Source organism: Thunnus maccoyii, chromosome 5 (assembly GCF_910596095.1).
Source record: "Thunnus maccoyii chromosome 5, fThuMac1.1, whole genome shotgun sequence".
NCBI lineage: Eukaryota > Metazoa > Chordata > Actinopteri > Scombriformes > Scombridae > Thunnus > Thunnus maccoyii.
Window position 1 is genome coordinate 28156383 of NC_056537.1, and position 121896 is coordinate 28278278.

General features: G+C 39.3%; 5 protein-coding genes across 9 annotated transcripts; 2 read left to right on the forward strand and 3 right to left on the reverse strand.

Annotated features, from left to right (window-relative positions):
* Nucleotides 1–25124: 25124 nt before the first annotated feature.
* Nucleotides 25125–28245, reverse strand: LOC121897024 (olfactomedin-like). Its single transcript, XM_042411254.1, has 5 exons — nt 28040–28245; nt 27701–27859; nt 27260–27472; nt 26956–27088; nt 25125–26236 (listed from the first exon to the last, which is right to left on the reverse strand). Exons 1-5 carry the CDS (start codon nt 28070–28072, stop codon nt 25389–25391), a joined length of 1386 nt encoding a protein of 461 aa, XP_042267188.1. The 5' UTR covers nt 28073–28245; the 3' UTR covers nt 25125–25388.
* Nucleotides 28246–31126: 2881 nt separating this feature from the next.
* LOC121897026 (olfactomedin-4-like) lies at nt 31127–37188 on the forward strand. Its single transcript, XM_042411256.1, has 7 exons — nt 31127–31547; nt 31673–31795; nt 32653–32871; nt 34214–34367; nt 34523–34750; nt 35166–35334; nt 35625–37188. The coding sequence occupies exons 1-7, from the start codon at nt 31494–31496 to the stop codon at nt 36058–36060; spliced, it is 1383 nt and encodes a 460-aa protein (XP_042267190.1). The 5' UTR covers nt 31127–31493; the 3' UTR covers nt 36061–37188.
* Nucleotides 37189–39777: 2589 nt separating this feature from the next.
* LOC121897023 (olfactomedin-like) lies at nt 39778–44508 on the reverse strand. Of its 2 annotated transcripts, XM_042411253.1 has the most exons (6): nt 44476–44508; nt 43755–43817; nt 43427–43585; nt 42940–43152; nt 42569–42701; nt 39778–40842 (listed from the first exon to the last, which is right to left on the reverse strand). In XM_042411253.1, the coding sequence occupies exons 2-6, from the start codon at nt 43788–43790 to the stop codon at nt 39995–39997; spliced, it is 1389 nt and encodes a 462-aa protein (XP_042267187.1). In that variant the 5' UTR covers nt 43791–43817; nt 44476–44508; the 3' UTR covers nt 39778–39994. The 2 variants fall into 2 exon arrangements, with proteins under 2 accessions (XP_042267187.1, XP_042267186.1); XM_042411252.1 differs by lacking the exon at nt 44476–44508 and having other exon boundaries at nt 43755–44224.
* Nucleotides 44509–55870: 11362 nt separating this feature from the next.
* LOC121897025 (olfactomedin-4-like) lies at nt 55871–61411 on the forward strand. The gene is made up of 7 exons (XM_042411255.1): nt 55871–55979; nt 56202–56324; nt 56487–56705; nt 57732–57885; nt 59051–59278; nt 60625–60793; nt 60926–61411. The coding sequence occupies exons 1-7, from the start codon at nt 55926–55928 to the stop codon at nt 61362–61364; spliced, it is 1386 nt and encodes a 461-aa protein (XP_042267189.1). The 5' UTR covers nt 55871–55925; the 3' UTR covers nt 61365–61411.
* A 783-nt stretch (nt 61412–62194) lies between these two features.
* Nucleotides 62195–118358, reverse strand: ndrg4 (NDRG family member 4). 4 transcript variants are annotated; one of them, XM_042411257.1, is made up of 18 exons: nt 118226–118358; nt 92332–92422; nt 89896–90063; nt 86502–86540; nt 78330–78435; nt 75024–75144; nt 74570–74632; nt 73877–73937; nt 73545–73631; nt 73361–73417; nt 73114–73217; nt 72743–72799; nt 72266–72317; nt 70707–70754; nt 68968–69003; nt 68830–68881; nt 68560–68598; nt 62195–66390 (listed from the first exon to the last, which is right to left on the reverse strand). In XM_042411257.1, the coding sequence occupies exons 2-18, from the start codon at nt 92407–92409 to the stop codon at nt 66236–66238; spliced, it is 1323 nt and encodes a 440-aa protein (XP_042267191.1). In that variant the 5' UTR covers nt 92410–92422; nt 118226–118358; the 3' UTR covers nt 62195–66235. The 4 variants fall into 4 exon arrangements, with proteins under 4 accessions (XP_042267191.1, XP_042267192.1, XP_042267193.1 ...); XM_042411258.1 differs by lacking the exon at nt 68560–68598; XM_042411259.1 differs by lacking the exons at nt 86502–86540; nt 89896–90063; nt 92332–92422; nt 118226–118358 and adding an exon at nt 80634–80809.
* Between the last annotated feature and the right edge of the window lie 3538 nt (nt 118359–121896).

Below are 121896 nucleotides of genomic sequence, written 5' to 3' on the forward strand. Positions count from 1 at the left end.
TGTGTGAAGAAAAAGAACACTGGCAAAGTTGGCAAGCACATATTTGCTGACTAGATCATATTGAAGCCACAGAAAACAGCCCTGTTACTCTCTGATTGATCATCAGAGGAGGTGCAGCATAGAATCACGATGAGGGAGTAAAATTTTGTTGCCTAAGGAGTGCACCTCTTTGTGTGTGTGTTGTGGTGGGTTGAGTGAAGGGGTTAGCTTGTCATAAGTCTAAAGACAGAGGGAAAATCCCTCCGTCACAAATTCTTTGACTTACAACCCAGTGCTGCAGAGGCTGAAATAAAAATGAACATACTGGCTGCAGCAGAGATGGAGAGATACATCATTGTAAATCAGAGGGTTGATTAAATGCCTGAAGTATTGGAATGAACCGTTGGAAACATTTATACCAACATTTAACATTTACACTCCCAAACTATGAGCACTGCTGACATTTCTCTGCCAAGGTGAGAGGCAGGAATGTCTTTTCAACCTAATTGAATGACTGCTGTGGCTAGAAATACCAAAATTTTGGTCCAACAATAGGGAGTTAAGAATAAATAATAGACCTGTTGGAAAACCAACCCACTCTCACATTAAAATGTGTAATAGCTACGTTGGTCCATAGCGCAAAACGTATTAGTTTCACAATAATGGCTATAAAATCGTGAGATGCCAATGTTTCTATTGGCCTGCATCCACGTGTGACAAGTCAAATTTCTGACTCTTTGAGTTGCCAGTAAAATGGTGCATCCAATACTTCTCCAGAAATACCTTATAAGATGTTGTTTTGTGTCACAATAAACAAAGTTAGAATGAGTGAAGGACTCAGCCGCATGCTCCTTGCACTAAATCTGAGTGCCATCTCTTCAGAAAGCTGTTTCAGGTAACTCAGTAGCCTTGCTTCTCAGAACAGGCTCTAAGTACTGTAGAACTACTGTTAATGACATGAAATCACGCTGGTAGAAAACCAAGAAAGTAAAGGTGGCTGATGACAGTAGATGAAAATGAAAAGTTCAGATGCTTTAAAAGACACAAATTGGCTTCCTGTCCTGTCATTTGTTGATGTTGTCTTGTGCAGTGTGAACCAACACTGTGAGCCACAACAGCACACATTTACCTCCATCTATGCTATAGCATAATGGCAGATTACCATCCGTCTGGACTTTGACTCATATCCTGCAGACTTTCACAGCCAATATCAAATTACACAGCCACTACTATTTTAATAAACGCCTTGTCTGGTAAGCTCTGCCAGTCATTTTGAGATTATCATTAGGCCTTTGTGTTCATTCTGTGTTCATCTCCACCTCCATGACATTCCTGCGAGACACAAACACAAAGACATGCTCATGAATATCACGCATACACACACGCATTCTCTTGTTGTCTCATCTCATCTGATACTATTTGATGTAGCAAGCTGTCTGGAGCCTACACTACACTTACTGTATTGTCTATATCAATTCACTTCTCATTACTGGTAGTGCCAACTCCCCTGCATCCTTTATTCCCATCATCATCTCTCACACACACACACACACACACACACTCTCTTCTTTATGCTTTCCTTCCCTCTGACCTTGATTTCTTTGCTGTTTCAACTGCAAGATGAAGAATATCTGAGCTACACGGCTCTCTCCAAACACCTGGTACAACTGTGTTAGAAGACCCAGTGTGGAGGGCAGTTTGGACTTTGGAAGTTCGGACTTCCATCAGCTCTCTGTCGTAAAGAAGAGCGGTGTGTTTTTATGCAGGAGAACCTGAGCTGTTGTTACAGAGAACTTTGTTGAGATGTCTACCTGATGTGCTCTTATCTCTCCAAGCAGTCATTTAGTCCACAAAGCTGCTGTTGGTGCCCAGCTGCTCCCCCTAATGAGACCATTGATCCTCCATACATGCAGCCTCAACTACACACACACACACACCAACCTGCAGAGGTAAGGGGACATGAATGAAGGACTAAATTACTAAATAAAGTCACCTTTATTTATATAGAGCTTAAAAATACAAAACTGGTGTGTGTAGCATATTTTAAGTAGAGTGATCAGAAAATAAATGACTGAATGGATTACTCCACATAACAAGTGAGTGAATGAATGAAAGCATGAATGAAAATGAAAAAATGAACAATACTAGTTCTGTTAAAATCAGCCACCACTTATGAATCCTTTTTGTCTAAAACAAACATCAAACACAAAAATACCTAAAAAAAGAAAAAAAAGCAAATTTTATTACTTTATTGAAAATGAAATTACCTGTAAATACATTAAACACATTTTGCAAATCTCTCTGTAAATGTAATGTATTGTATTTTTTGTCAAAATTAAATGTTATATGCCTTTATCCTTGTCAGAAAGATGCTCTCAAATAATCATATTGTATGAAATCTTGGTTGGAATTAGATGGGCCCTCAAGATGCTGGGAATAAAAAGTTATTTATATGAAATTGTAAAATGTATAAAGTATATTTTAGTCAGAGACACTCAACATCAAAGAACTGACAGATCTGGTGGAAAAGGCTCTGCAGTTTAAGGGAGCTCAAAAAGAATCTGAGCAGAGATGAGGACTCTGCTGGCAGAACTAATACCTCCTTAACAAACATACATGAACACTCAATCTTAAATCAACAATCAGTCTTTGGGGTGGTGGAGGGAGCTATGACAAACAGAGTTGCAATGAGCCTATCAGCAGAATAATAGTGAGAAGTGTTATAATGTCCACGCTGTTCACATGTATGAATATGATTGGATGTTTGAAATGAGATTTGATACCCTTATATTATTGTCTTAAGATTATGTTGTACTGCCTTATAGTCAAAAGCACAAGACTTTTTGCTTTCTGCTTCCCATGTCAAAATGTTCCCAACAGGTAGCATTAAAGGTGAGCTGCGGGACTCGGTCACAGTAACTTAACTGCACATTAGACAGAAGCAGAGAGGGAAAGTCCAGGGAGGAAAGACAGATAAGGGATCAGCCTTCTACTCTTAATTCTCAGCAGAGACAGAAAGAAACTCCTTAGAGATACAGTGAATTAATTAAAAATACCTGTTACGGTGACAAATATGGGATGATTGTGACATACGCAGCTGTACGTAGAAATATTGATACTGATCTTCATATAGTATCTCTTCATCCTAGCAAACTGGGGGCTCTGCATTTGCAAATGTGAACGGGTTATTGTAATAAAACTCTGAAAAACAACTTGCTCTCTCTAAATTCATCTTTACGTTTTCACAACAATATTACATAGTCATTGTGAGAACAATGAGACCAATCAGCTAATACATGTGTGACTTCAGAGCTTTTCCTGAGTCATTAGACAGAGTATTTTTTGTAGTGTGGAGCCTTATGTGAAGCAGTATTTGTCCAAAAGTCAAAGATCTCTGTGTGCACAGTTTTGTTCAGGTAAGTTACCATTAGCTATAGAAACAGGCAGGTTTACTGGTCTCCTTGAGGAGAAAAGACTCTGTTTGCTGTGTGATGTTGGTGAGACTGAAGACGAAGTCCATTTCATGTTTTATTGCTCATTATGTAATGATTTTAGAGCTATACTATTCAGTAAAATGTCCTTAATTTCTGATGAATAATTCTAAAAAACTTGAGCTGTATTTCAGGAAGGAAACCTTTGGTGGGGCTGATTTTTATTTGTGGAGCAGGTACAGAAGACAAAGTTCTTTGTTTACAATGTAATGTAAGATGTTTTCTTCTTGTTTATGTTTAACAAATGTTTCACCACTGCAGCTGTTTTTTGGTGTCTTGTAAGTCCATGTGAGCTAGGCACACTAACTAACTAAATGTATATAAAACAATATTGGAGCAATATTGAGGACATTCCTCTCTGAAAGGTGCACTTGGTAAGTCCACTCCTACAACAGATTTGGACAAGAAGAGGTTATAAACAAAGGAATTGTGCTGATGCTGGGGGCAGGCAGTAATGTCTTTTCCAAAAATGTGAAACCAGGTTTCCAGAAGAGAGACCTAGACCATGCTAGACCATGTTCTACAAAACATTAAAAACCTTTTAGAAAAGTTTATGATATTGACAAGTCTTTTTTTGGTCTGAACCGTGAGATTTTCAGCTTTCGGCCCTGATGGAAAACGACCTTCAGGGCCGAGTTACAGTGCGTGCAATCACTTGATATGGGAGCAGAAGCTTGGGGGGGGGTCAAATATAGTACTGCACCAGAAAGAAAGGGCAGGTACCCCTGAATCATATGATGTATAACACTTGATACTGACTTAAAGAATAAGCTCAGAAGTGGCAAAAATATAAAAGGTGCTTCTTTGTATGTGGAGGTTTTAGATTAACATTAATATTGGTATGTAGCATGCTGATGAATGAAGCAGCCCCAAACGTTACTGAGAATAACTGGCCTATGAAAGTTAGGAGGCTAATTTCAGTCCTGTCTGTTCCATGCTTATTAAAGGGTTGGCACAGTATGTACAGAACATGCAGTTTCAAATCTGGTATAATATTTCATTACTAGAACCCTGTTTGTTGCTGTCTCCAGAAGTGAGAAACTGAACAAAGTTGGTGAAATTGTTGTAGAAGTTTGTGCGAAGCCTGCTGTCAGCCATTATGCTTAATGGAAAATGCTCTGATCACACTCTGATCAGACTTTAGTGGCATAGTCAACCCTGATTTGAATTTTGCCTGCTTTTACACCAACCTATTCCTTACCTCCTGTAATCCCATCGTGTTCTGTGCAGAGACTTTTTGTCCCTCCTAGCAATGGAACACAGAAGCAGACTCACCTGACTCGGTGCGTTCAGTCTGACTGTACTGTCAGGAAACAAAGGCACACTTATTTGATGGGAGGTAAGATTGTCAAACAATAAGTCAGGGCTTTACTGGTTGGATTTTTTCAGGACTTTAAATTGCTTTTTTATGGAGCCTATGACAAGAAAATCAAAACTGAAAAAACTGAAATTGTGAATTTTGCTGCTCTGATAGTATGACAGGATTCTTTTCAGTCAGATGTGGTTTATCACCTCAATCTATCATGAATATGAAACTCAGTAGAAATAATGAATGAACCAAAAAGGATGACAAAAACAACAAAAAATGCACCAGTTTCATATCACCAGAACTTCTTCTCCTCCTAACAGAGAACTCATATGCACTCTTTGTTCTCCACCTCAGTGGGAGACAAACTAGTCTATGAATGAATAATGCCTCTGTGGTAATCTGTGGAGCAGCCTCCAGCCATTGGCTGATGGAAGTCCTCGTCAGAGAGATGAATGATACGGCGCTGACCCTAAGGGAGCTGCAGACATTAAACAGGACTGAAGGATGACTGTGATTGGATGATAGGACGGGCAGATGTGGATGGATGTTTAACTACTTTCTCATTAGAAACCAGATCCAATGATTAGCAGTAATGAGACAAATAAGAAATGACAGAAAACATGTTATCTCTATTAGCTGCTTAAATGATTCAATTAAGCAAAACACTTTTTATTTTAGATCTGGTATGCAACTGGAGTTCGTTAGCTGGTATTTGTCTCAGTGTATCAGTCTCTAGCATCAGTATGTGTAAAGTATAAATGTGTGTGTGTGTTGCTGTCACTGTGTCTGTGCATGTTGTTGTGATGCTAAGAGGCAGGAACAGAGGAGCAGGGGCAGCGTGGAGTTTGCCTCCTGGGCCAAAACCAGCTGACAAGAGCTACTCTATTAAAGATTATGAGATTAAAGAGGCTTTGAGCCAATCCACTCCCCAAGCGCTTTCACTCTTCTGCCTGCTTCAGCTTATCACACATAACTGACCCTCAGCTGTTTGAAAAGCCTTTGGCAGAGGAGGCTGTGTGGTCTGAAAGTAATTTGGATTGTAAACTTTATATTTAGTATAGTTTATACTAGTATATGGTTAGTCTTCTGCCTAAATCCTCTTCACCTGATAGGTTGTGTACAATATGTCATCATACTATATGGGTCTGTTATTTTTACACAGAGATACAGAAGATACCTTGTCTCCAATTTTGATCACTTTATTTAAATGATGATATACAATATGACACTATACTATACTTTACTATACTATGCTATACTATACGTGAGGGATAATGTACAGTGAGCAAGTGATTATTGCGAAATAATCACCCTGAAGAGGTTTATTTCGCAATAATGAACTGTTTGCTGTATATCATCATTCATTATTACATGGCTACTTACAAAAGAAATCAATAATGTCACACAAAATATTGATTTAAAAATGATTTTATTGATTTAAAAATGATTTTTTTTGCTTCTGCTAAAACAATAGTCTGTTAGATTCTATGGTTGGAACTGCATCCATAGCAATGTAAACTCTATGGCTTTCTTAAGACTAGCCTACTTAGCATTGTAATTCAGGTTAACCTGAACATTTCCATTGATGGTGAAGTGAGACAAGGTGAATGGGATTACTTTGGGAATATTGATGTTGACGTTTCTGTCCTCATTCATCTCTATCTTTCCTTCTTGCCAGGGCTGTGCAGTTGACACACCTGGAAACACAATTGTTACTAATGTTACAACTGGTAACAATATTATTAATATCACTACTGCTTATTGCTTAAGTTAGTATGTAGTGATAGGCAACTAGGAGAGGCGGTCACCAGATCTGCTGCTGTTGCCTGGATTGGAGGACAGGATCCTGCTCCCTGGCTGCCCTCACATCTGTGCCCAGTCACAGACATTATCTCCCTACTCTCAAGACCAGCCTGAGAGAAGAGCTGAACAGCTGTGCTCCTCAAGCTGTGGGTAACATTTACCCAAGGAAATTGTACCCCATGGGCTCATGAGAGTACCACACTGCTTGTCTGTTGGTCTTTTTTCAGTGGGTGAAGGTAGAAACTTTAGTGTCAGGAGGGCAAAGAGATAAATACTTTTTAAAACTGGCAACAGGGCAGTTTAGATGGGCAAGCTCAGTAAAGATGCGCCCCCTGTAATTTTCTTTACATGGATCTTTGGCATCTTTGTGGTTCTTGGTCTCAGCGCTGTGGGCAAGAGAAATGTACTCATTGCCATTCTCATCCTGTTTCAAAATGAAAGAGTCTCGTTAAGTCTCGATTGCCTTCTATGCCTCATCTTGCCAGATGCAGCTGTACCTCGAGCCACTCTTTTTGGACCAGTCCATTAACTGTGTTTGGAAACAGCACCTCTGAACACCTGAGGAGCAGCAAAACTGTAGCTGAGATGGGGGGGGGGTTGTGCTGGATGATGTATTTCCTGTTTTTGCGAAGGCTTTTAATTACAGATTTAAATACTCTGTTGCTGGATTTGAAGGTAGCACAATTCATTATGTCAAATTTTGAGAAGTGTCAACATATCCTAGCCCTAATTGCTATGTAACTGGCAATGGAGTAAGTTTTACCGTTGGAATTTTGAACAGATGTATAAAATGACCGCAGCACCTGATTGAGGTTTTCTGCCCCGTAACAGTCAAAGTCTGTTGACATTTTCTTTTCGATTGACCAGTCTTTAAACACTGCCATAGCCCATACCATGTTCCCTTTAGTATTTATTTCATGTCTGTCTTTTTCAACTTTGTCACTTTCTCTGTCTTCTTTGCCAGCTATTTGTGTCCTTTAACCTCTCTTGCTTTTTTCTGTTCTGTTTCCTTGTTCTCTTTTTTCTTTTCTTTACTGGCGACAGAATCAAAAGTTTTGTACTCTAAATATATTAAAATATTAATATATATTAATATAGAAATATTTTCCATGGTGTTGAAACAGATATGGGGAGGGTGGGGTGCGATGAGTAAAAATCGGAAGACTCAGCAGCCACACATTTCTCTGTTCTTTATTTCTCTGTTTAGCGTCATCAGGTTAGGCTAACCCATTGTTGCTAACTTTGGAGCTAACCTCCTTCACTTTTCCAACACTTGAAACAACAGACATGACTTTTCTTGGTCTTGAGAAGCTGCAGCATTTATTAACTGACACACTGAAGCCTGTACTGTACATTTACTGCAAGACTGACAACTTACTCTTAACCTTTTCCTCTGCTCTGCTCGCATTCACCGTCACTTTTCTGCTGCTTGCTCTCTAACTCAACCACTCACTCACCCACTGTGCACACATATTATGCACTGCCCTATGGGGTATGAAATGATATGATACTATACAAAACGATAGGATATGATGCTATACTATTCAATATGATACTGTATGATATGACACTATACAATACCATACTACACAATACTATATAACACAATACGCTATGCTACAATACAAAATAATAATATACAACACTATATGATATGATAAAATATGATGTACGATACAATATGATACAATGTGATACCGTACAATTCAACAAGATATAGTACAATGATAATGATGGCCACTTTAATCTACAACATATAGTACAATGTGATATACAACACTATTTTATGTAGCCTTGCAGCCTTCCTGTCCAAAACTACACAAAGGTTGATGGAGTAGCCTGCAAACAAATGGACAAAAATATCCTACACATTCTCAGTAAATTACATAATAAAAGATTGTACACACTGATATGCCCACAAAGCGCCCTGTAACCACAGATACACTCATCTGTGACAATGAAAACACATCACTGCACAAACCTATTATCACATTACTTCTTGGTGTTAAGCAGGTCAATGTTCATGTTTTTTTTGTCATTTTGTACGTTTAATGTTGATACATTAGAGGGGTTTTGTTGTCATTGTGTTCTTTCTGAGTTTAAATAAAGATTGAATGAATGAATGAATCTGCTATAGGCATGAATGAGTGCCTATAATGATTTAGCAGATAAGTCAGATCCCTTGTCCCTATATGCTTTTTACATGATAAAAGACTAGTGGAGACCTTTGTTCAACATAATAAACCCACAGCTAACATTAAAAATTAATCCACTAATGTAGCCTGTAGCAAAGATTTTCAAAATGGGTTTTCCAACTGAGTGTGTCAATGATACACTCCGCCTATCAGGGGGTTCAGGTCACATCTTTTCTTCTAGCAAAAATATGGCTTTGAAATTTTGCTTCAGCATCACACTTGTATTCCAGTGACTTTTACTCTGGTTGAGATACAGACAGGAAACGAAGGATAAAGAAAGAGGGGTTTGACATGCAACAAAGGTCCCTGGCCGGTATCAAACACGGGATGCTGTGGTTATATGGTACTGTATGTGTCACAGATAGGGATGCACCGATCCGATACTGATATCAGATATCGGGTCTGATACTGACTCAAATAGCTGGATCGGGTATCAGTGACAATGGGGCCGATCTTGGCTGATCTAAGAAAAGAAGACACACCGGCGGGGCCATCAGACACTTTTCTCCCGCCGTAGTCGGTTGCTGCTGTTTCAGCATTGTGAAGCACAAGGCTTAATAGACAGTACAAGGTGTATGCTACCTTAGAACTCTACTTGAAGCTGTTTTGGATGTTATCTTTAGTAAATATCAGCTTTCCCAAGGAGCCCATGGAGCTTCAGTAAGACTGGCTATTGTAGCTAATCTTGCTAAGAGAAAACCAGTCGCATGTGGCCTAACGGCAAAACACCTGCGCTAATTAAATCTAATGCAACATAGAACTTGACAAAATCCCCTGACTACCTACTTTATAACCACAGTGGTTATGTCAAAGCAAGCAACTAATAAAAGTCAAGTGTCCATTTGATTATTAAGCAATGGCTGGCAGTTAAGAAAGTCAGTTCATATAGATCACATGTGAAATATGTCACTTTAGAAATGTTGAGATGATACATTTTGTAGAAAGGCTGAAATGATATGTTTTGTTGACATTTTGAAATGATACGTTTTGTTGAAATGTTAATGTGCTACGTATTACACGTGTTGAAACGTAGATATTCAATGTGTCTGTGGTTTGCAGAAATGTACAATGCCAACATTTTATTCTGGCGACCAGGCTGCACTTTGGGTGCTTTCCCCTCCAGGATTACTTTCCTCTCTCGGTTGCGTCACTGTCACTCTGGTCTTCACGGTCTCGGCTTTAACAAATAAACATATTTATTTGTTTTAAAACATTTTGTTTTACAATGTTTTACAACGTTTACTGAAGGTGACGATACACTTGTTACTGTAAGTGCAACAAAACCTTTGTGAGTAGAAAGCTAATAAGTACTTTATCAAACCATCTGTTCAACAAGCATAAACATGTAGAAAAGCGATGTTGTCCCATTCACCGCCGATAAGTTTTACACAACCACAGTGCATCACAACAAAAGCTGTCTGTATGTAGCCTAATTGTTTATCTGAATTTGTCACGTATCTTAACATTTGGCAAATTCTTGTAAATTTTGTTACTGGCTGAGACAAACCATTACCTCCTCTCTCTATCAGCGGTACCTGCAGGCAGTGAATCACATCAGCAGCAGAGGACAGAGGACAGGATGAAGGACTGCCTGCCCAGAGAGCAGCTGCGCACACATGCTGTACGCTGCCAGAAACAGGTTGTGATAACGAAAAGGAGCACAGCAGGAGAAAGGGTTAAAAATAGGTAGACTCCCGTGAAAATCGTGAGTGTTGGCAGGTATGGTCTTGTCTTATGAGTAGAGTTGTGAAAGTGGCTGACATTAGCTACACTTGTTCTTGTCAAGCTTCAGTGGATGAGAGAATAGGTTTCTTTAGCTTCTGGCTTGTAGATGCACAAGATGAACGCCTCCACATATACTCTATTGTGATATTTCACTGAGAATAATTTAGTTGGAAATGTTTAGATTTGGATATATGAGCTACTGCTGATGGCCCATATTGTATACCTCTGATACACTTAAATACAATAGTGCTCACATGCACTAATACTATCCTATTTTGTGTACATACCATGTGCTGATGTACTCATGTCTTCTGTGTGTAGTAGCAGAGGGACAAAGCTCTGTGTTCTGTCATCAACAGGAGCACAGGGATTATATTTTGTGGAGAGGAAAAGCCTGTCTGTTCTGCCCTGTCCTGCTCTATATAAAACACTGAGGCTGATCCAGCTGCACTGTCACACACTGAAACAGCTTAGCTTCAGTTTGAGAAACACACGCTTACACACACACCAGGCAGACCACACATAGAAATACACATACATACACACACTATACAGTAGTACTCAGCATGTGGTTAGCTTACTGCAGTGGGAGTCGGTTTGGGTCTCTCTGGTGGGCAGAAAGCCCAGCTAGCTCTTTTAGAAAGCTACTCATTTAATACGCTATAAGGCCCCATCTAATGCCAGGCTTCCATATTTTATATACAAATACCTCAGTTGTTTTTAAAGGAATACTGCTGCATAGAAAATACAATTTACATAATTGCAGAAAACTATTGATTGTAAAAATAATAATAATAATAAAAAAAAGCTGCAAAAAATGAAAGTTGTTTTGTAATCAGTTGTGCAGGTATATAAAATTGTAGATTGGACCATATACATTACAGTGCATTACACAATTTAATTAAAAGCGATGGCAAACAGGTAGGTCTTAAGTTTAAATTTGAAATAACAAAACAACAATATTATAAGAATAACAATAGCAATACCAGTAAAACTTAACAGAGGTTATGAGTTGGTATAGAGTTTTGGTTTATTTTAATTGGAGAACTACGTATCGACATTTTGTGTTACTATATGTTTGAAACACACAAAGTGTAATCTGATTGTATTTTGTATTCAGATATATGTCAGTGTGACCAAGGGAATCTGTGAATGTGTGAGGACAGAAAAAAAAACAAGTCGTAAAGAGAATATAGATATGTACTGTATGTATATGTGCCCATACACACATATGCATATAGTATCATCAGCACTAATAATAATTCCAATATGCGTTTTGCACGGGTTCAGTGCAGTCGGTGAGGGCTGGCAGGACCCACCTTCTTTGTCATTTTTTAAAAAACATAATCCTTCTAATGATTCAAGATTCAGGAGCTTTATTGTCATATGCACAGCAACACAGTGGGTGGCAACATTGAGGGCAGTGAAATTTGGCTTCTTTGAGCTCAAGTTCCAATTAAAGTACAAATTAAATATTTACAATTGTAAAAAAGGAGAAAGATAAGAGAGAGAGGAGTAAGTCGAGGAGTTGAGCATACTGAAAATATACGAATATGCTGTACATTATATTGTACAATGGGCATCTCTCTCTTACAGTGTCATTGCCTTGGGCTGTCCCCAGACCCTTCGGATGGAGCCAGTCCATTGTGATAAAGTTGTTATAATATTGTAATGTTCTTATTTAGGCTTTTCTTATTCTATGGACGAGCCTCCTCTGGTGTAACTGTACGTTTAATCTGTGTGTCAACCTCTTAAACGTAAGTGCCTAAGGATACAAAATGAATTTCAGCGTAAGCCGTCAATAAAGTTCTGTCATGTCGTATCGTATCGTTGTTTCTTTGTAGTTCTTTGTAGTTGTTGAGGGGACCCAGCGTCCCGCCAACATTGCTCCGTGTCGTGATTTAAAGAAATATGTCTTTCTAACTGCTCTAAAATGGTCTTTTTTTACATGGTGTATTTTGTGTACTATAGTTACCATTACATTAAAGAGTTGCCTTTTGAGTCACAAAATTGTGTAAAACTGGTTACTCAAAGATGAATACAGAACTTCTGGGATGCTTTGTGACTAGATGTTATGCTAATGCTAAAGCTGTCAGGATTTGTACTTCAACATTTTTTTCCACGTGAGATTACTAAATTGAACCCTTCCCCTCCATCCAAATAGAGAGTTATCAAGTGCTGGGATAAAATAGCTCCATATAGGTTTCTATTTGCAACTTGTACACGTCATCAGAGGACAGCAGCTTAATGTAAACCACTAAGCATCGACATTAAGAAGGGCAAAAAACAAAAGCAAAACAAAATAAAGAAAACATTTGATATGATAAATGTACCAGGGATCCACTAACGAATTTTCTCCGCCTCTTCTTGAGTAGATTCATTTTAATGGTACATTTCTGCCCTTTACTGCAGAGAGAGGCCATAGCGGTGGGTAGAAATATCAAACCACAGGAAGCAGTGTCGCCACCACAGGTGGAAATGCTATCACCATAGGAAGAGCTGCTCTCAACAAGAGCAGGGACATTAACACTATAGACACATCATCAAAGCAGGTACATACATCTCTGCAACTAGTCAGATTTACCATTGGGTTGAAAGAGGAGACATTGAGTCAGGTGGAACTCCATTACAACGGGTAAAAAATATCCTGTAGGCTATACGAACATCATGGGAGGGGGACAGACTCTGTAGGAACCTTGTAGGCAGAGGTCAGGTGATCAAGTGAAAATACCAATATCATGAGTAGACATGTTATTTGAAGCTGGCGATGGGAATTGCGGTTCTGAGAAATGATGCTTCTCTGCTTTACTGGTTTGCTGCTTAGCCACAAATAATCTGATAGTGTTGATGGACTCAGTCATCTTGGATGCCCACCCAAGACTTGGATGTCACCTACCTTGTCTATGCAGAAAATGAGCAGGACTCTTCCTTCCTCTGGATGCCTGAAATAACTCCTTCTGCTTCACAACTCTATTAGAGCACAAGACAGCCATCAGCACAGATAGTATTGTCATTGCCATGGGTAGAAAAACTGTTGCTGTGAGTGGAAATGTTACAGGTACTGCTGGAAAGAATCTATAAAATACGATGATGATGATGGGCTGACATTTCACCTGGAAAAGAAACAGAATGGCTGCTGCAGTTATGAAGTTCTTTGGGTTTTCTGTATGGAGGAACATCACCTGTCATGTCACTTTTTCCTAATGTCATATCCAGATGCTGACCGCATTTAAAACCAGGGTTAAATGCTGTTACATAAATAAATATAACACTAACACATTGTAACAGAGCTGTCTTTACACAACAAGTACAGAAATATTTCTGTATCTGCAGGTTTTCCCCCTAAATCTGAACTGTGAGGTTAACACTAACTAAACAGCGCTGTACAACAGTTGGTTCAGGTGAAGGGAGAAGGTATGAGCCAATGGTTGGAGTCATTGGAAAAAAATAATGTGAGTCTATGAATCTGGTAAAAAAAAAAAAAACAACTAGTAAACAAACAGGGGAACATTTTGCTTGCCAAGGCAGGTTTGGTCACACCAATGAAAGATACACATCAAATAGAAGGTTTATGCCTCACTAAAAAGGTTCCTGTGTCTAAATTTGCTTCTTGTTATTTTCTCCATTTACTGCAGTTTCCCCGGTCTTGTGTCAACAGAACGCACACATCTGTGTCAGTATTTGGTCAGCAAAAACAGAATTCTGGAAAATGAGCAAAATGTGTTTCAGAGTACAGTAAGTCATTAGTGCAAGACAACACATTTTGAATGTAAATTACAATTACATTTACAATTACAAGTGCACAGCTGAGGATGGCCTGAGTTTAATGGGTGTTTAACATGGGGACATCTGTGACACAGTGGCACATTGTGGAAGAAAGAACAAGTTAAACAGTAAAACTGTCCACCCAGTGTGTGAATAAAGTCACACACACACACACACACACACACACACACACACACACACACACACACACACCCTTTCCATCCACCCTGTCATTTTAAGAAGGGAGGGTGGACTCTTTCCAGGTTTTCCTTGGAACAACTTTTTAAAAGTATTTATATCTCCAAACTCCAAGGCGCCTTGTCATTAGAAGGCCTCATATAGAAAAGAAGCTGGTTCCACCCATCACAGCTCGTCTCCCACACCCCTCTCTCTCCGTGTCTCCCTCTTACTCTCTCTTATTTCTCTCCATCGGGGCCAACACCTTTGTGGTTTTACCCACACAGCCTCAGCTTCATGTTTCATAATCTTTTCATGTGAATGTTGTGTTCAGCAAGCGTATCCAAACACAGTTTTTGTTGTGTTTTTTAAATGATTTTCTTGCAGCTACAATGTACAGTAGCAAACATCTGGCTGTGCCATCATAAATCTACAAATCACAATCTGGTTCAACCCACTAAACTCCATTAAAACTGAGAGTATCCTTGGAAACATTGGTTTAACAAAAACAAATCTTAATTGAATGTCTACTTATTAGCTTTTTTTGTGAAGCTTTCAACTGCATCTCTTACTCTTCCTCGGCAGCTGGAGTAGGACTTCATTTGCCATTTGCCATGAGAGAAGTTTTTAGAAGTTCCATGCTTGGTTCAAAGGATGGCAACTGAGCTACTCCATGACACCTGGGCAAACTCCATCCACTGAGGAAGACCACAAGATGTGATTGAAAGCTCAGCAAAAAAGCCAGTAAGTTGATTTTGGGTCGGGATTTTTTTGTAAAATCCATTCAAACCATGTAAAAGTTGATTGCCAAAAGAACATATATACAATGATAATAATAATGTAGAAACCAAACTCATCTACATTGGCTATATTTTTGTGAAAGTGCAGTTGAATTTTGGGTACTATTTTTCCTTTTGCGGCCAGATTCAAGAAAATAAGAGCCATATGGGTCTCAGTAGATGTATCTCTTGCTAACACTAGCATACATGGTAATGACTGATAGAGTCCCTGATAAGAAATTGCAAAGTAAGGAAATGGATGCACCAACCAATTTAATATAACCCCACCCTGTTTATAAAACGCTCCACAGTTTACTGTTTGTAGATGATTGTGAGGCAGGGGTTGAAGTAGAATATTCTCTTAAATAAACTGTGTTAATTTGTTTTCCAGGTAGTGACCAATTAGCTGGCTAGCTAGCTTAGCGGACTATGGTGGCTGGCTAGCACTACATTTGTTTCAGTTAGCTAGAAAGTTACGGGTGAGTAACAAGTATTGACTACGTTGCCAAGCTTCCAGCAATAGCCTTTTCATAAAAACACATATATGAATTTCACTGTGCTGTTCATTAGCTATCATTAAATGTTTAATTTTAATTTATTTCAGTTTAACAGCCAGATCCAACAGTTGGTAATGTTCATGCTAAATGTAACAGGGATGATTTTGGTGTTTCATTAATTTCGAGCAGGTTCACTTCTCGAGTACAGCTCAAATGCAAAGAATGGATGAAGAAGGAAGGTGCAGAGTGGGTAAGGAGAAGATATCATGAGGGCAGTGATGGGTTGAGGTGGATGGGGGCAGGAGGAGGAGGGAGACTGGGAGGAGTCGCAGTAGGCAGGGGAGGAGGTGGAGGTAAAATTGGTGTGTAATTACTCTCTTACTCTCTTAAATTAGAGGGGAGAACAGTGCTGCCAGCCTCCTGCTGGTGCCTGATGTCTGCACCAGCATCGCTCCTCCACTGCTTTCCCTTTTATTCCTCCTCTCCTTGGAGTCTCACCGAAACTGCTCTGAGCCAACCACAATGCTTTGGGAATTTTGACACTAAATTTCATTCATAAACTGCCAAAGCAGCTTTTAGGTCACGCCAAAATCATTATGCAAAAACTGGATAAATGCCAAAGTGATGAGTGGATTTGACATCTGCATCTCAAAGGAAACAAAGTCTCTTTAGTGAGGTGAATGTTCTTGGTGAAGGAGCAACGGGGATTGAAACAGTGCTTTCTTACATTGTGTGAGCCAGAAATCAAAACTTATATCTCATCATTATTACTAGATATCTTATCATTACACTATAGAGGCCACATACCAAATGGTACACAATTTAAAAAACACAGAAAAGTCATATTTTATTTACAATCTTCTGCTTTTCTTACTGTGTGATATATAACAACTCTAGCTGTATTATTCAAATGTAAAACAAATACTGAAATTCTTTGAAATTCTAGTGCCAGGAAATTTCAATCTTCATCTTCTTGTAACTTTGGTACAAATATAGTCCGCACCTCAAATTCGAAATATCAAACATTCCAGTGTCAGGTTTTCAAGTTTCAGGCATTGTGCCTAAACTTACAGGTTAAAAAATCTACCAAAGCTTATGTACGTTGTATCACCAGAGAGAAATTGGACCCAATTGAAATATCAAAATCAATAAATGAAACAATTACATGACATTACACATTAACACCAACACTCACAAGAAGTTGTCTATCAAACAAACTGCAACAGTGAGATTCATAATACAATAATATTACACAAGCTAACAAGCGGGACTTGACATTAGCACCCTCCCATCTGCCAAATGCGGGTAGAATTCATCAGTGGCGTGTAACACAGTCACTCTTAATAGCCACTCTGGCAGGTGGCCTTCCATGTAGTGAACTCTTTTATCATAAACTGGAGCAGAGCTGCAGATTGATCCAAGGAAAACTGCTGTCAGCTTGACTCCCAGCAAGCATTAGTTTTCCTACAGCCACTAAGAGGGCTGATAAATACCCCCCACCCACCCACCTGCTGCAGCATGGCCAGGCCACTTTCACACACACTCACAGACATTACTGCTGCATTTACAGTCAGCTGACATTCACTTGTGAGGATATAAACTTTTCTCTTTCCCTCTCTCTCACACACACAGAAACACACACACACAGCTAGCAAGAGGGAAAAATAGGAGTATAGAATTTTGTCATTTTGAATCAGGAAACATTTGAATTGATTAGACAAAAAGAATTCTCCAATGCCGAGATTTCTTCTACATTGTATTATTTACTGTTGTTGTTAATAAATATTTAAATAGACAAAGTTTTTCTCTTGCTAGTTTTGTTCAGTTAAGTTTTTATCTTTCCAACTAATCTTCTAGACACTTGCCCAACTTTTATTATATGCAATAAGAAGCTACTCTTTCAATGTCTTTGTCTTTGTCTTAACCTTATCAGAGCTGAATAATTGATGACTGGAGTGTTATACATTTTATGTAGTCTTTGGTTTTTACAGTGGTCATTTACATTTAAAGTGTTGTAAATCTAGTTCTTCAAATAAATTGTAGCACACCATAGTCAACTTTAATCAAATAAAAGATTCCCCAACAACAAAACTATGGTGAGTGAAAATGCTGAATGGTGAGTAATTTTGGAAAACCACTAGCCACAGTGGCTGGTGAGCAAAAGGGTTAAGGTCAAGCCCTGCTAACACCGTGTCCTAACAGCAAGCGAACGTCCGACTATCATATTGCCTTGGATAACATCGGACGCTTTCTGTCCACACTGAATCCGTTAAATATGCATTTCTGCAACATCAACAAACCACATACTTGATATCTTCCTACATTTGTACTTTTTAAACAGAAAACACACGTTTTTTATTTAGATGTTTCTTTACTGGAAATGACATACAATATAGCCAACAGCAACTTAACCAGAAACTTCCAGCTCCCTGGTGATCTCCCTCCAGCCAGCTGCTACCTTATTTAGGTTTTTGTAGTGAAATGAGGAGGAATCGTAGAGATAACTCCTCATTTCAACTAAATGAATAGCCGTTCCTTGTCCATGACACTGTCCTACAGCGCTTTCAACGCGAGCAACAGGACGTAAATAGAAACAGGGCGTCAAAAGTTCAGCTCAAAACAGCCAGTTAGGACATTCCAATAGAAAACAAAGCAATCAAACTGATTTTGTTGCTGACACTCACTTGCGTCACATTCAGTTAGGACTAGGGGTGTAACGGAACATAGTTTGGCATGCATGTGGACCATGGATTAACTGTAAAATTTAATGTCTCATTGGAGACCAAATAAACAAACTGCGGTAAGTACAAGTCATGGACAGACAGCGTGTCGCTAACAAGGATTTTAAAGTGCAGTGACCAAACCAGCATCTAACGGGTCCATAGTGACATCTGCAGGTATGTTTACACACTGTTTAATGTGCTGCAGCAGAGCAGCTAATTAGCTATCTAGCTGACATTAGTTTGTTTTGTGGCTTGTCAACGAACTACACAGCAGGACAAGACGTGTGTTCATATTTGTAAGTTATCATCGAGTTGTGATGAAGTTTCATTCACTAGCATGTTTAAGGAGGAAGATATCATGCCTCATATTGCATTCAATTTAAAAACTGAGCTTTGAATATTTTATATATTTTAAGATTTTATATAAGTAATACATTATATTTACTAATATAGATTATCTCAGTCTTTGACATTTTGGGGGGTCTTACTAGTATTCATGTTTATGTAAATAAAATCAGTACATTTCATATGAATGTTTTAATGGCATTTCCAAGGACACCCTTTACTGTCCTTGGAAATGCTCCTTCTTTAGCTCCTCTTAGGCGGAATTCATATTGAATGCACAGTGTTTGCATATTGCATGTAAGTGCATGGAAGGCTGTCCATGACTGCATGACACAGGTACTAACAACACAGACGTGTGACATGTGAAAAATATTTAACTGTAACAAGAAAGGAGAGGATGTTTAAAGGCTGGATTGTAATAGACAATCTGTATCTTTAGTACCCGCCAAGTTCCACTGGACTCAACACCCACAGCCCCCCCACCCCCAACAAACACACTCACACACACACACACACACACACACACACACACACACACACAACAAACATCTTCCATTCACACATGTTAATCCAGTGTAGCACTACTGTAATCTTATTAACCCTCCACAGCCTTGCTGTACTGCACCGATCTATCCCCCAGTTACATTCCATAATAATAAAACGTGGTTTTCTTCTGTTGTTTTTCTCATTCAACCACTTAAAATTTTAGTACTGTAGTGTTTTGCCTAATGACAGAAAACAGGGACTTTGGTGTTTACTATGATTATCAGACAGTATCAGTAATACAGACAGTATGGACATGGAGGTAGAGCCATTAGCATTAGCATGCTGCTGATGCTAATGGAGGAGGGAGGGAGGGGTTTTCTTGAGAGGATTAATACTCCTGAGACATCATGTATGTGCTGTAATATGCATGCAGGAATCCAGTAGGTTGACCTACTAACTGGGGCAAATCTATGGATGGAAATATCTCAACAACTATTGGATGGATTTTCAGTAAATTTTGCACAAACATTCATGGTCACCAGAGGATGAATCCTAATGACTTTTCCTGTAGCACCAGCATGTGCTTGGCATTTGTAGTTTATAGTAAAATGTCTCAGAAACATCTGAAGACATTGCCATACACACATTCACGTTCCCCTCTTTTACATTACTTTGGTGAACCTTTCACTTTTCATCTACAGTAGGTCAAAATTTTACTTTGTCCAATACTTTGGTTTATGACCAAGTACGTGCAAAACTAAGGACATTCCAATCAACTATCCTTTGTGTTTAGTGCTGAGTATCAAATATTAACATGCTAACATGTTAAACGTTAAACTCATGTTAACATTGTCATTGTGAGAATGTTAGCATGGGAGAGAAAAAATCTACTTGTGGTAATTTCAGCTTTCTCTAAATTGATCACTGCTCTCTTCCTGTGTGTGGGATAATCCTTCAGTGAATATACTTACATCAGAATTATATCTACAATCTATAATGGTTGAATCAGTGTGTGGACAGGGCACTCTCCTCTGCAGCAGCCTGTGATTTAAGCTGAAAAGCCAGGCTTATTTTTACATGAAAACCTGGGCTGGTGCAGCTTTAAGGAAGATGGGCTGACAGCTCATTGCGGGGTCAGCTGATGTCAGTCATTACTGGTAATCATCTGTACTTGATACCATCAGTGAGTGATAATGGCTGTGTGTATCAAATGGACTCTTTAATGTGACCATTACATACTTTATTTATGGTTAATGATAGTGTGGGGATGTGAAGATGAAATTGTCAGGTTATCATCAAGGTAAGATCCTGCCTTGCAGACAAAACAGGATGGGCTTCCTGGCAATAACTATGAGATGCACTGTAAGTGGTCAGTAAAGCCCCAGCAGAGATCTGATTTTCTCTCATTTTAAACTTATTAAACTTAGTGGTTTGGCCTTTATTTGCAGTTCTTGCAGCAATAGCTCTCTCCAGCTCATCTCCTGGGCTTGAATCCCCTAGCTCAACGTTGTCAACTTTATTTGCAGGTCCGACTACCATTCAAACATGGGAAAAAATGAAATTTTAAATCTGTAATGATCTCTTCAAATTCAAAATTCACAGTGTATAAGTGCAACAGGCAGTGCTGTGTACTCATCTGACACTAAACCATCTGAGAAGAGATGTGAGGACGCATTTTTTGATTCAACAATTCAGGCTCTTTGCTGATTTTGTAAAATGCAACTGCCTGCAGTAACATTAGCTTGTCAGGCAGCAGAGGCCATGCGAGAGAACTTTTTCAGACTGTATTTTGCCAGGTAAAATTTACTGGCATTCTGAAGCAAAAAGAAGCAGGTCAGGAGCTATGGGCAATGTTGTAAACTTAACTGCAGGAGCTTGTATGGCTAATGGGCTAACAACAGCATTAGCTGTAGCATTAGCATTAGCAGCAACAACATTAAATTAAAAATACAGATCAAACACTTTTACGTCATTACTTTCTATTAATGTCCTTGCACAAATCCGTCTCATCTCATTCCTCATAGATATTACTGAGGAGGGAAATCTGCTTTGATTATAGCTATAACATATTTTAGGATAGGCTATGTGGGTTGCGTTCAAATGAACTTAAACAAATTACATGTCAGTTTAAATTCATTTGATCTTATGAAAAGTGAAAGCCCTACCTGAAGCTAGCGTTATCGGCCTAAAGTCTGTCTCTCTATTTGTGGTTTTTCCTCGCTCAAAAAGAGAGAAGAAGCTGCTGCATCTTTTTCTAGCATTAATGAAAACCATAGACTGTAAAAATGGATGTAGCCACCATGGTGTCACCCACTGGTTTCTGAAGGGCGGTTTTGAAGCTCAAAGTGGGCGGCTCCGGCCATCACCCTCTTGGCAGTGCCTGACTCCGCCTAACTCTCAGCTAATCTAAAATGGGCAAAGAGGTGGAGCTGAGGCAGCCGAATGAAGCCAGGTTGATGAAACAAGCCACCTAGTGGCTAGCAAACTGTCATTCAAAGCAGCCACATCCTTAATTATGGATAACTTTACAGCACAATGAAATTTAAATGGGTGAGTTATAAAAAAATTCACTGCATACAGTTGTCATGAAAGGGGAAATTAGCTATAGAGACCAAAACCGTTTTTTGTAACAGGCTGTAAACATTTATTTCTGCTGTAAAGCTGGGCATTTTAACATGGGGGTCCATGGGGATTGACTTGCTTTTGGAGCCAGACTCAAGAGGCCATTTGAGGAAATGCAGTTTTCGGCACTTCTGCAATGGCTTAATTTTTCAGCCCTAGAGGTTACTGCTTGATAAAAACACACTGCACCTGTGGAGGTGAAGCTATAAAATAAAGGCATATTAAAAGTTGTGTTAAGGGGAGGTCAGAATAATGCCAGTGGACTTAATTTGTTATATGGTCTATGGTCTTGCACACTCCTGCCTGGCCTTGAATCAAATTCTGCAGCTCTCAAACTGTTTCAGCAAAGATCAAATTGAAAAAAGTGCATGGAGTACAAAACACAAAAAGACTCAAAACAACACACTTTGGGTTTCTGGATTTCAACTGTTTTTGGCACAGGATGGAGGTAGCCTTGCTCTGTGATACAAACAAAGATAGATAGAGACAAATGATGCATTACTATTAGCTGAATCTGTTGTTATTCATTCAGTTTAGGACTCATCAGCTCTAAATAACCTATAAATGAGCACAGACAGTAGATTTATTTTTTTTTTGCATTTCTAAATCTATTAGCTGTTATTATCTCATTTCATACCTTGTTCTTGTATGACCATTTTAACTGGTCTGTTCATCTTTACAGAAAGGGACCAAGTAGCAATGATGAAAGAGAAGATTTGAAGATAAAATTATGACTCTGAATGTTACCAAAATGTTACAGAATCCCAGACTATCATTAGAGAACATGTAGGTCCTCCCCAGTCTATTTTCCCTGCAAAGAAACATCAAATCAGCCTGACCACATAAAGGGTAAAGAGTAGACCATTAAGTTTTGTCCTGAGCCAGCCGGCTGCTGTTTGGGCTTCTTTAAATCTGCAGGGCAGCAGGTCTGTCATTATGTGAGCAGGGCTTTGGGTGTGTCTGAGAGGCAGCCAGCCAGAAACTGGAAACCAGGCCACAGCAGCGGAAACATCTGTCCTCTCTTGCTCTTCAGTGTGTGATCACATCGCCCCCAGTTGTGCATAACCGGCATTGCTACAAACTGCTCGGTACATACACTTGCATCTATACCACATGTGCTGTAGTATTGTATGTTCAATGTGGAAATTACACAGCTTCAGTACCTCCCATTCAAACTGTAAAGTAAATAACTGAAATAACTGGAAACTTTCATACAGCACAGCACTATTTTGGCTTTATCACTTTAAAAATTAGACATTTACCTGAAAATGTATTTAATGTTATTTGTACATCATAGACATCATATCATGGAGACACTTAAATAACAAGTCACACAAACAAGAATGTTGTTGGGACCTAGCAATTACTTTTCCCTCCCCTGTGCATGCTCTGTTAGTACAGATGTGATGAGATGAGAAGATCTATACAGTTTCTCTATACATCCATAATATCCACAGCCTAGCTTAATGAGCAAACATATTGAAAGCAGGGGGAAACGGCTAGCTTAACTCCATGAAAAGTGTAAAAATGCTACTTCCAACAGCACCAAAGCCATCTTATTTACACGTTGTAAAGCTAACTGCTCCAAACACTGGCTCTTTGCTTGTTGACTACTCAGGACACCTCTTAAATAAGACAACTTTGGAGTTCTTGTTCAGCCATTTTTCACCATTCAACAACTTACAACTTCTTTGTGTTTTATTTTTGTTGCTCGGGCCATTGGTTTTCTCTGTTATGATAGAAGGTAATTACTGAGATCTCAGAATGCAGCTGCATTGCTAGAAAATGTGCTATAAATCTTTCATTGCACAGGAAAACCATGAGGGCGCATAATGTACAGTCAGTCAAAGTTGGCCTAAGAAGTTGGTCTGTAAAAGTTTAGCTCAGCACAGACACATTGCTAGGATTGACAGGTTAGACTGTCTCAGATTGGTAGTATGAGAGTGTGAAGTGTGGGGTTTGTAATGCTTAATGTGCTAGGTGTTACTGATTTCAAAAGCACTTTTATTATTAATCAGATAGATAGATAGATACATGTCACTTCAGTTCAGTCAGACTCAGGTTTGCAGCACACTCTGGTGGAAAGATGGCTCATTGCTTCCTTTTTCTCAGGCTTCAACTCTTTTGCATTGAGTTAATGAACATACAATCATGTCGTATGATCTGTCATTTTATGTAGCCTGTGAGCCTTGTCTGACTGGAAGATTTACATTTCATTAACTTTTATTTTTTCATAATTTGATGTCTCAAGAAATCTTTGAGGCATTCAAAGACAAAAGACGATGATGGTCAGTTCCTGTTGTACCATAAATGTTATGCTTCTTCTCAAATAAAACAGACCAGATGTGGCTCCCTGCTGACTCAGACTGGATCAGCCACACACAGAAGTGAACTTCAGGCCATGATACTGTACATTTATATATTTTGCTTTGTTGCTTTGTCTTTGTGCTGGACTGCCTAAAATAGTAGGAAGCGCAGTTGTCATCTGGAGGTAGACATGACAGAAACACATGCTTTATTTCATGCAACTGACCCAAAATGACTCATAAAATTAACTCCAGCAGAGTGTCAATTTTAGCTACTTAAGCAGTGTGAAAGTTCACTTGTGTTAATATACAATCAGTGAGTTGGTTGGTTCTGGCTCATGCTCTTTCTGTTAACTGTAAATCTATCTTTTTAAATCAGCAATAGCAGTTTCAGAAGTCATGTTAAGTTTCTAGATTTAATAATGCAGTCAAAATCAAATATTAAATAATAAAATATTGTCCTTCAGTCTTTCTCCACATCAGATTAATGTGTAATACTAGCATTCAATTTAACTAAATATTTGAAGTTTTAGTCATGCTAGTAGTGGGGTGATGTTGGTTGTTTTGCTGGTCCACCACTTTGTTCCACATTAAATTACAATTATAAGATGGATTACCATGAAATTTGATAAATACATTCATGGTAGCCACAGGTGGAATTCTAATAACTCTAGTGATCCACTGGTTTTTCACCATCAGGTCAAAATTTGAATTTGTTCAAAACTTTGGTTTATGACCAAATACCTGCAAAACTAAAGTCATTCCCATCAACCTCAGCTGTACTTTGTGTTTAGTCCTAATTAGCAAACATTAAGCTAATGACTCATGTTAATGTGACCATCATTGTCATTGTAAGCATGTTAGCATCCTGACAAGAGCATTTAGCTCAAAGCATAGCTGTGTTTAAAGTTTTAAAAAAATATATAATTAGGTTTTTACTGATTTTTCATTAAACATTACATTCCAAACATTTGTTACAACATACTGTTTATGCCATTCCTCTATAAATCTTAACAGAACAAAGTATTTAACAACAAACACTGGCTAACATTATGGATCATCATAATTGGTTGTTGCTTGCAATAGTCTTCATGCTGGACTGTTTCCAGCTTTGCTTATTTCTTGTGTTATGTGAATCAAATATGGCTGCCATTTGGAAATTGCAATAAATCACAACAGCTTTAGATCAGAAGTGGGCCTGGTAGGCTAGAAGATATCCGTCATTGTACATATAGATCTGCTTGTTGGTGGGGTTGTAGCTCAGACTGGCCACTCCTTTTGCTACCTTCTCTAGTGGCAGTGCCAGTGAGTTGTCCTCTTTGCCTGTCGCTGTATCGAAGGCGTAGAACACCTCCTCATGGTATTCGTCCACATAACGAGTGGCATACAGCACACCACACACCATGAAAGCATTGCTCACTGCCTTCTTGAAGAGCCTCGTCTCCCACGTCTGTGAGACATTGAGCTTCCCAGCCTCGTTGTCCCAAGTTAGCCGGCTCACCACTAGATTACCATGGTTACCAACAGTGGCATAAAGGGCCCATAGTCCTTTCTCATCTGCCTCTACGTCCACATCACTATTGGCACGACAGTCATAGTAACAATATGGGAATTTGTTGTTGAAACCCACACCGGTGCCTGGAAGTGTCACCCGTGTGACGGTGTTGCTGTTCAGGTCATAGCGGCAGACATCTGCAGAGCGGTAGCAGTGATAGTACAGCGCTTCACCGTACAGGACAGCGCTGGGACCCTCGATGGCATTAGCATGATTGTAGGATCCAGCAAAGGTGAAGTCCCTGTGGTTGGCAGAGGCCATGAAGTCTTCATAAGTTTGGTATATGCGCAGGGAGTTGCCCCAGATGTGACTACTGAGTAGGGTCTGAACCCAGTAGCTGTTCTTCTGGCCTTCGCTGTCCATCTGGGCCTGTTTCCCCCACGAACCAGAGGTGTAGCTCTTACCATGTGGACTGACCTTAGTCATGACTGGATCGCTGATGTCGGTGATCAGGCCCTTAAGGCAGTACCTGCCCTGGCCTGGAAACAATGAGGAAGATAAGGGAGTGTACAGTACAGCGTAGTAGTTACACAGTACACAATAGTTACTAGTACTAGTTATATTAAAAAAAAAAAAAATAAGCTACAGGCTTTCAAACTGTCACAAAGTGTGTTGATAGTGTTGAGCTCCCAAACAGTTTGCCTGTCCTTTTGTTTTTCTCTTCTCCTTAAACGTATCTGGGGACGCTACTTCACATGTTGTTTTGCTTTCTGAACTGTATATCTAAATCTCTGCTAACCTGAATCTTGATATATGTGCCAGCATCAGAGCACTCATGTTTTGTTCCCACATTAATCAGACTGATTCAACTTAAGTTCCACTCCACATTTTTTTTCCAGTCATCAGGGTGCATTCAGTCATTAACGTCCCTCATTTGACATGTGAAAGCTGCTCTCATAATCTCGTAATGTTACGTTTTTCTTACCATAAAATTAGGACTTCATCTCAAAATATTATGATTTTTTTTTTCTCAAAATACTATGACTTTATTCCCATAATGTTACAACATAACATCTCATGATATTAAGATTTTCTTGAAATAATATGACTTTATTGTCAAAATATAACATGCTTTATTTTGCTGGAGGTAATGTGCATGTTTCCTCAGAGAGTTCTCTTCATTGTTATTGCAATAAATGAATGAGAGCTCTCTTACAAACACATTCACAGGACACACAATTTCACACAGTAGACTTACCTCGGTAGTCTTTGGGAATTGTCTTGCAGGACTCAGCGCCATTCTTCAGGTAGCGCAGTCTCTCTTTTATGGTCTTCATATTAACTGTGTCTGTCATTTGCATCCTGTCTACATCTGTACGCAGTTTACCCACCTAACACACACACACACACACACACACATATTTATAACAACATACAGTATATACATTCCGTAAACATTCCTCTAAACTACCAGAATGTAGCATTTTATTTATATCATATTGTTCTTGTCATGTTACTCATGTACTACTGTACATCGTTACTGTACTGCATGCTCAGCGTACCTCTCTGGAGAGTTTCTGTGTTTGGGTATTGTTTAACTGGCTGTGGATGTCACTGATGTCTGTCTCCAGCTGGCTGAGCTCCTGGCCCAGCAAACGCAGAGACAAGGCTGAATGCAGGCCCTGATCATGCAGGTACTGGTAAGGCGCCAGCCGGGCTGTCGCGTTCTCAACCAGAGCCTGAATCTGAGGGAGACGCTGGTTGGACAACTGCACCTGAAAGAAAACAGAAACTCATGAGTCATTTCTTGATGACTGAATGTAGATTTAAGGTTCTATGTTCAAAATAAACACTTATGAAATTGTAAATAATGTCACATTAGAATCAATGTTTCTAATCTAACTAATTACATGGCTCAGTTCCACAGTAGCCACATTATCCATTTTTATATACCTGAAATCAGTAGTAGTAGTAAAATGATGCTGATCCACTTTAGTTCTCACCTGTTCCTGCAGGTTGTTCAGGGAGCCCTCACAAGACTCAACCTGCTGCAGCACAGCCTCGTACTTAAGAGCAGGGAACGACCACATGGTGGAGTTCACCTCACATGCACACGCGTCTTTCTTCTTCTGGCCCACCACACGCTGAGCCTGACCATCACCCTGCATTCACACATATATTTAAAAAAACACTGATGTTCTGATGTTGTATGGAGAGACTAACTAACAAAACAAACTGTAAAAAAAGAGACCAACAAAAAAAGTATCAGTGTAACATCACAAAGTGCTACATCTTCTTTTATCCCTGTTTTCTCAGGGTAGACTAGTAGAAGTGTTACTTACGGTGGATGCCAGCAGCAGTAGGAGCAGCAGCATGTTCAAACCTGGAGAAGCGAACAGAGGAGTGATGAGGAGAGAAGCTGTTACTGAGATCACCACCGCTCTTCTCCTCACTCTCTAATATGCTCTGAGACAATTTGCTGACTCCCTTCTCACTGCTGATAAGTCACAAAAGACAGTCAAAACCTTTCACAAGGAAGTGAAACTTTGAAAAAGGGAAAACGTGGAGTTTTTACAACAGTTGGTCCACCCAGAAATTTTCCCTATTTCCCCTTTCCTCTGTGCAATGACTGTTCCTCTTTAAAATATCCTCTGCAGTGGGATTCCTGTTTCATGTTCATGTGTGGGTCACACAGCAACAAAATTCATTCAACAAAAAATCCTGCACACTATCTTGCTTACAGCTGGTTTATGTCATATTTATTTAATACTGATGCAATTCATATTATATATTTATATTAACATGATGTTTGGTCTACACGACCATCATAAACCAGCAGTAAGTGAGACGGTTCTGTACGGTTTCACTTTGATTTATAATATTAGTTGATGTAATTAGTAGGTGGAAAAGAATGATATAACTGTTTATTGGCTTATTTGTTTAATTAATAGCTATTGCCAGCACAACTGCGACTCCTCCTGGGGTCCACAGGAAAAATACTTACTACAGATATTTCATGTATTTTATGTAAACAGTAAAAATATGCATATACTGCACATACATAAATACATGCACATACACATAAGTCTGATAATTAAGTACCTGTTTACCACAACTTGTTTATGGTATTTAGAGATAGACTTTATGAGAAAGCATCTTTCATAAAGCAGGATTACCAGGATATCTGGATAGCTTAAATGGCTGGTAAATGGCTACATTTATCTAGTGCTTCATCCAAAGCACTTTACAACTGACCTCTCAGTCACCCATTCACACACACACACACACACACACACACACACACACACACACACACACACCGCTAGCCTGGCCATCAGGAGTAGTTTTGGGTTCAGTGTCTTGCCCAAGGACACTTTGACATGCAGGTATGGGGAATCAAACCACCAACCTTGTGATAAGCGGACGATCCGCTCCATAGCCACCCCGAACCTGGTTCAAGTCTGTTTACATCAGTCCATGTTCCAGATTTCACAGTAGAGGCAAAAGTGTAAATTTAACTGTTGTCCTCTTCAACATGGAGGAAGTTTTCAGCATTCCAGATCATTCTGTGAAAACTCACCCACTTTACTTTAATGGCCACGCTACCAGAGTTGGTGGAATTTGTTTTCAGTACAGCATGGAAAAGAATGCTCAGTACACAACAACAGCACAATATATACACAGACATAACATATTACATAATAAATAATTTTAATTTAATTTTATTACTTTATTTGACAGGGACAGTGCATATTAATAACATTTCTGAAAATATGTCAGAGTTAGCCAGAAAGGCTAATTTTCATCTGTTGTCCCTGTATTTCCAGAAAATGAACAGCTGCATGTAACACTATGCGAGATGCAGAATTTAGAGATTAAGAAGCAGAATCTTTATTGCAGCAGGAAAAAGCTGTTCTGAACCCTAGCAGTTTTGGTGGACAGAGACCTGTAGCACCTCCCAGATGGCAGAGGTTGAAACAGATAGTGATTAGTGATCATCTTATATGATTTTACCTGCCCTTCTGATTATGCATTTGTTGAACAGTTGATTCAGTTGATGGGAGGGGGGAGTCTATGATTTTGGAGGATCTGCTGACAATGCCCTGAAATTTTTTGTGTGTTTGAGTGTTCAGGCTGCCATACCAAATTGTTACAGATGAAGTGAGGATACTTTAAATGATGGTTGCATAAAACTGTTGGAGAACTGAATTTCTTAAGTTGTCTGAGGTAGAACAGTCTCTGCTGGGCTTGACCAACCTCAGTAGCTGGAATTTCCTCCAGCTCACTCCTGATGTGGCTTTTGGGAGATTTACATGACTAATCTTTGTTATGTGAACATTTTAATTTTAAGTTTGTATTTTTTCATTTGACACTTTTATCCAAAGCGACTTATGAGCGAGGCAAGACAATCAAGAAGAACCGAACTGTACAATCACGTTGTGATTAACAGCTGGACGTGCAGGGAAAACAAGAAGGTCTTGGGTTATAGACAGGTTCAGCTGGAGGTGCCGATCATCCAAGCAGAGATGTTGGCCAGACAGGCAGAGATGTGTGCTGGGACTGTGGTATCTGTGTTACCATTGATGTGTGAGTATAAATGCGAATGGGTAAAAAAAGCCGTATAAATTTGCATCCCATTTACCATTTACAATTCAAGAAATACTAGCTAAACATTTTAAAAAGCTGCAGTAACCACTTCACAACCTGCAAATGTTGCAATTAGGAATAGGGTTGGAGTTATATTTAGAGCAGAGTAGTCACTTTCAGTTCTTTGAATTGTGTACAATATTACCACATCTTCAGCACCGGCACATGGATCTCTTTAAACCCACAAACCAAAGGCTATTAGTCGCTGCTTCCTCATTTCATTTCCTTCCCATCCTTCAGTCACAGCACTGTGGCCTGATGGACCAAAATTTCCACGCCTCCAAAGACTGTGATCTTTAAATCCAAAAATCATATTTTCTCTTCATACTGTTTTTTTACATTCACCTGTGACTTGCAGTTAATAGTTATTTGTTGAAAAAGTTTTTGCACACAATGAAAGTGATGCATTTGCAAACTCTAAATGAAGATGGTGTGTAGGGATATAAGACTCAAAGCAGTAATGGATTTAACACTGCAAGAACTGCTGCTGTATATACTTCAGTCAGCAAAATAAAAAAATGTAAACCAAAAAACACCCAAAATGAGCAACATGGGGCTAAAACGCTCTGTAGAGCTGTCAAATTTTTCTCTGTGAGTTCATCAAAGAACAAAACCTGTCACATTACATGTGGTCATTCAATCCATTGATAATATACAATATTGATTAGTGCAGCTTTAAGTACATTTTGCTGCTAATAATCCTGCTCTTGCACATGTAAAATTATGAATGCAGAAGGCTTGCTTGTAATGGGGTATTTTATATTTTCTTTCAGTTAAGCATCTGAGTACTTCTTCCACTACTGACTATGTTCTTACAGGTACATGTTACTTCCAAAAGACTGACTGACACTGAGTTTTATAACTTTTACTTAGGTATCATTGTCAATATCTGCACTGACTGCTTTTGCTTACGCCATGTAAAAAAAAACCTGGGATGTTGCAATTTCATCCTCAAGGAGGAAGTGATCACGTTCAGAAAGAATCATGACTCATCACATGCACACACAGCAAACATGCACAAACATTCACTCACATGCAGAGGTACATTAGAGGGGGAGTGTTCACAAGTTAGAGGCTGCTGCTACAGTCAGACACATATTCAAACTGTGTTCAGGGACTGTTTCATTTAGCTCTGCTCTCTGATCCACCATGAAGCTGGGTGTGATCATCCCACTGTGTGCTCTGTTCACTCTCACCCAACAGGTAAGAAAACACACAAGATTCTCATTTTATATAAATATAAACTACGACCTCTTTGGAAAGTATCTAAATATTCTATATTCATTACAATGCATTAATATCTTACGCACCTTTATTTATTTTGTCAGGTGCCTTCACATGATCGCTGTATGTGTGAGTTGACTAACTCAGAAAAGGTATTCCCACATGACAAACTCAGCAAGGTGGGCGACAGTGCATTAAAATGTAACGGCAACATCACCCCACAGAAGGTAACTACTCTGATGTTATTTCCTAAACCAGCCTTTAAAGAACATAACTTTACTCCCTCCATCAACTGTAAACAAGACTGAGTCAAAAAATAGTACATGGCTGGACTATGTATGGTCAATGTGTGAAATTGTAGCCAATGTGTTACATGGATAGTCAGTGGTAGTGTCTATAATATGAATTCCTGGATATTAAATGTTCATCTGCAATTTTCTGTAGTGGTCTCAATAATATTTGTTGTTAAGGTGTACTGAAGTAGCATCACATGACACAGTTAAGCTACATTTAAGTAAAAAAAAAGGTATAAATGCAGCTGCAAGAACAATACTTTCCACTCATATCTTAAGATGTTTGATTTGAAAGAGAACTTATTTTAATTATAATTATAATTATTCTAATTATCTGTGAACTCCCCCTGCTCTTTCATCTGTTTTGAGTGATGGTTATTTGGGGTGCTTAAACTGTGCGCTCTCCTTCATACCTCTATGTGCCTTTTTTCTGCCTCTTTCCTGGTCAATGATCACGGAGGTTGCAGTGGAAATTGTAAATGAAAGTTCTGACAGCATTTTGAGTGTAAACTCAGGAGGCTTATCGCCGCCCAGTTACCACAGTTACAGTCAAATCAAGCGCACCTGCAGAGCAGCTGCACCACACTAAACTGATATAACAGCTACATGAGTTGCATGTTTCGTCTTCAGTGCTGTTGTTCATCGTTTGTGATGTGAAAACGTCAGAGAAATAAAAAGCTTGTGTCCTGGAATTAGTTCAGTTTCAGGCAGCCAACCAAAACAAACCAAATTTCTTTATGCATGCCTTCATGCTGAGTCCTGAGTGATGTTTGAGCACAATGTCTCTGTAGACTCTGGAGCTGGAGAGTCTGCTGCTGGGTTTGAAGTGGCGTTTGCCCCAGCTGCAGGAAGATGTGTCAATTCTGGAGAGGGAGGATGATGGCGAGCTGTATGGAGTTGTCAGCCTGCAGGTGATAGAGAATGAACTGACAGAGATCAAGAAGCTCATCGACAAGCTCAACATCACCACCTGGGAATACAAGCACCTCGCCACTGACACCACTAAACAGGTAGATTCACGCATGTAGATAATAATATGATAAATGAAAGAAGAAGACTTACTGTCTCATAGAATGACCACGATATACTGCCATTAACACTGATTTTATGTCCTGTACTCTTTCACAAGAAGAACACTTCACCCAGTTTATACTGGGGCAATAATTCCTGAAGACCAATAGAGGCCAGTAAACTATGTAAATGATGTTATGTCCCTTTATCCTACATGTTCACAGACTAAATTCAAAGCAATATATACTGTTAGTGCACTGATGTCCACAGTAAGTGGATCACTCAGAACTCAAGTGGCTTAATAATCACTTAATAAACACATTGGTACAGGGTTGCTAACATTGTCAACTACTTATGAACTCACATTATGCACAGGTCAAACAGCATTATCATAGTTCAGTGTGTTTTTCTATTTGAATTTGTTAAAATGGCTGAATTAAACTTACATTAATTGAATTTTTGCCAACTTGGGGACAGTGGAACAAGCTGTAAAAACAACATTGACATCTTGTCACATTACAAAGTTGTAATGTCCTGTTGTCATGTAACTTGTTGTTGATCATTAACACATGCAGCAGACATGGAGCAACATTAGCATTTGTTTGGAGTGGTGTTTTTGGCTACCTGATGAATGTAAGTCCAATATTCATCTTAGCCTGGTTTGTTCTCCACCAACTCCTGGGAAAGACAGGTCCACTGTCTTCACCAGCTAGTCGCTAACTTTGTTGATTGAGTTTAGGGGAATACCAAAAAATTAGCTAAACAACATTAAAACACTAGCTAACACAGAATGCATTTACACATACATCAGTATCCTAGTTATGATCAGGCTTTTGGAGCATGCTTGTTATGTGTTGTAAACAACATATCCTGGTTTTAGAAAACTGGATATGCTACGTAGCGTACTTTGACAGAAACTAGGACACTGCAATGTAGAGAAGTGCATGGCAGATATGTTGAGGAATCAACACAGAACTGGACACAGATGATCAGAAATCGGGATACTGTTAGAATCATGTAAACCTGGATAACAGATAATCAGGCTCCATGTCAACGTCATATCTCAAATATGATCAAAACCAGGATGAGACTCAAAACCAGGATATTCACGTGCATGTAAATGCACTCATAGAGAGATTAGACTAGACTACACTAGATTCTCTGCCCATTTGTCACTACAAGCAACACCGTTCACATTACACATTACAAGATTAGTGCAACTTAAAAGTCTTTGTTCATCACTGTTTACTAATTATAGAAATACCTTTAAAAATTTCACATTTAGCTCAGAATAAGCATTTTTGACCAAATATTGTGGTGTCTGCTGTGTTGTTTTCTCAGCTGGAGGACCTGAGAGCAGAGATGACAGAACTGGAGAAGTATGACACCCTGCAGGTGGTAAAGAGACAACAAGCTAACCAGCGACTGAGGAGAGACTTGGACCAGTGCAAGAATGAACATCATTTCACTGCCCAGCCCACTCAGCCTCCACATGGTATCACCCCAAAACCCACACAACACAGCACAGTGTTGGGATTTTTCTTTCAGTTCTCTTTTACTTCCACTGGAGACAACAGAATAGATGAAAAGAATGTTTATGGATGTGTAGGATGTTTTAATTTTTTTATTTCATTTCACATTTCCCCTCAGGTATCTGTCCTCACGGTGAGTTTCTGAACATTACTGGCCCCAGGGTCTACACAGCAGGTGAGTATCCAGGCTCCTACATGTACGGAGCCTGGGGTCGTGATCCCAAACCAGATGCAGGGAAGGAGAACTGGTACTGGCTGGTAATGATGACCTCCAGCAACAGATACTCCAACTACGTCCGTCGCTACTCCACCCTGAGCTCTCTGATCGTCGGAGTTAGCGTCCCAGGTAAGGAACTATTGTGTACTGAAGACTAAAGCCAAAAATTCCTTAGTCCATCTCTCAATACTTTTTAGAAAAAAACTGTACTGGTCACTGTCATTTTTTAGTTAAAAGTAAATAATGTACTTGTTGAAGACTTTTTTGCTGAGGATTTATACACATTTACTGCTCTAGTGAGTATTTACGGCAGCAGAATGGTGTTTTGGACAATAAGACAATAACTGATGGAGCTCTACAGCACAGAGGAATAGCTGCATCAGCCACACAGACAATAGTTATTAGTGGGATCAATTCATTGTTGGTTTTGGTCATTTCATGGGATTTGTTGACTATAGGAAAATGGACTATCACCTGCCTCGTCCTTTTAAAGAAACATAATAATAATGGTTACATATGATTACATTTACTCTTCTACTTCCAGGTAATGTCCAGATCCACTCCTCTAACCCAACCACCAACACCATCCAGGGACCAAATGTTGTGATGTATGGAGAGGCCTTGTACTACAACTGTTACAACAAGGATGCTGTCTGTCGATTCAACCTCACCACCAAAACTGTTACCACCCTGCAGTTACCCAAAGGCACCAGGTTCACTGCTTCACATTCTTTTACCTCATTATTTTAACTGCTGATGCCAGAATAAATACCTTGTATTCATGGTATTTTTAATATTTGTGTGAAAATGTTAACTAGTTTTGTAACAACAACACAGTCAATATTATTAAGTAGAGTGCATGACTCAACGTATGTAAAAAAGATCATAAACATCATTATGAATGTGCACAGTCCCTGCAGGACGTAATACGTCCATGAAAACAAAGAAAAACATTTTTTTTCAAATGTTTTCAAACTTCACTACTGTCCTGTGTTTTCTTCAGATTTAACTCTAAGGGTAACTTCTGCCATCTTGATGAATGCTATCCGTTCACCGACCTGGACTTGGCGACAGATGAATCTGGCGTTTGGGTGATCTACACCACCACCCAGGACTTTGGCAACCTGGTTCTGTCTAAGGTGGAAGAAGGTGAGCCACCCATGCTCAAGCAAACCTGGCACACCTCGGTCTACAAGCAGGGAGTGACCAACACCTTCATGGCCTGTGGTGTGCTCTACGCCACACGCTACGTAAATAAAGCTGTGGAGGAGATATTCTACTCGTTTGACACCTCGACAGGGGTGGAGAAGTTCAACATTGGCATCTTCATCAACAAGATGTCTCCCAACATTTACGCCCTGAACTACAGCCCCATGGACCAGATGCTACATGCCTACTGTAACTCCCACATGGTCTCCTATAAGATTTTGTTTGGGTAAATGGAGACAACATCAACCTGTAAAAGTAACGAGTAAATAAATAAACAAATAAAAGCCCCTAAAAGATCCCTAATAAAAGTTGGGTGAAAACATTGAGGGGGTTGGAGTCACCTTTACTATAATGGCTCCGTTAGTAAATTCATCATAATATATATATTCACTGTACTAATTCCATCAGTAATATAACATAGCAATGCAGTACTTACCAAACCACTGCTATGAGTTTTCCTTCTTAACAGAAGTATTGTTTTCATTCTCAGTAAAATTCCAATCACTTCTACTCTGTCATTCTTTCAATCGCCATTAAGCTACTGTCAGTGAAACTCTACACTCCTAGAGATGTTTCACATTAAAAGCCTACTGCAGCATCCTCAGCATCCATCACACAGGTATTTTAGCAAGTGACTACGGTGTTTCTGCTAAAAAAGCAAACTGAGCAGCAGACTTTTACAACTTTTACAAGCTAATGTGTGTAGCAGCTGATGTTGTCTATGTCCCATCAAAAATCTCTTCACCTGTTTATGCATTAAATAATATACCTCTGATATATATCAAGGATATGTGATTTTGTAAGATCAGAGGAGAGAGCTGTTCATCATGTATTCAAAAGAGAAACTCCAAGGGAAGAGGAACAGAAATATGTCAAAGATTTTTCACAATACAGTAGTGTTAGTGTTTGGTTTGGGTAACCTGCTCTATAAATAAAAAGTATCTACAAGTGCAAGGAGGACCAAGGTCTATACAACCAAACTGATCCAGTGCCAGCTTATAGGAGCTGTCGACTTTAACAAATCGCTACCGAACTTCACTATTTATAAGCCTTGAAAAGGGAGCAGGAAGGGGCTGTGTTTTCATGTACAGAGTGAAGATGTGGGGCCAGGGACAGAAGTGAGGGGGTTCTGCGAGGATGAGGCATAGGTTGACAATACTGTACAGCACTTCAAAAAAGGGACAAAATACATTCAGGAGCCCCCCCAGGCAGTTTGGGTAGAAGTTGTGTAGGCGGAAAACAAAATGTAGAAGGCAGAAACTAGTGCAGTGAAGAATAAAAACACACTGAAAGATGATTGTATACAAACTCATTTAATTCATGGATGAGGTTCTGTGAGGAGTGACTGAGGTGTTTGTTCTGACTGTCTGTTCTGACAATATCCTCTCATAATCTCTCCTTTCCACATGATTTTCACAGGATTTTCTTTTCAAACTATTATGCTAATTGGATAGTTCAAACAATTCAACAATTAATCTCTCCAACTTAAACAAAATTATATTCTTTTTCCATTAACATAGATAGATGGACGGATGGATAGATAGATTTATTGTCACTGCATGTTAAACACAACAAAACTTGGTTTGGCAGCAATCCACTCCACTTAGCAGCATATGTAAATTTATGAAAAAATATAAAAATATATGTAATAATATAATAACAGTTATAATCATATATAGGCACATAAAACTGAGGCAGTAAGCAAAATTGTAAAAATATAACACCATATGCTGGACATGTAAACATTGACCATTATTGCACTTGCATTTGCATTAATAATAAGCAAACAACATTCATTCATACACTATTTTTCAGGCCAGTCATAGCTTATTCTCTCTCAGTCTGTTGCTCTCTAGGGCCCCCTGGTGCTCTGAAACATGACTAACACTGCAAACATTTTAAAATTTGGGTTTGCCTGTGAGAGCCGGGGCACCTTGTGATTTACAAGCTGCCTCAGGGAAGCGGGCATCTCAGCGATTGGAAGTTGAAGACTGAAGCTACGCTACGACAGGAGGTGGCTATGATACATGAATTAGGAAACATTACAAAGCCAAAAACCAAAGGACCCCATCAATGATCTCTGTTAACTAGGTGGTCCAGGATTATAGCAGACAACAGCACACAGCTTCTCTAGTCTAAAGCTCTAATTACATACACGTACTATACTGATGAGATTATGGTTACACAGCACATCAAAACACACACTGACCACATACTGTAGCAATGGATTCCTTCTCATGTGGGAGTATTTGCATCTTTGGCTTAGTTCCTTTACAGCACCCACATCGCTTTCACATGACATGCGTGTGAAAATATTTGTGTTTGCATGTGAAAATGTGTGTGATTGTGGACATATATATATATACATATATATATATATATATATATATGTGTGTGTGTGTGTGTGTGTGTGTGTGCAGCTTGTACATCCACAGAGAGGGGCCTGGTTACTGTAAGGGAAGGCTTCTGCAATTTTTTATCATAAATGATAGAAAAAGAAAGTCACAATAAACACTAGTTTTCCTTTAAGGTGTTACAGGTTTTTACACATCTTGGACTTCTGCACTGACAAAAAAACATAAACCTGATAAGATGATATAGGGCAAGCAAGACAACTAAAAACTGTGTTTTAAAGACAAACTCAGAGACAGCAGAGCTGCCAGCTACACTGAACACTAACAAACACTCACTTCAGACCTTCTGTTTATAACATGCACAGACATACACACATTGCTTTTCTATGATTGACAGGTTAGACCGCCACAGACTGGTACATACAGTATATGGGTTCAAGGTGTTGGGTTTGTTGTGCTTAAAGTAATTTGCTAGGTGTTGCTGATTTAAAAAGCAATTGTGTTATTAATATAAAAGATACATAGATAGATAGATAGATAGATAGATAGATAGATAGATAGATAGATAGATAGATAGATAGATAGCTGTCTCAGCTTTGCAGCACACTCTGGTGGAAAAATGGCTCATTGCTTCCTTTTTCTCAGGCTTCAACTCTTTTGCATTGAGTTAATGAACATAAAATCTTGTCATATGATCTGTCATTTTATGTAGCCTGTGAGCCTTGTCTGATTGGAAGATTAACATTTCATTACCTCTTATTTTTTACCACTTATCTGTATGACTATAATTTAATTAAATCAAATTGATGGTCAATCGCTGTTGTACCATAAATGTTATCCTTCTTCTCAAATAAAACAGACCAGATGTGGCTCCCTGCTGACTCAAACTGGATCAGCCACACTCAGAAGCGAACTCAGGCCATGATACTGTACATTTATATATTATATTTTGTTGCTTTGTCTTTGTGCTGGACTGCCTAAAATAGTAGGAAGCACAGTTGTCATCTGGAGGTAGACATGACAGAAACACATGCTTTATTTCATGCAACTGACCCAAAATGACTCATAAAATTAACTCCAGCAGAGTGTCAATTTTAGCTACTTAAGCAGTGTGAAAGTTCACTTGTGTTAATATACAATCAGTGAGTTGGTTGGTTCTGGCTCATGCTCTTTCTGTTAACTGTAAATCTATCTTTTTAAATCAGCATTAGCAGTTTTTATCAGAAGTCATGTTAAGTTTCTAGATTTAATAATGCAGTCAAAATCAAATATTAAATAATAAAATATTGTCCTTCAGTCTTTCTCCACATCAGATTAATGTGTAATACTAGCATTCAATTTAACTAAATATTTGAGGTTTTAGTCATGCTAGTAGTGGGATGACGTTGGTTGTTTTCCTGGTCCACCACTTTCTTCCACATTAAATTACAATTATAAGATGGATTACCATGACATTTGATAAATACATTCATGTAAGCCACAGGTGGAATTCTAATAACTCTAGTGATTGTACTGAGAAAATTGTTTTTATTATATAATTAAGTTTTTATTGATTTTAAGCTTTATTCCATTCAGGGTTGCATTACAAACATTTCTTACAACGTACTACTATATATGCCATACCTCTATAAATCTTAACAGAACAAATTATTTAACAACAAACACTGGCTAACATTATAGATCATCATAATTGGTTGTTGCTTGCAATAGTCTTCAAGCTGGACTGTTTCCAGCTTTGCTTATTTCTTGTGTTATGTGAATCAAATATGGCTGCCATTTGGAAATTGCAATAAATCACAACAGCTTTAGATCAGAAGTGGGCCTGGTAGGCTAGAAGATATCCGTCATTGTACATATAGATCTGCTTGTTGGTGGGGTTGTAGCTCAGACTGGCCACTCCTTTTGCTACCTTCTCTAGTGGCAGTGCCAGTGAGTTGTCCTCTTTGCCTGTCGCTGTATCGAAGGCGTAGAACACCTCCTCATGGTATTCGTCCACATAACGAGTGGCATACAGCACACCACACACCATGAAAGCATTGCTCACTGCCTTCTTGAAGAGCCTCGTCTCCCACGTCTGTGAGACATTGAGCGTCCCAGTCTCGTTGTCCCAAGTTAGCCGGCTTACCACTAGATTACCATGGTTACCAACAGTGGCATAAAGGGCCCATAGTCCTGTCTCATCTGCCTCCACGTCCACATCACTATTGGCACGACAGTCATAGTAACAATACGGGAACTTGTTGTTGAAACCCACACCGGTGCCTGGAAGTGTCACCCGTGTGACGGTGTTGCTGTTCAGGTCATAGCGGCAGACATCTGCAGAGCGGTAGCAGTGATAGTACAGCGCTTCACCATACAGGACAGCGCTGGGACCCTCGATGGCATTAGCATGATTGTAGGATGCAGCAAAGGTGAAGTCCTTGTCGTTGGCAGAGGCCATGAAGTCTTCATAAGTTTGGTATATGCGCAGGGAGTTGTCCCAGATGTCACTATTGAGTAGGGTCTGAACCCAGTAGCTGTTCTTCTGGCCTTCGCTGTCCATCTGGGCCTGTTTCCCCCACGAACCAGAGGTGTAGCTCTTTCCGTGTGGACTGACCTTAGTCATGACTGGATCGCTGATGTCGGTGATCAGGCCCTTAAGGCAGTACCTGTCCTGGCCTGGAAACAATAAGGAAGATAAGGGAGTGTACAGTACAGCCAAGAGCATCAGTGTCTTTGTCTTTCCTCTTCTCACACAGTATCACACAGAAAATAGATATGTATGGAAGAATCTCTGGTTCAAAATTCTGGATTCACATATGTTCACATTTACAACCTCAAATACAAAAAAACAGGAAGAGAGCTAATGGTTCTCAAATTTCATTTGTCATTGCCCCGTTTGGATGGAGGAAAAATGTTTAGTCCCCTCACCTCCTTGTAAATCAATTATATTTTGATAAACTCTTAACAATATTGAGAAAATTTGTAGCCAAACTAAGTTGAACATTATTTCATTAAAATAACATTATCAAGAACATGAACTGTATGTTTTTCTTTCACCTTCAAGTTAAACTGTTCCAAAGATGCAAGATTTTTTTAGACACAAAAATCCTGCTATATTAACAATTGGAACCCTACTACCTTTGCGCAGCTTTCACTCCCTTTATCTACACTCACAGCACTGTAGCTAACACAATGCCTCTATTTGTGTAGGAATAGATAAAGGTGCGAATGTGAAAACCATTTTGATTGGACGACTTGAACCTGAGGTCTGTCAAAAATGTATTGATAGTGTTAAACCTCAGAGAGTTTATGTTCATGCATTTGTCCGCCATTTTGTTTTTTCTTTTTTTTTATGGAATTAAAATACTTTTCAACAGGAAGTATAATGTTGGAGACATGGAAACAGTGAGCCAGTTAGCTTTATCATTTTTTAGCCTGTGTTTCTTTATATTTTTGCACATGATGAAAAGTCATGCTGCATAAGCTGCTAGCAGTAGCTAGTAGCAATACATAGTATTTTACAATATCCTTGGATGCACAGACAGCTATCACTGGATAGTTTTGATTCAAAAGAAAACATGTAACCATGATGACAATAAGGCAAGAATTGAGGGTATAAAGGGCTTCTTTTTTGCATAACTTCTAAGCAGATTTATTCATGTTTGGTGATACTGCTGTCACTAGAAAAAAGTTGTTCTATTTCTATCACTAAGCTGTTTGTGTATTCCTATTGGCAAATTGTTGATGCAAAATGAGCAAGATAGGTTGACTGGCATAATATCTTAATGAGCATCACCTGTTTTCCTTTTTCTCCCTGTCAAAAATCTGTCCATCTAATACTTCACATGTTGTTTTGCTATCTGAATAAATCCTGCTAATGTCAATCTTGATAGGTGTGCTAGCATCAGAAAACCTACTGTATGTTGTTCCCACATTTATTAAGACTCAACTTAAATTCCACTCCACATTTTTTTCCAGTCATGTGCGTGCACCTTACAATGCCACCCTATTGTCTGAGAATTACTGTTTTAAGCAGTGGCACATATTTCTACAAACTAGCAATAGCACCTTAACTTACATTTACAATCACATGTAGTGTATGGAAGTAATTCAGTTCAAAATTTTGGGGTTTCATTTTGGAAGAATTTTGATCTAACAATCCCTCCATATAACTATTTCATGATTCAACAATAATTTAATTATTCAGTTATTTAACTGACAAACAGGGCCAATTTTTTTTATACCTGTAATGTATTTTCCTTTTCTACTTAACTGTAGAAGTAATATTTTAAAAGGCAACATGCTTTAATTTGCTGGGCAAAATTTTCCTCAGAGAGTTCACTTATGAGAGCTCTCTTACAAACATATTCACAGGACACACACTTTCACACAGCAGGCTTACCCTGGTAGTCTTTGGGAATTGTCTTGCAGGACTCAGCACCGTTCTTCAGGTAGCGCAGTTTCTCCTTTACAGTCTTTACATTAATTGTGTCCGTCCTTTGCATCCTGTCTACATCTGTACGCAGTTTACCCACCTAACACACACGCACACACACACACACACACATACACAGAAATACACATGTTTATAACAATATACAGTTTATACATTCTGTATATATAAATATGTTAAGGTAATCTGTTAAACTGAACTTTAAAACTGAATATTTCAAATAATTTTGTTACATTTCTTCATTTTCTCATTTTGGCTTGTTACTGTCATGTTACTCATGTACTACTGTACATCGTTACTGTACTGCATGCTCAGCGTACCTCTCTGAAGAGTTTCTGTGTTTGGGTATTGTTTAACTGGCTGTGGATGTCACTGATGTCTGTCTCCAGCTGACTGAGCTCCTGGTTCAGCAAACGCAGAGACAAGGCTGAATACACGCCCCGATCATGCAGGTACTGGTAAGGCGCCAGCCGGGCTGTCGCGTTCTCAACCAGAGCCTGAATCTGAGGGAGACGCTGGTTGGACAACTGCACCTGAAAGAAAACAGAAACTCATGAGTCACTTCTTGATGACTGAATGTAGATTTAAGGTTCTATGTTCAAAATAAACACTTATGAAATTGTAATTAATGTCACATTAGAATCAATGTTTCTAATCTAACTAATTACATGGCTCAGTTCCACAGTAGCCACATTATCCATCTTTATATACCTGAAATTAGTGGTGAAACTGGACTGGAATAAACCAGTCTGAATGTAATACCAGACCAGGCACTGTAAAATGATGCTGATCCACTTTAGTTCTCACCTGTTCCTGCAGGTTGTTCAGGGAGCCCTCACAAGACTCAACCTGCTGCAACACAGCCTCGTACTTAAGAGCAGGGAACAACCACATGGTGGAGTTCACCTCACATGCACACGCGTCTTTCTTCTTCTGGCCCACCACACGCTGAGCCTGACCATCACCCTGCATTCACATATTTAAAAAAACACTGATGTTGTATGGAGAGACTAATTAACAAAACAAAATGAACAAAATGAAGTAAAGAAACCAAAAAGAAAGTCTGATGTCATCAAATGCTACATCTTCTTTTATCCCTACTTTCTTAGGGTAGACTACTAGAAGTATAACTCACGGTGGATGCCAGCAGCAGTAGGAGCAGCAGTGGCATGTTCAGAGCTGGAGAAGTGAGCAGTGTCTTGATGAGGAGAGAAGCTGTTACTGAGATCACCATCCCTCCTCTCTCTCTAATACACTCAAAGACATAATCACAACAAATACACACACATCACGCTGACTCAGTTCTCTTCACTGATGTCTCACCACAGAAACTTAAAACTTCTCATGAGGATGTGAAACTCCTCATGGTCAAAAAAATGGTCAAATGTGGAATTTCTCAAGTTACAGTCTACTCAGGTGTTTCCTGTATACCTCCTTCCTTTATGCAATGGCTGTTCTATCCTTTTAAATATCTTCTGCAGTGTTATTTCCTTGTTTGAAAAAAATACATTGCAAGACCAGATGATTGCAAGGTGTCAAAAACATTCAGAAAACTTTATAAATGAGTAATGTACTATCTTTTTACACCTGAATGTATTAAAGGTATGTCAGATGGCAGCACAAGTTCACTTTTACTGACACCTGTGGCTTTGTACTATTTTTACGCTGGTTTCTTCAATAAGTTCAGTTTGACACCAGATGTTTCTACTCTTAGATTTCCGTGCAAACCTCTGTTAAGTTTATTTTATGTGAACATATGTTGCCTTTTTGTCCTAATACTTTGTAGCGAACATGTGGCTCAGGAAGACACTGAACCAAAATTGTGTTGTTGTGAAATTTGTCCAAGCTGTACTTACTTTCTTGGCTGTACTCTGACTGCACCATGTAGGTTCTCTTTGTCCAGGTTGTGGAATCACACCTGCACATCTTCATCTGCACATCGCTCGCAGCTGAGATCAAGAACTTTGGGAAAAATACTCAATGCTAGTGTTGATATGCTGCAAAAAATATACACTTACCTGGAAGTTCAGAGTGTATCCTGGTGGGAGGATATGATATTGTTTCCATCGGCATAGGCAAAATATTTTTACATTTACTGTACATTTTGTCATTTGGCAGATGCTTTGCTGCATCCAAAGTGACTTACAAGTGAGGCAAGACAATCATGAATAAGAGGACAGTGAGCCGTGATACAAATTCTCAAGTAGCTGATCAGGTACATGTGCAAGGAGAAAGAGTGCTAGACAGCAAAGTTTTTAAAAAATTAGAGTAAGAAATGACTGGAAGTAGACAAGTGATATATAAATACCAGAAATAACAGGAAAGTAGTGCATCAATCAACAACATGCCAAAAGATCAAAATTAAAACAATGGAAACCATGATGAAGATATGTAAACTTTATTTCCACAATGCCTTTCAAAACCAGAACTTTAAGCAATACTTGGTTCTCTGATCTGAGGGATCGTGGTGCAAAATAAGGGTTAAAAGATGATGTAGGGATTTAAAAGTAATAATTCTATATAATAATAGAATGCATAAACATAGAATTCTGAAACTAAAGGGAGCCACTGTTACTCAGTCAGGACTGCAGAGATATGCACTCTACATCAGGTGTTTGTAAGACATCTTGTTTTGGCACCAACTGCAAACAGGTAACTGCTGGGTCATTTAGGCAAGTAAATAAGGAACTACCATAATCTAACGAGAGGAAATGACAGTATATACAAGTTGTTCAGCTATGTTTGTTGTGAGCATTGGTTTAACTTTGGCAACGAACCGAACAAGACTCTTGATGTGCTGATTGAAGTTGAGGTATTGATCAAAAACAACTCCTTTTTATTGGTTTTCAGTTGCAGAAAGTTCAGCCATCCAGTGCTTGATGGCAGCAAGTAAGGAAGTAAGCAAGGAATCCAGATTGTTATGATTTTCTGGACTAAACAGGACATACAACTGGGTATCATCAGCATAACAATGACAAATAACAAGACCAAGGAGTAGCAGATATAAGTTGAACAAAACAGGCCAAAGACTGAGCCTTGGTTTGTACCTCAGACACTTCCTGCAACTTATTGGATTGGGCATTTGAGATATAGGGGGTACTGAAAAAAACATTGTTCCAGTATTTATTGTGACTGCTTGCAGTAGAGCAAAAGCCGTCATGAGGGTCTAACCCAACAAAGTATAAATGTTTTGTAAGAAGAGAGAGTGTTCCTGGTGGGTACAGCAGAAGAACTTAAACTTAAGAAATTCAGTTCAATTGTCTAACTCAAAACTTTACTGAAGTTTGTTGGCTTGAAATTTTGAGTTTTCTTAACTTGTTCTTTTTTACAATGTAGTGGGCCCAAAACAATTGTACACGCGCAAATATGACAGAAAAAGAAAATAAGACTTTAGAGATTTGTCTTCAGATCGTGTTTCTTCCTAACGACACCTGAAAGAAGTTTAGTACAAAACACATGTACAAGAATTTGCATGAAGCTCTTAGCGATTCAGTCTCTAATGAGAAACTAATTTCCGCAGGACAGAACTGATTACACAATGGTCAGAGGCCCATGTTGGACACAAAAACACCATCCATAAATGCTGCCATCTGAATTGGTCAGTGGATATTTTCAGTGCTTAGTGCAGAGTTGTCTCTTTCTGTTCCTGAATTATGAGCCTGAATAGAATGTGTATATTACCATTTCTTCATTTCTCTTTAAATCCACAAACCAAAGGCACATATTAATCATCACTACCCTTCATCATTTAGATTTCCTTCCCATCTTGTGGTCACTGCACTGCAGCCTGACATCCTCCAGCTCCTCCAGAGATATAAACTTACAAAAAATGAGGATATTAACTCATATAAATACAAAAATTTTATCAGACAAATGTACTTTAAGCATTAAAGATAAAAGTATGTTTTCTAGAAAATTGGCTCTTGTGACTGATATATTACATTTTTAATACTGATGCATCAGATCCTAAGCAGCATTTTACTGTTGTACTGCAGCTGGTCAAGATGGAGCTAGTTTTAAATACATTATAAATAGTTAGGTTGTTTGTTCCAGTGGTTCCACCAAAGGGTCACAAGATAAGTATGAGGGGTCATTGTACAGAAAATTAATTGGGTTGGAAAGACAGAAAAAACTATTTTTGTAACACTAAACAAACACTGCTGCTTGCTCCAGTGACTTTATATCTTTAACTAGAATCTTCTTATAACCAAACTGCTTAACATCAGAAGTCTTTCCAAGGAGAGCTACATGGATTGAATGTAAAATGGAGTGAAACTTTGAAGGTAGATTAGGAATTACCTAATAAACTGCAGTAATCTTATATGGGTTACACAATTCAAAATCATCCATATATAGCCCAAATGCAATTTGCAGCTCTTGTTCTCCAAAAAGTTGATTCTGCTAAGAAATTAACATCTTGAAAAGATTTTTGATGCCCCGATACAATCTGAAACTTGAAAACAAGTTTTTCCAGAAACTGTGTTCAGTAAAAGCTCAATGTCCTGATTTACAGAAACATAAGCAAATGGGTTTTGCTTATGTTGTCCTGTCATACAACAACTCAGTTGGCACAAAGATTGAGAAATGATCCCTGAAATATTTTCTCCTATAATCAGTTGATTATTGCATTTGTTTGAAAGACAATGTTACTTCACTCTTGAACATGTTCCTCAATTTTTAGTGTTATGTTTTGCAAGGACCTATTTATGAATGTATGAATCTATGTATGAAACTTGGAAAAGGACAAAATGTCATTAAATTATTCTAGAATTGCCTGTATTGCAAGTTTAGACACATCAGCACGCACATTCTCCACACAATCACTTTCTAACTTTTTGAGGAAATAAATCAGACTTGCTCATCTGTGTGGTGCAGTGTTGTAGTCGAGTCACTATGTCTCGGGTCCGAGTCGAGTCTCGAGTCCCTAGTGTTCGAGTCCAAGTCCAAGTCTCAGTCACCAAAGAAGAGTCCAAGTCGAGTCTGTGTTGAGTCCCCATTACCTGAGTCTGAGTCCGAGTCCGAGTCATCAAGGTTGAGTCTGACTCGAGTTCCAAGATGGGCTCCAGTGCTCCACTCTGGCACGGTCAAAGAGCTGACAAATAAAAAAGGTTTACGTTATACAAAAATGGCACAGCTGTGATTTCATGTTAATATTAATGATGCACCGATTGCAATTTTCTTGGATTTTTAGTGATTCTGATTTTCTTTATAAGAATTCAATTTGAAGATTTTGTAACACTAAACAAACACTGCTGCTTGCTCCAGTGACTTTATATCTTTAACTAGAATCTTCTTATAACCAAACTGCTTAACATCAGAAGTCTTTCCAAGGAGAGCTACATGGATTGAATGTAAAGTGGAGTGAAGTGTGTAAAATAGTGTGGCTTTGTGAAAATCTGACTGGCAAAAAATCAGATATATATTACTTCTTTATCAATTAACAGTTTGAGTCCTCATCCTCAACTTCAGGGTCTGAATGCAGTAAATGCTCGAGTCCAAGTCCGAGTCCGAGTCATCAGTGCGCAAGTCTGAGTCAAGTCACAAGTCCTGAAAATCAGGACTCGAGTCGGACTCGAGTCCGAGTCCTGGACTCACGTACTACAACACTGGTGTGGTGGTGCAACAGCACAAACGTTTTTTGGGCATTAGATACACTTAATTTCTGGTGGTATGCTACAAAGCATGACTGGTTTGCATTCAAACACAGGAAATCATTGCATTTCTAACATTTCAATCTTGACACACCCTTTGGACAGAGGTTGCACTGGCCCTGCTTGTCACAGTGAAGTGGCAAATGTGCACAGTTATCATAACGTACATCTGGTTGTGGTTGTAAGGGTCTTGTGGTGTAGTGTTTCTGCTGAGACAACATCTGTGGTGGAGAGGAGGATGATGGTCAGCCAACTTTCAATGCTGGCTTGTTGATTTGCTTCAAACTGTGGGCGACTGCCAAGTGGAACCTTTTGAGAGGCATTTGTTTCTCACTTAGTAGGCCACAGTCCCTCTTGTAGACCAGCCAGGAATTTGAGTTGCACAGGTCAAGGATGTATCCAAACAGGGGAGAGTACTATCACATTGACTTAGCTGGGGTCTTGTACATGTGTACCAGCATGTCAGAAAGATCAATGACTAACAATTGTAGGTAGGAATGAGTGATGGGCATGGGACTGCAATCTTTGCATGGGCATCCTTGCTCCACCGTTTGGCAGTTGAAAGAGGCATGATCCCACAGGCATTGCCCAGAAGGTTGTTGTCAAACCATTTCACTGCAATCACCCCTTAAGCAAACCTATAATCAAAATATCCACATCCTTTCTTCATCAGCTCTTTGTCTGTCATCAAGGGAACTCCACCAATGCAGTTTGATCAGACAGTGCCGGTGCATTTGACACCCAGGTTTACGTGCAGGTTCTGGACCAAGTTGAAACTGGTGAAGTAGTTGTCACAGAAGTTGACTGAAAGCCTTGGCAGTGTTATGGTTTTGCATAATGTCACCAGTTTGGTCCCTAGAGGGAGCACCTGCTCCTGCTCACTTAGGGCAATACTTACCAATGTGGATGCCCCTTGATAGAGCAGAACGTCATGGATGATGCCAGATGAACTGGTCCAGCAGAAAAATTTAAAGCTCCACTTGTCTGGCTTGTCTGCCCTTGGGCCTTTATATGCCACCAAGACCTCATCCACACTATACTTGTAAGTGGATGGGATCAGGAGACACTGCTCACAAAGCATTTCGAAAAGAGGCGGATTTTGTAAAATCAGTCTAGACTGTCATTGTACTGCTGATTATCACCAAAATGAATGAACCAGCATAACAGCTTGAATCTTTTCCTTGGCATGATATCAGCTATCAAGTTGAAATTTGACTCATGGTGTCAGTAGTCCTCTGTGGCTGGGAAGTTGAAAACACGTAGTATTGCCAGGAAATCTTCAACCTCTTCAAGGCTAGTCTTGATTGGATCCCCCAACTCCTGGGCAGAGTACAGATTGGTATGTTGCGCAATAAATTCAATCATCTTGTCAGTGAAGAGCGTTTTGAAGTACTGGAAGGATGTCTTTACAGCATCAGGAGGTTCAAATCTTGAATCAGGAACCTGGAATGCCTCAATGTTGCCATACTTTCAGATTCTCTCAGTGCCTTTGTTTGGGCTTGAGGGTGAACTAGGGTCAGGAGTGTCCTCTGACTCAGCCAAGGAAACTGTTTTTAGGGTGTTTTTCCCTTTTCTCCTCTTTTGGTGGTTTAGAAAATGAGCTTGTTGAGGCAACCTCCTCCTAATCTATAAATTCAAAAGAAGTGTCCCCAGTCTCTCCTGCTCATATGGGCTGATAATCAGGATCCTCTATTTGGTGATTGTCATCACTCAGATCAGCGGTATAGGGGCTTTGCAGTTGAGGGCAGTGCAGTTCCCATACCAGGCAGTGATGTAACCTATCAGGATGCTCTTGGTTGTGCCTCTGTAGAAGGCCTGTAGGATCTTGGGCCCCATGCCAAAGTTTTTCAGCCACCTGAGGTGAAAGAAGCGTTGCTGTGCCTTTTTCATTATATGGCTGGTGTGCTCGTCCCAGGTGAGTTCTCTGGTGATGTGAACACAGAGGAGCTTGAAGCTGCTGACTCTGTCGAGAGCAGACCCGTTGGCCCTGTTTACACCTGGTACTAACACATGTCTCGGGCGATCCAATCATAAGTGGACAGCTTACGTACACGTTTGAATGCACCCAAGACGCATTGAGATCCACCACATTTGTAGGTGGTCTGGGCTGCATGTGGCCACATTCTTTTAGTAGTGTAAATACAATGTGTCCTGGGCCACACTGAAGGACTGCATACTCAACTGACTTCGTCTATTTTCCATTAGACTAGACAAAGGAATGTTTGATAACAGAATAAAGAGATGCATTATTTTGTTTTTCCGTTTTTCATGTGAATTAAAAAAAACTTAATCCATTTCCTGTTTTTCCTGTTTTTCCCATTCCCCTAGCCTTTTTTTCCTCTTCATATAGGCCATTGGAAAAGAAATTAAAATCAAAACCAGACTTGTCTGTCTAAAAAATTTTTCAGAAGCTAAACGTCTAATTGTGTTTCTCCTGGATAGTTTCCTCTGTCCTGTCAGGTTGATAGCTACAGTTTTTAATTTTGCTGTGCTGCTTAACATAATGGAGGATTTATGAGGAGGACGGCTTCTCTACTCCAAACAGTTTCACTGTATGAACCTGGACTGTGTGTGTGTAACAGCTGACCTTTAGGATGTTAAGAAGAACAAAGAACATTAATTAATATTAGATCCTGACTGATCCTGTCGGGAGATTTAAATAATCAATGAAGTTACGCTGACTATGCGCACAGCGTCTCTAAATGGGGAGATGCAGCTGTGGGGAGATTGCTGCATATAATTCTATATTTGTTTTATATATATACACATACATATGTACATATATACATATATATATGTGTGTGTTTGCGTGTGTGTGTGTGTTCAGATGTTGTGCTAGAACAAATCAATAGGACGGGCATTTGATTTTTATGGGGGGGCACACAATGCATTGTATATTTGTTTATCCTGTTATCAAACAAGTTGAACACAGCTTTGGACAGAGGGTACATGGGCCCCTGGTCCTCCCACAAGTTAAAAACAATGACGAATTTGGTCTTTGCAAACGGAAATGATGTGAAGTGGTCACTCAAGATGCATGTGGAGATGCATGTTACTGCTAGGTGTGAACAGACATACTTAGAGCTGTCCATATGTGATTGGATTCCTCTTCTCCAGGTGGTGAGGGTGTTGTTGATCTGTTTTGTTGGTAAGCCTATTGGAGAGGGTTCAGGGTGGGTGGTAACATGCTACAGATTAGGTCTTTCACAGGCTTCTCAAAGCATTTGCTCATTATGGGAGTGAGGGCAACAGGACACCAGTCATTTAAGCATGTTATCTTACTTTTTTTCAGTAAGGGAAGAATGGTGGATGACTTGAAGCAGGAGGAGACAACACACATGGGAGGGAGAGGTTAAAATGTCCGTTAACACACCAGCCAGCTGTGCTGCGCATGCTCTGATCAACCGGCCTGGGATGCCATCTGGCCCGGGCACTTTATGGATGTTGACGCACTTGAACGACTTGCGCATGTCAGCCTCTGCGATGACCAGACTGTTGGTCGTGTCGACGGTGGTGGTGGCTCCCTCTGGGAGGTTGTGTTAACAACCTCAAAACCAGTATAAAAACTATTTAGCTCATCTAGGAGGAAGGCACAGTCCGTGTCAGCTTGGGGCAGGATGTACACAGCTCTCCTAACAATAGCCTTGAACTCCCTAGGCAGCCAGAATGGCCGACACAGGAGCATGAGATATTCTAGATCCAGGGAGCAGACAGACTTGAGGGAATGAACGTTCCTAGGCATTGTTGTTCATGAAACATACACCCCCTCCCTTGCCTTTCCCGGAGAGTTCTCTTGACTTGTGCACGCAAAACATGGAGAACCCCGAGGGTATGATGGCATGGTCTGGTATCTCTTCTGACAACCAAGTCTCTGTCAGGAAGGTGATGTTACAATCCCCTGTTTCCTGCTGAAAGGAGATCCTTGCTCTCAAGTCGCACAGTTTGTTATCCAGGGATTGTATGTTTTGGCTAGCATTCTGCTAGCCAACATACCCCCCCCCCCCCCCCCCCCCCTAAAAATTATAAATAAATCAGTAAAATAAGCAAAGAGATGCAAGGTCAGTAAGGAGTGCAAAACAAGGAGGCCATATTCAGTACCATCTTGTTGAATAAATGCTGTAGTCAGCACTGGGTTTGGAATTTCTTCGGTGGATATTTTCAGCATTCTTTGCAGAATAGTCATTTTCTGTTCCCAAATTGTATTACCATATCTTCAGTTGCGTCTCTATCTGCAAACCAAAGGCACATATTAGTCATTGCTACCCTTCATCATTGGTAGCACTGCAGCCTGACCAACATCCTCCTGCTCCTCCAGTGATATAAAAAAACTAGAATATTAACTTGTAAAAATACAGAGGTATTGTTGTAAAATGTACTTGGGTAAAAGCTAATAGGTAAAAGTGCGTTACTGCAGAAAATTGACTTTTGTGACTGATATAATATATTACATTTTCATTACTGATGCATCAGATCCTAAGCAGCATTTTACTATTGTACTGCAGCTGGTCAAGATGGAGCTAGTTTTAAATACTTAAATACTAATTAGGTCGCTTATTCCAAACAAGGTCAATAACAGTTAATAAATGATGTATAACACACTATAAAGTAGCTGCTATTAAATATAAGTGTTTATTAAAGTATTTATTAGGGATGTGCAGAAAGCCCAGTATTTGTATGTGTATTCAAATTATATATATATATATATATATATATATATATATATATATATATGTGTGTGTGTGTGTGTGTGTGTGTGTGTGTGTGTGTGTGTGTATGTGTAAAATAAAATTTGTATATTGTCATAATGTACATACCTGTGCATGATAATATCTGTTTTTGCAGAGAAAATAACATGTCCTCCAGTTTGAAACTAAATTTTGAATACTACACATTGACCTTTTTTTTTTTTTATTACCCCTAATCTGGCAACGTATCTCATGGGATACATACATTTCAAAAGTTGCTGAATAACACCATGAACACCTTTAGATATTTTTTTCTTCATCAGCATATTAAGACATTAGTCATGGTTGTGTTATGAATTTATATTGTTTTATTGAAAATAACTATGATTAATATATAATTACTTAACACCTGGTAAGCATGTCCTGTCCTAATATCTTTATTTATACAGCACTTTTCAAAACAACTTACAAAGTGCTTTACATAAAATTTAAAAAGACAATAAAAAGCTAACAATTAATAAAATATTATAATAAAATGACTAATCAAAATACAACAAAAGATAATCAAACCACTTAACTAGTAAAATCAATAAAACAGCAAGTCTAAAATTGTCAGTTTTTATTTAAATGGGACCTACTATGCTTTTCCTTATTTTCAGTCATATATATAATGTAGCAATGGAGGATGTTCATATTAAATGTGGCCAAATTGTCAAATAATGAGGTAAATGTATGTTGAAGTACTAAAAGCACCAGCTTCAGACTGCTCTGAATGCTCAGTTTCAAGTGTTTTTTTCTACTTTCAGCCTGAGCCAATGTTGGCTCGTGATGGATTTCTTGATATGGTCATCTGCTCCTTGCACAGTGCACAAGTGCACTGCTCTGCTCCATCTTAAATTAGAAGTATTTCTTGTACACAAGTTTGTAGCCATTTTTTCCATAGCTTTTTAATAAAACATTGCATAATGTTGTCTCTTTGGGTCTTAAAGTTATTTAAATGAAAGCATCTAAGAAGTTTAGAGGTGGAACGGACATCAACTCAGACATCTGAAACAAGACAAGGGGCCTGACCTCAACTCTAAAAAAAAGGAGCCACAAGTCCAAAAGGTTGGGAACTACTGGTTGAATCTCTATCTTTATGTCTTGTCAATCTGTTGTTTTTTCATAATCACGTTTTATAATGTAAAATATTTATCTGTAAAGTAAGTAACTACAGTTGACAAATAAATGTGCTGGAGTAGTAAGTATACTTCCCTCTGAAATGCTGTGGAGTAGAAGTATAAAAGTAATATAAAATGGAAATACTCAAGTAAAGTACAAGTACCTCAAAATTGGCCACGAACATAAACAAAAATATATTTGGTTTTGATGAACAGTAATGTCTACTTTTCTTAAGTGATGTATACTTTTTATATATACTTTTCTTCCTGTTTTAAATGCTCTCTCATCGTATACCATAATACAACTGCTACTTGAAATGTTATGTTGTTACTTCACTAGATTTATGTAACAGCAATATTAGAGATATAAGATTACAATTTTACATACAAATTCAATGGTTGGCTTATAAAACATTCTGCACTGTTTTATATTAAATTACTCAAGACATTACATTACTATACAAAGAAGCCCCATCTCAACCACATTTGTATATAGCTATAGCTGTATACATTTAACATTTATTTACTCTTTCTTGCTATTTTTTTTCCAAATGTTGTATTTGAGAACTCACTCTTAAAAATGGTATATATATGAAGAATGTTTTTTGTCTAACTTGTCATCATATATTCTCAGCTTCTTGTTTTTATACTAGTTTATTACATTGCTCTGCTTATTTTCCTGATAAAAAATAAAACAAACTAAATGAAATGAAATATATCATTAAAATGCTGCTTACATGTTGATGATAGTGCATTAGTTATACTAATCCATCAACATAATATGTGTATTATTACAACAACTACTCTCTACATAACGAGACATAAGTATAATATTTTACACTTAAAGGTGCATTAATTATTTACACATCTGGCTGATATGGAGCAACATGTGCATTTGTTTAGAATCCTGTTTCTTGCCACATGATTTATGTAAGTCCAATATTTACCCTCCTTTTAGTTCTGTTTTGGCCTTCACTGACTCCTGAGAAAAATATTTGGCTCTTTAGCTGCTAAATGCTTCACTATGTTCACCTGCTGGTTACTAACTTTGTCTGTCTGTTGCATGTTGCTGGGGCAAGTAGTTAACAGTTAGTTTATCCGTGTTCTTTCAATGAAAACTGTTGTCTGCTGCGATTAGTTTGATTAGGGGAGAGACTAAACCAAAATAAAACTGTGGGCCAAAAACCAAAACAATGAGCTAAAAGAGGCTAAAACACTCATAGAGCTTTAAGTTTTTCTCTGTGGGTTCATGACTATGAATGACATCTGTCACATTACACATGGATATTTGATCAATTGATTATATAAAATATTGATTAGTGTGGCTTTAAACACATTTTGCTGCTGATAATACTTCTGAAAGTACCTAAGTAAAACTGTAATGCAGAAGGTTTGCTTGTAATGGGGTATTTTATATTTTATTTCAGTGATGGATCTGAATACGTCTTCCACAACTGACTTTAGTGCTTACATGTTATTTGCAAAAGGCTTTTTTTTAATTGATTGCCTCACTAGTCTGGAACTTTTACTCAAGTATCATTTCCAATATCTGCCTTGACTGCATTTCCCTTCATTATATAAATAAAATGCTCGTGCTGCTGAAATCTCGACCACAAGGAGGAAGTATTCACATTCAGAATTAATCATGAAGCATCACATGCACACCCACCAAACATGCACAAACATTCACTCACATGCAAAGGAACATCAGGGGGGGAGTGTTCACAAGTTAGAGGCTGCTGCCACAGTCAGACACATATTCAAACTGTGTTCAGGGACTGTTTCATTTAGCTCTGCTCTCTGATCCACCATGAAGCTGGGTGTGATCATCCCACTGTGTGCTCTGTTCACTCTCACCCAACAGGTAAGAAAACACACAAGATTCTCATTTTATATATTCATATATTATTGTTTTTGTTTTTTTCCACATACATTTACATATTACACTGCCTATTTCAACAGAGCGTATATTTCTATTCTCATTACAAATACATCATGAATGCTAATCATTTGTTATTGTTATTGTCATATTTAGTATTAATTTTCAACATGTCATTCATTGATATCTTTATCTTTATTTCATCAGGTGGCTTCACGTGATCGCTGTGTGTGTGAGTTGACTAACTCAGAAAACGTATTCCCACATGACAAACTCAGTACAGTGGACGACAGTGCATCAAAATGTAACAGCAACATCACCCCACAGAAGGTAACTACTCTGATGTTAGATAGTGTTATTTTCTAAACCAGCCTGTAAAGAACATAACCTCACTCCCTCCCTCGGTTGGGAAAAAAACAAACTTCTTTATGTATGCCTCATGCTGAGTCCTGAGCAATGTGTCAGCACAGTGTCTACCTGCTGTCTCTGCAGACTCTGGAGCTGGAGAGTCTGCTGCTGGGTTTGAAGTGGCGTTTGCCCCAGCTGCAGGAAGATGTGTCGATTCTGGAGAGGGAAGATGATGGCGAGCTGTATGGAGTTGTCAGCCTGCAGGTGATAGAGAATGAACTGACAGAGATCAAGAAGCTCATCAAAAAGCTCAACATCACCACCTGGGAATACCAGCGCCTCACCACTAACACCACTAAACAGGTAGATTCACACAAAAAGAGCCGACCTCTGGTCAGAAAGTTGATTTACTTATTTCTATAGAATGTAATATACAGAGGCCAGTTAACTATATAAATTAATGTTCCTTTGAATCCTATATGCATTTGAGACAAAATTTGAAGCAACATATACTGTAGTGCTATGAATCCATCACTCAGAGCTCATCAAGTTGCTTAATAACCACTAACACTTTGGTAGAGTTGCTAACATTGTCACCTACATCTCATGTTCTGCACAGGTGAAAGTTCAAGATTGCACCAAACTTTATGCTGCAGAAAGTTTTATTTTTTTAAACAGTAGTTCAACATGGGAGCAACAGTATCGTGTGTTTTTCAACTTGAATCTGTTAAAATGACTCAAGTAAACTTGCATTAGTTAAATTTTTTGGCCTCTTGTGATAGCGGAACAAGCTTTAAACACAACATTGACGTATGAAGTTGTAGTGTCATGCTGTGTTTGCAAACAGTTGACTATTTAGACATCCAGCAAACACAGAGCAACATTAGCGTTGATTTGGAGTTGTATTTATGGCCACCTGATGAATGTAAATCCAATATTCACTCTCCTTTTATTTTGGTTTGGTCTCAACCAATTGCTGGGAAACATTTCTGACTATTTAGCTAAATGCAGCACTGTTTTACCAGCTAATTGCTCATTTCTGTCTATTGTCTGTCTGTTATTTGGTAATAGGGTAATAGGATGGATTTATCAGAGCTTTTTTTCTGCTGTATGCAGCTGCGTGCTGCTGCTGAAGGCGAAGTTGATGAGGAAGTTGAGAGGAACTGCAGAGAAGGGTGATCATTCTCTGCACGTTCCTCACAGCAAGTGAAACCCTTCACATTACACATCATCATTTGATCAGTTGTTCATATAAAAATTTTGATTAGCTGAGCTTAAAAGTCTTTGTTCATGTGTTAAGCAATTATAGAAATACCTGAAAAAAATCTAACATCTAGCTCAAATGCAGTATTTTTTGACCAATTATTGTGCTGTGTTGTTTTCTCTTAGCTGGAGGACCTGAGAGCAGAGATGACAGAGCTGGAGAAGTATGACACCCTGCAGGTGGTGAAGAGACAACAAGCTAACGAGCGTCTAACAAAAGACCTGGACCAGTGCAGGACTGGACTTAACTCCACCTCCCAGCCCACTCAGCCTCCACAAGGTATCATCCAAAACCGCACAGCACACCAGAGTGTTGGGATTTTTGTTTTAGTTCTTTTTTGCTTCCACTGGAAACCACAATATAGATTAAAAGAAAATTTCTGTTTGTGTAGCATTTTTTAAATTTATTTGCAAATTTGCTCTGTCAACCAATGGAAATAGACTTGCTCATCATCCAATCATAGACAATGATACCCCTGCAGAGTATGCAAATAAGACACAAATACTAGCAGCCAATCAATTCGGACGTGTAACATTTTTGTTCATTATGAGTTGCTTTATATTTTACCTAGGAATGAGATTCAACAGCATTTCATAGAATTCAAAACCAGTATTAAATCCTAATCCTTTGGAGTTGCTTATCAAATCTTAATTAGTCTAATTTCCAACATTTGGAAGTAGCTAAAGAGTAATAACTTCAACTAAAAATGAGATGAGCAGCATAAAATATGAAATGTTAATTTAATGTATCTCACACATTCTTTGGCTGAATACAGAAAACAGATATTGATGTTTGTCATTTCAACAAGCCAAAGCGATGGACAGCTAAAAGAGAGCCTGCTACCTATATGTTTTCCATTGATCTGTGAGGAGTGATAAAAGGTTCAATAAGAGAGTTGTAAGCATTGGAGCTTAACAACTATTTTGCTGACCCAAAACCAGATCAAAAATGGAACCAGCTCTAAGGACTGATCCCTTATTTCACCTGAGCAAAATCAATTGAGACCAGTCCTTTGCCTTAATATATTCTGCCCCAGACCTATTCTGGTTCTCTGCCTACTGCATCTTCAACATAAAGTGGCACTTGAAGTGAGGTGGCTGTCAGTTGTGAAGGGCTCTCCTCACTAAGGGCTAATGCAGGGTATAAATGAACTGGAAAATGTGGAAAGCTCTCAGCACCAATCACCACAATTATTTATTTATATTTTATTTAATCTTTATTTAATCAGGCAATCTCATTGAGATCTTTTTTCCATGAGAGACATGAGAACAAGAAACCTTTATAAAACAAGAACACGATCAGCAGACAGAAACACAACTATAAAATAAACATAAAATTAGGGGGTAATTATCAACCAATGGACGCCTCCTTCAACCAGCTTATTTAAGGTCTTCACATATGCACAACTTCTTTATCTGTTTTTCATTTCACATTTTGCCTTCAGGTACCTGTCCCCACGGTGAATTTCTAAACATTACTGGCCCCAGGGTCTACACAGCAGGTGAGTATCCAGGGTCCTACATGTACGGGGCCTGGGGTCGTGATCCCAAACCAGAGGCAGGGAAGGAGAACTGGTACTGGCTGGTAATGATGACCTCCAGCGACAAATACTCCAACTACGTCCGTCTCTACTCCAGCCTGAGCTCTCTGATTGTTGGAGTGAGTGTCCCAGGTAAGGAACTGTTGTGTGTTGGTGTTTTACTGGTTAATCACAAGCCACTGTTCACATAGAGCAGGTCTAGACCGTACCCTTTAATTTACAGAGACCAAACATTCCCCCATGAGCAGCACTTGGCATCAGCGGCAAGGAAAAACTCCCCTTTATCAGGAAAAAACCTCAAGCAGAACTGGGCTCTAGTTGGGCAGCCATCTGTCTTGACCAGTTGGGTTGAGAGAGAAAGAAGGAGGGAGGGGGAGAGAGACACAGAGAAGCACAATCACAATAATAATAACAATAATAATAATATAAATATAATAATAATAATAATAATAATAATAATAATAATAATAATAATAATAATAATAATAGCAGGCGTGAAGCTCGCGATCCATAACAAGGGGGTCCACAGCCCTGATCTATAGGAACCTGTGAGACGAGAAAGCACAAAAACTCTGGGGAGGAAGCCAAGTTAGTAACATGCATTAATGGTACACGAATGCATACAGATGGAGAGGGGGAGGAGGAGGAGACAGGAGCTCAGTGCATCATGGGAAGTCCCCCGGCAGTCTAGCCCTATAGCAGCATAACTAGGGGCTGGCCCAAGGCAAGCCTGGGTGGCCCTAACTATAAGCTTTATCAAAAAGGAAAGTTTTAAGCCTACTCTTAAACGTAGACAGGGTGTCTGCCTACTGGACCCAAACTGGAAGATGGTTCCACAGGAGAGGAGCCTGATAGCTGAAGGCTCTGCCTCCCATTCTGCTTTTAGAGACAGTGTTCTAGTGGGGTAATTGGGTACTCTGAGCTCTTAAAGATCTGGATTTTACAGGGAGCCAATGCAGAGAAGCTAAAAGAGAGTCTTTAATTGCTTGTTGGAGCAGGCTGATAATAAGGAATTGCAACAATCAAGCCTAGAAGTAATAAATGTGTGGACTAGTTTTTCTACATCTTTTTGAGACAGAATGTGCCTGATTTTTGCAATATTATGTAGGTGAAAAAAAGGCAGTCCTTGAAATTTGTATTATGTGGTAGTTGAATGACATATCTTAATCAAAGATAACTCCCAGATTCCTTACAGTGATGCTGAAGGGCAGGGCAACGCCATCTAGAATAGCAATATCATTAGATGTGTTTCTAAGGTGTTTAGGGTCAAGCATGATAATGATAGTGAGTGTGATTCGTGATACTGAATATTTATGGGGTAAGAAAAAGTGTTTAATGTTACATGCTATAACATTGAGGCAACACAATACACCTTCACATACAATATTCTTTAATATTAATATAAACCATAACAATAATATTTAATTATGATTTAATTTGCTCCTCCTCCTCCATTTGCTCTCTTCTTCTACTTCCAGGTAATATCGAGATACACTCCTCTAACCCAACCACCAACACCATCCAGGGACCAAATGTTGTGATGTATGGAGAGGCCTTGTACTACAACTGTTACAACCAAGATGCTGTCTGTCGATTCAACCTCACCACCAAAACTGTTACCACCCTGCAGTTACCCAAAGGCACCAGGTTCACTGCTTCACGTTGTCTTTTACCTCATTATTTTAACTGCGCATGCCAGAATAAATACCTTGTTTTTACAACAAAAAACTAATTTGTGTAAAAATGTTAACATCACTGCTCTTTACTTATTTATTTCAGATTTAATTCTAAGGGTAACTTCTGCCATCTTGATGAATGCTATCCGTTCACCGACCTGGACCTGGCAACAGATGAGTCTGGTGTTTGGGTGATCTACACCACCACCCAGGACTTTGGCAACCTGGTTCTGTCTAAGGTGGAAGAAGGTGAGCCACCCATGCTCAACCGAACCTGGCACACCTCGGTCTATAAGCAGGGAGTGACAAACACCTTCATGACCTGTGGTGTGCTCTATGCCACACGCTACGTAAATAAAGATGTGGAGGAGATATTCTACTCGTTTGACACCTCGACAGGGGTGGAGAAGTTCAACATTGGCATCTTCATCAACAAGATGTCTCCCAACATTTACTCCCTGAACTACAGCCCCGTGGACCAGATGCTACATGCTTACTGTAACTCCCACATGGTCTCCTATAAGATTTTGTTTAGGTATTAATATCATGTTATGAAAAACAGCATGAACAAGTAACAATAAATAAACAAATAAAGGCTGATCCCTAATAAAGGTTGTGTAAAAAAATTGATGGGGGTTTGGAGTCACCTTTGCTATAATGTCTCACATCGTAAATTCATCTTAATATACATATTCACCGCACTAATTCTTTAAGTTACACAACACAGTGATGTAATGCTTAAAAAATAGCTGCTCTGACTTCTTGTTCTTCTAACACAGTGTACAAAATACCATGGAACACTACACAAAATAAGTAATAAAATAATATGTAAACTATCAGGAAAGTTGTAACAACTTCCCACAGGTATTTTAGAAAGTGAAATAATTGTTGTTGTGTAATAATTATATGGAAATATAAAATTATCTTGCATTTATCAGGAAAACAGGTAAACATTGAGTAATTGTTGATTCTGAATTAACAGTAAAAAGAACACTGGAAAAAAGGAGACTGTTATGATGAAAAAAAAAAACTTGGTGACGTATCTAGTTGGAGTGAAAACATTAAATTAGGATACTTATATACCTATGTAATTTGCAAAATCAGTCTTAATGAGATGAGATACAAAGTACTTACAATACGATGTCAAGACATAGTTCAAATTCTTTAAACTGTTTTAATTTTACAAGCCAATGTGTGTAGCAGCTGATGTTGTCCCATTAAAATCTGTTCATCAATGGAAATGTCTTTGCATTAAGTAATATCTCTGAAATACATCAAGGAAATGTGATTTTGTAACAGCAGAGGTGAGAGCTGTTCATCATGTATTCAAAACAGATGTTTATATAACTTAAAAAATGATCTGACACCTGACTTTTCAAATTCTGACATAAAGTCTTTATTTCTCACTTGTTACTTGATCAGTACATGGACAGAGACAGCTTACTTTGTATATGTATTTATATATAATATATTTCAACTTTACAGTACACATTTGAATGACAACAAAGCAGGTAAGAGTCCATCTACTGTTGTGAATAGAAACAAGCTCATAGGGAAGACTCCCACAATATGAAACAATCCAAACAAGAAAAAAAGAACTTATTGCTCAATACAAATCAATCATAATGGCAGTTAAGAAGAAGAATAGTAGTAGTACACATGAACCAATATCATTATACCAAGATGAGGTTACACCCTATTGTTGCCTATAAAAAAGAGAAACTCCAAGGGAAGAGGAACAGAAATATGTCAAAGATTTTTCACAATACAGTAGTGTTAGTGTTTGGTTTGGGTAACCTGCTCTATAAATAAAAAGTATCTACAAGTGCAAGGAGGACCAAGGTCTATACAACCAAACTGATCCAGTGCCAGCTTATAGGAGCTGTCGACTTTAACAAATCGCTACCGAACTTCACTATTTATAAGCCTTGAAAAGGGAGCAGGAAGGGGCTGTGTTTTCATGTACAGAGTGAAGATGTGGGGCCAGGGACAGAAGTGAGGGGGTTCTGCGAGGATGAGGCATAGGTTGACAATACTGTACAGCACTTCAAAAAAGGGACAAAATACATTCAGGAGCCCCCCCAGGCAGTTTGGGTAGAAGTTGTGTAGGCGGAAAACAAAGTGTAGAAGGCAGAAACTAGTGCAGTGAAGAATAAAAACACACTGAAAGATGATTGTATACAAACTCATTTAATTCATGGATGAGGTTCTGTGAGGAGTGACTGAGGTGTTTGTTCTGACTGTCCAATATCCTCTCATAATCTCTCCTTTCCACATGTCAGGATTTTCTTTTCAAACTATTATGCTAATTGGATAGTTCAAACAATTCAACAATTAATCTCTCCAGCTTAAACAAAATGACATTCTTTTTCCATAAACATTCATTCACTATTTTTCAGGCCAAAATCTTTCTACGTTTTTCCTTGCATGAAAAAGAAAACCAGTCATAGCTTATTCTCTGTCATGCTGTTGCTCTGTAGGGCCCTCTGGTGCTCAGAAACACAACTAACACTAGCAACATTTTAAAAAGTGACTTCAGCTGATAGCCCTTTAGGGTGCGACTGGGTTTGCCTGTGAGAGCCGGGGCACATTGTGATTTTTTTAGGGAGAGGGGGTAATTTTTTAAGGTGGCTGGGGGTTGCCCTACATTCCGAGCTTGGCGCCCAAATGGCTCCAAAAAAGCCCCGCCTCTTACAGGCCACCTCAGGGAAGCGCACACCTCAGCGATTGGAAGCTACGCCCCTTCTGACAGGGGACCAAAGGGTTTTTGTAAAACTGGAGACAGGAGGTGACTATGATACATGAATACTGTACATTACTAAGCCAAAAACCAGAGGACCCCAATCAATGATCTCTGTTAACTAGGTGGTCCAGGATTATAGCAGACAACAGCACACAGCTTCTCTAGTCTAAAGCTCTAATTACATACACGTACTATACTGATGAGATTATGGTTACACAGCACATCAAAACACACACTGACCACATACTGTAGCAATGGATTCCTTTGTTCCTTTACAGCACCCAGCCCACACAGCTTTCATATGAAATGCGTGTGAAAATGTGTGTGTGCATGTCAAAGTGTATGCAGTTGTGGATATATGTGTGTGTGTAGCTTTGGTACATCCTCAGAGAGGGGCTGGGTGTTGTAAGGGAACGCAGCCGCGAGTTCTCTGGTAGCGACCCGGCAAATAGAGCCAGAGTTGCGTCGGCCTGGTCCTGCCTCGGTCACCCTGGTCTGGTTTGGTTTGGGTCAGAGTGTGATTGTCACGTTAGAGACCACAAAGAGCCGACTACGGCCAGAACCATGTCTATGCACTGGAGTTACAGACTGATGATTGCGGTTGCATTCATGGCTCTATTTAACTAGCCACATTTAAGGTGCCAATGAAGAATTCCCTAATACTAGACACTACTCAGATACTAGAATGCCCTAATATTACTGTCACATTCACATGCATATACATGTTAATAAATACTTCTTGTAGCCTATATTCATGTAGTGGATTATCTTGGAAATGTAAGATGACACACAGCTTAAAGCTGCACTCAGCAATGTTGCTCTAATGGTTCCAAATGGCAGTAATAGGAAGAAATTTGAAGACCCCAAAATCATGTGATGTGATTTCGGTAAACTGCTCAGCCTGTCTGAGATTCTCCATTAGAGCTTCAAAGGTTTGGTTTCATCTCTTGATTGATGAAGAAGTGACCAAACATGGCTGTGGCCGAACATAACAAGTGATTAAACTTGGAGAATCTGCACAGTCTCTATTGCTGTGAATAGAGTACCTTTCTATGTTGCACTCTCCTTTAGCAAGTCATACAGATACTATATATTCTATTATTAGGCATATTTTGAATTTACATGCCACATACAGTCATAAATGAAATGCATAATTCACAGAAAGTGAATATGGGTGAGTGATTCAAGTCTGAAAATACAAGTTTAATTAAAGTTCCACCTCCACCAGTTTTCTGCATGCCAATCAAGTGCTTCATAGTAACTTTGCTGCTACATAGGCGACATAAGATTGTATATTTATAGTATATTAATCATTTTATGCTAATTTGATGCCAAACACTAAATGGACTCCAGTGGCTCACAAATCACAGATTGTCTATATTCCACAGACTGATATCCAAACACAGGTTTGATTATACTTTGGCCATATTATGTAAACATTATTGTGCTAAAAACAATAAAAATTGGTGAAGCTGCACATTTGTATAAGCTAAGCTCCCTGGTGGTGTAGTGGCTAGGTTTTACTGCAGGTGGTCTGCAGTTTAATTTCCTGTCAGGAGGTGATAAGACCTTATAAACTTTGACTGGTAGTGTCTCAGATATTAAAAACTTAAATGAAAAATCTGTTGATGCTCACGTGCCAATACAAAGTCATTTTTTATGATGTTAATATAGGTCCATCTATAAAGAGCAGGCCCACCTCTCCATTTGTACTACACCAGCTCCTAGCAGTATTCCCACAATAGTATTGTGACGAAGTGGGTACACTCCTGAATGCATGTATGCTGATGATATCACTCTCTTGCATCCTAAGTGTAGTTTGATACAAAACTTACAAAGTGCAGCTTTAAATCAGTGTGTTGTACTCTAGCTATGCTCTTAAGTCTAAAAAAGCTAACATCCTCTCTAAGCACTACAGGTGCACTCAGCTACAATTGGCCGTGCTCTGCTGTCTGTCAAATTCTGGACACACCCCATCAGGCGCTTGCCTGTCACTCATGGAGAGAAATAATTTTACCTTACAAACAACACAGAGAGAGATACTCACACAACAAAATAATAACCTGCTTGCAAAATACTGATGCATAACACTTTTTCATTATGGCACCCCCTAAAAGTTTTCCTTCCCATATCCTGTACCTCCACCTTCTCATATCAGATTATTAACGGCAGCTCTTGATCACATATTGCCATGTGGATTGTTGACAGTTATTTTCTCTTTTTTGTGGGGGGGTGGGGGAAGTGGTTTAGGTGGTTTAAAAAGGGCACAGGCAAAGAATGAGGAGACACTTAGCAAACACAAGTATGACACTTCAAGAACAAAAACAGTTGCCTAAATCTTTAAGTGCTGGGTGACATGGGTGGGGTTGAGGTGGATATATGAAGGTGTGGCTGGGGGTTTTTAGTAGCAATACATATGGTATTTTACAGTGGAGGAGGGGAAAAGATGGCAGACAAAAGGGATCTGGAGGAGATAGATGAAGACAGAGAGTTCCATGAACTTTCTTTTCTTTTGTTGTCTCGTTCCACCCTCTATCATGTCTGACTACCTCTCTCACCTTCAAACCTTTACTTTTGTTTTCCAGTTTTCCTCGCACCATTACCCCTGTCTCTCCCTTCCTGTTTCTCTCTCTGTCCCTCCAACCCCTCTCTCCCTCTCTCCATGGATCTTTAGCAAGACACCTCCATGGTGTGGGTGACCGTGCCGACTCCCTCGGTGCTGTCGGAGTGGGTGCAGGCCCGAGAGCGGGACCCATCCATGGAGCTTGCGCTGGTCAGGGAGGCCGTCCTGGAGCGAGCCAGGCGGGTCATGCTGGCAGAGGGCACTGAGAGGATGAGGATGAGAAATGAGGAAGATGTGGGGAAGGGGAGAGAAAAGAAAAACAATCATTCAGCATTACATATTGTGTTAAAGTGTATGATTAGTTAATGTTGGGGAGATGTGGGGAGGACATGCTCATGTGGAGAACTAAAGATATCCTTTTTTGCAGCTGGTGAGATAAGGTGGCTGACTAGCTCACATAACAGCCGTGGATGGTTGATTGTTCAATAAAGCTGTTTATGTGTCGGCAAACAGACACATTGTCCACACCATGCAACTTGGGTTAGTTTGAATCAATCCTCCTACAGCAGTATAACTTGATTTCAACCTGCTTATTTCAAAGAGTTCAAAAATGTCTGACCTAAAAGTTGATCTGTGTTAGTCAAAACCTGACTGAGGCGCAAAATTGTCACTTCATGCTTATGAAATGGTATTAATTCTGTTTTTGAATACAGTATGTTAAGTTTGAGTTTTACCAACATCTGAATAATTCAGCAAAGCATTCAATAGTTTGATGCATTAATGCGGTAAAACTGTATTTGTTTTGCTGATTATATTAATGTTATTATTCAATAGCTCTTTTTGTAGGTAGATATTTTTTCATGTAATGTGTTTGTTAAGTGTTTCCATACATTTGTGTGGTGAATTATGGTCTTGAAGCTGCTTTTTTTTTTTCTATAGCCACCAAGGGGTAGCAACGTTAGCATTCATTTGGAGTTGTATTTCTGGCCCCCGATCACTGTTCAATATTTACAATACTTCACTCTACTTTTAGCACTGTTTTAGACTTCACCAACTCCTGAGAAAAATATCTGGCTCTTAAAGGAATAGTTCCACATTTTTGGAGATATGCTTATTTGCTTTCTTGCTGAGAGTTAGATGAAAAGATCAATACCACTCTAATTTCTGTGTGCTATTTATGAAGCTAGAGACAGTAAAGTTAACTAAGCCTAGCATAAAGACTGGACACAACGGGAAACAGCAAGCCTGGCTCTGTCTGACAGTAACAAAATTCTTCCAGCACCTCTAAACTTCTCTAATTAACATGTATTTGTAATCTCAGTAACTTCCTTAAACTGCTTGCCTTGCAACCATTTTAGACAACCTGGCAACCCTTGCACATAAGCTCAGCTAAGCACTAACTTTGTCTGTCTGCTGTTTAGTGCTGGGTAGGTAGTGTACAGTGAGTTTATCAGAGCATTTAGCTAAAAACAGCAAGGTTAATGAGAGTTACCCTTTTCACATTTAAACACTGTCCATTGTTGGCATACAAATATTAATTAATGCAGCTTTAAAGAACTGATTTTTACAATTTCCTGACATGCTGTTTTCACACTCACAGGGATAAAACTCAAGGAAACAGAAACTTTGAATTTTAGAGCATGAAAGCTATATTTTCTATAGTAGTGATACTGATTAAGAACACAAAATAATGATTACTTGCAGCTCTAATACAAAAACAACAAAAACATCATCTCAACCTTTATATAGCTTCTACCAGTCAAACTGAATGCTGGATGAGTCTTGTTTAGTTCTTGTAAAAATATTAAGCCCTGCTTTCATTTAGGTTTCAGCGTGTCAATCTGTGACAAAAGCCCCCAAAGCTCATAGCCTTTAAGGGAAATTTTAAGTCTCAAAGGTACACCTGCAAATGTTTCATACCATATATTGTGCTTGTGTGGTTTAAGATCAGCAGTTTAGTGCAGAGTCTGCATAACCCCGAGGATAATTTTACTTTTAAGCCTAGTGGTTCAGTCAGCAGTTTGCACAGTTTTAATAAGCTTAAGTTACATGAGGAAAAACTTACTTGCCAACTATTTTAAGACATTGTGCATTTGTTATAAACTTAACGTAATAAAAAGACATTGCTCAAAGCAAGCTGAGGGCCATGCAAAGAGCAATATTAAAGATGCAATGGTAAAGGAATGGGGGGAGGGGAAGTAAGGGCAGTATATTTTTCCATTTAAGGAAAAATTATTTTTGAAGAACAAAGATGGGGGTTAATGTCTATGGGATTAAAAAAACACCAGAAATGACAGCAAAAGTAAAAAGTTCATAACAGCCCAAAATATTGTATTCATAACAAAATGAAATTAAAATAAATTTCAAAATGCCAATGTCATCCAACAGGGCAGCAATAAGAGGTCAGAGGTGAACGGGGAGGAGGAAGTACCTGGCCCTCCACTCAACCTCCGATCCTTCACATAAGCGACTGAGAGAATGGGGCAAGGGAGACAGAGGGCAAGATTAACACAACTCATGTCCCTCTGCATGAAATATAAAACATCACAACACATTCACCCATAACTACAATGATATTACTGCTGAAATAATTATTTTTATAAGAGATATTACTCAAAGATAAACCAGGACAGAGACACAAATATACACATAAAATCTCTCACTCACTCACTACAGTCACTTGTATGTTGTGGATACTTACTGTAGCCCATTCCCTGCAGGAAGTACTTGAAGGCTTCAGTCAACTTTCCAGGCTGTAAAACAACACATCAGGGTTTTGATGGTCTGTGTGGATTTTTTATTTAATTTGATTGCATCAGGTTCTGTGTTGGTTTGTTACCTGTGTGAGTTGGGGGAGTCCACCAGAGTCAGCCATCTGTCACAGGAGAAGAGAAGAGCCATTAACTAAGTTGCTAGTCACTGATAACTAACCAGAGTTGAGCGGAGTTGACTCACTAGAGCCCCAAATTTGTATCAATCCGCCACTGAAAATAGTCCCGAACAAATGCACTTTTTTGTCCCGTTTGATTAAAGTTTGCTAAAAACTACAGTAACAAGCTGTTACTGAGACTTTTGTAAAAAATAAATAAATAAAACTATATATTTGTTACCTGATTTTAAAGATTAACATCCTCAGTTGGAACCAACAGGCTTGGGGATGATGAGAACCACAGACAGCGCAGGGCAATTAGAAAGTATTGAGAGATGGACTAACAACTTGTTGGTTTTGGTCTTTTCATGGCATTCGTTGACAGTAAAAAACACACCTTAACCTTTAATAATGTATGAATGTATTCCCTTTTTTTGCCTTATGCATTACTTGTTATCATTTCTATGTTTAACAATTACTTTATCAAATTTATATTGTGTTTTCCATTCTAATAGTTTTTAGCCAACACAAAGTGAAAAAAATAGTGTGCTATTTTGTTTCTAAATGATCCTGCTGTCTTTAAACCTAAGTCTTGTCATGTCATTACTAGCCATTAGCCATCACAGGAAGTCCAGCCAATGTACAGGACCTCATCATCAAATTAAAAGTCCCCAAATGTTCTGTGAAAGCTAAATCTTTGGACTTTTTTCAGTAATATGAAACATTTGAATTCAAAATTCAAAATGCGCATGTTTGGAACGGCCGTTTGCTTGGCCTCCAGTATTGATGCTTCAGTGCATAGAAAAAAGAAAACTGTTGATGTGAGGTGTGAATGAGTATATACACCAACAACATGAAAGAAACTAACATTCTATTATACACAGATGTTTAGTACTGTAAGTGAATCTTTTCTCATTTCAAGTATAATAAGGGCGCATTTAAAAAGTAAAATGAGCCCATGAGAATGAGCCCATTCACAGGCTTTCTCTCTCTCAGAGGAAGCTTATCACCGTTGTCTCTCCTCACCAGCCAGTCTCTCTGTCTCTCACTCCTGCTCTCAGCTGGCTTGCCCTCTCTCTCTTTTTCTCTTGTCTTTTTAAAAATGAGTTGGGAAGCTGACAACAAAACTTAACTTTTAACGTTATCAAACTAAGAGAGATGTCCTCCCTCCTCTCTCTCATGGAAGGATTGTACAACTCTGATCTCCACCTGTGCTCATTACATGCAGTCACAGAGCCCTGAGGCCCCGCCCTGCTGCAGTGGAGTGGCTAGCTGTTTGCTTGTTTGGTCAAAGCTTCTCAATATTGAACGTGTCGGGTGTCCAAATTGCACCAAATTCGACACTGCACTTCCTTGGGTCCTCAGCAATACACCTGCCAAGTGTGAAGTCAATCAGATGAACGGTTGTCAAAATATGCGAAGGACAAACATACAGACGGACAAAGATTCCTTCCTTTATAGTTAGATGTTTTTACAACAATGATTTTTTATTTGATTAACTGGTAACTTAAAAGTTCATGCTAATTTATTTTCATTAAATTCTCCTAATCCTTAATCTAAAAATAATTTATTGATTGATTAATAATTGATAACAGACCTGTTTTTATTAACTCTTGAAAGTTTCATTCATCAGCTGATCCCATATTGTTCATATGGTTCACAGATAATCTGTTATATATGCAGAAGCTGTAGTTGACAGAGACAGTTACCTTTAGGAAGGTGGTATTGGTTGGGTCCAGTTTGGAGTTGCACTCGACCTTGAGGACAGAAACATTAGATTGAACTGAATAAGCCTGCAGTAACAAGCAACTTGATGACTTCATTTTGAGTTAAAGATAACTTGGAGAAAGAAAGGACCTGGGGGAGAAGTGTGGCTGTACTGTATGTATAGACTATATATGGATACTACATCAGTATGTGTGCGTGTGTGTGTGTGTGTGTGTGTGTGTGTGAGTGACCCAGATACTGCAGTGTGCTGCAGAGATGAGTCACTCCAGCAGGCTGAGAGCACAGCCGCAGTGCACACACACACTCTCTCTCACACACACACACACACACACTGTAGACAGATGTGAACAGATACACAGTGCATGACCACTAACACTTGTGGACACACACAAACACATAGACAATGCGGATTAACCGACAGTTTCATACACACATGGAACATGTTCTCTGCTGCTTCCTGCCCTGCTGCATTTAATCTTTAATCCTTCACACAGGTTGCCAAATTACACATTTTACCACCTGAAACATCTTAAATATGAAAACACTACAACTAAAATGCGTGTATATTAGACTAAAAGTTTTCTTTAAAGAGCTACATCTGTTGATACAGTATCACGTAATTATTACAAATCACATGCAGGTTTGCAAATTTACAAAACAGTTGCAAATGAGTTGCAAGATATGAAAATGTGGTGAGTCTAAAATGTAGTCAACACATTCCACTTCCTCTGCTCGCTCTGTATGGAGGAATGCGTCATATAAGTGGAAGCAAACACAGCAGCCTCAACGGGTCACATCAGCGGATATGAAATATTAACATGACCTCCATCTGTCACATCCAATAAAACAATCTTTATTTACATCTCTTGCCTCCTCACGCTGTTTCCGTCTCTCCATTTCTCTCTTTCCAAGACATTTGGTAACAAAATCATACCCCACCCTCACTCGCCTCCCTCCTTCTGCACCTCCATCCCATTCCTCCTCCATCTGATTTGATTCAGGTTTGAAAATGTGGCAGATTAACTGGTGCAGAAGCATACATATCTGGGCCACTTCAAACTGTGAAGCCCTAGAGACAGAGCGAGGCCATCTGGCCCCTGGAGAACACACACACCTATAGTATCAAAGGCATGTATTGCACACACACAGTCACAGATGGACAGACAGGGAGACACATATCCAGTCACTAGGGGGAGCAAGCAGGGTTGTAGAGAAAATGAACCAGATCTCTGCTGGCTGACCTGTTTTTGTTTTATTGAATGACAAACAGTCACTAACTGGATTTACATGCCAAGTACAAAACACTGAACAGAGCAGGAACACTGCAAGGAGGGGAGTGTCTGTTATTTAGAGTTTCGGCTAGACTAATATTTCGTTCTTAGAGGTAGAACTCCTGTGAAAGAAGAATTCATCTCAGTGTGAGAATAAAAAGAGTGAGCTACAGTAAGGAAGGAAGGAAACTACATGACAGGATAAGGAGAGGAGTCTTTTAGAGCAGGTGGACAAAGTCAGTGAAGGAGAAGAAAGGTGATGGACTCACCACTCCCTCCTCAGCAGGGGCGTTGTCTCCCACAACCAGCATCACAGGACACCTAAAGGAAACCATCAGCTTTCATGGTGAACATTGACTTGATTTTAACTTCAATCAGAATTGTGGGTATATTTTAAACTTCCTCATAACTTTCATCATCAAAATGATTCTGCTATTATTTCCATCAACCAACTAATTGTTTAGTCTATAAAAAGTCTATAAAAAACACAATTAACAGTTAAAATCACAATTTCCTAGAGCCCCAGGTGACGTCTGCAAATTGCTTGTTGTGCCTGACCAACAGAAGATATCCAACTTACAAACACATTAAACAGTAAATTTCACATTTAGCAGCTGGAACCTTTCCAACCTTTTCTTTGATTAATTACAACAAGTAATTAATTGATGGTCATAATTGGCAATCAGCTGATTCTGCTGATGAGTTCATTCATCACTTTGTTATGAAAGGTGTGTCTGTAGACTCACTTCAGGGTCTTGGCATTGAGCACTGTCCCACTGCGGTTCATCTCTAGGTCCCTCCGACTGAAAGAGAGAAGACGTTGTAAATGATCAGATAAAGTGCTTGTTTTATTTATGTGTGTGTGGACCAGGTATTCCTCATGTTGTAGGGACATAAATCTGTCTAAAGAGTCACATTGTGGGGATTCGCCTCCCTTTTGGGGACAAAAAAAGTACCCATAATGTAAATTATTACATATTAAAGACTTGGTTGAATGATAAGGTTACGGTTAGGTTAAGGTGAGGGTAAGAGTTGGGATTAGAGTAAGTTTCAAGGAAATTAATGTTAGTCAATGTTATGTCCTCTGGAGTGACGGTGTGTGTGTGTGTGTCTCCACCTGTTGTACATGTTCCAGAAAAGTTGCAGGTTGAACTGGTTGACAGTGTTGTTGATCTGTTGCCGGTAGCTCTGCACCAGCTCCGTGTTGTTCATCAGTTCCTCCTGCGCACACACACACACATACATACACACAAAAACTGCTCACTGGCTTGGCAAAGATTGCTGAGTTTAGACAACGTGTCAAAAAAACTTGCGAGACAACTGAGAGCTGTGTGTCCACTCTTATTCCTGAACTCTGAGCTTACCTGGCTGAAAAGATGTGGCAGCACAGTATCTGGCAGGGCGCTGGTCAGACCTGACAGCTGGGGGACAGATGAAGAGATTATTATTGAGAGATAACAGAAATCAGATCTGTATGTGTGAATATGTGTGTATCTCCCCAACCCCGACAGTGACAGTCACAGATGTGAAACACTTATAGACAGGTACCTTGGTGGCAGCCCAGTCAATCCAGCCTTTGCCATTGGGGTCGATGTTGAGCAGAACCAAGCCCTCCACCATGTCAGGGAAGATCAACTGAACAGTGTAGTCATAAAGACAAGTCATTGAGAAGTTTTAAGGCTGTTCTTTGAATCAGAGGTCGTGCACTTTGACAAGAAATTCTGCTCATAATGCATAAAGGCTGAATATCTTATCTTTTAATCCAACACTATTCCGAACAGGTAATCTGGGTACAGTTACTGGTGAATTTATTGTACCTACCAGTTGACTACTACACTGATAAATGACCTACAGAGCAGGAGAATCCAGATGTGACTTACAGCTAACTTGGCCAGAACATAAGCTCCAGCTCCAACTCCAATCCCAACGATGCTCTTGAATCTAAAAAAGATCATTACTCAATTAGATGCTGTGTAAGAAAGGATTCTAACAGTCTGCTGTGCCTATATTATGTTACAGAACAGTATTATCGGCAGCAAAGACTGTAATGCATGCTTGTGCAGAGCCAAGTGCTTGTACATCTCAGCTGTGGCTGGTACTGTGTGTCCAGGCTAAAATTACTTCCCGTCGGCAGGAAGCAAGCTGGTCTTCAATCGATATTTTCTAATCTGAAGTCTACTGGAGCTGCTCAGGAATCAGAGAGGCTACACTGTGTTTAATGCTTTAGTCAGAACATTAGAGGTAAAGATGGATCATACAAATTTATTTTAGCAAATAGGATCTATAATTTTTCCTACAGTATTTTTAATATTCTGAAAAGTATCTACAACTAAAAAGACTGGTGAAAATAGGAATATTTTAATGATAGATACCAATGCAGTTTTGTATGTAACACAGAAGGAGACAGATGCAATAGATCGTCTTTTCAGCAACGGAAGAGTATCTCGTCTTTGCCAGCTGGTGGAGTGAAAAGAGGACGTGATGTCCCTGCAGATGGCCGTTATTAAAACAATGGCTGTGTCGGCTCTCTGGTTAAGTGCAGAATGAGTAATTTGAAAGTGAAAAGCACCAACCCGAAGTGCTGCACCACAGTGGGCAGCATCCCAGCCAACTGGTCCATGGTAGGGTACTGATACCTGAGGATAGAGAAAGGACACGACTTCTAACCATCACTGCTTCACATGCTGCATTTGTGTGATCAGGATATTGCAATCATCTGTTTCTATTTTAAAACCACAACCAATTTATGGTAATTTATGAATACTTTATTCATGGTAAATAGTAAATACTAAATTATTCATTTATGTTTTTTAAGAGTTAAGTGGTTTAATTTCAAGATATTCTCTCGATCCATGGAAACATGCTAACTACTGCATTAGCTATTTATCAATAGTCTAATCCCCTGGCCATCAGTTTGAGGTGTGCCAACCAAAAAACAATAATTAACACATGTTAAATAATAAATAACTTTCCATTCATTAGTGGTTATCACCAACATGTGTGTGCATTTCTGTGTATGTTTTGTACCCTTGTGGCAACTGTGATGCTCCAATCTGCTGTCCCGGGGCATCGACGTGGCAAACCACAAAGTGCTTGGTGATCTCCTGCATGTCCTCATTATTGAAGAAAGTGTTGAAGCACAGCTTGTCTGTAGGAGAGCAAGGGAGGAGAGGAAATAAGCAGAGGTAGCATAGGGTGAGAGCGGATAGAGATGGGATATGTGTAGGTACAGAACATGAGAGGCAGGGAGGAGGAAAGCAAAGGGCAGGGCAAGGAGAGGAGAGGAGAGGAATGTGATTTCATTAAATATGCACCACACTCAGAGAGGACATCGAAGGTGGCCATCTGTACAACTGATCCTGTGCCAGCAAGGAGAAGGCAAAGACTCCTTCCAATAATGCCAATATACAATGTGTCAAATATCCCTTATTCACCTCCACTTTAACAGAGGACTGACACTATGAATAACCTATGATGCTGCTGTATGTTTTTGATAAGGCAGTGCTTATATAAATAGCTCCAACACTAATTGCTCATAAAACCTCAATGTTATATATTTATATTTGCACAGAAAATAAAAATCTAACATCTAACATGATAGAACATAAGACAACTTTGACATTGCTGGAAGGAGTATTTTTTACCTTTTCGTGAAGCTAGGCTAGTTAGTAGGTGGAAACTAGCTAGCCTAGCTTTGTGATTCTTAATGTGAGACTTTGTTCATCAAGTAATTGTTCTTTTGAAGTCACTAATACACATTCTGTACTGTAAGGTGTTTAGGATTCAAATATTTTGCCTTCTGACACAGTATCAGATGTGTCTGAGTTTTAGTTTGAGATGATTAATGCTACAAATTGGCCACTGTGATCTAAGAAGGTTTTTAAAATGTTTTAGTTTGCCCATTTTATTTAATGCTATTTCAGCTCTGTGGCTCAGCAGTCTATCAGCTGAATGTTTTTTCTATAGAGAATACAGCAGTGTGAGGCTCCTTAGCTAGCTGGTTGATGTTAGCAAGCCAGCTGTTAGCAAATACAGCTGCTAGCGCATTTTCATACAGTAGCACAGTGTGTGTAACAATCATAAAATGGCATGTGTTATGTTATTATCATTATTATTGAATCATTGTTACATTGTCCCTAAATTCGTATATGAAGTTGGATAATGGGGCATTTAAATCACTCTTAAAATGTAGAGATGATAAAAAATAATCTCTTTTTTTGTCTCTTGTCTCTTCTTGTTTTAGAAAGGATTTCTTTTTGACAGTGACTCATTGAGGATTTCTCTCCATTTTCTGAACTAGCATAACATTGGAATCTGAAAAAGCTACATGTATAATAGATGTCAGCTCTCCATTTGCCCTCCTTCTCCTGGCTCTGTAGTTGGCCTACTTTCAGCCTGTGTGCGTCAGGCTCAGTGAAACCACGCAGCAACATCGTTTCCTCCTCGGGCTCTGACTAAGCCGCGTTAATTAAACGGACCAATTAGCATGACAACTGGGTTATGGATGAAAAGTAGATGATGTCGCGAAGCTGACCTCTCAATCTTTGCCCTGGCGTCAGTTTGTCCATTTTATTACGTACACAAGAATACCGATGCTGCATGAGGATTGAGGTGAGAAGTTTCTCCTGCTTTCTCATCAATTCACGCTGAATCATCGGTCAGCAGCTGGCAGTCTGCTCTCCTACTGACTCCGTGACCCACTTTCTCCCTCTGCACTTTCTTTTTTATCTCTCTGTTTGATCTCTCGCTATCATTTCTCCTCTTTTTGTTTTCTATTCTATTTTCCTCATCCTCCTCTTCCTCTGCAGTCACACCAACCAAATAGTGACAGATGCCTCCAAGAATTACTTTACTTTCTCCTTTATTTTCTGCGCCACAACCTCTTTTCTACTTCTTAAATCAGTCTGCTTGCCATCTTCTTTCACACTCGCACTTCTTATCTCTTTCCCTTCTTTTCATTTTCTATTTTTTTGTCCTCCCTCCTGTTCTCTTCTGTTCTCTCTACTTCTCTGTTTTCAACCGGGGGACTGGCAGACTGCTGTGCCATCTGCAATTGGGAGTCATTTTGAATTGAATTGAACAAAAACTCCCCACCAATTTTCCTTCATTTTTTTTTTTTTTTTGCTGCAACTCCCTTCATTCCTCACCTTTCTGCTCTATGCTGTATGATTGTGCCCCGCAGTTGAGTGATTTAGTGACTGGCTCTGAATACTAATAAGCCTGTGGTTCTGCTGCAGCCTGCAGAAGCAAAAACAGTGTTATTCTGGTCCGTTCTTTACTCTACTGTCTTCTGCATTCTATCTAACTGCCAGATGATTTTCTTGAGCTCCAATTTACTGTTTGTTTTTTATTACTGTCATTTTTATTCCCTATTTATTGTACAATCAGTTTGATCATAATAAAAAGGGGGATAGGATCAAAAGAAAAAGGCAGCAGGATTGACAATAAAAGCCAGATATCTGCGTCAGCAGAGCCGTAGATGTGCTCCGGTCCATGATAACACGCTGTCCTGCGTCACCCTCCCCCCCAAACTTCCTCCATCCCTACCCCACCTCCGCCCATTAAGGCAGCGCCGCAGTGCCGCTGGCCCCACCCCGCCTCCCTCCGCAGGATGGGGATGTTTTTCTGACCTACATTTCATCGATGCCTCTCGCACTCACCCTTTCATCTGCCTCACCATCTCCTCCTCTTTTCTATTTTTGTCGCCACACTTTAAGATATCCGTCCCCCCCCTTACTCCCATTATTTCTCTCTCATTGTTTGTTCTTCTGTCTCTGCACCTACACAAATGGATTTATATTATTATCCCTGCCTTTATTAAACTATTGACCACTCAGCCTGTATTAAGTGCTGGCGTGTGGGGCATGCTGTCAACACTCTGCTGCTAGACTTCAACATGGTGCTTGAGATAATTTTTCATGTTTATTGTTACAAGAAATCTTATTGAATTCAAGCAAGACCATTTTATAAGATGTGATGTTTTTTCATAAAGGCCATTTTATCACTTGACCTTTTCAGATACAAGTAAGTGTCTTTCTGTAACCTCCTGATAAAACACACATACAGTATGCTCAACACTGAACTGGAATGATGGCAACTTAAAAAGATAACTGTATGTCTGATTTCTGACTTGATTCTTTTAATTACTTGTAAAGTTGTGAAAGTTATAAAGGACCTCTTGCTGGAGGTGATAATGAGTGTTAGCCATGCGTATGTGTTGGGAAGAAATGATGTGGTATGGAGGCTAATTATCACCTTTGATAAATGCAGAAACACCTCACCAACCAGCCTGGAACATCTGTCAAGACACACACACTTGTTGTAGATACTCACGATTCAGTCCCACATCGTGGTAGGTGAGGATGGCGGGCTTGTTTCCTTTTGGCGCCCCACGGATCACCACATGCAGCATCCCATAAGGGGTCTCAATATCGTGTTCCTGTGAAACACAAAAACACACTCTCACTCACCTGGTGATTTGCACACATTCACACCTTTCATAAAAACATTTGCACCTGAATCCTCCCCGAGCAGACAGGGTGTGAGGAGGAGATAAAACACACGGCCACTGATCAACAATCTCAAGATACATCAATCTATCTTATACACTGTGCACTCTAAGATATTTATAATTTAACCTGCTTTTTATTGAACTTCCGTCAAATGCTGCTTTAATATTAACAGCCGATCTATGCAGGGATGTTCCTCATTAATCTTCAGTGACAGCTTCTTCTCACAGTATGATGGAGTTGCAGGGGCTCAGTCATAGATAAGCAGGAGGTCAGTAATTAGTGTGAGCAACGACCACAGTGAATCATAACAGTAAATTATTGAAAATGGATTGACTTAACATGTCCTGCTCTGCAATAATTCAACAGGAAAATGGCTGAGAGGAATTTAGAGTCCATAGTAAAAAAAAATAAATAAATAAAAACCGCAGTCTTCAACTAAAACATGTCTGCAGACTTGTGCTGTCTTTAAATAGTTGACTTGTTGTGCATCCTGACCTCTCTTGTTATGACCCACATGTTGTCAGCATCCGTTGGTCAGAGCCAACCAAACTCAAAATGGAGGTAGGAGATGTGTGTTTCCATGAGCTGCGCAATGTAGGCACACACACACACACACACACACACACACACACACACACACACACACACACAAACACTTGGAGCAGAGTGGTGTTTTGGGATTATTATGCCTGGTTTAGGCGTTAAGCCGCAGTGAAGCCTTTATTGATGATGCTGACACTTCTGTCTATACACTCCACTTCATACACATACATCCAATACACACTGACACGCCATCGTTATTGTCCTCCGCTCCCTTCAGCATGTTTTCTCACCTTAAACTATTCAGAGACAGAGAAACAGCTGACTGAAAATCCTTTGTCAATCTGCTGCTGTCAATCCGCAGCATCTCTCAACAACCGCATGCTATTTGTAACACAATACACATTCACTATGGAGTTATTTAAATAACTCGCAAATGACTCACATTACAGAGACAAACAGTATTTATGGTTGGAGCCAACTCTCTCCAAAACTCTGTACAACCCCCCCCCCCCCCCCCCCCCCCCCCCCCCCCCCCCCAAATCCCCACAGCAGATAGTCATGCAGCCATCAGTTATGAGTTAATCCAGACAGATTATCTCACTATTATTTCAGCATCAACATGAGTGTTATCTTCAATCAAAGCATTCTAATCTGAGGCAGTTACTGCACCAGGGGCTTTGTTCACTGTCTGTTTTCAGTGACTGAATTCTGCAAAATATAAGGAGACAGTTCGCAAACACATGATGACCTTCAGATGTGCAGGACGAAAACACATTGAGAGGAATTTCAAAATATCTTTAGGGGGGAAGTGAAATTTGAGCTTTCAAAATAAGACACTGCTCTCCTGTCAAAATTATTAATTTCCTTTCATTTTTACAAATTAGTTAAAGCCCAAAACCAGCAAATGTCAGGAAACGTCTTGGCTGCGTCACATTCAGCAAGAAACACATAAAGCCGCCTGCATCAAATCGTTTCCTTTCATTTATCCACCCTCCCTTCCTTGCACACACTCATCTGCTTCAAGGTTGCTAAAATGGATGACACTGCAGAAGGATTAACACTTTCTCTACACACTCATGGACACACACACACACATGCTTGTGTATTTATCCGCAGAAGAATGCGCATCGATGCATTGCACAGCATCTGTGCTTAAGCGTGCTTAAGTGTGTCAGTGGGCCACAGTCAGAGAATGACCCATCATTTGGCCCTGACATAACAGTTTCTCCTCCTCAGTAAACAATATAAAGACAAGACATATTCCACAACAGCATTGCAACACAAATACATTTTAATGACTTCCACAATTTTTTTTTTTTTTAAAGAAATACACTAAATTCAACATTTAGATGCAAACACAAGCAGCTAAAAAAACATCATAAAACAATTTTCTAAAAAATAGGCATTCTGATTATTCTGATGTTGTTGAATATGTGTGTGTGTGTGTGTGTGTGTGTGTGTGTGTGTGTGTGTGTGTGTGTGTGTGTGTGTGTTTAACTCACACACACTATATGAATAAATTACAGTCACACTCAGTCACAGTAAAACATCCTTCCATCACAAACTCTTCCCTGCCACTCACCCCATCCCAGCACTCAGGCATGTTTCCACAGTAAGTGTTCTCTCAGCTGACGAAGAAGAGGAGGAAGAGGAGGGTGCAGACAGGCAGACGAGCAGCCAGGCCTCTCCTGTTTTAAGGGACTAGGTCCTGGTGAGCGCTCGCTGTAGGATGGATAGCTGGATGATAGATGCTGCAGGCTGCTGCAGTGTTTGTCTGCTGGGCTACGCTCCCACACAGACTCTTAAACTGGAGCTGCTGTCCGCCTCCTCCTCCCCTCCCTCCCTTTTCCCTCACACTCTATAGGCACCCGAGACAATGGGTGGAGCAGGCTGAAGATGATTGGCTCAGAGTGCTGCCTCCCCTATGCAGGATTGGTTGTCTGTATTGTCAGTCTTTAGTCTGAAGGCGCTCTCTCTCTCATCAGCACCACTGGTCTAGTTTTGTCTGCTTTCCTTGCTGACCTTGTTATGTTTCTCCCTTTTGGCAAAAACAAAACAGCTGCTGTTCATAAATTAGCATTAATGAGGCCAAATCTTCTGTTGGAAAGAATTAGGAAACCTGAACTGGAGCTCTGCAGTCAGTCTGGACATGACATGTTGTGCAACAAAAAAGGACTTTTGTTTTAACCACTCTTTTAAGGCCAGGTCACACCAGCACTTAAAACAGCAACATTTCACAGTGAAATAAAGTAATTTAAAAAGAATCAACGTAATCTGTGGATTTGCTTTCAAATTTCTTGCATTGAGTTCAACTCTGGTGAACTTTGACATCAACTTTGCATCATTAATCAAGAGCAAGCTGACCTGTATTAAGTTACATTAAGGCTCTGGAACAACCTGCCTGTGGATATAAGGCTGGCTAAGTTTGTATCATATTTTAAATCCCTTTTTAAAATATACTTTTATTGGAACTGTCAGGCTGATTTTACCTTCAATTTTTTACTTGATTTTATTTGAATTGTCTCTGTACTTCTTGTATCCTATATTACATTTTATTCTGGTCCAGTTAATGTCTTTTGTTACATATACATTCTCTATTTCATTCATTAACCTGTGGTTTGAAAAGATAAAACCTAAAATAACTTATTTTTGTGACATTTGATAATGTGAACATGTTAGCAAACTATTCCAGCAGACAAGCAACATTATCATTCATTTGAGGTCATGTTTGGGTCCACCTGATGAATGTTAGTCCAATATTCACTCTCCTGTTAGTCTGCTTTGGTCTCCGTTAACTCCTGAGATTAATATCTGGCAGCTAACTGCTCCACTATTTCACCAGCTAGTTGCTAAAGTTCTGTCTGCTGTTTACTGCTGGGCAGGTAGTGTACAGTCGGCTTTTAGCTCTTTTTACTGAAAACAGCTGCCTGCTGCAGCCAAAAACACTGATGACAACGGTGTGCATGAACCAAAACAGTAAAGTTGTGGGCTGGAAAACCCAAACAATGAGCTGAAAGATGCTAAAACGCTCCGTAGATCTGATGGAAAAAGCAGATTTGTGAGAAAAATCTGAGTGGGTCCATCACTACAAGGGACTCCTTTCACATACAGATAGTCATGTGATCCATTGTTGATATAAAAATATTAATTAGAGTCACTTTAAATAATTATCATTACAACAAAAGGAAAGGTAAATTTCCATGTAATGAGGAACTAGTTAATTTTAGACAACAAAACAACACGTATGAAGGATAAATCTGGCAATTTTCTATATTTTTCTCATTATCAACAAATCCCATGTAAAGCCAAACCAACAATGAATTAATCTACTTACAAGTATTGTGTGTGTATCCAAAGCCTGATATATCTTTGTCGTAGAACTCCGTTGTCATCCAAAAACTATTAAAAGCATGTTAGTGACTCACAATGTTGTACTGGGTGACATGCTCCTTTGCCCTGAAGAGTTCAGGCATGTTCGTTTTTTTAAAAATGGCTCCAAAGACTGATAAGAGCAATCATGTTTTCAGTCTCTGGAGAGTAGTTCTGTGTAAAGCAGACACCATTCAGCATGCACGGGAAATTGGTTCCATTTACAGAGCTTCACTACCTCAATGTGCTACATATCACAACCTCTTGACTTTGTGCTAAATTGTAAATTTCACAAAATAACTTTACTATAAAGTCAAGAGGTTGTGATATCTAACATGCCCAAATTCTTAGGAATGAAGGAACATGTCACCCAGTACAACAGTGTGGCTCATTGATGTGTTTTTAATAGATTTTAGACAACGACGGAGGTCTACGGCACAAAGACATAAGCTATATCAAGCTTTGGATATATACACAATACTGGTAAGTAGAGTTGAGTTCATTGTTGGTTTGGCTCTGCACATGAGATTTGTTGATGATAAGAAAAACATAGAAATTTGCCAGCATTATTCTTTACAGACAAACTAGTCAGTTAATAAAGACTTTGCATCCTTTTACACACAGACAGATTGTTCTTTCTTAATTAATGCATGATCATTTTCCCTTAGCACAACATCTGTATGTTGAGCACAACAACACCTTTTTGACAAGTGGATTATAGTCTGGAAAATGGTTTCTCTATGCTTTCATCAGGTGAGAATTTAATAAACTACAATATTTCTTAAGCAAGACATAAACTCAATCATGCACCAGCAATGGTTGATATAATACTGTGCCCAGTATTAAGTGTCCCATCTGAGAGGATTTAGGTTTGTTAGATGTGATTTGTACCAAAAAAAAAAAAAAAGACTTTAAACGACCCTCCTCTGTTGAAACAAAATATCATATTGAGGTTTGGTGAAGGGTGAGAAGCATACGTGCGTATTCACATGACTCTGATGGTGTCGCTGCGACTATCATGCTGACTACAGTGCACACGCACTCTCACTTACACACATATAGTGGTCCTTTCTCCCTCTCTGCTTCACTCCCTGGTGTCATTCAGCAGCTCGGCTCTTTTTCATGCCTCTTCAACCCCATCTCTCCCCCTTTTCTCTCCCTCTATCCCCTCTTTTCTCTCTCCATCATCCCCCCTTTCCTGTTGACAGATCGCTTGGCGTGCTGACTCAACTTGAAACGCCACTCTTTGCTTTCTCTTCCTCTCTCTCTCTCTCTCTGACTTTGTCCCCCCTCTCCTCCACAGAGATTAACTCTCTCCCTGCTGATTCAGCTTGACACTGTCTACTTTAAACATACAATCTCTGCCGGCAAGCATCTGACAGACATTGACAGGCAGGAGGGAATTATGATATCATGGAACATGGAAGCTGCCTTGAACAGATATCAGAAGGATATTCAAGACCTGATTAGACAAAATGGTATAGGTAGAAGTGTAGACAACGACTGACATTGTCCATTTTATTTTATTACACCTGCAGAGTTTTTAAGATTTAATTACAGTGTATACTGTACTTCTACATCAAAACATTAGCTGGGTTTTCTCCTCGTTTATCCTCCATTTAGGCAGTTATGTATTTTAGTACTTTCTCCAATGCTACATTTCCTCTCCGGTCAACTATTGTATATGCAATGCCATAATGCATAAGCACCCCTCCCCCAACCACACACACACGCATGCAAACACACACACACGTCACTGGTTTCTCCCATTTTCTCAGATCTTTATGTAAATATGATATAATGTGCTTAGAATTTGAAGGAACTAACGCTATCTTCTGGCCTGCTAGACTTGCTTTACATGCAGATAAGATTGAGCTTAGTGTATTTGCATCTACAACAGCTGTGCCCATGACTATGTCATTATAAACTTTAAATTGGTGTCGTTGATGCATACAAATACTTTAGCTTGACATTAGATTATCATTCATATTTAACACCTAACCTTTTTTTTGTGTAGAAGTCTGTCTGTCTTTTCCAAACTGTGAAACTATGGTTCAGTTCATTTTTATACCTGTACATGCTGCCCCATCATCACTTAAACCCAGTCTATCAAAGCATCTTCATGACTAATAATCACCTCATGACGTCATCTATAAAGCTCTATTGTTAATAGAAGAGTAAAACATCATACTCGCTTGTTTACTTTCTTGCTGAGAGTTAGCTGAGTAGATTGATACCACTCTCATGTCTGTGCGCTAGATATGGAGCTAGTGGGGGAAAACAGCTGGTTTGACTTTGTCTAATGTTCAAAAACACTTCTATGACATCTCTAAAACTCACTGATTATCACGTTGTATCCTGCATTCAATCATTTAATAAAGTCACTAATGCTGTATGCACAAGTGTGTTTGACAGTGTGCGATGTTTCTGTAGTCAGAACTGTGGAACACTAATCATGTTCAGATAACATAACACATCACCTGCCATTGTGTGCCTCCATAACATTAATGAGGAGTGTAATTAAACAATTTATCGCAGAAATTGTCTCCATATAACCATGGGAGGTTTTAAAGTAAACTATTTGATTAAGCATTAAAATGCGTTTTAATCGTTTTAAGGAAATTAAATTTCCCTCATTAATATACAAATATAAGCACATAATCCTCCAACTGCATATGGAAAAATGTAAGTTCATATAATTTCATCATTTAAAAGAAAATAGTTCTTTTTTAATGAATGTGAAGAGTACTTTGGAAGATTTACAGTTTTCAAACCTGGCACACTATTTATAGCATCTCCCCTTGATCTGGATTGAAAAGATGTTGACTTTAAATTCCTCACAGCTTTTCCTGATGACACATTCTGCTAAAGTTGTTTAATAACTCGTGAGCTCCCCTGAGCCGTGTGCTTCCAGAGAGTGAGTGATCTTCTGCAGAATAAGATCATTTGTCTGTCAAGGTTTTATAAATAACCACATGATGAGGTCACCAGTCTAAGGTGTCTGAGAGCTCTTTCAATAGAAAACAGAGATAAAATGTTGCCTCATTAAATAAGAGCCTTGAAATATTCAGCGCTTGGACTACATCTCTTCTTCTTCAAAATAGAGAATAAGAGATTTTCATTATCTGAAACTTTTACAGTTTAGCTGAACACACATGACTGTCTAATTACTTCAAGAAATCATTCTGTAAATAAGATAGAGGCAGCCAGCGAGCAGATACAGCACTGCTCCTCAAATGCAGCATAGTTTTTTGAGACCCTGAAGTGTCAGGTTTAAGTGTGAAAGAGAAGTGTTCCATGAGAAACGTTGCATCACTGCTGTCTGACACTCAGCACATGTCTGACTAGAATAAAGCAGCAGAGTTGTTACGTGTGTGAAGCACGACTTCTTAAAGAAAAAACCCAGAGGACTTCTCAAACTGACGGTGTAATGCTTCATGCAAGTTGAGTAATTGGAGAGTTCAGGTGCTTTGATTAGCTGAGTGGAGTTTAAAACTGATTAAAGATTGAATTAATGTACTCATGATACAACAGTATTTAACACTTAATTTTAATTAATCTAACATTTTATACAGTACCAATTTTACGACATTTTGGGCTGTGATTGTCAGACTCAGCTATTATACACACTATTAAAGTTAGCATGTTCACATACATTAGCACTGTTAACATGCTAATGTTAACTCTTAACATTAGCATTAAACGTTGGACCGAATTTCTGCATTAATAACTCCACCACTGTTGTCATTTTGTACTGAATAATCTTTTTTAGCAGTATATTGGAGTCATAGCTGATATAGCTATAAATTGTGACTGTATAATCCCTGTTATATGTTTAGCCTTATGAAATTACATATATTCATCTTCCACCGTTCTCTGTCTTTTCTCTGTTGACTCAGGCATTACTGTTTACCCAAGTGAGCAAGTGAGAGGAGATGACAAACAAGAAAATGAGGGAAGATAGATGGCAAGAACACAAAAGACAAGGTGCAGTGATAAGAAGAGAAAAGCTAACAAAGAGGAGAGAGGGAGGCAGGCTCAATCTCAACATAACAACAGCAGCACACACATCAGATCATACCTTCCAATCCCCTGCTGGCATCAGCTGCTCACAGCTCTCCTGCAGAGAGAGACAGAGACAGAGACAGAGATAGAGGGGAAAAAAATTAAATTAAAATTGGAAGTAGATAAATTGGCACACACACACATATTCCTCCATATTAAAGGGTGAATCCACTGTTGGAGATGAAGGCCACTAGACTCACAGAAGAGCTGCACAAGCTGTGCACTGTAGGTCCAAACCACAGACAGAAAAACCAGTTTCCCAGAAGCACCTTAGCAGCGCACGGTCATGTTTAAACCAGAGATGAGCTGGAGGGATAGTTTTATCTCAGGATGTGTACACTATATTTTGCAATCATTGCTGCTTTATAAGCAAAAAAATCCCAGAATTTAGTAGTAAAATTGTAGTGTATGCATACATACTGTGTGCAAAACACCTGCTACTCCAGTGTATCACATTGTAAAAAGAGAGTATAGATAATTTACTGAAGTGCATGTGGGAAAGTGGGAAGAACTCAGCAGTAAAAAGTGAGGGAAGATGGTGTTTTAATACAGGATGAGAGAGAGCATAGCAACCAGATTCCCCCCTAAAGCAAGTTACCTCAACAGTCATCCACATCTGTGAACAAAGATGAGCTGGGTCATATGATTGGGGCATAAAAATAACATTTTCATCATCTGACCACAGCGGCAAAGCGGGTCAGAATCCCTGCTAGCCAGTCTGACTCCTTGACTGCCAGAATAGACTGAAAATTTCAGAGACACTGATTGATGACAAGCTGGCTTCAGTAGATGTGACAGCTGCACCAGCGTCAGCCAAAGTGTTACAGTTTCTGAACACTTAGAATTTAATGTCAGAGAAAATAGCATTTGGATACATTTTCATGTAGAAGAAAATTGTATCGTGCAGTGGAGATGCTCACTTTTCAGGTGGATTTTTAGGGGAATCTGGTCCTGACCTTTCCTTTAAGAAGAAGAGATGTATTGAAATAAAACAGTTGTTTTTTAAATGCATACTGGTGTGCTGGAAAATAACACATGCCTAACAGCAACATTTGCTTCATTTTTATTACTGGTTTTGTTATTTTTCAGCACAAGTGCATTCTAACCTGTGTTACTTCAGCACATGTCATTTTAAGAGCTTATTCCTGCTCTGCTGCCTCTATAAAAGCTTTAAAGCAGAGCAAGAACATCTGGAGATCTGGACCAAGAAAATTAAGGACATGCACATGTGGTTAGACACCAGTTATAAGTGTCAGACAGATGCTTCTTTGTTACACATGCAAGTGTAAGGTCTTAGTTTACAAGTTCACACGGGAATTTCTGAAGAGATTTCTGAAAGAAAACATGACAGGATTAAAGATGGATATATACAGTAAATACAAAGTCAAAAGGAACAGTGGTGGGTTAATGCAAGGGGAAAAGAGATAAGAAAGTCATTTTTTGTGTGTTATTAGCAGTAAAGAAGACTGGAGGGAACAAGGTTAGATCAGGGACACACCTAGAGAGAGAAAGACATCACTAAAACACCAGGACCTCAAGCTGCCATATAGAGGAATATGACAACTTCAAATAACATTAAATGAGCTGTAAAGTTTTGCAATAGGCTACTGTATCATCGCCAGAGCAGCAGGAGATGTGAAGGGGAAGAAATCCAATAGATTGATGTCTCCTCTCAACTGAGATGTGCAACTGAAAGGGCAACTCCAGTCCCTGTGGATTTCATGCAAATGGCTCTTTGTTGTCAAAGGGAAAATATTAGTGGTAACAGTACGGTGGTCGGACCAGCAGGCGGCACTCTTCTCTTTCTTATCACTCCCAACCAGTGGTACAGTGCTCAGAGGATGTCCAGCAGCTCAGCTCAGTGAGAAGGGAGATTGTAGAGCTAGAGAGTGTGTATGGTCTGAATGAAACGTTTGTCAGTCTTTGGCAAAATGTGTTTTATTTTAGTGAAGTTCTTAGCATTTAGAGGGTGTGAGGAAGAAATTCTCCACAGAAATCAATAGAAATTTACTTACTTAAAAGTGGTGTGATCCCTACAGGTTGTGTATAGCTGCATAGGCTGCTGTGAAGATGTGTTGGACTAAGCTGCAGCACTGTTGTGATGTAATGTAAGGTGTTTGTTTCTTCCGCCTCTGATCTCTAATCTCTGAGTCTCTGTGTCTGGAGGTTGGTTTCCTGAATGTAGATTCTGGCCTAGATTTGGGGCTGTTAAAAAAGAATTTCTGCTGAAAAGCAGAATTACAGCAGCAGTAAATTTAATTCATCAGGTCCAGGAGGATCAGAGGACTGCCTTGATTAAGTCTGATCCTAGAGACGTCATGAGTGGAGACGTCTCAGAGGGGAAAAAACTTTTGTTTTGAAAGTTTTGAAACCAGTGCATCAAAAGGCTACAATACTATAATCAAGCTTAGCAGAGGTGGTATCAGATGTATAGTGGATGACCCTTTGTATTTTGTGTTTCTGTATTTAACTATTATATTACTGTATGTGGTCAGTGTGGTTCAACAACACACATGAGGGATATACAAGCTAAAATAATAAACTGGTGTTTTATCACTGGATGTATTGTAAGAGAGTCACCAGTGGTCAAATACTTTATTGTACTTAAGTTCAATTTTAAGTTACTTGTATTTTACTTGAGAATTTCCATTTCATGCCACATTTATGTTATACTTTAACTTTACCACATACAAGGCAATATTGTACTTTTTACTCCTCAACATTACTTTACAGATCAAAGTTTTACACACAAAACATATGATCGTTTTATAAAATATGATGCTCTATTATAGCTCAATCTACCCAACTGCTGTAGCTTCACAATGATGTGCCACAACATTAAAATGTTGCTTACACCTTAATGTTTCAGATTTTTTTAATAGAATATATGATAATGTAACACAGACAGGGGTTATTCTGCTGCATAATGAGTACTACTGATACTTTAAGTACATTTTACTGATAATATTTCTGCACTTTTACTTAAACAATATTTTGAATGAAGGACTTTTACTTGTAATTATTTATTTATTAAGTGTATTTCTATTTTTGCTTAAGTAAATGATTACTTCTTCTTGACTACTTCTTCCACCACTAAAACTCACAGTGGAACATTAATGTTTTTCTCTTTTATGACTGTAGAAAATGGGTGTTTTCTATCAGCAGTTACAAGGGGCTACCAGCAGCCATGTTGCGGTAGAAACAACTAAACACACATTCTGCACAAGAGCTCAGAGAGAATGCTCGTCACATTTCATGTGATTTTATAAACTGCCTGATATGCTTCTTTTGATATTTGCTGCATGATTTAGTTCTTTTTTTAAATAAAATGTCAAGTGTCTAGAAAAGTGTTTAGATGAGTGCTCCGGCGGTCTCATGTTTCTGGTGTTTCTGGTTGTTCTGGTAGTTACCGGGAGGACCCCGCTGGTCCGACGGCGGGTCTGGCGGAGCCAGTGCCGTGCGATGACATGCCAGCGGTGAGTGGGGCGGCTGGGGGGAGGGGGGTTGTTAAGAGGGGCAGGGCTGGCAGGGCTGGCAGGGCTGGCCGGCCCCCCTGACGCCTCCTCTCCTTTATCCTGCTGTGTTGTGAAACAACAAGCACAACAAGGTGGTTACTGGGTGAAGACCAGTAGCTACACAGCAGCAACATACAGTAAACATACAGATCATTCATTTTCTGATGCAGTGTTTATGGAGGACCTAGAAATGCTCCTCTATTTCTAAGCCTTTAAATGTCACAGGACCTCTGTCCTCTCTTTGCTTCATTTCAGTCCAACATTAGCACAAAGGTCAAGCTGACACTTTCCTTTAATTGGAAGAGAGGAACAGGTTGTGGGTGGATATATAGAGGAAAACCACTCGGATCAGTCTGCCCCCTGCAGCTCTACACCAGAAATATGCTGCATTCATGTCACAGGAGAATCACTTTCCAAGTAGAAAATGCTGTAGCTGGTATGCTACTTTCAGAGCTGTAACCAAGACCCTAGAAAGGCTGAGGCCATGAGTCCGTACAGGTATGAGATTGGTATAAATCTTCTCATCTGCAAGAAAGCATTTTCGAAAATGTCGAACTGCTGCATTAAATACGTCAACTTTAAATATATTGAGTTTTAAAGTAATGGAAACAGCCTTTAAATATCGACCATGGTAAGTTAATGTCCTTAGGACATGACCTCAGTGTCCTCAGTGGAGCTACAGCCCCTGTTTACTTTGAAACATACAGTAAGGTCCGTTAATACAGTACATACCACACTTTATTACAATGTCTTAATTTTTACATTTTCGAGAGAAAAATCCGCAGCAGTGTCAGGAATTATATATCTACTGCAAATAAAATTACCTAACTGAATGATTATGATGTACCTGTTTGGACACTGCAAAGTCCAAAGGCAGCTATTGGTTTATGAGTGCTACAGTAAGTGTGAAAACGTCCCTTGACTTCTTGACAGCTTCAAAAAGGTTTCAACAAATACAAACATGAAAACCTCTGAGTTGTAAAACATCTCTGTAAGGTGTACGGATTGAATGCAGCGTTGGTCCAACATCACTTGCAGTGAGTCAGACCATTGTGTTACCAGTGTTTTGTGCCAAGAGGTAATCACTCAGTAACTGCACTTAAAGGTCACTAACACACTGTTGCACAACACCACAGCAACAGAACTAAAACGAGCTGGAGGAAGAGAGAGGCAGGAGATAAAACTGCAAGTGCATCTGAGCTGCACTTGTCTTCGACAGAAAAATAAAACGAGTGGCCTGTTGAGTCACGCAAACATGTAACTGGATCGATTAGGCAGTCGATGGCCTCGATTATTTACGAGCAGCAGTACGTAATGAGCGGGCTGAACGACTTTTCGCTGGATGAGCGGATCAATAGCAGGATTAGTCATTCTTATTGACGCACAACATATTAGGCTACTTCTAATAAGCTACTGAGTCACAAAACCCTGACCTACTGTATCTCCTGTTTCATTTCTGACACACCAGCCAAGTGAGTCATGGCTAATGTCTTTAGTCAGTGGCTTCATTCACGCTTCACACAGATTCCTCCAGCAGAAATAAGAGGCTTGTCAGCAGCAGAAGAATACTCCATGCTTGTTTATGGTTAGCTCAATATGTTGTTTTCATGCTATTCTGGGCAGTAATGATTTGGTTGCCTGTTTGCTTTCCTGATTGATAAAAACAGCATTCGCTTCTCATAATGGACTCCCATTCATTTCTCTTTGAGCTCGACTGTTCTGCTATATTGGATCAAGCACCCTTTATCTTCTTTCCTCCACTCCCTTCACACAGCTTGCAGGAATGATAACCAACTTGCTTCACTAAGAAATAGCTGTTTGACAAGTTTAAGGACAAAATTTGTCTTTTTCAGGCATAAATCTTGCTTGTTCAAGCTGCTTTTCCATCAAGTTGATCGGGCATCTCCGCCGCTTCCATCGGTGAGTGGCTCTGAAACGTTCAAGAGCCCCTGATTCAGCCCCAACCTGTTGCTTAGGTAATAGACAAGTGGACTGGAATAAGTGGCCTTTATGTAACCGCCCACTGCCTCCTTTCTGCCTGTTTTTGCCTTTCTCTTTGTCCTCTACCACTCTCTCTCAGCTTAAATGAGCTTTCATCTTTTCATAGTGTTGTTATCAAAGAGTCACGGTTGGATGGAGTTCATTAATTTCCTCCTCCGCTAGTAAACAAGCACATTGTCTAATTATGAGCCATCACAGTTAATGAGTGCAAACATCTCTTTCTTAATACGGCAAGAGTTTCAGAGTGGTTCATCGTTCATCGTACACACTCTGATCAGCATATGGACACCCAGACAGGACACACACAGTAAATAAAGCCAACCGACTGACCAAGTCTGAGTCCAGTCCTCTCTGCTCCGGCAGCAGGGGCTTCTCCTCTGTGAACTGCTGCTCCTTCATCCCCGCCATCCTGGACAGCAACCTGCAATTCCCATGGCAACAAGCACAAACACACACACACACACACACACACACACACACACACACACACACACACACACACACACACACACACATATCTAAGGTTACATTATCATTTCATCATGCAGGATGTCTGTGTTTGACCTTAAAAAATATGATTCATCTGCATTTGCATCGCTCCCAGTGTGTTACATGAGGATGGCAGTTCAGTTTCGATAGAATGGAATGAGTGATGTCCTTCATGGAGTAATTTCACAAATCCACATTGTGAAATTACAGAAGGAATCAGTTGGCGGATTAAACTACTGAACTGGAATAATCTAAAGAGCTGGCAGATGAGGAACTGATTTGAAACGGAGGAGATGAAATCAAGATGGGAATTACTTTTGCTGCAAACCTGCCCTGATTTCTTGGAAGATGCACTGGTTAAAAAAAAAAACACACGCACACAGAGCTACAGTACACACCAGAATTGAGTGAAAAGTCACTAAAAAACTAAACGTACTGAGCCAGTGATGCTTCAGATTCAAACTGGAGGTTGATCCTTCCTAAAATTAAAGGTGCTCTGTAGAGTTTTCTTATGAACGAACACTTTCTGTTCATAGTCAGTGTTTCTCACCAAAACACATTCTGTGTATCTCTGATAACTAAAACACACGTTAAATAAAAATGATTTTTTGAGCATTTAATTACATTGTTTACATCCAAGTTTGCTTTCTATCAGTCGCTTCATTCATAAAAACGTTACTCTATATCTAGTGGTCAAAAACTCCACACAGTATCTTTAATTGTGCTAGAATTTGTAATGTGTAAAGTGAGTAAAAAAGCACAGTTTATGTCATTTATGAAGCACTACTGCAGATAAGATGGTATTTTCTCTGTCCACTAGCAAAATACATCACATGAGCAGTTTACTACTGTACTAACAAAAATACTTAATCCCTAAGATATGAAATCCAGAATGTAGAAAAGCAATAGAAAGTTTGGAATCTGGACCATCTGAATCATCTGTTTGCCCCCCAAGATTCTGCAAAAACATAGTTAGGTGATGTTCTTTTCTAGTTTGTGAGATAACAAAGACGCACTCTAAATTGGAGTCGACATAGATGCTTACTGACCGAGATCACTCTGTAAAAAGAGGAGCTTGGAAATGCAGAGTCTACTGCCCCAAAGATAACAAGGACACTGAGGCTGTACTAAGGTCTAATTACACCGGCCTTTTGTGTTTGAGGACACAGACACACACACACGTACTCACAATTGTACACAAGGACACAAACACACGCCAACATATCAACACACACATAGTGGGGTCTGACAGTGTCAGGACAATAACACCACTCAATGATGACAGTCCACCAACACAGGAACACTGAAGAACACAACATAAACATCACTACACACACACACACACACACACACACACACACACACACACACACACACACACACACACACACACACACACATGCACACACTAGCTTGCCCAGGGCTAATTTAGCTTGTATTGACACTACATCACCTCACTGAGGTAGTGACTGGCAAAATTGACTTTTTTCTTTTCTTACATTAAATAACACTTTCAGGGACTACTTTTTCTGATTAAATGGGAAGATGATGATGTGTACAGATAAAAATCAGTACACAGCAGATAACCTGTGATTTATTGTTATCCTGCTAGAATAGCTCCAATTGACCCAAGCCCTGAAATTCAAAGTAACTTTTGAGACAGTGGGTTCTTGATTTCAGACAAAAGCAGTGAGGTCTGTGGCCTGTTCAGAGTAACAGGGCCACTGTTACTGAATTGCTTGTAGCAGCACAAACAACATTACATTCACCTCCACTGTATCAGGGTGGCAGCAAAAGGCAACTATCCCAAAACCCTGACAAATACAACCAAATCTATCTCCATGGATGATTTTATATTATTATACTGGTTTGTGTAACTAACCATTAAAGGGCTCGCAACACCATCATTGTAGTTAACAACAGTAAACACAACACACCTCTCTGCCTCCTCTTTTCTGTCTTGTTCCACCATTTTCTCTGCCCCCCTTCTGGGAGTCCTTCAGCGTAATCTGTGTTTTTATCCGACACCCTTAAAGAGACAAAGCCCAGATGCCACTTCCAGTCACTCCCAGCAGCTGATGAAGTATGTGTTTGTGTGTGACCCTGGAGTGTCAGAGCCAATACTAACATGGGAAAATCCGCCCTAAGAAATTATACAGCACGTCATTCCAGCACTGATTTTTTTAAAGTAAATCCCCACCTGTCAAAGATATAATATGTGACTAATCTGTGCCACTGGCAACAAGTCACAAGGTGACTTTGTGAGCAGAGATGGAGCTGGCCACAGTGTGTCCAAATGAGCTGCATTTCATAATGGTGCTATCAGCTCTAAAATAGACTCAAATCACCCCGAAAAACTGGTTCAAGCATCCAAGTCTTAATAAAACATCCAAAGTCATAAAATCAGCTATAGTATTGTAAAGTTTAATGTAAGATGGATTTTGGATTTAACAACACTATCTTACTGTAGTGCTGAAAGGATCAGTCAATTAACCAATTAGTCAAGCAATAGCAACCTGTATTTCTTGCCTGGTGTAATGTCTTTTTGGCAATGTTGCCATTTAGCAAACTTGATGTATAAATTGTTATATTATAACCTATAGATGACTAAAAATATATTTTTTTAAATGTTCCATCAAACTTTTAATAAACCAGAATTATCCTGTAAAACTTGGTTTCAAATCACAATTATTTTTCTTTAAGTTTTAAAAAAATTATGACTAAATATTAAACAATCAAAAGATCGGGGGGAAAATCCTTTGCAATTATTTATAAAGAGTTTGTTTAACATTCATAAACTCAGCTAAACTGTGTCATCAGGACTGTGTGGCTGTGGTTTGATTATATTTGATTGACAGTTGCCTGATAACATAAGAAACCACACACCTGTCATCACATAATGATTCAGATGTTAAATCCTGATTGGTGCTACATGTCATCACCTTTTTCCCACTGGGTATATGTTTTTTTTTAGTGCTGTTTCAGAGACACTTCAATCCTGATAAAATGACTGGAAGAAACTACTCGGAACTGTCACATTTAAAGATATAAAACATCACAAAATCTGTCAACAGCTGATCTATGAGCCCTAAAAAACAAGTCAGTCAAACCTTAAAAAAAGACCTAATGATTTTGGTTTTCTGTATTGTACTCCTTCCTCTCTCTCTCTCTCCCTCCCATCATGACCAGTTTAATAAATGGGTGAGTGTGACCTTTCTGAAGCCACTGGAATGGAACCATGAGGAGTATTAACATGAGAGCAGAGACCAAACAACACCTCTCTTCCTCCTGCTCCTCACTAGCTGTCTGCCTGCTGTTTTCCTCTGTCATCACCTTTACATCCACTTCACTAATCCTTTGTCCCCTCCGAAAATAATAAATCAGTGACATGTTTATATCCGTCATACATTTTCCTGTTCTGTATTTCTGAGTAACATCACTCTGTGGTAATCTAACATTGGTGACAGCTGATGATGGGTTTTACATTTGCTGTGCTAAACACCATGTCTGGAATCCTTTAAAACCAGTTTGGTGGACAAAAAACATTTAGTCTTGCAAAAAAAAGAAGCCTGGGCCACATTTTTTGCTTGTAAATATCAAGACTTTTTCAATTATTTATTTATTTTAGACATACAAAACAACCAACCACACCACAGCTGCCATGGCTGAACAGACAAACAAAAGAGCACCACACTCAAACTTCATCCACAGATAATCCAAAGAAAATGAATATTACAGTACCGCCCACACTGTTCAAAACAGCACAGAAATGAGCACAGAGCATCAAAGATGCAAAAACAATAGAGAAGGGATCTCAAGGATTACTTCCTTATCCTTATTTAAAGGGACAGTTCACACCAAAATCAAAAATACATATTTTTCCTCTTACCTGTAGTGCTATTTATCCTTTTAGATCATTTTGGTGTGAGTTGCTGAGTCTTGGAGATTTTGGCTGTAGCGATGTCTGCCTGGAACTAGACGGCACTCAGCTTGTGGTGCTCAAAGCGCCAAAAACTATACCTTTGAAAAACCCAACAGCAAAGTCTCTTTCCTGAAGTCATGACCCGGTTACTCAAGATAATCCACAGACTTGTTGTGAGCAGTTTCATGTAGGAACCATACCACAACTAAACTACACCCGCCAACTATCTCTGTGCAGAAGATAGCGTGCATCTACTCATGGTTAGTGGGTGTAGTTTGGTAGAAAGAAAATAGGCCGATGTCTCCAAAACTCGGCAACTCACACCAAAACAATCTAGATGGATAAATAGCACTACAGGTTTACACTACACTACAGTTTATTTTGGGGTGAACTGTCCCTTAAACCTCCATGAATCTGTTTTTTCCCTCTTTTGATCTCTTACATAACTGCTTCCAGTGCTTTATAATTTTCCCTCTGGAACTATCTGTGTACATCAGACTGTATTTTTATGTAAATTTACATTGCTTTGAAAATGTTTTCTCCCCCAAAGGCTTTTTTGTTTATGGACTATCAGCGCAAAACACAGTCTATACACAAGCCCAAACAAACTCAGAAACATTTATTATATGAGTATAAAATGGCATGAAGTGGAAATACACAGTACCACAACTCTGTACTGTACTTGAATCCATGTACTTATTTACATTCCACCACTGAGGACTGCACAGCCAGGTTATAATTCAAGCTCTCATCGTCTCTACTTCTTTTTTTGTCTCTGTGTTTTTCAAATTTATCACCACTGTTTGACAGTTGTTTTTTTAAAACTCCTTTCCCTACACCCTTCTTTTCTGTCTTCCAGCGTCTCATCCCTTCTTCCCACCCCCCCCAGCATATTTCTCTCTTCTAAACTCCTGTCACTTCCATTCTGATGTTCTCATTCCTCTTTCTGTTTCATCTCATCCTCCCATCTCTCTCTCCTGAGTCTACCGCGCCTCATCCCTCTCTTTCTAACCATATCTATTCAGTCCGACATGCTTATGTAAGGCAGCTGGTTGTGAAATCAATTACCATTGCATTACACCGGCTATATTTGGCTTCATGACGCCACTGCTGCCAGTGGAAAGATACCAGTGTTGTCCTTCTCAGATTCAATGCTTTGACTTGTGTGCAACATTGCATCTATCTATGATAATGTTTTTTTGTTTCTTAAATAAAAATGTTGATACATGCTGTTCAGAAATTATAAATGACTGTGTGTCTCTTATAAGTGTGAAAAGTGTACGGAGGTGTGAATGTGTTGGCTATACAATTTAGTCAGTCTGTTGCTCATTTGGTCTGCTCAAAACTTTGATCTGTGGCAAGAAGTCTCAACAATTACTGTTCAGATTGTAATGAAATTTGGTAAAAACTATTCATGGCACCCAGAGGATGAGTCAGAATAATTTTAGTAACTCTGTGACATTTTGTCCAGCGCCACCATCAAGTCAAAATATCCGCTTGACACAAACACTTTGGTCCCTACGCAACTATACTGACAACTCTGGCCTGATTTCTATGGAGTTTGCTGTAGTCATGGTCCTCAAGTGCCACCATCAGTCCAAAGGTTTAATTGTACACAAGATATATCAAAATCAAATGGGCAAATAGCAATGAAATTCATTGAGCACAGCTTTGACCTGTGCGCTACTGCCACCTTCAGAACAAACTTTACCTTTTCATTGTTGCTACAGGTAAGGCTCTAAGAACAATAATATTATCAGTATGCTGTTGGTTCTATTTCAAATTTTAGTTTTGCAGTCTATAATGAACATTGCCAGCTGTAGGGGCTGCTAGCATGCGTTAGGTTTTAAGTCCTGTTTGTACAAGTCTGTATGTTCTGTCTCTGCATATGTAGCCTAATGGGGAAAATTTGATAAGGTGAATATTTTCTACAATGCGTACAGTTTCATATTTGTCATTTGTATCTTAAAACACCACCCACATGTCCATATCTACATTGAAAGCACTGGTGGTCACTTTAATTATTCCTCCTGTCTATGGAGGTAAGCAAGTCAAGTGTTTTCTTTCCCCAGAGTCACAGTCTTTTAGAACAAAATTCACCCTTTTGTTACTCTCCCTCCATCACAGCTTAATGCAGAAATACTGTCACAAGGAGAGAATTTTGGTACTAATTCTTTAATACATACTTATTCATATGTATGAAAGTGTTGCAGGAGCAGTGTGTTCGGATAGTTCAGACTGTATGTTCAGACAGAAAGCAAAGCAAATTGTCACCTCACATCATTCATGCAAATTTGACTTCTGGACCGTTTTATTTTATTCGCCCCAGCCAGTCAATAGTTGGAAGCTAGCTAGCAACAGATGCACCGCCCATCTCTTTGGGAGTGTGCCTGTGTGTTTGTGTCATGGACTGTATAAAGATGGACATAGCAAGATGTGATGTCACCCATTCAGTGTTTCCTCTATATTCATTCAACAGCGGCGCTCAGCAATTTTGCAGCAGCGGTGCACCACTGCAAAATTTCCCATGATCATTAATATCAACGGGCTACTAATAATTTTCACTCACACACTGTGCGAGCACAATAACACCCTGCGTTATTGTTGAATTGTTTTGAGTCATCCTCCCTCTCTTCATTCTTCAAATGAAATCTACGGGAAAGGTACAAGAGTAGCGTAACTCTGTTAAGGAATAAGGCATAATATGTGTGAACATAGCGTAGCGCAGTGAGTGGTTAAGTGAGAACGAAGAGAGAACGAGCAGCAGAAAAGTGAGCTGTATGCAAGCGGAGCAAAGGAAAAGTTTAGCAGTAAGTTGTCAGTCTGACAGTAAATGTACAGTACAGGCTACAGTGTGTCAGTTAATAAATGCTGCAGCTCCTCAAGACCAAGAAAATACTCGTCTTTCCAAGGGGGTTAGCCCCTAAGTTAGCAACAATGCGTTAACCTAACCTGGCCAGGCTCACTTAAGGTGGACTGACCTTTAAGCTGGGCCAGCAATTGTCATTTTAGTGTCAATCTCTGCCACTCTTTAACAGAGAATGGAGAGATGACTGATGATAGCTGATGAGTGTCTTGAGTTTTTAATAAACTCCCCCCCTCCCCCGGGGGTACCACCCCCTGCTGCCCCAAAGCAGTCATCCTAGGGGAAACACTGCCATTGGTTTGCATTAGAGCCAGTTTGAAGTCCAGAGTTGCAGCTTATGTTTGACGCCATTTATTCCGTTTGGAGCCAGGATCTTCCAAATAAGTAGTGCAGGGTGTTGCCTTTCACACTCTGGAAACACATCCCGCTACCTCGGACTTCACGCTTTGGCTAATGTTAGCTACTTTAGCTAAATTGTGTTAACAGGGCAGATATTGTAGTCAAAGTCAAACTTTAAACAATAGTGCGACAATAGTGTGACTCAGCGGGAGTCCTGGAGTCAGGGAGAGCAGCAGATGAGCCAACTGTCAATCACAGCTGTCAATCAACACCCATACAACAGAAATCAAAGCTACTATAGGTCTTCAAATCAATGATGAAGTCTTCAAAATAGAGGGTCTGAATTTAGATATTGAGACCATAATGACGTGTTGAAAAAATGAAAATAGTATTTCCAGAGAGAAATTGATGCTTTTTGAATGGGAGTCAACTGGAGCATCTAGTGGCCAACTGTGACATTGCACTTTATGGTACTTCCACATTGGAAGCAGATTCAAAAAGCCTAGGATACATGTAATTTTTTTTTGCTCAATTTGGAACATTTCCAACCCATATGGATGCTTCTTCATGTCACTTTGTACCACCAAGGAAAAATTTGTGTCTAATCGCGTCTTTCCATTGACTTGGTATGCAATATACGCCACATCAAATTCGCTACACATTCGCGACACAGTCAACAAGATGATCTCCTAAAAATTTCAAGTGGGTAAATTTTGATAAATTAACCACATACTTCCACATAAATCTAAATAATAAATTTCACCTAAAAAAATCAACACTAAATTTGACACAAAAACAGTAGTACAAAAAAGATTACTTATTTGCTGTCCTCAGCCATCACAGCTGGTTGATACAGTGGTAGTGTAAACTTCACACAAGAAGCTAAAATGGGAGAAGAAAGAACACCTTTGGACTTTTGTAATGTACTTAAAATGGACTTCAGGAGAATACTTGATCCATGACTGCTGATGTTTTGCAAATCCACAATAACACAAATACAAAATCCAGATTGAGAAAGGTCAAGTTACCACACAGTTTTCCTCACATTATCATAGACAGTTAGTGTGTTTGCATATATGTAGATGATGTTGTATGTTGTATACATTCACATACATTTTGTTTCTTGTACATGTTCTCGTTTCTTCTCAGCGATGGATTATTTATGTTATGTGTCAGATCATCCTTCAGCAGTGCATCTGACACTCAGCACTGCCAGTAAAAAAGACACTAAGTTGAACAGTGATGCGTGTGTTCATTACAGTCCACTCAACAGTGGAGGGTCTAACTTCAAAGCCTCTCTTCAGCCCTCAACCAACTGTGGTCACGCAGCCAAAGTGTCAGTGGGTGAGAAGTTATGTACCAGCCTGTTTTCTCTGTCCTCTCTCTCACAAAGGAGCACTGCCAAAAAGACCTTTTTCTTTCAAACCAAAGAGGTTTTTTTCTTCTAGTTTGGGGAGAAAACAGTCTGCTTTTACAGCAGTTTGATGAGGAAAACAAATTGAACCTGTCCTCTTTTCTCTTCTCTCCCTCCTTCGCTCTTTTTTTTTTCTTTTTAGTTCTGCCCAGACAGGGTTGCCATGACAACCCAGCTTAGTCCCATTGGGTCTGGCTCACCTTCTACATGCTGTTTTTTTTATTTTATTTATTTTCCCACCATCTCATAAGACCATCTTGCCAAAAATTACACATCTTCAATGTTATCATGTTGCTTTCATCTGTTTCTTACTGTCAGGTTTACAATAAATCACATTTATTTCTTTGTGCTTGACTTTTCATTTCACACTGTGTTATTCATAAAGCATCAAAAGCAGAGTTGACACCATAGTATGAACACTATCTTTGTATTGTCGTGGTATTAATTCACAGAAATGTCATTACTGCTCTACCCTTTCTATTCCCCTGTTTTCAATTACACATAATGTCCTCTTTTGTTCTCCATTCACGAGAACAACTTGCCAAATTACACATCTCACAGTCACATAGTAACCTTTTCTTTTTGCCTTTCTTTTTGTTGTTCGTCTTTACAATGATCAGCACTCTGGCAGAGGCAGTGATCCCAACCTCCAAAACAACCTACGATCTCCTTCAGCCTCACATTGGAGTGGAGACCATGTCATCACTCTCCATGAGATGACACAAAAACAAAAAACAACTGAAATGAAACCTGCTGATGCAAATAATTATCATGTTCTCCAGTTTCATCTGACAAATCTGAATGAAGTATTTTTTCCTGGTTATCATAACTCATTGTGAGTGTGTGATTAGTGGCATTTTTAAAGCATGTGAGCCTAATCTAACAGTCAGATGGTGCTATTTTTAGTTTCAGCCAAATTTAACTGTTGACAGCCAATAACAAAGCAAAAGATCAAATCTCAGATCTGTAGAAATTATTCTGTTTTTTGGAGCGAATGACACATTTCACACACAGCATCCTCAGGTTCGCTCATTAAGCTGCCAAAATGTCAAATATATAAGCACAATGCGGTCACATGATCATCAAATTCAGAGATATTTACAAGTAAAAGATCAATTAAGTCAATTACAAAAACACAGCGCAAAAGACACATTAAACAGGGGCAAACCATTATATACAATGGCAGCACATACCGTCAATGTACCATGGACTATGAATATTAGCAGGAATATAGTAAATATTAAGAAACAATTTTTAAATGTACTAAAATTAATAAACAATAAAGAACAAACAAAATATTGGTGGAGGATTTTTTTTTTTAATTAATGAGCTCTATTACAACATTCAAAAAAATTCTCATATCTCATGCAGAAGTAACTAATAACTTCCAGGGATCTGGTGTACAGTGAGATATTTAGTTCTATAACAGTGATTTGTCCCGCACTGTATTGAAGAAATCTTTCCAGTTGTGCTGGAGTAACTGAAATCTTTAGACCAGTACCAAAGTAGTTTACAATGATACTGGAAGTAGTTTGGAATAAATTGTTTTTAAAGCAGCATTAATTGATTTTTTTGGCCAGCTGGGGGCAGCAGAACAAACTCAAAACACAATATTGACATATAGTATCATCACATGACTAACACATTAGCAAACAGTGACCTATTTACATCAGAGGTGGAACAACATTAACATTTATTTAACATTATATTTATTCATGTTTCTGGCCACCCAATTACAATGTTAAGTCCAGTATTCCCTCTCCTTTTAGCTCTGTTTTCAATTTGTCAGTTTTATCAGCGGGTTTATCAGAACTTTTCCACTGAACAGCTGCTTGCTGGTGCTGGAGACGAGGCTGACGAGAGTGGAGTTGTCAGCAACCCAAACAATGAACTAAAAGAAGCCAAAATTCACAATAAAGAGGGGAACCAGAGAGTTGGGTGCTAATTCTTATTTAAAAATAATGATTATTCTTGTCAGTGTAAAAGACCTCTGAAATATCAATAAAACCCAATTTCAGGTGTACTGTATGTGTCTTATTGCACAGGCCTCTACTATATACATAAATGACACCATTTGTGTGTTATGTGTGCAGCGGTGTACTTGGAAATAAATTAATCCCAGGACTTATCCGCTGGGACCAGGGGGGTGGGGAGGGGAGCACTTTAAGGGGATGCAGGGATAGTAAAGAGGTTCCGAGAGAAGTTTCCTGTTAGACAGGAAATCGATTACACAGCCATGTGGAGGGGAAGCATCTGATCTAATGTACAGTCACTGAATCAATATCTGGAAACTGGGACAGCAGATAGAGAGACAGAGAGAAAGAGAGACAGTGGGGGGACAAATAAGACAGAAAGAGAGAAAACTATGACAGAAAACAAGACAGGTTCAGAGTGGTTTGCCCAACATGGAAAAATGTGGAAACTGCCTTCATAAAAGCACTGAAGCTGAAACTTTGGCGTGGGGCTTAAGTGTCAAATTGAATGTACTTCTTTTCTTTTATATCTGTAGTTTGCTTAACATACCAGAAAAGCTGCACGGTCGATTCCAACATGTTGAGTAAAACTGCTGAGGCTGACCAACCTCTCTTGTCTCCTCTCTAGCTCTGTCAGGCTACAAGGTTACTAACTCTGCTCAAGTGTATTAATTAGACATATGGCTGCCACACTTCAAAGAGGATAACATCCCTCTAAAGGATATGGATATGCTCTCTCTCCCTCCCACTCCTCCTTCCCTCACTGAGATCACACACCATACCTGCACGCTTCTGCAGCCTGACGAGGAGCCTGAAAAAATGGAGTGACTGAAAGCACATGCAACAAGGCCACAAAAACAGACTGCTACAGATACTTGACTTCAGCCAGAAAATAAAAAAGAAATGTTGTGAAGTCAAATGCAGCTTTGAAACTAATCTTCAACAATGACTAGCAGTTTTTTATAAAGATAGGAAAACATATGTGTAAAAGCACTGTGGTTATGTTAACAGCATATGTTCTTGGGTGAACTAGCTAGCTTTCAAGACGTAAGCAAAGTGGGAGTAACTCCAGAGTTTTTAGCTAGCTAGCTGCATACCGCATTTCCTCAAATAAAAGACAGTAGTCAATTAAAAGCTCTGATAATGTCCAGGGGCATGGTTGGCACCAACAAATAAAAGCCAGTCCCAAAAACAGGCCGTGGAAAAACACAAGGGTGGATAAACTCCTGGCGCTTGTTATATAATGTTCATGTCAGTTAAAGCTATAATATGTAACTATTCCACATTAAAATGTCAGAAAATGACTAGATCTATGTTATATATTTTGTTCAGTTGTGTACTTACATTATCCCAAATGTTTCCAACAGTTTTCAAACCCAAAGAAATCTGTAATTTTAATCAAGGTAATGGTCCGTTTCATTTGGTCACCTGTGAATGGCATCATACCCCTCTACCAAAGAGTATACGCATACAAGATAATTCATCAGTGTTGTGGTCTAAATTGACTTAAATTCAGTTTTAAGCCACATTTTTATAATAAACTTTTTAGATATTGGGCGTTTTTAACTGTACCGTTCAACTAGATGAAGGATTTTAGTCATCAGACGTATGGATCTTAAGTTATCAGAGAAACAAACTGAGCAAACGTTAGCAGCAGCTCAGCTCACACAGAGCCCCTCCCAGACGTCGTCTGTCCATGGAACAGTGTCGGTGAAACACTGATTTTTTTATGTGAAACTGCTTTATTCAGTGTTTTCACTGATTTTAATCACTGTGTCCATTTGTTTTAGAGAGGAGAAGACCTCTGTAGATCATTCGGCTACTGGTAAAAAACCTCCTGAACAATGAACACTGACGGAATCCCAACCCAGAGAAGCTGGTTGTTTAACAATGAAGACAGCAACTCCCATGATCCCACACTACTTCACAATGTCATTAAACTGTCTTTTGTTATTGTTTTGATTAAGAGACCCCTAGCGGCAGAAATTACATATTGTGTGTTTAAGCATAAATAGTAGTTACCTGGATGTTACTCCAGTTCTATGAGTACATGCGTATTCCTCTAGCCGACCATCACAGAGAGGGAAGTGGCACAGCTAGGAGACGCAATATTGTTTAAATACGGGAATAACGACGCATATTTTAATAATAATGATGGCAACGACACTGCATCAGAATGGCTTGGCTAAGCCAGCGAGTATATATTCATGGGCATGTTACCCACATGTTACAACTAAGTGACACACAGAGAAAAAGGTTCAGGATGGAACTCAAGCATTAGAGTGATTGTTATAGAGTCAGTGATGCAGTAACAAAAATTTAATACAGCAAACGGAACCAGATCATAAAACGAGGCTTGGTACTAAAATATGAGCAAATATACTTATCAATCAGAGAGAATTCTAATAAAGGCAGCTGAGGTAAATAAATACCCCAGGCACCCTATTTGAGGAAATACGGTATTTCAAGAGATGGTGATTACAGTCAGTCGGCCCTCCGCTTTAGTCAAGATAGAAATATCTTAACAATTATTGGATAGACTGCCATGTCATTTTGTATAGACATTCATGTTCCTAAATACAAACACTGAAATTTTTTCATTACTTTGGTTCATGACAAAAGACATTATCAATATTAGCATGCTAACACACTAAACTAAGATGGTGAACATGATAAACCTTACCTGCTAAACATTAACATGTTAGCATATTAGCATTTGGCTCAAAGCACTGCTGTGTTTGAGTACAGGCTCACAGAGATGTTAGCATGGCTGTAGACTTTATCATGTTGCTACAATACACAGACTGACAATTTAGTTTTAATTTGAATGCTAGAAATCTTTGCTTTCATCTATCTGTCACTGTGTTTCCTTCCTGTTGACTTGATGTCTTTCAGTTGGTGTTATTGAAATAAGTGGATGTGATTCCTGGAGGAGCTTCCTCCAGTCAAGCAGAGCGGAGATGTTAATCCTGACTGACATGGCCCAACATTTACCCCTACACATCATCCTTCCCATCACCATCCTCCAACCTGTTGGTCTGTGGGCACAAGCTGAAGTGCACACACATAAAATGAACCGGTACATGTCCTGCTGATGTTTTTACACACCGTCAAGAAAACGAAAAGTACTAGAATCCCAGCACTACTTACAAATATTTTTAAATCACAGTTATCAGTTCAGCTCTTTCCACCATTTGAAATTAAACTTTAAATTATTTATAGCTGCTGAATGTCTAGAGGAGTCTTCTGTGGCTGAGAAGCTACCCAGAGCAGAGATATCAGTGTCAGAGTGGAGGATTAAATATTAAATATCAGCTATCAGCTCCAGACCCTCTGTTATGGCAGAAAAAGCTTCCTTGTCAGTGCTGTCAGATGAAAGCTCTTTAAAAAGGGTTGCACACAGCATCCAAGAAGTCAGCTTTACAGGCAGTGAGAGAAGCAGCCTCATTTTTGGATTGAATGCCATGTATGTGAGCATTCATATTATGAGCTTAGCAAGACTATTCAGGTAAAACAAAAGAAAATAAAGAGGACACAGTGAGCGACCAAGCTCACAGTGGTAAGCTCACACTTTTGACAACACACTAACTCAGAGCTCTATTTTGGCCTCAGCTCTCAGTGGTGGTGTTAGAGTCACCGTGTGAGAGGGTGGCGCCCCCTAAAGGGTCTGAGGCTCTGCTGTGAGATGGACTCATTACAGCAGCCACCGTGCAAAGGTAAAGCTAATGTTAGTTTCCAGCAGATAAGATGTGTGCAGAGGACACGGCACTGAGCCTCTCTAATCTCCACTCTTCTTCTGTCCATTTACTCAGGGTCTTGGCAGGTTTCACAAAGACAAATGTAAAAGCTTTAAGGACTTCTTTAATGCTACCTGGAATCCAATTGTAGACCAATTCAAAATCCAGTATCCTGCAGTGTGGAACTTTTACATATAAATGAATGTCTGTTATATTCAAGCTCTTGCCAAACGAGTTCACACAATGCTGATTAAGACTATCAGCGCCAGATAAATCTCTCTGTATTTTAACAGTACAGGGAGTTTTTGAATCTCATGTTGGTGGCAACATTCCTGCACTGGCCGTTTGGCCGTTAATTGTGCAGCTCTTGTAGATTTTCCAAGTGTTACAGGACCAAATGAACCAAATTCTGATAGTGAAACGAGTCATTTCGCGGAGGTTGTGTGATGCTCAAAACAACTTATCCACCGTTTTATAACCGCAACAGTAGGTTACAGCCAGTATGTACTGGCCATCAGGAAATACTGGGACAAATTCTGGTGGGCCGGTGGACTGTCAAAACATATCCGGACCTCTCTGTGTTTGTCATTCGGGGTGCACATAAGAGCGTGCTGCATGCCTTTGTCAGGGAAACACAACGCACCCTTTACTCTCACTGCTAGAAGAGGGAGTCAAAAGTCCCACACTCCAGCTTTAAGAAACAAGACTGTTAGACGCAGCCCTTTTCTGACTAATTATAAATAGAGAAACCTGGAAAACTATAAGTTAGCAGAACATTGGAAGCAAAAAAAGTTCTGGATCTTTTAATCATATCACATGATCTTCATGAGCAGATGGATTCTGCTTTTAAACCATTATGGAGGAAAAGCCCCTAAAAGAGCAGAAGAATTATTTTAGACATAACTCAATCCTGTTCTGATGTCCTGCTCTATATCCTAAAACATGTTCCCAGTTTTGATGGAGTATGTTGGCTCGATGAAGAGCTGGCACTGCTTGAGGTGTGAGCAGTGATTAAGGTGAAGCCTGTTCATGTCTGGGTTTGCATATAGTTACTTGCCTCATTAATTCCACTGTAAGTGGGACCATGGACAAGAGGTCAGTGGTACTCTGTTGGTCATTTTCACCCTATTTTAATCAGCAAAGGCTGAGCGTACCTGTTCTTTTTGATCATCACATTATTTAACACACACACACACACACACACACACACACACACACACACACACACACACACACACACACACACACAGGTATGTGTTCATAGATGGGACTTTTGCTCAACAAATTTGTAGACAGTGTGTAAAGTTTGATAAGACAACACATATTAATGCTGAAAACCTACACAGTCCTGTGTACTGCCAGAAAAAAATCTAAGACAACATTCATTGTCTCCTACAGCTGTTATCTCCTTCATTCTGTAAATTCAGGCCCTAAATAATAATATCAACCTACTGCCTCATCACAAGATCTGCCTTTGATTCATAGCTGCAATATAAAGTAGAGCAAGCTCGACAGCCTTTGGACAAAGAGCTATTCACACCAAACTAAAGCATGCTGGCCTTCAATATTAAAGCCTTGTAGACTGCTCCCCGGAAGCTGCTGATTTAGTCAAGTCAGTGTCTGAGTACACCTGGAGGGCAGATCAAGCAGGACTGCACCAGTGTTCATGCCAATTCCAACTCGTTAACTACAGCTCTTGGGTAAAAGCTTTTGCAGTTAATGTCTAGGAGCAACAACAGCTGAGCCATGAAGTGGTCGGTCATATAAGCTCACAGAACCAAACTGTGTTGGAAAACAGTCTTGACAAGAGCTGTTTGTTGGGAGCTTCATGACGTGCGTTTCCATGGCAGAGCAGAGGCACTCTTAAGATCAACACGAGTGATGCCAAGTGTTGGCTGCAGTTGTGTTTAGCACACTGCCATTGGACTGGAGCAGTGATGACACATGCTCCACTACAAGTCTGTTTTGGTGGATCCCAGGAGAACACTACCTGCCTGAATGCATAGTGCAAACTGTAAAGCTTTGGTGGGAGATAATAATGGTCAGGAGCTGGGGTTTTTTGTCAGCCTGTTCGTTGCAGTTAAGGGAAATTTGCAACAGCATTCAATGATATCTTAGATAACAGTCTTCATAAAACTTTGTGGCAACTGTTGAACCACACCCTCTCCTATTTTCCAAATGTAAAGTAAATTTTAACAGAATTTCCAAGAAATTGTCAAGGCACCGAACTTTCATCCACTACTGTTGTGCAAATATTAGGATCTGTCAAACCTAAAACAATGTGTGAAAAACGTGATGGAAATATGGTATTTATGTTTGTTTCCTGTATTATTTGAGGAATGTTGTTGAGTGGAAGCTTGATTGACCTTTAATTCACATGTTTCATGTTCATCACGATGTATTCACTAAGTCTGTTTCCATAGCACTTTGTCACATTTTCTTATCATTGATACACCAACTTTTCCTCTTGAAGCCAGCATAAACTTTTTTGCAACATTTTGATTTTTTACCGAATTTCTGGCATTTCCACTCAGGGTTTTTTATGCGCAAATTGAAACGGATGCATATTAAAAACACACTTAATGCTCCAGTACATAAAGCTGGGTCCATTTAGAAATGGTTTTTTCTCAGTTTGGTGTGGAAGAACTTGATCTCAACCCCACCCAATTAATCTAAGATGAACTGAAGCATTGACTGCAAGGTGAGAGCTTTTTATGAACATACAGCAATGATCTACTGACAAGTGTGACATTAACCTTTCATCTACCAGCATGCTAAGGCCATCAGCCGAAGCCAAACACTACATCTTAGCCTTATTCACCAACATTCACACAACATGATTTGTATTTACTTGGCTAAAGCTGAATGGCACAGTTGGATCGTCCGGCAGCCGCACTGAAAAATGCAACCAAATGTCCATTCTAGGGGTTGTGTTTCTATGGTCTGCTCACAGGGCTGCAGGATGGATGCCAGCAGGGCAGACGGGTAGACAGTGTGTGGCTACCAGCGGTACACTTATGGGAGAGGGGAGTGTTTGCCGGACTCCTTCCTGAACCGAACAGAGAACCAGGTGTCAAGTGGCAAAGCTCAGTGAAGCACGCTGAGGGGATGAATGGTTTCCTGAGTAAACTGCAGTCCCTTCCTTCACAAACACATGGTTTTTACTAAAATGTCCACTGAAAAAGAGGCCATAACCCAGCCTGGTTTGTATTTTATTTCTAATTAGGCCTGGAGGTGTAAAGTCAAATCATGTAGAGGCTTATCACTCTCCAGAAAGAACTCTATAATACATTTCATCAATAATAAATCAAGATAGAACAACAAAAACAAACAAAATTACAGGGTTGACTAACTTAAATCCCACCATAGGAGATAAGATAAGATAAGCGCTTGTAAAATGGTCAGTCTGTCTGACCCATTACATGTCCTGCTCCTATCAGTAAGGCTAATGTTATTGTATTTGCTAACAGAAAATGGAGAAAACTAGCGAACCATGTTGAACAGATAATCATGGCACACTTGAGATGTGTGAGGAAGGATTTTGGATTCATGACCATTGATAAAAAAAAAACTGATAGTGGGTGAAATTTTGGTTAGACTGTTTGCTGACTTTGTAAAATCTGTTGTCTTAACATTAGCTTTTAACAGTGAGGCAAACTTGATTTTTTTTAAAGTCAACCCTATAGTACCATGGTTTTGAGAAATCCCACTTCACCCTCCACCTCAATACAATGCAGGTGAAAGGAATTTCGTTTTTTAATGCTGTGAGCACCACAAAAGAAATTGCATGTACCTCCATTGTATTACGTTGGAGGCAGAAATCTGAAAGAGAGATACATCAAAACCTTACCAAATAAAACCAAAACAGTTCTGCAGTTTGGTTGAACAACCCTTAAATGCTAGGAAATATAATACAGTCCATTCAAAATTAAGTCATCTCAACTTCTAACCTCTACATTTATTAAACTAGTAGACCACACGATTATATGTTTTCATGGTTAATGTCTATCAGTTGCACTGTATTGTCTTAATTTTGTAGCTATTGCTAACATCAGATTGAGTCTTTTTCTGGTTATTGCTGCCTCACAGACACTGAGCTTGTAAAACAGAGGTGAATGCAAGGAGGCGATTTGAAAACACACCACGTGTAATATTTTTGGCTTGATGGATTATGATGCTGACATGGCAGGCCACTATTTTTTTTTTTGCATAAATAACCTAACAATTAACACACAATCAGTTGTAGAAATGACCACATTTCTATTTCAGTATAACATCTGTATACACAACATTTGACATCATTAAGGTTTTTAATAACAGCTTGTCTTGAGGGCAAAAAGCAAACTCATGTTTCCACACATTATATGACGCTGTTATCCCTGGTGTGCCATCCTCCATTTTAATAGAAGTCCTCCATTAGTGACCACAGAGCAGCACAGTGCAGACATTCAATAACCAATATGTCAGCAGCAGCATCCACTTAATGAACTCTACACATCATGACATCCTGTGGCTGTGAACACATACTGACCATGAAGTTTTGTTTGGTTTTTCTGCAGTGACCACATAAACACAAAAAGTATTTCTGCCTTTTAAGACATGATGAATGTGCTGGACTTTTTCCAAGGCAATGATTATCACCATAGCTCTTCTAAACCTTCTTATATAACTATACTGCGTACACACTGAAGCTCCATGACAAAGATGTAATAAAAAGCATGCAGAGATGTGTGGAATCTGCAGTTCCTTCCAGACTGACTCAGACAATCAAACACGAACAGCCATCACCCAGGCTGGCATTTCAAAGCTGATGGGCGACAGTAATAGATAACACATATTGAGAAAAAAATAATGTGCGTATGTGTGATGACAGGGCATGCTGTTATGCTCCATTTCTATGTGAGTATATTAATCAAGCTGTGTCAAGTCTTTTTGATGTTGAGAAATGGATCCAATGCAAAATTTATCCACCACAGATGGGATTTGACATACAGGTGTGGTAGGGGGGCTGCTAGTCAACATGCACCTTGAAGTTATATGGTGACATTTCACCATATGACAGTGAGGGATCAACAGTGTCACTGATAAGCCTGATCTCAAATTTGACCATGCACCTGATGAATTATGGCAAAAAAAAAAAAAAACAGAATCAGTGAACCTAAAATGGAAAAAAAAAACAACTGACCCCAAGCCAGTGTCTACTAAAAACATAAAACTATGCATGTATTCTGTTGCAACTGTGGTTCATGATACAAGTGAGATTATTCCAGAACAATTCCAGCATGAAGGCAGTTTTTGTCCAGTTTACCAATCCTTTTTTACTAGCACAGACTGTAGTTTTGAAGTAGTTTTAGTTTTGTAGTTTTTATGGATGCTTTTAAGCGCATAAATGCAGATCTCAGACATGAATTTGAGTCAAACCAGTATTAGATTTGAAGAACAACAATTTGCCATGCACTATCTAGTCTAAGTTTAGGTTTGAGAGAAGCTCTTCTGTACAACTGCAACAACAAACAAACCAGCACGGTTGAACTGGAGGCACATTTACCAATAAATTCTGAAGATAATCTAGCGATGGTGTATATTTTTCCACAAAAATATGGTCTGATAGCTGTCAGATGGTGGCTAAAAAGCAGTTGATATGTGTCCTTGTATAAAATTATTAAAATTGTTATTAAGTTAATTGGAAAAAACCTGAAGGTCCACTTACTAGCTTTCTGTCAGAGTTTTCAACTGCATCTCACAGTCTTCATCAGCGGATAAAGACTGATAGTCGAGCCATTGCCATTTGTGATGGCGATGGCTCGGCCATCAGTCTTTATTATTATGTGACCCAAGTGTGGAACTTTCAAGTGTGCCAGCAAGTGGTCATATACTGTAGCTCCAGAAAAAACTAGCAAGTGGACTTTGAGTTACTTTCTTTAGCTTGACTGCAACAGCAGAGCCAGTCCTACAAACCCGAATGTCTGTCCAAGCCCATCACTGACTGACTGAGTGATGAAGTTACACCATTGGTAGGCTGAAGGCAGCCGAAACTAAATATCCCAGAATGCATTTCGTACTAATTCAGAGGAAGTACAAAGGGTGCAGTATTATTTGTTTCACTGAGATGTGGCTACACAAACAGATTCCAGACACAAATGTGACTATCCTTGGATTCCACACGGTTCGTGTGGATAGAGACACCACTGCGAACAGTAAGAAGGAAGGAGGGGGACTTGCTGTGCTTGTTAACACCAGATAGTACAATCTGGGACATATCTCTCATCTCAGCTGCTAGCAACCAGGTGATGTACATGGAAATGACATGTGTATCACACAGTTTTAAACCAACGCACCAAGTTCAAATATACTTATTTTTATATATCCAATTATGATGTACACCTGTCATACCGCCGCCGGTAGACATTTCTTCCATGCATTCGCCTTAAGGTCGCCACCGGCTCTTGTCTGCAGTCCCAATCAATCTCATTCAAATCTCCACACAGTCCAGTGGCAACAGAATGGTAGACTGCTCCTTCTCCTTCTCCTGGTAAACCTTAAATTGTCACTATCCACCTGCCATACTCCTGAGATGATTGGCCAGTCAATGTCCAACGTCATCCCCGGGAGAACATGATCCAGTGAACTGATCTGTGCAGCTCTTTGGTAATTTACCGCTGGCTCTAATGTCTCTGTAGCATTTTGATATATAATTTCTTTTGGAAGATAAATGTTGATCTCACAGATGAATTTAACAAATGTAGCTACCAAATTAGTTTGTCTGAATGTAAAGTGAAGCTTCATGTTTTTACTGGACAGAACAACAGCGCTGCCTCTTGGGCTCTATCTACAGATATCACCATATTTCAATAGATATAAATGTATTAAAATTCATAGATCAGTTATTATCAAATTTTGTTTTATTCTATTAAGCTACATAACAGTTTGGATTTGTATTATAGCTACATTACAGACTGAATAACATAATTTATTGCATCTCTCTGAAAAAAAGTATTAGTGGAGCTATGAGTTGTGATTAGTTTGACACAGTACAGTCAGGTAGGTGTGTTGAAGCTGAGCTGCTGCTGTCAGCAGGCAGAATGATTGTACTGTGTCCTCCTGTCCTCAGAAGTTTGTACTCCCGAGTCGAACTTGCCAAGTCCGAACTAGAAAGTACACAAGTCCGAACTTGGCGTACATGGTATTGAGAAAGGCCCTATGTCAAATTGGCTGCAGTCAAAGCCTGGCACACTTCCTGGGGGCCTGGTTGCCACACCTTGCCACTTCCTGTGTCTGTTGTTTCAAATTAAAAGCCCTCTAGTATTTCATACACAGTCCAACCATATACTAGGTCTTGTTTTTTTTTTTCAGACAACTTTTTCTAATGTCAAGGAATTTCAAATAATAATATTGTTTAATTGTTATTGATTCTTAAAAAGTAAACATTTAGAGTGAACACATTGTAGATATGATAAGTCTCTTTATGTAAAAAAAAAAAAGAGGACAGCAATTTCATTTTGTCAAAATCTAGCATTTTACAGAATATAACTGAGCATGAGCTACTGGTTTAAAGATTTATTCTAGAGAGGAATGGCGCAAATGGCCCATGTGGGAAAACAGTCATCTACTTCTACAAGCTATTAATTTGAAACAGTGAATGACTTTTCAAATGTATATGTTTACTGCCTGATATTACCAATGTGATTCAACACGACAAAATGGAGGTGTTAGCTTCTAATTTTCACCTGTACAGACTGAGTTGTTTCCTGGACTGAATTAAATGTCAGCAAATGAGTCCGAGAGGGTTGACAAACATATCTTAATTTGTGTCATATAATTGTGATATAATATAAAAACATCCACATGAAAGGGATCAACACCAAACCACTCATGCTGGAATAGTCTCACTGCCACAGTGTGTCACCTGGAACAGGTTGCCGCCAAATGTTGTCGAGGGAATTTTCAGTTTCAGGGTCTGGCTTTTCTCCCAGTCTAATTCCCAGTATCTGTTCCAGTATCTGCTCCAGTATCTGTTGTGATTTAAAAGGCTTTTTTAAAAAATATTTGTCCGATGACAGATGGACTAAAAAGTGGTCTTGTTGCTGTCCTATGCATGTTTGTTTAATGACTGAATGATGAATTTTCATTGGATTTGTGGGCATCATTTGTCAGCTGCTGCGGAATGAATATGTGAAACACTGGACTGACTGGTTGACAGAATGGAACGGATGGACGGAAATGCCAAAGATAAATCCACACAGGCTGGATAAAGGAGAGACCTGTGTGGCACGGTATGGTACGTTATGTGAGTAGGAACAGTGGCTTCACGAATCCTACGTACATGGTCTGCAGGAGGCTCTGTGGAACCGTGCAGCCAGCCTTGGGAGGGAAGTTCCAAAACAATCCAGGTCCCATCTAGCAGCAGGTATAAAAATACAAGAGACAAGATCTACTGTACTGGTGTTGGTGCATTGCAGGTGCAAAGGCAATATTAAGATTCACAGAATTATGAGAGGAGACTTCATGCAATAATACTACATAGACCAGACTGTAGGTATCATTAGGTAGGAGGAACCTGTAGAAATTGCCATAAAAGACGAGGGAGAAAAATGTGAAGGTTAACAGTTAATGAAAGAAGACTGGAAGAATGACACCTTTATTCCACTATTGTAGCTATTAGATCTTAAAATCATTTTTTTAAAGAAATAAAAGTAGCATCTGCAGTCCTTAGAAAAGCCAGTGTGGTTCTTTAAAGCTGGATTAACTGACTTGTATCAGCCTGTAAAAGTGGCCAGAAACAAGTTCAACAACACAGACTGTAATTAACAGAAATAATACTGTACTCTCATTTCCCAATAGACACAAGGAAGCTAGCTAATTAGAGCAGAGATACAGAAACATCTAGTAAAGAGGAAATATATCAGCATGCAAAACACGGTAATAACAACCCTGCTTTTCCAGTGGCTCACTCGCAGTGCCAACCTCCATTGTTTAGCTGTTGAAAATGCCAGGGAGTGGGAGGGTGGAAGGGCTGGGAGGTAGGTGGGGGCTAAAAGTGGGGTTTATGGACTCCAAGGAGCAAGAGAAGTTGTTTCAAAACAGTAACACAGAGAAGGTTTTGATTTACTCAAAATCTTCAAAATCAGTGAGTCACCAGTATTGATCAGCAACTGTATGAATCATAACAAACAGATTAGCATCATTTTCTTCTAAAGGAAAGCTAAAGGCTAAAGCTAAATGGCCTCTTTTCCCTTGAAGTCAAACTGAAATTTGAATTCTCCTAACACTTTGTGTGAGGAAATGTAAACTATATGGATGCTACAGCTATTGTGTATATTTTAAAAAATCATATTTTTCAAAAAAGGATAAAACAGACCACTTTTTGGATTTGTGGAAAAGTTTGAAACCTCTGTGATGGACATTTCCCATGAAAGTGGTTGACTGATATCCTGCAAGCCAAATGTAAACTTCCATATTATGCTACTGACTAGAACAGATAATACTGTATAGCCCTATAGACATTGTTTCCTGACATTTTAACTAATCCTTACCCTATCAACAGTTAGCAATTTAAGCCGTCTACTCATTTACAGCATTCAACATTTAGAAAGACCTGTCGTGCTGTTAAATTTGCATTTAACTGGGAAATCTGAAGCTAGTTAGACTAGCTAGTTACTTTTCATTTATGTTATCTCAGTGCCTGCTTAGTTATCGGCAGCTCTTGCATAGTCAGTGTTATGTTAGTTCCACATTATAGAAAGGAGGACATCTAGCTAGCATTAGCTGTCTCTCTGGCATGTGTCCAGATCTGGTGATGGCATATGACCATATGCCAAAAGTCACAACAACAGGTTGTCCTGTGACCTCAGCTCTCTGTATGTTACCTGCTGTAACGTGCTGTGGTGCTATCACTGTAAAAAAAAAAAAAAAAAAAAAACCTTTAAATTTCTTATTTTTTATAATTGAAAAAAAACCAGGAATATACAGATTTGAATTTTAATTTCAGTTTGACTTGGCTACTGCTACAAAAAATGAGAAATCCTGTCTCCAAACATGGTCTAACTGGAGCAGTGATAAGGTGTGAGCTAGCATTGCTGTGTGGCTCCATGTTGCTCATGTAGGAACAAAAGCAGGAGTGTATTGCTCTTTGTAAATCTATTTATAAACCCCGAGCTGGGAAACAGACCCGCTCCCAACGGGAAGACAGGCTCGGCTTCAGTGACTGTTTCATGTGCTGAAGGAGCAGCAGTGTATAGTGAAAAAAGCCAATAAGTTTTATAGCTTTAAAGCAGAATGTGAAAAACACTCCCTGCAAGGAAACGATAAGGGAGGTGGAGTTCTGGATCCTATGGAGAAATTATGTAAGAGGACCAAGCAAAAATGGGACATTGACAGTGTCGCCGTAACAGGGTTTAACCTTTAACAAGGTTTTAAGTGTGATATGACAAATAATGAACTTTGTCACATCTTTCTGCTGACAATATAGTTGTGCTTTAAAACATCCAATCACTGGAAAAATATATGTTTTTTGTGAATCTTATGAGGTTTATTATTATCAGTTATAATCATTTGAATGTAAAAATATGATTATCCTGATATATTTAAGTCTTTTCACAGATTAAAGTGCCTTATTGTATCTTTAATTTTACAAAAGAGCACCCAACCGTATTATTTTTACCATTGTGCCATCATGCAGCCTCAATTTTTCAGGTGTTGTCAGCAGCATACAGCAAATGCAGGCACATTTGGGGCACCGCTAACCTGAGCCTGCACCAAATTCAATCAACTTTTATGACTTCCACCTACTGTAGATTCATCATCCACTCGCCTCAGTCTGCTACAAAACCAAACACCATTTTCGTCAGCACACCCTGCTCCCTCCTCTCTGCAGTTATACGCCACTTTAAAATCGGATCTGTGGTGTTTACTCAAAGTACAGAGACTTTTTTTAGAAGCAGCAACTTCAACACAGCATCGACATCAGCCCAACTTTATTATTTCATATAAGTAAGAAAAGACATCATACAGGAGATTGTTGATAGGCAGCTCTGCTTTGCTTTACAGTAAATGGCACATTTTGTTTCCTACGGGGTCAATAAATTCAACCTGTCGACATCCTATTCACGCCAATGCAGAGGCTGCCAGTGGGAGGTGTGTGTGTGTGTGTGTGTGTGGTGGTGAGGGGGGGGTATAAAGTATAGAGTACAAAGCCTCAGCAGCAGTTTTCACACACATCGTGCCAAGAATCCTGTCCTCATTTTAACATCCTCCTCCTCCTCCTGTAGTCCTCTAACACAAAAACAGCTACAGCGCATGAGAGGTCTGTTCTTACTTTCCTGGACAGATAATAAGTAAAGTTAAAATAATATGCCCATGCTTCACAAAGACTTTTAGCCTTGATTACGGCACAAAAACACTTCAGGGTGACAGTTTTACACACATTCTCAGGCAGAAACTGTTCAAATGAATGTCATGCTCCAGAGAGACAAAGCTTTACTATACCTGTGGTGTAGTTCAGAGCTTCTCCGGGTGGTTCGGTCTGGTTTAGTTGTGGTTTTGGTGTCTGTGTCGGGGTGTGTGCGTCCCTCGGGCTGCTAAGAACTGAAAGAGTGGAGTATGTTGCTGAGTGTGTGTGTGTCTGTGGGTGCACTGGATGAAATGAGAGAGAGAGAAGAGAGAGGCAGTCTTTCTCTCTCTATCTATCTTTATCTCCCTCCCCTTCCTGATGATAAACATAGAGCACGTGGCTTCACCAATGATGCAGCACACTGAAGATCACAGAGAGAAGTGACAAAGGGAGGAGAGGAGAGAAAAAGAGCTGAGGAGAGAAGAAGAAAGTGATGGAGTTGAGTCTGGTGGAGAGAGAGAGATATGTGTGTGCGCATGGTTGTATATTCCTGTGTGTGCGTGTGTGTGTGTGTGTGTTCTTTTGTTCTTGAAAGCAGGACACTGCAGCTCAGAGTTGGCAGACAAATGCAAGCTTTGAAATTACTCATGCTTTTTAGAGTATGCTGGCAAACTGAGAATGAATTCATCCAAATCAGAAAGAAAATATCCTCTTTTGCACATCAAATTCTGACACGCTGTGACTGGATATTCACAGACAACCCCACTCTCACATAGATTCAGGCAGACCAACACAACAGCCCGCAGGCGACCAGAAGAGCTTTTCTGTCTGGTTAAAGCTACCGTCAAAGGAACTGACCATGTTTGGGTAACTGGGGCATGAAGTGATGGAACACTGATAGCAACGTCAAACATGTGGCCCCGACAGATCAATGGCTTCAGCAACCCGTGCAACAACTTCAGTGGGTTTTGTTATGTTGAATGTAAAATGGCATGTTTATGAGGACAAATATTTCTCTCTAGTTGTTTGTACAGCTCTCTACATACCTTTCTTTTTGTCAGAAAAACAAACCTTGTTTTCTGGTGTCAGTTTGGGATGTACAGGGTTCCTCAGAAGATGCAGGAGAGCAGGGTTCGGTCTGATCTAGCCATATTTGTACATTACACTGCTGTTGTAGCCTGGTTCAGCCCTATGAATCTCATATTTTGTCATTTTATTTGTGTCTCAAATACATCTGGTGTTGCTCTTGTGACAGGCTGTTTGAAGTTGAAGGAACAATCTGAGCCAATCAGAGGCTGTATGAGTAGGACTGAAGTTAGTGACATTATCAAGCTGTGACAGAGTCAGGGTGAAGACCCAGTGAACATATGTAATCTAAAGCCACCTAAGTTCACCTTTATTCATTTTCTATGAGATGAGATTCTCAAAGCAAGGTTGTTTACTTTATGCAGATAAAGATGAAAATCGCCGGGAAGCTCTGTAGTGATTTGCTGAAAAACAGACAAATAAAATGTGATGCAGTGGTGGGCAACAAAGTTTAGTCTTTTCCAGTTTTGGATAAATATCTGTGGAGAAGAAAAGTATGAGTGTAGTTTCTGGGATTCCTCTTTTAGTATGAACCTTGTCTAAAAGATTACAGATACAAAAAAAATAGAGTGATGCTTGGTGCATGCCATTGGCAAATTTCTGGAGAAAGTCCAGGTGTTTGTTTCCACAATGTTAGCTAATGACCAAACTACTTGCTAGCTTGTAAGTATTGAAACCAGGACCCCAGGAGGAATGTCGGGCTGTGAACCCAATTTGACAATTACGGCCAAATCGTGTAATTACAACTTCCCAGTCTGTCACATGATGCACACTGGCCCAAAAAGCCTTTTATTCTGTAAACAATCAATGGAAATGGAGCAGCTGTAAAATGGTGAATACATTTTTCTGAGCATCACAACCCCTGTGAAATGACTCGTCTTATTATCAGAATTTGATCCATTCAGTCCGATAACATTTGGAAGTCTAAAAGAGCCACACAATTAAATTATTTGATCCCAATTCAAATGAACGAAGAGCCAACCAGAAGTCAGCGGTATCCAGTCCTTCTTAATACATCCATGGTTGAAAAGCCTACAGCGACATGCTAAAAATGGCGCTGTTGCGTGCTGTGTTCACTTCCAGTTGGACTTCATTATCAGATAGGTCGAGACAAAGCAACAAAAACATTGGGATACCTTAAACAAGTATCCCAATATACTATTGTTAGTACTGAGTAGCTAAACTGCATGTAACCATAGAATATACAAATTAAACATGTCCATAATCTCCTCCCTTTTTTTTTAGCAGGGTGAGTTTTGTACAGTAATAGCAGACACAGTCTTTCCTGACTGCTCTCACTTTCACACTGATTAGCACTGACTACCTTAGCTACATTGACTAACATGTTGGATCATAGGTATCCCTGTTTACTGTAAGAACCATGACCAAAAGGCAACTCATTGGCAGCTATGCTAACTTCACTTGCAAGTGTTAGCCATTTAGCTCATTATCTGTCTGCTTAAAGGATAAGCCATTAGATAGGTTAAATAGGCAGTCCTCAATAAATCTTTGTAACTGCCTCCTTGAGTTATTTAAACAAAGCCTCTCTTTTTCTTTTGCAAGCGCTTATCATGCAATCAAAACCATTTAATAGCCTCTTTAAGCTAGCTCACTCAGGTGTTCTCACACAAAAAAAGAGGAGAGAACTTTTATTTCTATTATCTTCCTATATCGTGATTGTGTGTAAACGCTTATTCAAACAGCGAGCTGTTTTCCTATTATTATCGCCAGAGTTAAAGGTATAGTTCGGATATTATCAATGCCAAAGGTAAAGGGATAGTTTGGATTTTTTGAAGTGGGGGTTGTATGAGGTACTTATCCATAGTCAGTGTATTACCTGCAATAGATAGGTGTCAGCACCTCCCCCAGTTTGGTGAAGCAAGCGGGAGTACCAGCATGGAAGCTAAGCAATGTACTGGTGTGGACAGGGGCGACAGAAAAACTTATTTTAGCCACCTAAATAAAAGCCCACTTAAAAAAATCAATATCAGTTTAAGTGTATGCTATATTTAGAATATTCTCACCACTTTACCTTACCATCAGACAGTTCTATGGTTGAGGAAATTTAGTGCCAAAGGAAAAAGCTCTCTGATGGCAAGGTAAAGTGGTGAAGATTTCTAAATATAGTGTGCTCTTAAACTGATATTGATTTTTTAGGTGGGCCTTTATTTAGGTGGCTAAATTATGTTTTGCTGCAGGCCCTGTCCACAGCAGTACTTTGCTTAGCTTCCATGCCGGTACACCTGTCTGCTTCTCCAAACTGGGAGCGTGCTGAACCAAATTTATTGGAGGTCATACACTTGACTATTATACAACCCCACTTCAAAAAATCCGAACTATCCCTTTAACTGAAAACAAGTCTCTAACATTGTCAGAACAAAATCTAATTCTCCCTCAACAGAAATATGACAGTGTGTACAGATATTTTGGCTACACCTGTACTTCCTCCTCCAACTGTAACACCATATTTTCATGTAGTCTAACTTGACAAATCTGACCAGGTCTTCCCAGCTTACCTCTGATCCCAAGGGTACTTACTAATTGGCATAGTTTGTTTGGAGATTTCTTTCCAATTGCCTTGCTGTTAGTTATTGGCAGAATTCTCTTTTCTTGGACAAAATTATATCTGAATTTGTTTGTATTTCAGCCAAGAGTGTCAGTGATGTTGGCGTATTACATATTGCTATTAAAAAAGAGCCAGTTGAGCCAAATGAACCAGCTGGCTCTTGCTGCTACAAAT

Coding starts and splice junctions, on each gene's coding strand:
- LOC121897024 (XM_042411254.1), bottom strand. CDS start 28,072: ATGCTGCTGCTCCTACTGCTGCTGGCATCCACC. Junction 27,089..27,259: donor CACAGAAACTCTCCAGAGAG/GTACGCTGAGCA, acceptor TGTGTGTGTTAG/GTGGGTAAACTGCGTACAGA. Junction 26,237..26,955: donor AATTCCCAAAGACTACCGAG/GTAAGTCTACTG, acceptor CATTGTTTCCAG/GCCAGGGCAGGTACTGCCTT.
- LOC121897026 (XM_042411256.1), top strand. CDS start 31,494: ATGAAGCTGGGTGTGATCATCCCACTGTGTGCTCTGTTCACTCTCACC. Junction 32,872..34,213: donor CCACTGACACCACTAAACAG/GTAGATTCACGC, acceptor TTGTTTTCTCAG/CTGGAGGACCTGAGAGCAGA. Junction 34,751..35,165: donor CGTCGGAGTTAGCGTCCCAG/GTAAGGAACTAT, acceptor TTCTACTTCCAG/GTAATGTCCAGATCCACTCC.
- LOC121897023 (XM_042411252.1), bottom strand. CDS start 43,853: ATGGTGATCTCAGTAACAGCTTCTCTCCTCATCAAGACACTGCTCACT. Junction 43,586..43,754: donor TACTGCTGCTGGCATCCACC/GTGAGTTATACT, acceptor ATGTGAATGCAG/GGTGATGGTCAGGCTCAGCG. Junction 42,702..42,939: donor CACAGAAACTCTTCAGAGAG/GTACGCTGAGCA, acceptor CGTGTGTGTTAG/GTGGGTAAACTGCGTACAGA.
- LOC121897025 (XM_042411255.1), top strand. CDS start 55,926: ATGAAGCTGGGTGTGATCATCCCACTGTGTGCTCTGTTCACTCTCACC. Junction 56,325..56,486: donor GCAACATCACCCCACAGAAG/GTAACTACTCTG, acceptor CTGTCTCTGCAG/ACTCTGGAGCTGGAGAGTCT. Junction 60,794..60,925: donor CAGTTACCCAAAGGCACCAG/GTTCACTGCTTC, acceptor TATTTATTTCAG/ATTTAATTCTAAGGGTAACT.
- ndrg4 (XM_042411257.1), bottom strand. CDS start 92,409: ATGGCGGGGATGAAGGAGCAGCAGTTCACAGAGGAGAAGCCCCTGCTG. Junction 73,632..73,876: donor ATGTTCTGGCCAAGTTAGCT/GTAAGTCACATC, acceptor TACACTGTTCAG/TTGATCTTCCCTGACATGGT. Junction 68,599..68,829: donor CCTGCAGGGAATGGGCTACA/GTAAGTATCCAC, acceptor CCATTCTCTCAG/TCGCTTATGTGAAGGATCGG.